The sequence below is a fragment of the Pantherophis guttatus genome, chromosome 16, assembly GCF_059756535.1.
Source record: "Pantherophis guttatus breed Tessera chromosome 16, ASM5975653v1, whole genome shotgun sequence".
In the NCBI taxonomy this organism is placed as follows: Eukaryota; Metazoa; Chordata; class Lepidosauria; order Squamata; family Colubridae; genus Pantherophis; species Pantherophis guttatus.
Window position 1 is genome coordinate 11948086 of NC_142078.1, and position 135292 is coordinate 12083377.

Here is a 135292-nt window from a genome sequence, read left to right on the forward strand (position 1 = left end):
TTACACCATAATAGAAAAATAATTACTAGTTTAATAATCACTGCCCACACCTAGTATTAAAAAGGGACAGAGACATTCTTCTTGGTTTTAAGAACCATTGCCGGGTCTAAAAGTAAGGAGGCAAGCAAACTATGGAATCTTATAAATGTCATAGAACACACAGATTTAAAAAGGGTAATTGACATTTTCTTTCTGCTTCTAAAAACCACTGCAATGGGTAAAACTACGCCAGAGAATAAAACTAGAAATTCTATTATCTATCAACAGCCACAGATAGCATTAAAATGTTATGATATTAAATATTACAATCTCCATAATGTCTGGTATGATGTGTTAATGAAAGTGACATACAGTTTCAGAAATTTTTCAACAATTCACTCTTGATTTACTTGAAGTATTATTGGCCGTGCAAAACATTAAAAAGGGCCATTGAGGTTTTCTTTCTGGTTCTAAGAACCACTGCCAGGGCTAAAATTATGCCAGGCAAGAAAGCTATGAAATCTATTATCAATCACAGGCCATACCTAGCATTAAAAATGGCCATTAAGTTTTCCTTTCTGGTTCTAAGAACCAGTGCCAGGGCTAAAATTATGCCAGGCATAAAATATATAAAATATATTATAGATCACCAGCCACATCTAGCATTAAAAATGGCAGTTGAGGTTTTTTTGGGTTCTAAGAACCATCGCCATGGCTAAAATTACGCCAGGCAAGAACACTCTCAAGTCCATTATTTTTCATTGGCCATACCAAACATTAAAAATGGCCATTGAGATTTTCTGGTTCTAAGAACCATTGCCTTAGCTAACGTAATGCCAGGCAGAAAAGTATAAACTCTATAATGGATCAACAGCCACACCTAGCATTAAACAGGCCGTTGAGGTTTTCATTCAGGTTCAAAGAACCGTCACCCTCCTGGCTAAAGTGATGCCAGGCAGAAATCTCTAAACTCTATAATTGATCAACAGCCAAGCCTAGCCTTTTAAGAGGCCACTGAAGTTTCATTTCTGGTTCTAAGAACCATCGCCATGCTAAAATTATGGCAGGCAAAAATCTGTAAAATCTATAATCCTTCAACAGCCACAACTGGCATTAAAAAGGGCCGTTGAAGTTTCTTTTCCGGTTCTAAGAATCATTCTGGCGGCTAAATTTACGCCAGGCCAGAAAGGTATAAAATCTAGTATCTACAGTTTTGATTTACTTGGTGAAGTCGTCTTTTTCATGAAGATCATGTTCATTCTTGATTTCCGTTCCTTCTTCTTCCATTTTCATCCTCAACACTGCAGGCTGACGAATGAATCTTCTGTCTTCTAAGATGCTGTAGTAGATGCTTTTGAGATAAAAACAACAACATTATTTCAACTGCCGTCCTAAGAATGCACAATGCACTATGATTACTATTACTATTACCTCAGAGGCAGGTGTTACCCTTACTGACCTAGCAAGAACTGAAAGGCCATCCACTTCCCTCCATTATCCCAAAACTTTGAAGAAGACAAGTCACAAAGGCTTACCTCACAGCGTATAAGGCCACATCACAGCCAAAGGCTAACAGAGCTGGAGCTTCAGACGTTTTCTTGAACTCTTCTTTCTTCCTTCTTTTTTCTTCTTTCGCTTTCCTTTCTTCCTGAGTCGTGCCCAGGAAGCGTTGTCTCTTTCGAGGAACATTTGGCAGCAAGAGTGCAATTGTTCCTCCCCTGAGTTTCTAAAGCTACAAAGCTATAAAATCTTTGGATCAATGGCCACATCTAGCATTAGAAAAGTGCCATTGAGGTTCCCTTTCCAGTTCTAAGAACCATCGCCATGGCTAAATTACGCCAGGCAAGAACACTCTCAAATCTATTAATCATTGGCCATGCAAAATATTAAAAGGGCCATTGAGGTTTTCTTTCTGGTTCTAAGAACCACTGCCAGGGCTAAAATTATGCCAGGCAAGAAAGCCATGAAATCTATTATCAATCACAGGCCATACCTAGCATTAAAAATGGCCATTAAGTTTTCCTTTCTGGTTCTAAGAACCAGTGCCAGGGCTAAAATTATGCCAGGCATAAAATATATAAAATATATTACAGATCACCAGCCACATCTAGCATTAAAAATGGCAGTTGAGGTTTTTTTGGGTTCTAAAAACCATCGCCATGGCTAAAATTACGCCAGGCAAGAACACTCTCAAGTCCATTATTTTTCATTGGCCCTACCAAACATTAAAAATGGCCATTGAGATTTTCTGGTTCTAAGAACCATTGCCTTAGCTAACGTAATGCCAGGCAGAAATCTATAAAGTCTATAATCGATCAACAGCCACACCTAGCATTAAACAGGCTGTTGAGGTTTTCATTCAGGTTCAAAGAACCATCACCCTGGCTAAAGTGATGCCAGGCAGAAATCTCTAAACTCTATAATTGATCAACAGCCAAGCCTAGCCTTTTAAGAGGCCACTGAAGTTTCATTTCTGGTTCTAAGAACCATCGCCATGCTAAAATTATGGCAGGCAAAAATCTGTAAAATCTATAATCGTTCAACAGCCACAACTGGCATTAAAAAGGGCCGTTGAAGTTTCTTTTCTGGTTCTAAGAATCATTCTGGCGGCTAAATTTACGCCAGGCCAGAAAGGTATAAAATCTAGTATCTACAGTTTTGATTTACTTGGTGAAGTCGTCTTTTTCATGAAGATCATGTTCATTCTTGATTTCTGTTCCTTATTCTTCCATTTTCACCCTCAACACTGCAGGCTGACGAATGAACCTTCTGTCTTCTAGGATGCTGTAGTAGATGCTCTTGAGATAAAAACAACAACATTATTTCAACTGCCGTCCTAAGAATGCACAATCCCCTATGATTACTATTACTATTACCTCAGAGGCAGGTGTTACCCTTACTGACGTAGCAAGAACGGACTGTCAAGAACTGAAAGGCCATCCACTTCCCTCCATTATCCCAAAACTTTGAAGAAGACAAGTCACAAAGGCTTACCTCACAGCGTATAAGGCCACATCACAGCCAAAGGCTAACAGAGCTGGAGCTTCAGACGTTTTCTTGAACTCTCCTTTCTTCCTTCTTTTTTCTTCTTTCGCTTTCCTTTCTTCCTGAGTCGTGCCCAGGAAGCGCTGTCTCTTTCGACGAACATTTGGCAGCAAGAGTGCAATTGTTCCTCCCCTGAGTTTCTAAAGCTACAAAGCTATAAAATCTTTTGTGGATCAATGGCCACATCTAGCATTAGAAAAGTGCCATTGAGGTTCCCTTTCCAGTTCTAAGAACCACTGCCAGGGCTAAAATTATGCCAGGCAAGAAAGCTATGAAATCTATTATCAATCACAGGCCACATCTAGCATTAAAAATGGCCATTGAGTTTTCCTTTCTGGTTCTAAGAACCCGTGCCAGGGCTAAAATTATGCCAGGCATAAAATATATAAAATATATTATAGATCACCAGCCACATCTAGCATTAAAAATGGCAGTTGAGGTTTTTTTGGGTTCTAAAAACCATCACCATGGCTAAAATTATGCCAGGCAAGAACACTCTCAAGTCCATTATTTTTCATTGGCCATACCAAACATTAAAAATAGCCATTGAGATTTTCTGGTTCTAAGAACCATTGCCTTAGCTAACGTAATGCCAGGCAGAAATCTATAAAGTCTATAATCGATCAACAGCCACACCTAGCATTAAACAGGCCGTTGAGGTTTTCATTCAGGTTCAAAGAACCGTCACCCTCCTGGCTAAAGTGATGCCAGGCAGAAATCTCTAAACTCTATAATTGATCAACAGCCAAGCCTAGCTTTTTAAGAGGCCACTGAAGTTTCATTTCTGGTTCTAAGAACCATCGCCATGCTAAAATTATGGCAGGCAAAAATCTGTAAAATCTATAATCGTTCAACAGCCACAACTGCCATTAAAAAGGGCCGTTGAAGTTTCTTTTCCGGTTCTAAGAATCATTCTGGTGGCTAAATTTACGCCAGGCCAGAAAGGTATAAAATCTAGTATCTACAGTTTTGATTTACTTGGTGAAGTCGTCTTTTTCATGAAGATCATGTTCATTCTTGATTTCCGTTCCTTATTCTTCCATTTTCACCCTCAACACTGCAGGCTGACGAATGAACCTTCTGTCTTCTAAGATGCTGTAGTAGATGCTCTTGAGATAAAAACAACAACATTATTTCAACTGCCGTCCTAAGAATGCACAATGCACTATGATTACTATTACTATTACCTCAGAGGCAGGTGTTACCCTTACTGACCTAGGAAGAACTGAAAGGCCATCCACTTCCCTCCATTATCCCAAAACTTTGAAGAAGACAAGTCACAAAGGCTTACCTCACAGCGCATAAGGCCACATCACAGCCAAAGGCTAACAGAGCTGGAGCTTCAGACGTTTCCTTGAACTCTTCTTTCTTCCTTCTTTTTTCTTCTTTCGCTTTCCTTTCTTCCTGAGTCGTGCCCAGGAAGCGTTGTCTCTTTCGAGGAACATTTGGCAGCAAGAGTGCAATTGTTCCTCCCCTGAGTTTCTAAAGCTACAAAGCTATAAAATCTTTTGTGGATCAATGGCCACATCTAGCATTAGAAAAGTGCCATTGAGGTTGCCTTTCCAGTTCTAAGAACCAGTGCCAGGGCTAAAATTATGCCAGGCAAGAAAGCTATGAAATCTATTAATCATTGGCCATGCAAAATATTAAAAGGGCCATTGAGGTTTCCTTTCTGGTTCTAAGAACCAGTGCCAGGGCTAAAATTATGCCAGGCAAGAAAGCTATGAAATCTATTATCAATCACAGGCCATATCTAGCATTAAAAAAGGCAATTGAGTTTTCCTTTCTGGTTCTAAGAACCAGTGCCAGGGCTAAAATTATGCCAGGCATAAAATATATAAAATATATTATAGATCACCAGCCACATCTAGCATTAAAAATGGCAGTTGAGGTTTTTTTGGGTTCTAAAAACCATCGCCATGGCTAAAATTACGCCAGGCAAGAACACTCTCAAGTCCATTATTTTTCATTGGCCATACCAAACATTAAAAATGGCCATTGAGATTTTCTGGTTCTAAGAACCATTGCCTTAGCTAACGTAATGCCAGGCAGAAAAGTATAAAGTCTATAATCGATCAACAGCCACACCTAGCATTAAACAGGCCGTTGAGGTTTTCATTCAGGTTCAAAGAACCGTCACCCTCCTGGCTAAAGTGATGCCAGGCAGAAATCTCTAAACTCTATAATTGATCAACAGCCAAGCCTAGCTTTTTAAGAGGCCACTGAAGTTTCATTTCTGGTTCTAAGAACCATCGCCATGCTAAAATTATGGCAGGCAAAAATCTGTAAAATCTATAATCGTTCAACAGCCACAACTGGCATTAAAAAGGGCCGTTGAAGTTTCTTTTCCGGTTCTAAAAATCATTCTGGCGGCTAAATTTACGCCAGGCCAGAAAGGTATAAAATCTAGTATCTACAGTTTTGATTTACTTGGTGAAGTCGTCTTTTTCATGAAGATCATGTTCATTCTTGATTTCCGTTCCTTATTCTTCCATTTTCATCCTCAACACTGCAGGCTGAGGAATGAATCTTCTGTCTTCTAAGATGCTGTAGTAGATGCTCTTGAGATAAAAACAACAACATTATTTCAACTGCCGTCCTAAGATTGCACAATCCACTATGATTACTATTACTATTACCTCAGAGGCAGGTGTTACCCTTACTGACCTAGCAAGAACTGAAAGGCCATCCACTTCCCTCCATTATCCCAAAACTTTGAAGAAGACAAGTCACAAAGGCTTACCTCACAGCGCATAAGGCTACATCACAGCCAAAGGCTAACAGAGCTGGAGCTTCAGACGTTTTCTTGAACTCTTCTTTCTTCCTTCTTTTTTCTTCTTTCGCTTTCCTTTCTTCCTGAGTCGTGCCCAGGAAGCGTTGTCTCTTTCGAGGAACATTTGGCAGCAAGAGTGCAATTGTTTCTCCCCTGAGTTTCTAAAGCTACAAAGCTATAAAATCTTTTGTGGATCAATGGCCACATCTAGCATTAGAAAAGTGCCATTGAGGTTGCCTTTCCAGTTCTAAGAACCAGTGCCAGGGCTAAATTACGCCAGGCAAGAAAGCTATGAAATCTATTATCAATCACAGGCCATACCTAGCATTAAAAATGGCCATTAAGTTTTCCTTTCTGGTTCTAAGAATCACTGCCAGGGCTAAATTTACGCCAGGCAAGAAATCTATGAAATCTATTATCAATCACAGGCCATATCTAGCATTAAAAATGGCCATTAAGTTTTCCTTTCTGGTTCTAAGAACCAGTGCCAGGGCTAAAATTATGCCAGGCATAAAATATATAAAATATATTACAGATCACCAGCCACATCTAGCATTAAAAATGGCAGTTGAGGTTTTTTTGGGTTCTAAAAACCATCGCCATGGCTAAAATTACGCCAGGCAAGAACACTCTCAAGTCCATTATTTTTCATTGGCCATACCAAACATTAAAAATGGCCATTGAGATTTTCTGGTTCTAAGAACCATTGCCTTAGCTAACGTAATGCCAGGCAGAAAAGTATAAAGTCTATAATCGATCAACAGCCACACCTAGCATTAAACAGGCCGTTGAGGTTTTCATTCAGGTTCAAAGAACCGTCACCCTCCTGGCTAAAGTGATGCCAGGCAGAAATCTCTAAACTCTATAATTGATCAACAGCCAAGCCTAGCCTTTTAAGAGGCCACTGAAGTTTCATTTCTGGTTCTAAGAACCATCGCCATGCTAAAATTATGGCAGGCAAAAATCTGTAAAATCTATAATCGTTCAACAGCCACAACTGGCATTAAAAAGGGCCGTTGAAGTTTCTTTTCCGGTTCTAAGAATCATTCTGGCGGCTAAATTTACGCCAGGCCAGAAAGGTATAAAATCTAGTATCTACAGTTTTGATTTACTTGGTGAAGTCGTCTTTTTCATGAAGATCATGTTCATTCTTGATTTCCGTTCCTTATTCTTCCATTTTCACCCTCAACACTGCAGGCTGACGAATGAACCTTCTGTCTTCTAAGATGCTGTAGTAGATGCTCTTGAGATAAAAACAACAACATTATTTCAACTGCCGTCCTAAGATTGCACAATCCACTATGATTACTATTACTATTACCTCAGAGGCAGGTGTTACCCTTACTGACCTAGGAAGAACTGAAAGGCCATCCACTTCCCTCCATTATCCCAAAACTTTGAAGAAGACAAGTCACAAACGCTTACCTCACAGCGCATAAGGCCACATCACAGCCAAAGGCTAACAGAGCTGGAGCTTCAGACATTTCCTTGAACTCTTCTTTCTTCCTTCTTTTTTCTTCTTTCGCTTTCCTTTCTTCCTGAGTCGTGCCCAGGAAGCGTTGTCTCTTTCGAGGAACATTTGGCAGCAAGAGTGCAATTGTTCCTCCCCTGAGTTTCAAAAGCTACAAAGCTATAAAATCTTTTGTGGATCAATGGCCACATCTAGCATTAGAAAAGTGCCATTGAGGTTGCCTTTCCAGTTCTAAGAACCAGTGCCAGGGCTAAAATTATGCCAGGCAAGAAAGCTATGAAATCTATTAATCATTGGCCATGCAAAATATTAAAAGGGCCATTGAGGTTTTCTTTCTGGTTCTAAGAACCACTGCCAGGGCTAAAATTATGCCAGGCAAGAAAGCTATGAAATCTATTATCAATCACAGGCCATACCTAGCATTAAAAATGGCCATTAAGTTTTCCTTTCTGGTTCTAAGAACCACTGCCAGGGCTAAAATTATGCCAGGCAAGAAAGCTATGAAATCTATTATCAATCACAGGCCATATCTAGCATTAAAAATGGCCATTAAGTTTTCCTTTCTGGTTCTAAGAACCAGTGCCAGGGCTAAATTACGCCAGGCAAGAAAGCTATGAAATCTATTATCAATCACAGGCCATACCTAGCATTAAAAATGGCCATTAAGTTTTCCTTTCTGGTTCTAAGAATCACTGCCAGGGCTAAATTTACGCCAGGCAAGAAATCTATGAAATCTATTATCAATCACAGGCCATATCTAGCATTAAAAATGGCCATTAAGTTTTCCTTTCTGGTTCTAAGAACCAGTGCCAGGGCTAAAATTATGCCAGGCATAAAATATATAAAATATATTACAGATCACCAGCCACATCTAGCATTAAAAATGGCAGTTGAGGTTTTTTTGGGTTCTAAAAACCATCGCCATGGCTAAAATTACGCCAGGCAAGAACACTCTCAAGTCCATTATTTTTCATTGGCCATACCAAACATTAAAAATGGCCATTGAGATTTTCTGGTTCTAAGAACCATTGCCTTAGCTAACGTAATGCCAGGCAGAAAAGTATAAAGTCTATAATCGATCAACAGCCACACCTAGCATTAAACAGGCCGTTGAGGTTTTCATTCAGGTTCAAAGAACCGTCACCCTCCTGGCTAAAGTGATGCCAGGCAGAAATCTCTAAACTCTATAATTGATCAACAGCCAAGCCTAGCCTTTTAAGAGGCCACTGAAGTTTCATTTCTGGTTCTAAGAACCATCGCCATGCTAAAATTATGGCAGGCAAAAATCTGTAAAATCTATAATCGTTCAACAGCCACAACTGGCATTAAAAAGGGCCGTTGAAGTTTCTTTTCCGGTTCTAAAAATCATTCTGGCGGCTAAATTTACGCCAGGCCAGAAAGGTATAAAATCTAGTATCTACAGTTTTGATTTACTTGGTGAAGTCGTCTTTTTCATGAAGATCATGTTCATTCTTGATTTCCGTTCCTTATTCTTCCATTTTCATCCTCAACACTGCAGGCTGAGGAATGAATCTTCTGTCTTCTAAGATGCTGTAGTAGATGCTCTTGAGATAAAAACAACAACATTATTTCAACTGCCGTCCTAAGATTGCACAATCCACTATGATTACTATTACTATTACCTCAGAGGCAGGTGTTACCCTTACTGACCTAGCAAGAACTGAAAGGCCATCCACTTCCCTCCATTATACCAAAACTTTGAAGAAGACAAGTCACAAAGGCTTACCTCACAGCGCATAAGGCTACATCACAGCCAAAGGCTAACAGAGCTGGAGCTTCAGACGTTTTCTTGAACTCTTCTTTCTTCCTTCTTTTTTCTTCTTTCGCTTTCCTTTCTTCCTGAGTCGTGCCCAGGAAGCGTTGTCTCTTTCGAGGAACATTTGGCAGCAAGAGTGCAATTGTTCCTCCCCTGAGTTTCTAAAGCTACAAAGCTATAAAATCTTTTGTGGATCAATGGCCACATCTAGCATTAGAAAAGTGCCATTGAGGTTGCCTTTCCAGTTCTAAGAACCAGTGCCAGGGCTAAATTACGCCAGGCAAGAAAGCTATGAAATCTATTATCAATCACAGGCCATACCTAGCATTAAAAATGGCCATTGAGTTTTCCTTTCTGGTTCTAAGAACCACTGCCAGGGCTAAAATTATGCCAGGCAAGAAAGCCATGAAATCTATTATCAATCACAGGCCATATCTAGCATTAAAAATGGCCATTACGTTTTCCTTTCTGGTTCTAAGAACCAGTGCCAGGGCTAAAATTATGCCAGGCATAAAATATATAAAATATATTACAGATCACCAGCCACATCTAGCATTAAAAATGGCAGTTGAGGTTTTTTTGGGTTCTAAAAACCATCGCCATGGCTAAAATTACGCCAGGCAAGAACACTCTCAAGTCCATTATTTTTCATTGGCCATACCAAACATTAAAAATGGCCATTGAGATTTTCTGGTTCTAAGAACCATTGCCTTAGCTAACGTAATGCCAGGCAGAAAAGTATAAAGTCTATAATCGATCAACAGCCACACCTAGCATTAAACAGGCCGTTGAGGTTTTCATTCAGGTTCAAAGAACCGTCACCCTCCTGGCTAAAGTGATGCCAGGCAGAAATCTCTAAACTCTATAATTGATCAACAGCCAAGCCTAGCCTTTTAAGAGGCCACTGAAGTTTCATTTCTGGTTCTAAGAACCATCGCCATGCTAAAATTATGGCAGGCAAAAATCTGTAAAATCTATAATCGTTCAACAGCCACAACTGGCATTAAAAAGGGCCGTTGAAGTTTCTTTTCCGGTTCTAAGAATCATTCTGGCGGCTAAATTTACGCCAGGCCAGAAAGGTATAAAATCTAGTATCTACAGTTTTGATTTACTTGGTAAAGTCGTCTTTTTCATGAAGATCATGTTCATTCTTGATTTCCGTTCCTTATTCTTCCATTTTCACCCTCAACACTGCAGGCTGACGAATGAACCTTCTGTCTTCTAAGATGCTGTAGTAGATGCTCTTGAGATAAAAACAACAACATTATTTCAACTGCCGTCCTAAGAATGCACAATCCACTATGATTACTATTACTATTACCTCAGAGGCAGGTGTTACCCTTACTGACCTAGGAAGAACTGAAAGGCCATCCACTTCCCTCCATTATCCCAAAACTTTGAAGAAGACAAGTCACAAACGCTTACCTCACAGCGCATAAGGCCACATCACAGCCAAAGGCTAACAGAGCTGGAGCTTCAGACGTTTCCTTGAACTCTTCTTTCTTCCTTCTTTTTTCTTCTTTCGCTTTCCTTTCTTCCTGAGTCGTGCCCAGGAAGCGTTGTCTCTTTCGAGGAACATTTGGCAGCAAGAGTGCAATTGTTCCTCCCCTGAGTTTCTAAAGCTACAAAGCTATAAAATCTTTTGTGGATCAATGGCCACATCTAGCATTAGAAAAGTGCCATTGAGGTTGCCTTTCCAGTTCTAAGAACCAGTGCCAGGGCTAAAATTATGCCAGGCAAGAAAGCTATGAAATCTATTAATCATTGGCCATGCAAAATATTAAAAGGGCCATTGAGGTTTTCTTTCTGGTTCTAAGAACCACTGCCAGGGCTAAAATTATGCCAGGCAAGAAAGCTATGAAATCTATTATCAATCACAGGCCATACCTAGCATTAAAAATGGCCATTAAGTTTTCCTTTCTGGTTCTAAGAACCACTGCCAGGGCTAAAATTATGCCAGGCAAGAAAGCTATGAAATCTATTATCAATCACAGGCCATATCTAGCATTAAAAATGGCCATTAAGTTTTCCTTTCTGGTTCTAAGAACCAGTGCCAGGGCTAAATTACGCCAGGCAAGAAAGCTATGAAATCTATTATCAATCACAGGCCATACCTAGCATTAAAAATGGCCATTAAGTTTTCCTTTCTGGTTCTAAGAATCACTGCCAGGGCTAAATTTACGCCAGGCAAGAAATCTATGAAATCTATTATCAATCACAGGCCATATCTAGCATTAAAAATGGCCATTAAGTTTTCCTTTCTGGTTCTAAGAACCAGTGCCAGGGCTAAAATTATGCCAGGCATAAAATATATAAAATATATTACAGATCACCAGCCACATCTAGCATTAAAAATGGCAGTTGAGGTTTTTTTGGGTTCTAAAAACCATCACCATGGCTAAAATTATGCCAGGCAAGAACACTCTCAAGTCCATTATTTTTCATTGGCCATACCAAACATTAAAAATGGCCATTGAGATTTTCTGGTTCTAAGAACCATTGCCTTAGCTAACGTAATGCCAGGCAGAAAAGTATAAAGTCTATAATCGATCAACAGCCACACCTAGCATTAAACAGGCCGTTGAGGTTTTCATTCAGGTTCAAAGAACCGTCACCCTCCTGGCTAAAGTGATGCCAGGCAGAAATCTCTAAACTCTATAATTGATCAACAGCCAAGCCTAGCCTTTTAAGAGGCCACTGAAGTTTCATTTCTGGTTCTAAGAACCATCGCCATGCTAAAATTATGGCAGGCAAAAATCTGTAAAATCTATAATCGTTCAACAGCCACAACTGGCATTAAAAAGGGCCGTTGAAGTTTCTTTTCCGGTTCTAAAAATCATTCTGGCGGCTAAATTTACGCCAGGCCAGAAAGGTATAAAATCTAGTATCTACAGTTTTGATTTACTTGGTGAAGTCGTCTTTTTCATGAAGATCATGTTCATTCTTGATTTCCGTTCCTTCTTCTTCCATTTTCATCCTCAACACTGCAGGCTGAGGAATGAATCTTCTGTCTTCTAAGATGCTGTAGTAGATGCTCTTGAGATAAAAACAACAACATTATTTCAACTGCCGTCCTAAGATTGCACAATCCACTATGATTACTATTACTATTACCTCAGAGGCAGGTGTTACCCTTACTGACCTAGCAAGAACTGAAAGGCCATCCACTTCCCTCCATTATCCCAAAACTTTGAAGAAGACAAGTCACAAAGGCTTACCTCACAGCGCATAAGGCTACATCACAGCCAAAGGCTAACAGAGCTGGAGCTTCAGACGTTTTCTTGAACTCTTCTTTCTTCCTTCTTTTTTCTTCTTTCGCTTTCCTTTCTTCCTGAGTCGTGCCCAGGAAGCGTTGTCTCTTTCGAGGAACATTTGGCAGCAAGAGTGCAATTGTTCCTCCCCTGAGTTTCTAAAGCTACAAAGCTATAAAATCTTTTGTGGATCAATGGCCACATCTAGCATTAGAAAAGTGCCATTGAGGTTGCCTTTCCAGTTCTAAGAACCAGTGCCAGGGCTAAATTACGCCAGGCAAGAAAGCTATGAAATCTATTATCAATCACAGGCCATACCTAGCATTAAAAATGGCCATTAAGTTTTCCTTTCTGGTTCTAAGAACCAGTGCCAGGGCTAAAATTATGCCAGGCAAGAAAGCTATGAAATCTATTATCAATCACAGGCCATACCTAGCATTAAAAATGGCCATTAAGTTTTCCTTTCTGGTTCTAAGAACCAGTGCCAGGGCTAAAATTATGCCAGGCATAAAATATATAAAATATATTATAGATCACCAGCCACATCTAGCATTAAAAATGGCAGTTGAGGTTTTTTTGGGTTCTAAAAACCATCGCCATGGCTAAAATTACGCCAGGCAAGAACACTCTCAAGTCCATTATTTTTCATTGGCCATACCAAACATTAAAAATGGCCATTGAGATTTTCTGGTTCTAAGAACCATTGCCTTAGCTAACGTAATGCCAGGCAGAAAAGTATAAAGTCTATAATCGATCAACAGCCACACCTAGCATTAAACAGGCTGTTGAGGTTTTCATTCAGGTTCAAAGAACCATCACCCTGGCTAAAGTGATGCCAGGCAGAAATCTCTAAACTCTATAATTGATCAACAGCCAAGCCTAGCCTTTTAAGAGGCCACTGAAGTTTCATTTCTGGTTCTAAGAACCATCGCCATGCTAAAATTATGGCAGGCAAAAATCTGTAAAATCTATAATCGTTCAACAGCCACAACCGGCATTAAAAAGGGCCGTTGAAGTTTCCTTTCCGGTTCTAAGAATCATTCTGGCGGCTAAATTTACGCCAGGCCAGAAAGGTATAAAATCTAGTATCTACAGTTTTGATTTACTTGGTAAAGTCGTCTTTTTCATGAAGATCATGTTCATTCTTGATTTCCGTTCCTTCTTCTTCCATTTTCATCCTCAACACTGCAGGCTGACGAATGAACCTTCTGTCTTCTAAGATGCTGTAGTAGATGCTTTTGAGATAAAAACAACAACATTATTTCAACTGCCGTCCTAAGAATGCACAATGCACTATGATTACTATTACTATTACCTCAGAGGCAGGTGTTACCCTTACTGACCTAGGAAGAACTGAAAGGCCATCCACTTCCCTCCATTATCCCAAAACTTTGAAGAAGACAAGTCACAAACGCTTACCTCACAGCGCATAAGGCCACATCACAGCCAAAGGCTAACAGAGCTGGAGCTTCAGACGTTTCCTTGAACTCTTCTTTCTTCCTTCTTTTTTCTTCTTTCGCTTTCCTTTCTTCCTGAGTCGTGCCCAGGAAGCGTTGTCTCTTTCGAGGAACATTTGGCAGCAAGAGTGCAATTGTTCCTCCCCTGAGTTTCTAAAGCTACAAAGCTATAAAATCTTTTGTGGATCAATGGCCACATCTAGCATTAGAAAAGTGCCATTGAGGTTGCCTTTCCAGTTCTAAGAACCATCGCCATGGCTAAATTACGCCAGGCAAGAAAGCTATGAAATCTATTAATCATTGGCCATGCAAAACATTAAAAAGGGCCATTGAGGTTTTCTTTCCGGTTCTAAGAACCAGTGCCAGGGCTAAATTTATGCCAGGCAAGAAAGCTATGAAATCTATTATCAATCACAGGCCATACCTAGCATTAAAAAAGGCCATTAAGCTTTCCTTTCTGGTTCTAAGAACCACTGCCAGGGCTAAAATTATGCCAGGCATAAAATATATAAAATATATTATAGATCACCAGCCGCATCTAGCATTAAAAATGGCAGTTGAGGTTTTTTTGGGTTCTAAGAACCATCGCCATGGCTAAAATTACGCCAGGCAAGAACACTCTCAAGTCCATTATTTTTCATTGGCCATACCAAACATTATAAATGGCCATTGAGATTTTCTGGTTCTAAGAACCATTGCCTTAGCTAACGTAATGCCAGGCAGAAAAGTATAAAGTCTATAATCGATCAACAGCCACACCTAGCATTAAACAGGCTGTTGAGGTTTTCATTCAGGTTCAAAGAACCATCACCCTGGCTAAAGTGATGCCAGGCAGAAATCTCTAAACTCTATAATTGATCAACAGCCAAGCCTAGCCTTTTAAGAGGCCACTGAAGTTTCATTTCTGGTTCTAAGAACCATCGCCATGCTAAAATTATGGCAGGCAAAAATCTGTAAAATCTATAATCGTTCAACAGCCACAACCGGCATTAAAAAGGGCCGTTGAAGTTTCCTTTCCGGTTCTAAGAATCATTCTGGCGGCTAAATTTACGCCAGGCCAGAAAGGTATAAAATCTAGTATCTACAGTTTTGATTTACTTGGTAAAGTCGTCTTTTTCATGAAGATCATGTTCATTCTTGATTTCCGTTCCTTCTTCTTCCATTTTCATCCTCAACACTGCAGGCTGACGAATGAACCTTCTGTCTTCTAAGATGCTGTAGTAGATGCTTTTGAGATAAAAACAACAACATTATTTCAACTGCTGTCCTAAGAATGCACAATCCCCTATGATTACTATTACTATTACCTCAGAGGCAGGTGTTACCCTTACTGACCTAGCAAGAACTGAAAGGCCATCCACTTCCCTCCATTATCCCAAAACTTTGAAGAAGACAAGTCACAAAGGCTTACCTCACAGCGCATAAGGCCACATCACAGCCAAAGGCTAACAGAGCTGGAGCTTCAGACGTTTCCTTGAACTCTTCTTTCTTCCTTCTTTTTTCTTCTTTCGCTTTCCTTTCTTCCTGAGTCGTGCCCAGGAAGCGCTGTCTCTTTCGAGGAACATTTGGCAGCAAGAGTGCAATTGTTCCTCCCCTGAGTTTCTAAAGCTACAAAGCTATAAAATCTTTTGTGGATCAATGGCCACATCTAGCATTAGAAAAGTGCCATTGAGGTTGCCTTTCCAGTTCTAAGAACCATCGCCATGGCTAAATTACGCCAGGCAAGAAAGCTATGAAATCTATTAATCATTGGCCATGCAAAACATTAAAAAGGGCCATTGAGGTTTTCTTTCCGGTTCTAAGAACCACTGCCAGGGCTAAAATTATGCCAGGCAAGAAAGCTATGAAATCTATTATCAATCACAGGCCATACCTAGCATTAAAAAAGGCCATTAAGCTTTCCTTTCTGGTTCTAAGAACCACTGCCAGGGCTAAAATTATGCCAGGCATAAAATATATAAAATATATTATAGATCACCAGCCGCATCTAGCATTAAAAATGGCAGTTGAGGTTTTTTTGGGTTCTAAGAACCATCGCCATGGCTAAAATTACGCCAGGCAAGAACACTCTCAATTCCATTATTTTTCATTGGCCATACCAAACATTAAAAATGGCCATTGAGATTTTCTGGTTCTAAGAACCATTGCCTTAGCTAACGTAATGCCAGGCAGAAATCTATAAAGTCTATAATCGATCAACAGCCACACCTAGCATTAAACAGGCTGTTGAGGTTTTCATTCAGGTTCAAAGAACCATCACCCTGGCTAAAGTGATGCCAGGCAGAAATCTCTAAACTCTATAATTGATCAACAGCCAAGCCTAGCCTTTTAAGAGGCCACTGAAGTTTCATTTCTGGTTCTAAGAACCATCGCCATGCTAAAATTATGGCAGGCAAAAATCTGTAAAATCTATAAAGGCTAACAGAGCTGGAGCTTCAGACGTTTTCTTGAACTCTTCTTTCTTCCTTCTTTTTTCTTCTTTCGCTTTCCTTTCTTCCTGAGTCATGCCCAGGAAGCGCTGTCTCTTTCGAGGAACATTTGGCAGCAAGAGTGCAATTGTTCCTCCCCTGAGTTTCTAAAACTACAAAGCTATAAAATCTTTTGTGGATCAATGGCCACATCTAGCATTAGAAAAGTGCCATTGAGGTTCCCTTTCCAGTTCTAAGAACCATCGCCATGGCTAAATTACGCCAGGCAAGAACACTCTCAAATCTATTAATCATTGGCCATGCAAAACATTAAAAGGGCCATTGAGGTTTTCTTTCTGGTTCTAAGAACCAGTGCCAGGGCTAAATTTATGCCAGGCAAAAAAGATAAATATATTACAGATCACCAGCCACATCTAGCATTAAAAATGGCAGTTGAGGTTTTTTTGGGTTCTAAAAACCATCGCCATGGCTAAAATTACGCCAGGCAAGAGCACTCTCAAATCTATTAATCATTGGCCATGCAAAACATTAAAAAGGGCCATTGAGGTTTTCTTTCTGGTTCTAAGAACCACTGCCAGGGCTAAATTTACGCCAGGCAAGAAAGCTATGAAATCTATTATCAATCACAGGCCATACCTAGCATTAAAAATGGCCATTAAGTTTTCCTTTCTGGTTTTAAGAACCAATGCCAGGGCTAAAATTATGCCAGGCAAAAAAGATATAAAATATATTACAGATCACCAGCTACATCTAGCATTAAAAATGGCAGTTGAGATTTTTTTGGGTTCTAAAAACCATCGCCATGGCTAAAATTACGCCAGGCAAGAGCACTCTCAAATCTATTAATCATTGGCCATGCAAAACATTAAAAAGGGCCATTGAGGTTTTCTTTCTGGTTGTAAGAACCACTGCCAGGGCTAAATTTACGCCAGGCAATAAAGCTATGAAATCTATTATCAATCACAGGCCATACCTAGCATTAAAAATGGCCATTAAGTTTTCCTTTCTGGTTCTAAGAACCAGTGCCAGGGCTAAAATTATGCCAGGCATAAAATATATAAAATATATTACAGATCACCAGCCGCATCTAGCATTAAAAATGGCAGTTGAGGTTTTTTTGGGTTCTAAAAACCAGCGCCATGGCTAAAATTACACCAGGCAAGAACACTCTCAAGTCCATTATTTTTCATTGGCCATACCAATGGCCATTAAAAATGGCCATTGAGATTTTCTGGTTCTAAGAACCATTGCCTTAGCTGACGTAATGCCAGGCAGAAAAGTATAAAGTCTATAATCAATCAACAGCCACACGTAGCATTAAAAAGGGCCATTGAGGTTTTCTTTCTGGTTCTAAGAACCACTGCCAGGGCTAAATTTATTCCAGGGAAGAAAGCTATGAAATCTATTATCAATCACAGGCCATACCTAGCATTAAAAATGGCCATTAAGTTTTCCTTTCTGGTTTTAAGAACCAGTGCCAGGGCTAAAATTATGCCAGGCAAAAAAGATATAAAATATATTACAGATCACCAGCCACATCTAGCATTAAAAATGGCCACTGAGGTTTTCTTTCTGGTTCTAAGAACCATCGTGCTGGCTAAAGTTATGCCAGGCATAATCTATCAACACCCCATTCCTAGCATTAAAAAGGGCTATTGAGGTTTTCTTTCTGGTTCTAAGAACTATCACCATGGCTAAATTTACACCAGGCAAGAAAGCTATGAAATCTATTATCAATCACTGGCCATACCTAGCATTAAAAATGGCCAATACGTATTTCTTTCTGGTTCTAATAGCCAGTTCCAGGGCTAGAATTATACCAAAAAGGTATAAAATATATTACCAATCACCAGCCATGGCTAACATTAAAAATGGCAGTTGAGGTTGTTTTGGGTTCTAAAAACCATCACGCTGGCTAAAATTACGCCAGGCAAGAACCCTCTCAAGTCCATTATTTTTCATTTGCCATACCAAACATTAAAAATGGCCATTGAGTTTTTCTGGTTCTAAGAACCATTGCCTTAGCTAAGGTGGCGCCAGGCAGAAAACTATAGCCTATAATCGATCAACAGTGACACCTAGCATTAAAAATGGCCATTGAGGTTTTCTTTCTGGTTCTAAGAACCATTACTGTGGCTAAATTTATGCTAGGCAAGAAAGGTATGAAATTATTATCTATCACTGGCCATATCTAGCATTAAAAATGGCCATTGAGGTTTTCTTTCTGGTTCTAAGAACCACTGCCAGGGCTAAAATTATGCCAGGCAAGAAAGGTATGAAATTTATTATCTATCACTGGCCACACCTAGCATTAAAAATGTCCGTTTAGGTTTCCTTTCTGGTTCTAAGAACCATCACTGTGGCTAAATTTATGCCAGGCAAGAAAGGTATGAAATTTATTATCTATCACTGGCCACACTAGCATTAAAAATGGCCATTGAGGTTTTCTTTCTGGTTCTAAGAACCATCACTGTGGCTAAATTTATGCCAGGCAAGGAAGGTATGAAATCTATTATCTATCACCGGCCATACCTAGCATTAAAAATGGCCATTGAGGTTTTCTTTCTGGTTCTAAGAACCATCACTGTGGCTAAATTTATGCCAGGCAAGAAAGGTATGAAATTTATTATCTATCACTGGCCACACTAGCATTAAAAATGGCCATTGAGGTTTTCTTTCTGGTTCTAAGAACCATCACTGTGGCTAAATTTATGCCAGGCAAGGAAGGTATGAAATCTATTATCTATCACTGGCCACACTAGCATTAAAAATGGCCATTGAGGTTTTCTTTCTGGTTCTAAGAACCATCACTGTGGCTACAATTATGCCAGATAAATCTATTATCATTGTTTTGCTTTCTGGTTCTAAGAAGCATCACCATGGCTAGTGATGCCAGGCAGAAATCTCTAAACTCTATAATTTTTTATTTATTTATTTTATTTTATTTCTATACCGCCCTACTCCCGAAGGACTCAGGGCGGTGCACAGCCAAACAATAAAATACATACATACAAAATTTAAAAGTGGAATTAAAATCAAATTAAATAGTTTTGGGTTATGGTTAGGGTTAGGGTTAGGGTTAATGATGATAGCTACACAAGATACACTGAAAGCGGCAAATGTTACAGGTTATACATTGTTTCACCCTGTGTCCTTGTACATGCTAGAAACACTGCTCAAACATGAGAATTGCTGATGTTTGCAATTTCGTGTAACTGCACTTCCAAAAACCATACAGGTGAGCATTGTAATAACCCTACAATGCCCTAATCAAGGAACTTCCAAAGAACCTAACAAGAAATAGTGCCACAAATAGTCTCCTTTAATGGTATACCTCGTATCAAATTGTATCACCAGGTTCATTTTCAGTTCTAAGAAGTCTGGCTGGCACTGGCATTATTTCTAAGGGTTTGAAGGTGGGAGGGAGGTGATCCCAAATGATTCCCTTGCAGTCTGAGTCTCACTGAGGGGGTCCTCACGCACTGGAGGAGGCTTCTAGCTGAGCGCTGTTGTCTCTTCCAATGTGATTCACCCTCACTGCTTGCTCAGGGACTGAAAGGGTCCCCCAGGGCAACCCCAGAGAGGACTTCCAGTGTGAGTCTCCCAGTTTCTGCTCACAGACTCAATGAGACAGGTAGCGCTCCCAGGCTCATTCAGTGTGAGCGTCAAGAGTGGAAGTTCAGGGACTGAAAGACCTCTATAAGTAGGGGCATAACCCCCATCTCCAGGCTGTGTTTATATGTGGAATGCTTGTGCGGGCCTCTCTGGTTCTAAGAATCAGAGCCAATATCCAATATTATGTTGCATCAGAAATGTTTTGATACTTATGTAGTTTGTTACATATGTTGTGATACTTTGTAATGTTTTTTTAAAATCTTTGCTAAAGCAAGCCTTAGAGTAAACTTTAGCAAGGCCCAAAGATTTCTGCAGTAATAAACATGTTGCAAACAGTACCTGCCAGGCTTCCTCACTTTCATTACTGGTATATATTGGAGAGTGAATGAAACCATCTGTCTTACTGTTGATGTCTTCTTCTTCGTCTAGTTTGGATTCATGCCTTTGAGATAAAAAAGATCAATGTCACGAAATGACCAACTAATGTTCAGAGACTAGAAAACCAATCAAGTAATTTTACAAAGGGGCTTTTATATGCTTTATCCTACAAGTGAAAGAAAGCATGATAGAATGAATTGGAACCTTGTGCCCTTGAGAATATCTCAGACCACAGGTTTTACTGTTCCTACTGTAAAGGCCTCTAATCCCAGCAGTTTCTCTTACTCTCGGGGAACAGGAAGCATCCCTAAAATTGCCTCATGTCTTGAGAGTTTACCTTCCTCCAAGAAAGTAAGGTTAGCTCCTGGACTTGAAGTAATTTTAATTAAGTTTAACTATTAGATACTTGAAGTAGCTAGTCCTGTTACAAGTTTTGCTTCTTTTAAGGACTTGAGCCTTGGTTAAAATTACCTCAGGCGCCAAGAATTCACTGTATTCATGAGACCATTGTCAGCTCCTGAGGCAATTTTACCTTTTAAAGCTAATGTTAACTCTTACTCACCTAGGGTAGTTTAGTCCCTTTAATATGGCTGAGATTACTCAGGTTCCACCAGTCTTTTACTCTTAAGAGTAAAAGCCTTGGCTAAAGAGTTTGAGCCTTGACTAAAATTACCTCAGTCCTGAAGAGCTCACTTTATTTCAAGAAAGTTAATTCATGGACCTGAAGCAATTTTAGTTAATTTTTTGCCTTTAGTTACTTGAAGTAACTAGTCCTATACATATTTGCTTCTTTTAAGGACTTGAGCCTTGACTAAAATTTCCTCAGATCCCATGAGTTGACTTTACTCAAGAAACCAAGGGCAACTCCAGGTACTGAAGCAATTTTGCCTTTAAGCTATGTAATTAAACTAATTAAGCTAATGCACCTTGCTAAAATTGCCTCAGCCTTATTCCTCAGAGTCAAATCAATGCCTAACTCCTGGGCCCTGAAGTAATTTTAATTAACTTTCCCCTGCATTTACTTACAGTACTCTTTAGTCTGCAAGGACATGGCTATTATTACCTCAGACTTTATTCCAAAGCTAATTTAACTCTTATTCACCTGTGGTGGTTCGGTCCTTTTAAAAGGACATGGCTGAAATTACCTCAGGTTCCATCAGTATTTTACTCTAAGAACTTGAGCCTCGGCTAAAATTACCTCAGGCCTCAAGAATTCACTTTATTCCTGAGAGCATTGTCAGTTCCTGAGGCAATTTTACCTTTTAAAGCTAATTTTAACTCGTATTCACCTGTGGTGGTTCAGTCCACCAGTCCTTTTAAAAGGATATAGCTGAGAGTACCTCAGGTTCCACCAGTCTTTTAGACCACTCTAAGAACTTGAGCCCTGGCTAAAATTTCCTCAAGAACTGACTTTATTTGAAGAAAGTGAGCTCAATTCCTGGACCTGAAGCAATTTTTGTTAATTTTTGCCTTTAGTTACTTGAAGTAACTAGTCCTGTACATCTTTTGCTACTTTTAAGAACTTGAGTCTTGATTAAAATTTCCTCAAGTCCCAAGAGTTGACTTTATTCAAGAAAGTAAGGGAACCTCCAGGTGCTGAAGCAATTTTGCCTTTAAGATAATTTTAATGCTTGTTCACCTGTGGTAGTCTAGCCCTTTTAACTGCACCTGGCTAAAATTGCCTCAGCCTTAATCCTCAGAGTCAAATCAGCTGCTGAAGTAATTTTAATTAACTTTCCCCTCCACTTACTTGCAGTGCTTTTTTTAAAAATCTGCAAGAATATGGCTATTATTACCTCAGACTTTACTCCAAAAAGCTCATTTTAACTCTTATTCACCTATGGTGGTTTGGTCCTTTTAAAAGGACATGGCTGAGATTACCTCAGGTTCCACCTGTCTTTTAAGAACTTGAGCCTTGGCTAAATTTACCTCAGTTTTCAAGAACTGACTTTATTTGAAGAAAGTAAGCTTAACTCCTGAACCTGAAGTAATTTTAGTTAATTTTTGTTTTTAGTTGACTTGAATTTTGCTTCTTTTTAAGGAGCCCTTGACTAAAATTACCTCAGGAGCAGAGTTTATTTGAAGAAAGTAAGGGCAACTCCTGGACCTGAAGCAATTTTAATTTTTTATCTTTAGTTACTTGAAGTAACTAAAGTCCTCCACACATTTGCTTCTTTTAAGGCACCTTGACTAAAATTTCCTCAGGTCCCAAGAGTCGACTTTATTCCTAAGCGAGGTCAGCTCCTGAGGTAATTTTACCTATAAAGCTCTTTTTAACTCTTATTCACCTGTGGCGGTTTGGTCCTTTTTTAACAGGACTTGGCTATTACCTCAGGTTCTACCAGTATTTTAAGAACTTGAGCCTTGACTAGAATCACTTCATTGGTTTGCGTTATTCCCTGAGGGAAACCGTATTGGTAAGACTGAAATAACTATCTACCGTCACCTGAGGGAGTCCTTTAAATAACACTACTGTTGAGATATTACCTCAAAAGCCGCCCCTAGCGTTTTTTTACTCCTAAGAACACACACCGTGGTTAAAATTACCACAGGAACTATCCTTTACTCCCCGAGAAACAATAAAGACTATTAATTATCTAAAGAACTCGCGCTCCCCTCAGTATCCTACAACGTATAAAAAGTCTCAGAAATTACCTCAAAAGCTCAAAAGGCCCTGCCCGGCCTCGAGCTCGAGGTCTTGGGCTGCGAGGCGCCGTTGAAATCTATCTATCTATCTATTTCTATTTCTATCTCTCTATTTTTTAGCCTCTACGGCGCCCCACAGCATCGTCCCTTTCAAGGAACGAGAGAGCGCTACCGCCTCGGCAGCGCAGCTTGCTAATTTTTAGACACAGCTGAGGAGCCCGCCGAGTTTTTAAATGCTCCCGCCCCGCCCCTCGGAGAGAGAGGGACTCTCGGCCAATCCGAGGGACGGGTTTTCAGAGCAGCCAATGGCGGGGCGAGGTGGGCGTGGGGAAAGATCCGCGAGGGCGGCGTCTCCCGAGGGCGCTTGGGCGGGAAAGCGCGCTCTCTCGAGCTCGAGCTCGAGCGCGAGCTCGTGCGCACGCGCACAGAGGGGAGTGAGCGAGCGCGCGCGGGCGGGTTGTTTCCTACCTCGCGTTAAGGGCCCAAAGGCGGCTGGCTCTCTCAGCGGTTGCCATGGAGACGGCGGGAAGCAACGCGCGCCGCGCGAGGCGGCTCGTCACGGCCAGGTGGGCCGCGGCCGCACAGGTGAGGCAGATTTTGGAGGCTGCGGCTCTGTATGTGAGTGTGTGTGTGTGTGTGTGAGTGCGTAATGCCTTCTCCTCAAGGTTTGGCCCCTCCACGTCCCCCCCGCCCCATCTGAGGACCCTTTCGCCCCGCCCTTTGGACTACAAATCCCATCCGTCAGGCAGCCATCCTCTTCTCCCCTTGTGTCCCATGAGAGGCCGGGAATATTGGAGGCCCGGTTTTTTTAAAAAATATCCCCGTTATTTATTTTTTTTTGCAGCGTGTTTTTTTAGGATTGAGAGGGTGAGTTGGGTTTATACTGTGTGTGTGATTTGGATTACAAGTCCCATCAGCCACCTCCGGGGTGGGGTGGGGGGGCTGATAGGGATCGTCCCTTCTTGCAAAGGAGAGCTTTTCTCCCTGCTTTAAAATGATCACTTGTTTTTTTTAAAAAAAACTGAAAATTTAATAAATACCAAAAAAAATAAAATAAATAGAATTATGGTTATATTGTAAGAGATGCTTTGGACTACAGTTTCCATAAACCAGGCTGTTGCAAGAGAGGCAGTCCCCATCAGTCTCCCCCAACCCCAAGGCTGGCTAATGGGAACTGTAGTCCAAAGCGTCTCCTATACTCTACACATAACTGTAATTTTTTTCTTAAAATTATTTTTTATATTTGTATTTTCTACTAATTTTTCAATTTTCTGCTTGGCGCGGGTCCTTCCCACCTAAAATTCGACCCCTTTTTTCTGTTGTTTTGTTTGCATCTTCTCCACTATGTTACAATCTTGCCAGGCAGCCTTTAGTTTTGTTATTTTATTGTGCAAATATTGAAATTGTTATTTTTTTCCCAGGTATTTTTTTTTAAAGAAAAAAAAATCCAGGACTGGTATGTTTTGCTTTGCTTTTTAGGGATTCTGTTTAAATTGTTACAATAAGAGTTTTTGATACATGGTATCTTGCCCCTTGAAAGAAATCCATCCAAATTTGAAACTCTTTCTTCCTTTTTCTATTATAGGAACTCTTCCCACCCCCAGTTCAATGTTTTCAAAAGAAGTGCTTGTTCGAAAGTGCAAAATAATAAATGTCTGTCTTGGTTGTATTTATTAATGGTTAAAATATGGCTTATGGAATTAACCAGATTTTCTGCCCTTGAGTGACACTGAAATATAAATTACTCAGAGCACCCTGAAGTGGATGACATATTAGAAGTGAGTGATTGATTCCTTGTATTGGGCAAACCCAGTTACAGGTAGTCTTCTACTTACAACAATTCATTTAGTGACTGTTCAAAGTTACAACAGCACTGAAAAAAGTGACTTATGACCATATTTCACACTTATGACCCTTGCAGCATCCCCACGGTCAGTGATCAAAATTCAGGTGCTTGGCAAGATCACCTTTTGTGATCTTCTGACACACAAAGTCAGTGGGGAAGCCAGATTTGCTTAACAACCGTGTGACTAACAATTGCAGTGATATACTTAACAACTGTGGTAAGAAAAGTCATAAAATGAGGCAAAGCTCAACAAATGTCTCACTTAGCGACATAAATTCTGGGCTCAATTGTGGTCTGTAATTCAAGGACTACCTGTACATCAAGGCAAGAGAAACGAAAACAAAAGAGCGACTGATATGTTTTTCCTGATTTTAGTTTAAGCTACTTTCCAACAATGACTGGCTCTTTTGTATACCAGTAGAAACATGCCCAAAGGAAAGAACATAGAAACCATCAAAGGCACATTTAAAAAAAAATTAAATAACAAAATAAAATTGAGGCACTGCTTTCATAAGTGTCCATCTAAGTAGAGAACAGATTATGCAGAAATAGCTATACGCCTTCCAAACACAAGCTCAGATCTTACTTTCAAGGCAGCTGCTTCCCTCCTAAAGGTAAAACTGTGGTCTCTGGCTTTATCTTTAAAAAAAGTAGTTCTCATTTTGCCGATTCAGATGAGGGTGTCATCTTGATATCTGCAATCTAGGCTTGTAATCGGAGACTTCAAGGTAGGCAACACAAGCAAAATATCGGGGTAAGCACTGAAGGGATTTCTTGAACAGAAATCCCTTCAGTAAAGTAAAGTAAACAGAAATTTCTTTGGAACTGCAAAAGCTTTACAGTTTTTTAACTGTAACATCTGCTAAAGTCTTTATGCGCTGAAGGGGAACCACAACTTCCGGAAAAAAGGCATGCAGTGAGTAAGCAAAGATGGAGCTGTAAAACTAGACCGCCTTGGGGAACATGTCTTCTAGTTGATTTCCCTTATTATGAAAAGTTTGTGCAGGGCAGGTTAATACTTTGGAGGGGAGCCGGTTTAAAAGTTGCTGACTTCTCTCATTTTACGGTGAAGCAGCTGCTAAATTGGTTATGCCGCTTGGAAAGCACAGATCTCTTTCCTTTCAGCTTTTTGCCGTATGACATGCAGAGGTCTATGCGATGAGGAGAGGCCAGCCACAGAAAACATCCCTGGGGAAGCCACAGATGTCTCCGTCCCGCTCTCGGAGTCCAAAGTCTCCTGCAATCATCCGTAGCAGGTCATCGTCTCCACTGGACACAGAAGGAATTCCGTCGACCCATCAGCCAACGGGTCAAAGATATCAAGGAGAGGTAGATCGAGAAAGCGATACAGGTATTGTAATAATCAGTGATGGATTATATAAAACGTTGCAGCTTTCCTGCAGGGACTTTGCTTAAGAGATCTAAACAATGGCTCTTTTATATATTTTTTTAGAAAAATACACTACAGATAGTCGTCGACTTACAACCGTTCATTTAGTGACAGTTCAAAGTTGCAACTGCACTGAAAAAAGTGACTTATGACCGTTTTTCTACGACCTTTGCAGTATCCCCATGTTCACATGATCAAAATTAAGACCTTTAGCAACTGACTCTTAGTTATGATGGTTGCAGTGTCCTGAGGTCATGTGATTCCCTTTTATGACTTTCGGATAAGCAAAGTCAATGGATTCACTTAACAACTTTGTTAACTAAGAAATGCAGAGGTTCACTTTACAACGGTGGCGAGAACGGTCGTAAAATGGGGCCAAATTCACTTAACAGCTGTCTTGCTTAACAGAAATTTCAGCTGTGGTTGTAAATCAAGAACTATCTGTACTTCACAATTCTCTTTTGGCTTATCAGTTCATCCGATATGAATATGATTTCTATCCCCAGCATAAGGATTTCAGGCCAGTTCACCCATTTGAAGTGGGTGGAGAGGAAGTGTGGTGCTTTTCTCCTGCTATTGTGCATTAAATGTTTGATTTTAAAGTTTTTATATTGTGTGGCACCAAGAATGTTAACGGAGTTAACAGAGGCCGCTTATATGTTTAGTACAGTGTTTGTCAACCTCAGCCATTTTAAGATGTGTGGACTTCAGCTCCCAGAATTCACCTCTATGGCTTTGATAATGCTTAGATTGTTCCTTGTTCAGTTTCTATGTCACTTACTACCTCAAACACCTTGCTATTGATTTCAGATGGCAGTCCAGGTATCCGATACATAACAGAACCTCTTCTTAAAAAGCTCGCCAAGCAAGAGAATCTGGCACGCATAACCGCTCTGAATCTTTCTCTTGGTAAAGATGGAGGGAAGAAATTTAAGGTTTGTGTCTGGTGCTTTGTACTTTAACAACCATCAACCACAGGGAAATAAGAGACTATGGGAATTCTGCAAATAAACCTGATCTAAAGAAACACTTTCTAATGCTTTATAGTGTGATTGCAGAGCTGAATAGATGAATCCATATTTTTATTCCTTTCAGTACATAGAAAATCTGGAGAAATGTAATAAACTGGAAGTCCTAAATCTCAGTCATAATCTGATCGAAAAGATTGAAAAATTGGATAAACTTCTGAAGTTATTGGATCTCAACCTCTCTTTCAATAAAATAAGGTGAGCAAGAAAAAAGAGTGAATAATTACAAAACAGATTACGCTTTTCTTGAGGTTTTTTTAAAAACCAGATAAGGCTATTCCCATTTTTTAAACTTGCATCAGCCAAAGACTAACGTGTCGCAAAATGAGAAGGATAAACTTTCACATTCTTTATAAACAAACTCCCGATAGTTTCTCTCTCAGTTTCAGTTTTCAGTATCTTAGCACTTTTGTGGTAAAGGGATTCAAGTACACGGAGGTAGTCTAAGAAGTACATGGAAAAATAATATGTAACAACAAACCAATGTATGTCAGCAAACTTCCTGTAAGTTTAGATGCCCTTGTATTCTTGTAACTTCGTAGCTTTTTATTTAAGCTGGGCTGTTGTTCAGTTCTTCTAATCGTAGCCTGCAGAGTGGGGAAATGTTATCACAGCTCTTCCTTTGTATAAAAACTATAATTGATGTTAAAATCCGAACCTGTTCCTCACCTTAATATGCCGGATTGTCAACCCATCTCTTTTTTTTGTCCAGTAAAATAGAAGGGATTGAACATTTACACAGTCTGCAGAAGCTGAACCTGGCTGGGAATGAGATTGAACACCTCCCTGTGTGGCTGGGGAAAAAACTCCGGTCCCTTCGCATCCTGAATTTAAGAAAAAATAAAATCTCATCAGTAAGTGATTTTCCACCCTACAACAATGTATATTAATAGAGGATTGGGTACCATTGTAGTTATTGTGATTGTTTAAATCCTTCCCACCATCTGACAATATAGCCACCTCTGAAAACAGTTCTGCTTGGAATACTAGCGATACCTTTACTGACTGTTAATAAAGAGCCCTGGTGGCTCAGTGGTTAGAATGCAGTATTGCAGACTAACTCTGCCCATAGCCACGAGTTTGATCCTGACCAGCTCAAGGTTGACTCAGCCTTCCATCCTTTCAAAGTTGTTAAAATGAGGACCTAGATTGTTGGGGGCAATGGGTTGACTCTATAAAATGCTTAGAGCTGTAAAGCACTGTGAAGTGTTATATAAATTATCCTATTCCTATTCTATTCTATTCCCTATTCCCTATTCTATCGTATTTCATATTTCTATTCTATTCTGTTCTGTTTATTCTTATTCTACTCTGCCATGCTGGCACAGTGGTTAGAATGCAGTATTGCAGGCTAACTCTGCCCACAACCTGGAGTTCAGTCCTGACCGGCTCAAGATTGTCTCAGCTTTCCATCCTTCCGAAGTCGGTAAAATGAGGACCCAGATTGTTGGGGGCAATATGCTGACTCTGTAAACCGCTTAGAGTGGGCTGTAAAGCACTGTGACGTGGTATATAAGTCTAAGTGCTATTGCTATTGCCAGAAGAACCAGCTTCCAAAGTCATGGGATAACCAGTTGCAGAATCCTGCAGAAACTCACTATAAATATATCTTTGCTTTCTGCTGGAAAACAAGGACGGGGTCACATAATTTGGGGTAAACATTCCCTAAAGCTAAAAAAAAGAAAAAGAAAATGTACTCTCCTGCACAAAGAAGCATTTTGTGCGTCCTTAAAATGCTCTTCGTTGGCTTCTATTTTTGGTTCTCTTGCTGTGTATTTGCAAAGCTCTATGAAAGTACTATATTAGAAAAAGCGGGTATTCTTTTTTGAAGATTTCCCTACTTTAGAATTCAGCTCAGTTTGTCTTTGTGTAGCATTCACACAGACTTCTTTTCAGTTGTATCTAGCCAATAGATTTTTTTTAACTCCAGAAATTGAGTTATAACATGAAGCGCCATGCTTGATAGAACATCTTAACTGGTTACATCAATTTCTATTCAGTTTTAGCATAAAAGAACCATTTAGCTTATCATTTCATGGTCTGTTGCATTACTTATCTATAGTAGAAAACTTAACCCTAACTTATGCCTCAACATCTAATACTTGTGCCTCTTTATTATTTATTCCATTTATCTATCTATCTATCTATCTATCTATCTATCTATTAAATTATTAATTGTGTATTATTTCCTTTCAGCTCCACGAAGTAGCCAAACTGAAGCCTCTTAAAGATTTGACTTCTCTGTTCCTGGCAGACAACCCGGTGGTAAATCTCCCTCACTACCGTCTCTATACCATCTTCCATCTGAGGTCATTGGAGGATCTTGAGGGCCAGCCGGTGACGAATTGTGACAGGGAGGAAGCCCTTGAAAGATTTAATTTAGGTAAGTAAGTGCCAGTTCGAACTATCATTATGCATTCAGATAGCTTCTTCTAAAAATATATATTATATTGCATTAATATTAATGAACGTATCTTTTTTTGTATGTACGCTGAGAACGTATGCACCAAGGCAAATTCCTTGTGTGTCCAATCACACTTGGCCAATAAAAAATTCTATTCTATTCTATTCTATTCTATTCTATTCTATTCTATTCTATTCGGTGGAACCCCCTTATGTAGAAACATTTAGGATTGTAACAAAATGAACTGTTCCAATTTTTTTTTAGGCTGTAGTCATGCTTTTATACAGAAAAGGGTTGTTTCTGGCAGTTGGATGGTAACCCACATTATATGTAATTTATGGCAGGGTGGATTGTGATTTAAATCACAATTTAAATCACTAGTAAAAAGGATTTAAATTATCTCGATTTAAATCATAATTTTTAAAGAGCAATTGTAATTTCTGTCCCGCAGCAGCTCCTCCTCTGACCCACTACTCACTGACAGTCCCAATATTGCAGACTCACTGACAGTAGCCTCACTCTACATAACTAAGATCCATTTCATACTGAATAAACTAAATTATTAATGTATCTTAAATTGAAAACTATCTTTAGATAGATTTTTTACTCCAAAAGCATTTTATTAAAATAAATTTGATAAAAATAAAAAAAAAATCCGATTTAAATAAAAAAAATTGATTTAAATTTCTAAAAATCCTATATTTATTTATTTATTAATTAATTAATTAAAAATCATCGATTTTTATCCACCCTGCAATATGGTCTATCTGAGATACAAGAACTTGTCAGTAAATAGCCTCACACTGTGTAACAGGCTTCCCTCAGCCTTGTCTTTGGCACCAGCCCTTCCTACCTGTTTCTCTCTCTCAGTTATAAACGAACATTCGGTTTGGTCTGCCAATCCAATTTGCATTATTTATTTGCTTTCCTGCCAAGAAGAAGCTGAACGTGATTTTGTTTGTTTTTCTGGCTTGCTTGCCTTTTGCAGAAGAGATAGAACACCTGGAACATGACCTGGAACAGATGACCAAGGAGATAGAATGCTTGCAGAACAAACAGTCTGGTTTGCTAGAGCAAGTCCAGCAACAAGAGGAGCAGAACAAATCCTTAAAACAGAAGCAAGAGCAGCAGAAACAGAGCCATAAAGACCTGGAGACCGAACTGGAAACCAAAAATGAGTTGGTAAAGCAATGTAAATGGGTGTTAGTCAACCATAGATCCTATTCTAAGGTTATGGATTGCTTGCAGACTTGATATGAAGTTAAATTCTTTATGTGATCCACTGTCCAATATTTAACTGTGTTTTTATTAACTATGGTTAATAAAAACCATAGCCTTACACGATGCGTAAACTAGTTTGGCCTGTAATCCAGTCTCACTATTATGCTGTGACCTTAAGTTACTGCTTGTATGTATCCACATCTTCCTGAAACTGACGTTGCTTTACCACCACAACCCCCTCCATTTTCCATTAGCTGAAGCAGAAAACCGTGGAACTGACTCGAGCTTGTCAGAAGCAGTATGAGCTGGAACAAGAATTGGCTTTCTATAAAATCGACGCCAAATTCGAGCCGTTGGGCTATTATCCAGTGGAGGTAATTCTTGGAAAGGGGGTGTTCTGATTTTCGGCAGTCTAAAATTTTGTCTAACTTAGGAGCCCTATTTCTGGTAGCCCCGTTCTTAGTGGAATGACCAGAGAAGAAGGGCTTAAACACATTAAGTATGTGCCGAGATGATTGGATTATTTCTTCCTCTGTTAATGATGGCACTGATGATGTTACCTAGTTGGGTAATGAAACGTCTGCAAGAAAAAACAACAAACTCAAAGAGCACCAAGAACTCTATACTTTTTCCTCTGGTTCACTGCAGACTTATGGAAGAAGTAATAAAAAGAGTCATTTTTGGAAATGGACCACATTTTCATGGTCTATGAAACTGCAGCCCCAATACATGGCAGGGTATCTTTTCATCCTGGGAGAGAGTGAGAGGGTAATACTTATTTGTGAGGCTCAGCGTAGTTGAAGCCTCTAATATAGACTTCCTTGACCCTGGTTACCTTCTGAAGTGCATGTCTCAAAGCCCCACGTGTTAAGAATGGGCCAAGTCAGGAGGTAAAACATGGAAGTATCAAAGCTGGGGAACACCTTTTGAGTGCTTTCTTCACTCTGTCTTATATTTTTCTGAACCCTAAAATAAGCGCTTGGCCTTCTTGCCATGCACTCAAAAGCCCGATTGGGCTTATTATCAGGGGATGTCTTATTTTGGGGGGAACAGAGTATTATATGAGAATTCCCAATTGGCTGGCTGAAGAAGATAGAACAGAACAGAAAGAATGGAATGGAATGGAATGGAATGGAATGGAATGGAATGGAATGGAATGGAATCGAATCGAATCGAATCGAATCGAATCGAATAGAATAGAATAGAATAGAATAGAATAGAATAGAATAGAATAGAATAGAATTCTTTATCAGCCAAGTGTGATTGGGCAAGGAATTTGTCTTAGGTGTACATAAGGAGGGTAAAATACATTCATCAAGAATAAAAGGATACAACATTTAGTGATAGTCAAGGTAACTAATAAGCTATCAAATCGTACTAGGAAACAAGTAAAAACAATATAATTGAAAGATACAGGCAACAAGGTTATAGTCATAAGTAGGAAGAGATAGATACCAGTAAGAATGAGAAGAATAATAGTAATACAGTCTTAGTAAATGATTTGACAGTGTTGTGGGAATTAGTTGTTAAGCAGAATGATGGCATTCAGGAAAAAAAAATCCACAAAAGTGTAAGGGGACTTGTCCAAAGTTTTCTCGTTATTTGTTTAATTGAATAAGAATTAATAGCAAGATCCATTGGTTAAATCAAAAGTAAAATAACCTATCCAAAATGTCTCATGGTTCAGATTGCTGGATTTACAGATGATCTTCTAACATCCCTGGTGTCTCCTGCATTATTTCTCCTGTTTTAGGATGTTGAATTTGACAACGTACCAGGTGAAAGTCCTTACATCGGCAAGGCCAGGTACAAAAGGAACATGTTTGCTATGGAGGGTTACATCCCCAGAAAGGCTCAGCAGATGCAGATGGGAAATCTAGAGAAGGAGGAGCATCAAGAAGCCCAGCATCTTAAACAGAATCTTCTCCAGTCGCTCGATGAACAGCTTGAAGAGAAAGAGAGGAAGATTAAAGAAGGTATCAACAGCTTTCCTTTTCCTACCTCGAAATCATGAGCAGTGAGCTTAGGCCTCTGTACGTTTGGGTGACCTAGAATAGAATAACAGAGTTGGAAGGGACCTTGGCAGTCTTCTAGTCCAGCCCCCTGCTTAGGCAGAAACCCTACACCACTTCAGACAAATGGTTATCTAATCTCTTCTTAAAAACTTCCACTGTTGGAGCATTCACAACTTCTGGAGGCAAGTTGTCCCACTGATCAATTGTCCTGACTGTCAGGAAATTTCTCCTTAGTTCTAAGTTGCTTCTCTCCTTGATTAGTTTGTACCCGTTGCTTCTTTTGTCCTGCCCTCAGGTGCTTTGGAGAATAGCTTGACTGCCTCTTCTTTGGGGCAGCCCCTGAGATATTGGAAGACTGCTATCATGTCTCCCCTAGTCCTTCTTTTCATTAAACTAGACATACCCAATTCCTGCAACCGTTTTTCAAGTTTTAGCCTCCAGCCCTCTAATCATCTTTGTTGCTCTTTTCTGCACTCTTTCTAGAGTCTCCACATCTTTTTTACATCGTGGTGACCTTTAGGAACATTTGATTGATGTTGATCTATCAATAAATGAATCAGATCCCTTGTGATCACAGAGATGACCTGAAATAGACAGCTCTTCATCTCACAGGTTTAGCCAGCATGGTAGATTCCAGTAAGACGCACTGAAATAGCTTGAGAGGGTATTCAGATTTAAAGTCAAATTACATGGCTCTTTGGTCTTTCTTTTTAAACCCTTCTCTGATCCTTAGCAGCCTCTCAAATCCTGTGCCTTTTAAAGCCTTTTAAAGCTTTGGCAGCAATTATTATCTAAACATTAAAAATGGTTTGCTTTTCTAACAGGAGAGAAATGCCTTTCACATCACCGGCATCTAATCCGTTTCAACTGAATCTTAATTTTTCATGTTTTTTTCCAGCCCAGGAAAAATTGGCCACACTGCACAATGAAGTCGCCCAGGCAGAGCAACAGGTCTTAAAAGTCACTGAGGAGCTTAAACAAGTCCAGGATGCGGTCGCCCAGAAAAAGGTATGAACAAATGGGGAGCATGATGACCAAATCTAGCTATGCTTACCCAACGTGCTAAACCATGTTTTCGCTTTGCCATTCATGTATTGCGTTGAACCCAATACACCAAAGATAAAAAAAATGGTTTCATGCGAGACATAACCTTAGTCTTTTTGTGCCTAAAGGATAAATTTCAAAATTCCAGTTTACGGCTCTTAAACTGGGGAAGTGAGAACATGATGCTTTTCAGAGCCAAACATTAAAACCATCCTTCATCTGGAATGACAATAGCAACACATTTAGCATTTTATCTTCCAGTTTCGTCATTTATGGCAATGTTGCTGCGTATAAAAACACAAGACTGACCCAGAAACCAACAAAAGCCACAGTCCTGTGCACTTATATTTGGAATTAATTTCCATTAACGTTGACGTCTAAGCAGGAATGGGAACCCCAATTTCTGAATGGCAAGAGATTCCAAGTTTTTATACCTAAGCTTCTAGCTTGAGAATCTCTTGCGTGCTCATTCTTCCCCAGGTTTCTTTGGTTATATTCTCTGCATTTTCAACTCCAGGTATCTGAAGCAGAAAAGGATTGTTTTCGGCAGCAGCTGAGCAACAAGATACGTCTTGTTCATCGGCTGCAAGAGGAGGCTCTGGAACTAGAGGGACAGATGCAGAAACAACGACAAGAAATGGCGGAAAAGGAAAAGGAGCTAGAAGGCTTGCAAAGTTTCCTAGATTCTCTGGATCCTAAAGACCCAAGACATGTAAGTGTGTACATCTTCCTGTTTTAAAATGGGTTGCTTTCTTTTTAACTTGGGATCTGTTCTGTCGAAGAAACTCAAATCAGCTTTTGAGTTTTTGCCAATTACGTCAGTCAGATGCCTCTGTTTATTGTCAGATTGCTGGATGTCCAATGGGTTTGCAGGAAGTTTAGATGCGGTCCGATCTACCCAGAGTTCCTTTAGCAAAAGCCAACTTTCATTAAGCCAAATTTTTTAAAATTTTATTTTGGCAATTGCGGAATGTCGCAAATTACTTTAGCGTTGATCGTTTGCAAACCAGCCCATCTAGCTTTTCGATCCCGTGAGGGTGAATACTTGTTGTCCCAAACTAATTTTTTGTGCGCCAGGCCACAAAGCTCCCGACAGAAAACCTTGCCAAGATTGCAGCCTTCCCAAACTGACATCCCTCCCACCCCCCATGCTTTCGAAACAAAAGGAAGCTGTTTCCTCCAGTGGCCGGCCTCTCTCTCGGAGAGCAGAAGTGCCTGCTGCCACTCCTATAGCTGATTGGCTGCCGACAGGCAGTTTCCTGTGTTGTGATTTAAAGCAAACAGGGCAGAGCCCAATTAACCGAGACAAGCAGGGATTGGCACGCACGTTCCCGCTGGGCAAGCGTCATAAAGAATCTCACACGGTCTCTGGAGCTGGTTTCTTTCAAAACCACTTCCTCGCCCCAAGTTGCAACTGTCAAACAGCGGATGATGCGCCAGACGAGAAAAGAGATTAGGGGAACTGTGTCCCAGTTAAGCAACTCCTTCCGTTGCTGCATTTTTCTCCCCACAATGAATTTCACATGCTGAGCGGGGAGGGGAAAAGGAGACGAGACAAAGAAAGCAGTGTAAGTTTTCTCCTCCTCCTCCCCCCCCCCCATCAAAAGACTCTGGAGGCAGCTCAGCAGCTGCAGGGACTTTGAAGGGGAGTTGACAGCATTCAGCGGTAGATAGACTGTAGAAAAAGGAAGACGGATCTAGCGTGATTGTGGGTGTGTCAACAATGGCCGAGAAGCTTGGTGAGTGTGCGATCGTGCTCAAGTGAAACGTGCTTCGATCTTTTTTTGCATTGCTTCAGGGAATCTGGAAGAGTGTATCTTGAAATCATTGCATTCTTGGAATCAGTGTCATTACGGTTTTGCATTTTTAAAATCATTGCTGGATGCTACAGTTATGTAAAGGGACCGTTTGACTAAGTATTGAGATTCCTCGTTGTTGTTTTTTAACCATTGCTTTTATTTTGGAAGTTGACAGTCCAAACAATCATTTTTTTTTTTTCTTTTTGCTATTGATATAGAAATAGCCAGGGACGTGGTGGCTCAGTAGCTAAGACGTTGAGCTTGTCGATCGAAAGGTCGGCAGTTCAGTGGTTCGAATCCCTAGAGCTGCGTAACGGGGTGAGCTTCCATTGCTTGTCCCAGCTTCTGCCAACCTAGTAGTTCGAAAGCAGGTAAAAAATGCAAGTAGAAAAATAGGGACCACCTTTGGTGGGAAGGGAACAGCGTTCCGTGCACCTTTGGCGTTTAGTCATGCCGGCCACATGACCACGGAGACATCTTTGGACAGCGCTGGCCTTTGAAACGGAGATGAGGACTGCCCCCTAGAGTCGGGAATGACTAGCACATGTGCGAGGGGAACCTTTACCTTTATTAGAAATAGCCAAATACAGGACAGCGATAGAAATTGGTAGTCTGGAACCCCAGTTTGTGAGGGAATCAAGTATGCAGAATCTACCTACAAACTATTTTCTAAGTCAGTGCAAATGGAGCACTGTAATAAAACCTGCTATCCGGACAGTTTAGGTGGGCTGTTAGCTGTCAGGAGATGTTGTTAGAATGGGTTTTGTGGTCTTTAAAAAAAAAAACACCAGTTACTGCATATAATACTTTTGTTAGCTGTTGAGGGTGTTTGGTTTTCATTTTCTTGCATTGCTTTGAGCTGTCATAGAACATAGAATAATAGAGTTGGAAGCAACCTCAGAGATCTTCTAGTCCAACCTCTGCTCAAATATACGTCATTTCAGACAAATAGCTGTCCAGTCTCTTCTTGAAAGCCTCCAGTGATGGAGCATCCACAACCTCTGAAGGCAAGCCGTTCCACTGATTAATTGTCCTCACTGTCAGAACATTTCTCCTTTGTCCTAGGTTGCTACTTTCCTTGATGAGTTTCCATCCATTGCTTCTTGTCCTGCCCTCAGGTGCTTTGGAGAATAGATTGATCCCCTTTTCTCTGTGGCAGCCCCTCAAATATGGAACACTGCTATCGTGTCACGCCTAGTCCTTCTTTTCATTAAACTAGACATACTCAATTCCTGCAACCGTTCTTCATATGTTTTAGCCTCCAAAAGATCTTTGTTGCTCAACGTCTGCCCATTCTGTCCCTAGGCTCATATGAAGGCTCAGAAAGCAAGCAAAGAGCAGCAACTCGACATGATGAGGAGGCATTATAAGCAACTGGAAAGCCGCCTGGATAACGTGCTGTCCAGGATCGCCAATGAAACGGAAGAAATCCGGGATTTGGAGCAACAGCTTACAGATGGTAACCTTCTCCTTTGCAATCCTCTCTTCCGTCCAAAACCTTTATGGCAAACTGGCCATGTGTGCCTCAGATGTTACGGGGTGCGGGTGTTTATTAAGCATCAATAAAGGTTTTGTTGCAAGAAGCATCTGGGGTAGCTTGGGAATTGTTATTAATATCTGTTCGCAGGTCAAATTGCAGCCAACGAAGCCCTGAAGAAAGACTTGGAAGAAGTCATCCTAGGATTACAGGAATACCTCGAGAACATTAAGAGTCAGACGAAGCAAGCGACCGATGAGTGCAAAGACCTGCGGAAAGAGAAGGAGGCTTTGCTGAAAAGACTGGAAGAGGTAGAGGAAGAGAGGAACCAGCTGGAAATAGTTGCCATCGATGCCGAAAACCTCAGAAAAGTGAGTTATGAAGACAACTGTCTTTATAGCCTTGCCATTCAAGGTTATAATTACCCTTACCAGCTTCGGCAATGTGTTTTGATCAGATCCCTTTCTTTCTCTTTTTTTGACTGAAAATCGCACCAAGTAAAGGATAATATTTGTAGCTCAGGGTTGAAATGAGGGCTTCTTGGTGCTCTCCAGCCTAGCACCGATGATGTTACCTAGTTTGGGTAACGAAATGTGTGCAAGAAATCAAGCAAGCTCAGAGAGCACCAAGGAAACTGTGCCTGTCAGATCTAGAATAAAATAGAATAGAATAACAAGAGTTGGAAGGTGCTTTGGAGAATAGCTTGACTCCCTCTTCTTTGTGGCAGCTCTTGAGATATTGGAACACTGCTACCATGTCTCCCCTAGTCCTTCTCTTCACTAGACTAGCCGTGCCCAGTTCCGGCAACCATTCTTTGTATGTTTTAGCCTCCAGTCCCCTAATCATCCTGGTTGCTCTTCTCTGCACTCTTTCTAGAGTCTCAATATCCTTTACAGATTAACAGAGTTGGAAGGGACCTTGGAGGTCTTCTAGTCCAACCCCCTGCTTAGGCAGGAAACCCTACACCACTTCAGACAAATGGCCATCCAGGCTCTTCTTAAAAATTTCCAGTGTTGGAGCATCCATAACTTCTGGAGGCAAGTTGTTCCACTGATTAATTGTCCTCACTGTCAGGAAATTCCTCCTTAGTTCTAGGTTGCTTCTCTTCTTGATTAGTTTCCACAATCTACATTGTGCAATAGTGTGGACAGGTTGATAGGAAGAATCCAAACGTACCTTTGATTTCAGGAAACTGCGAACCTGGAACGGGCTCTCCAACAGCAACGTGAACTAAACGAGGCTTTGCAGGAAGCCCAAGGAGAGATCAGCGCTTATGAGGCTGAGCTGGAAGCCGAGCTGAAGACTCGAGACACTGAAGCCAGCCAGCAGAAGGAAGAGCTGGAGAATTTAAAGCAGATTATTCAGGTAGGCAAACATATATAGAAATAAAGGCCCCCGTCATCTTGTTGTCTGAAATCAAAGTTAGTAGCTCTCCAGCTTTAGAATTGTTAGTGGGACCTTCCCGAGAAGTGATGTTTTAAGGCAGGGGTCCTCAAACTTTTTAAACGGGGTCAATTCATGATCCCTCAGAATTTGGGGGGGGGGGGTGGACCGGTGTCATGTGACTGGATGGGGGTGGCCAATTGAGCAATCTGGTAAATGATACACATAAATTAAACTTTAATTTGTTTTGCTCCTAGGGGTGGAAAGCAGGTTAGTGAAGGGATTTGGCTGCCTTGGGGGGGGGGGGGTGAGGGACTTCTGTTTCTCTCTCCCTCTCCCTCCCTCCCCCTCCCTCTCTCCCCCCTCTCTCTTCTTCCTTTCCTCCCTCCCTCCCTCTCTCTGCCGCTCTGCCTCTATATCTTTGTCTCTCTCTCTCTCTCTCTCTCTCTCTCTCTCTCTCTCTCTCTCTCTCTCTCTCTCTCTCTCTCCTTCCCTCCCTCCCTTTCTCTCTCTCTCTCTCTCTCTCTGTAGGCCAGGGAGGCGAAAAATGGGCCCACATGTCCCATTTTTGGTCTCCTCAGCCTCCAGAAGGCAGATGGGGATAGGTGGGGCGATGTGGGTGGGGCAGCCTCATGGTCCCGCGCAGGCCAGATTAATGGCTTCCGCAGACCGTATCCGGCCCATGGGCCTTAGTTTGAGGACCACTGTTTTAAGGTGTCAAAGATATTCTGGACAGATTTATTTCAACAAAGGCATTCTCAAATTCCATTCCGATGGAGGTTGAGAAATGGGAACTTCATCTTCAGGGCCTTTAGATACAAAAGGTAAATCAATATTCAGTAGCTCAATTTTGGGGGGACAGGTTGCTTCAGTTTCCTTTGAAAGATTTGCTTTCTACCTCATTTTTTTTTTTCTTTTCTGATTGGGGGTTACAGGTGGAACAGTCTCAGCTTGTCAAGGAGAGGCAGGCCTTGGAGAATGCTTTGGCCAAAGCACAATTGTGCGAAGAGAGGGAACAGGAGAATAACCAGCTGCTTTCCCAACTCAAACTGCTGCAGGTAGAATATTTTTTCCCCAATTGCCTTCGTAGCTCTTTTCCTTCGAAGAATTAATATTAGCCTGATGAATGTTCAGTGAAAATCAGTTGTGTACCTGTCTTTTCTGGTTATTCAGGTCTGTTAAAAATTAACAAAACCTTTATATTAGAGAAATTATTATTTGTTGTAATAACAACAAAGCAGTTGAATGACAAAAAAATAAATAAATCTTGTTTGCAAATGTGCGGCACTGTTAATGTTCTGATGAGATGTCTGTAGGTTTTATTCTGCGACCGAAATGAAAATAAATAAATTTCATCTTTGTAATGGTGCATTGTGATCTTTCAAACCTCTCTCTCTCTCTCTCCCTCCCTCCCCCCGTCTCTCTCTCTCTATCTATCTATCTATCTATCAGAAAGACAACCATCTCTTGAGGCAGCAACTGAAAGACACACAGGAGCAACTGAATCACACAGCCGATAGCTTAATTCATCCCGAGGAAGTCTCAGCTCGTGTGAACGAACTCAAACAAAAGTTGCGGACTGGGACAGAAATCAGGTGCGATAAAATCAGAAGAATCCTAAATCCATGGGTGTCAGATCTGCCCCAGTCTGATCCCTTAGGGAAGGAAAACCCTCGACTCCCATTTGGTTGAAGTGAAAGGTACTTTTACTAAGAGATGCCTGTTGCAGTAAAGTCAGGCGGAATCCTTCAGTCCTGTCCCTTCCCCCATGACAGATCGAAATCCAGCCAATGTGATGATGTCGTCGGGGTGTTTTGGGAACACTGAGGTATTTGGGCTGGTAATTTTCCATGCTCAGGGCAAACGGCCTTGAAGATGCCTTGAACTGTGGTTCCACGTTGATCTGCTTTTCTTCAGCTGTCATCCCCTTTTACAAATTCCCACACAATAGTGCATAGAGTTTTACTGCCCATTTGTCATCGTCCCCAACCCTCCCCCCTAGTCCTTTGATGGCAGGACGTCAGTGCGGCGCCAAGCCGAAGGTGGACCTGACAATGGGAATGGAAGATACATCTGGAAAGACTTGGGTAATTCTAGTCCAAGGCAGCCCAATGAAGCTTCTAGGTGTGTTTACACATGAGGAGAGGCATTTATTTTCCTTTTGAAACTTTAGGGTGTTTACTTTTTAAAATCCATTAAGGGTTTTTCCTGGGGAATCACGTCTCCGCCAAACTTTAGAAATGTGGCGGATTTCCCCTTTTTGCCTTCCACTTCTTCTTTATCCTCATTTTCCCCGATAGGACGTTCTTTATTTATTTTAGTTTATTGTTTAAATCTCCCATAACGTTTCATTTTTTTTAAATTTTGCTTTTCTACAACAGGTGCCATAACTCGAAGGACGTATTAGGGAAGAGCCTAGCGGAGCTGCAGAAACAGTTCGCCGAGATCTTAGCTCGTTCCCAGCAAGAAAATGAATCGGCCCAGGCCAGGGAGAGAGAGCTCCAGAAAGAGATGGCTACTCAACGGGCTGAGCTGGAAGAAGCCCAAGAAAAGTATAAACTGGCCTGCAACAGAGCTGCGGAAGCCAAAGTAAGAAAAATGAATGAATGAATGAATGAATGAATGAATGAATGAATGAATGAATGGCAAATTATAACCAGTGGGAGGAAAGGTCACTCAGCATTTTGGCAGAAATCTTTTATATAAATAATACGTTATTTTTATGGGACACTTTTTCCTCAATTCTGCAACTAATATTCTGCAGAAAATCTTTGGCTTGATCCTTAATCCTTTGTTGTTGTTGTTAGTTGCGAAGTCATGTCCGACCCATCGCAACTCCTTGGACAACGTTCCTCCAGGCCTTCCTGTCCTCTACCATCCTCTGGAGTCCATTGAAGCTCATGCCGACTGCTTCAGGGACTCCATCCAGCCACCTCGTTCTCTGTCATCCCCTTTTTCTTTTGCCCTCAATCTTTCCCAGCATTAGGCTCTTCTCCAGGGAGTCCTTCCTTCTCATTAGGTGGCCAAAGGATTTGAGTTTCATCTTCAGGATCTGGCCTTCTAAAGAGCAGTCAGGGTTGATCTCCTCTCGGACTGACCGTTTGATCGCCTTGCAGTCCAAGAGACTCGCAGGAGTCTTCTCCAGCACCAGAGTTCAAAGGCCTCCATTCTTTGGCCTTCTCAGCCTTCCTTATGGTCCAAATTTCACAACCATACATTGCAACTGAGCCTTAATCCTTAACGGCATCTAATTATACAAAACTCTGTCTGTCTCATTATTATTTGGCTGCTTTCCTATTTCCTTGCTCTTTAACTATGATTTTGAAGACTTTAAGGCAGGGGTCCCCAACCCCCGGTCGTGAGACCCTAAGAGTATAGCTGAAGATCAGAGCTTCTCTATAAAAACAGCGGTTGACTTATAATTTAAAAAATGACAACTATTACAATTATTAATACAGCAGGAAAAATTGTGAGTGGGAAGGAACATGCTGATACATTTCATTTGATGTTTGTTTTAGTAAAATAAGATTTTTAGCCTGTTCCTTCCCACTTCTTCTCATTCTCACCTTTTAAACTAAAAAAAATCCAAACTTTTTTTTATTTTTGCATCAGTGGGAATGCTCGATATTGACAAGATACCTTGTTAATATCATTCACTGACTTTCCTTTGTTACTTGTATTTATCTAGATCCAATCCTTAGTATCATTCGCCCTTTTGTTTCTTGCATTTATCTAGATTAAATCCGAGAGGAGGCAGAACGAGGCTCGTGTCCAGCAGCTAGAGGGTGAAATCCAGCATCTCGTCGAAAAGCTGAAGAGCATGGAGGAAATTCAGGGCCTCACCGATCAGCAGCTTCAAGAAGCTGATGAGGAGAAAGAACAAATCCTTGCTGAGCTGGAAGACTTGGAGAATAAGGTGGGTTTCTCCTCTTGAAGGTCCTGGTTCAAGGTCCAAGTGAATCCTGGTTATTTTATTGTAGCTTTCAGCACTTTGTTTTGCTTTGCTCAAATCTGTTGAATGCACTTTTGTTGGTCTTTCCAGAAAAAGGCGGAAGACGCGAGGGCACAGCTGCAGTTCCACAGCCTCAGCAAAGAGCTGAAGGCGTTAAAAGAAGCCATTTCCGCTTCCGATAAACAGGCCACAGCCCAACTCTGCGCAGCCAAAGACCAGCTCCAGTCGCTTCATGGAACTGTGTTCAAAATCAATCGGGAACGTTCCGAGGTACGGTGCTGCAGAAACTCCCCACTCAGAATGGTGTCAACCAAATCCTCATTGCTTACGGAAAGGAAACCTGTGTTCGAGACCTGTAGCTAAGCAAACTTTATCATTATATTTTATCATTTATCATTATAAAAAAGGTAAAGGTTCCCCTTGCACATATGTGCTACTGTTCCTAGGGGGAACTCTAGGGGGCAGTGCTCATCTCCGTTTCAAAGCCGAAGAGCCAGCGCTGTCCGAAGACGTCTCTGTGGTCATGTGGCTGGCATGACTAAACGCCAAAGGCACACGGAACACTGTTTCCTTCCCACCAAAGGTGGTCCCTATTTTTCTACTTGCATTTTTTACCTGCTTTCGAACTGCTAGGTTGGCAGAAGCTGGGACAAGCTAGGGATTCGAACTGCTGAATGCCAACCTTTTGATTGACAAGCTCGGTGTCTTAGCCACTGAGCCACTGTGTCGCTTTTATCATTATATATAAACTTTATTTATATTAATGCTGGTGAATCCAGCAAGTCGTAGAGAGAGATTCCAAAGAATGGTGGCATTGAACACTGAGAGAGCATTGAAAGTCTCTGCAGCTGCTCTTTTGTAAATTAATTAAATGCACAATACCATTTTTAACTGTTTTTAAATGTTTTAAACGTTTTTAATTGGTAAATGAGTTTTTAATTGGGCCAAATTTATATATCTTTTAATTGTTTTTAATATTTGTTCTGCATGTTTTTTTAATCTGGCTGTACACCGCCCTGAGTCCTCAGGGAGAAGGGCGGTATAGAAATCCAATATAAAATAAAAAATAAAAAAAATCTGTAAAATGCTACTCCAAACTGATTTGGCCTTTCATCCCCCTTTCCATTTTCCTCCCAACTGAAGGAGCTTCAGGAGGCAGAAAAGTTCTGCATGCAGGCCACTCAAGCAGCTAAGGATCTGGCCAGAGCAGAGACAGAAATAGGACTTTTGCAGAAGCTTCTCAGAGAAAAAGAGGCGCAGGTATGTTATGTTTACATGTTCCTTTTCATAGTGGAGTCCTGGTGGCTAAGAAGCAGTATTACAGGCAAACTCTGCCCACCATCTGGAATTCGATCCTGACGGAGATCAAAATTGACTCAGCCTTCCATCCTTCCGAGATTGGTAAAATGAGGACCCAGATTGTTGGGGTCAATAGGCTGACCTGTAAATCGCTTAGAGAGCACTGTGATGCACTATGGAATGGTATACAGGTAGTCCTTAAATTACGACCACAATTGAGCCCAAAATTTCTATTGCTAACCGAGACATTTGTTGACTGAGTTTTGCCCTATTTCACGACCTTTCTTGCCACAGTTGTTAAGTGAATCACTCTAGCGGTTAAGTTAGTCACACAGTTGTTAAAGCAGATCTGTTAAACACCCATTGAGTTGGCTTGTCAGAAGGTCACAAAAGGTGATAAAATGAGCCCAGGACACTGCAAACGGTCATAAATATGAATCATTTGCCAAGCTTCTGAATTTTGACCACGGGGCTGCTGTAACGGTCATGTGAAAAACGATCCTAAATCACTTTTTTTCAGTCCCATTATAACTTCAAACAGTCACTAAACGAACTGCTGTAAATCGAAGACTACCCATATAAGTAAGTGCTATTACTATTGACCTAAAAACTGGAGTGAAAGATGCCTGAGGTGGAGGATGTAAGATGTTAGAATTTGGTGCCTCCCAAAGTCCTTTAAAATTGAAAAATCAATGACAAACTTCATGAGAAATATCTGTGGAAGATTTAGAAAGATCCCACGCTATCATTTGGCTGGATCCATCATGTCTCCTCTGCCCAGGGAGAGGATTCAAGATACTGTCTTTGACCCTGTGATCCTTCTTGGTTTTACATGGGCTCAGGGTGGATTTCATTTAAATCGACTTGATTTAAGTCACTAGTAAAAAGGCTTGATTTAAATCAGTTCGATTTAAATCATAATTTTTTTTTTTATTGCAAAAGTTTTACAATTACATTTTCACCCCTTTTTTTTTCACCCCCCCACCTCCCTCCCCAAACTTCCCGTCCTCCCTAACCCTCCCTAACCCTCCCCCCCCCAGACTTCCCTATTATGTACTCATAACTAATAACACTGATATACTGATATATATACCTGAACCCATCCCTCCCCCTACATAATTTTCCCTCTTTGTCTCTTTATATTAAAATATTTCTAATACATTGTTTTCAAATAAAAGCTATTTGATACTTTCTAATTTGGTATTTGTTCTGAACATATTCTATCCACCTTTTCCATTCCCATTCATAAGACTCTTGTGAACAATCTTTTAAATATGCTGAAATCTTCGCCATCTCTGCAAAACTAGCCATCTTCGAAGTCCATTCCTCGATAGTAGGCAAAGCTTCATTCTTCCAATATTTACCTATCAACAATCTTGCTGCTGTTATCATATACAATATTAATTTTGTTTCATCCCGTGTAAAACCCTTAACTATGCCCAATAAAAACAATTGTGGAGAAAATTGAATTTTTTTCTTCAAAACATTCTGCATGACCCACCATATTTTTATCCAAAAAGCCTTAACTTTCCTACAGGTCCACCAAACATGATAATACGTAGCATCCAAACATTCACATCTCCAACATTTTGGCTGAACATTAGGGTACATACATGACAGCTTTTTAGGATCTAGATGCCATCTATAAAACATTTTATAAAAATTTTCCCTCAAATTCTGCGACTGTGTAAATTTAACATTCTGAACCCAAATTTTTTCCCATGTTTCCAACATCACTGGTTCTTCAAAATTTTGTGCCCACTTAATCATACAATCTTTAACTAATTCCGTTTCTGAATCCCTTTCTAGCAAAACATTGTAAAGCCTTTTAATATGCATTGGACCTTTCTCTCTTATATGTCTAACCAATTCTAACCAACCGATTTAAATCATAATTTTTAAAGAGCAACTGTCATTTCTGTCCCGCATCAGCTCCTCCTCTGACCTGCTGTTGACTCACCGACAGTCCCAATATTGCAGAATATACAGTCTCATGCTACATAACTAAGCTCCATTTCATGCTGAATAAACTAAATCGTTAATATATCTTAAATAGAAAACCGTGTTTAGATAGATTTTTACTCCAAAAGCATTCTATTAAAATAAATTCGATAAAAATCAAAAAAATCTGATTTAAATTTTAAAAAAATTGTATTTAAATAAAACAAACCCCACTTTTTTGATTTTTTTTTTTTAAAAAATCATCGATTTTTATCCACCCTGCATGGGATTCAAATCCATCCACCAGTTTTTGACAGCATGTCAAAATCGGTCATGAAGGACTTGGTATGGGACACCCTCAAAAGCAAACATTTTCCACCCAAAATAAAATGCTTTTCAACCTTGCAGTTGGAATTGGAAAAGAACGATGCCGAGATGGCGGCTTCGCATTTTCAAAAGGAAGAGTGGGACAAGTTGAATGGGCTTCTGAAGTGGCAGAAAGCAGAAACGGACCGACTCCGCCGAGCCTTAGATCAGGCTAAAAACGGTTTGTTACTTTTCTCTTTGCTTTTCGGCAAACGTGGATGAATTTGCACTCTTCCACGAAAGAGTGCCCACAGAATAACTAACACGCTTAAAACAATAAGACAACCGACTTGCTTAAAACACACTGAATTTTTAAATTCCCTTGTAGGCAACAGGGCTGAAATTGAAAGCGTACTGGGGGAAATCGAAGGACTCCGACGTACGATCTCTCAGCAGAACGATACCATCGCTAGCTTCGTGGCTCCACTCCAGCAGAGTCAACATCTCTTTTTTGTGCCGTCATCATCCCAAGTATGAAAAACCATCACACCGTTTGCCTTGAAAGAGACTTTCAATCAAATCAAGCAGAGTTGTTTACAGGGGTGCCCCTTGTTTTCATAAAAAAAACATGGAGTTAGGAAGCATCATTTTATTTATTTGAGAGCTGAGATGATGGCGCAGTGGTTAGAATGCGGTACTGCAGGCTACTTCTGCTGACTGCCGGCTGCTTGCAATTTGGCAGCTCGAATCTCACCAGGCTCAAGGTTGACTCAGCCTTCCCTCCTTCCGAGGTGGGTAAAATGAGGACCCAGTTTGTTGAGGGTAAGAGGCTGACTCTGTAAACAGCTTAAGAGAGGGCTGTAAAAGCACTGTAAAGCAGTATATAAGTCTAAGTGCTATTGCTATTATTTCTCTTCATCCCGCCTACAGCCGGCTACTTCTCTCCACCTTGCTAAGCCGAAGTTAGATAAATATTTTGAGTTTTCCTGAGTGGAAGCCCGAACTAGGCCCAGCCAGTTTCTGTCATCCACAATTTCTTTTCAACAGAGCCCACTTTCCTTACAGATTTTTTTCTCTGCAGCCTGGTTATGTCTGTATGGAGAAGAGACCCATTCTCCAAAGAGAAGGAAAACTACAGCATCTATAGCCAGCTTTGTGAATTGACATAACTTGGAGGATTTCCATAACAAAATGATTCTAGCCCTTTTTTCCCTTTCTTTACCCCTTGTACATACAGATGTTTGCATATTTATAGTGCATAAGTCAGCTTCTGTAGCATAGTATGTTGCCATATTTTGGTAGAAGGATTCATAGTTATACAATGGGTGTTTTTTCTGCCTAATTGCAAGCCATTGGGGCCCTTCCCTCTAGGGAATATTTGTCTCAACTCAAGTTGGTTATTTGTTGTTGTTTATCTTCCTTTTCCAAGGCGTCTACTCCTGCGTCTCAGAGCACCAAAGATTCAGGCATTATCTTACAGTGTCCCGTGTCGACTCCCATCGTCAAACAGGACAGGAAGCTGACCGAAAGCAAGAAAGCACATTACCCTGCTGGCTTGCAGGAACCCTCCTCTAGCAGTAAGTCAGTTCAGCTAACTACCGTACTTTTCGACGCAAAAGTGGGTGAAAATTTAGGTGCGTCTTATAGACTGAATATGGGTGTTTTTAGGCTCCCAAGCCTTCCGCGTGTCGCGTTTTCACCCTCCCCGGCCCCCAGAAGCACTGCAGGCCAAAAACAGGCCCGTTTTTGGCAAAAATGTGCCGTACGGAGCATTGCCGAGTGCTTCTGGGGGCCCGAGCGGGCGAAAATCCGACACGCAGAGGCCAAAAACTATTTTTTTTCTTGTTTTCCTCCTGTAAATTTAGCTGTGTCTTATAGTCCGGTGCGTTTTATAGTCCGAAAAATACGATATCTTGCAAGTTACTTTCTAGAGAGAGCTGGCAGATTATTTGCCCAGGCGTAGCTGTTTGCTCCTAGGAGGGAGATGGGTGCTTTTAAAAATGGATAAATAAATAAAGGATCGTAATTTTTTCTTGCTATGTGCAGTATGTTACTGGGAACCAGTGAAAGGCAAAGACTGGGAATGCCTCAGCATGCTTCTTGACTTACAACAGTTTGTTTAGTGCCCGTTCAAAGTTACAGTGGCACTGAAAAATGTGACTTACGTCTTGTTTTTCACACTTACGAACTTTGCGGCATGCCCATGATCAAAATTCAAACGCTTGGCACTGGTTCATATTTATGACCGTTGCTGTGTCTTGGGGGGGCGGGTGTGTGTCACGTGATCCCCTTTTGCGACCTTCTGACAAGCAAAGTCAACGGGGGAGCCAGATTCACTTAACGTCCGGGTTACTAACTTATCCACTACAGTGATTCGTTTAACCACCGTGGAAAGAAAGGTCGTAAAATGGGGGCAAAACTCACTTAACAAATGTCTCCCTTAACAACAGAAATGTTGGGCTCAGTTGTGTCATAAGTCGAGGACTACCTGGATAAACCAGAGGTCAAAACCCAATACCATGTTTCCCCGAAAATAAGACCCTGCCTTATATTTTTTTGAACCCCGAAATAAGCGATTGGTCTTATTTTCGGGGAGGTCTTATTATTTTGGGGCACATGGAGCAAGACGGGGCTCCTCTTGCCGTCTTACCTGATTTACAGCTTTGTCTCCCTAACCCTAACCAGGGGAAATGGCGGGGACTGGCTGCGCATGCACTTAAATATTTTCAGGGAGGGCTTATTTTCAGGGAGGGGCTTATTTTGGGGGAGGGCTTATTTTAGCACATGTGCTCAAAAGCCCGATTGGGCTTATTATTTGGGGAGGTCTAATTTTCAGGGAAACAGGGTAACAATTCTTCTGTACCCATCAGCTCCGAAGTAATGTTCCACACGCTGTTCCTTTTTCTGAGAGCGCACCTCTTCGCTGTTTGTGTCTTTGTGTTCCACAAAAAATTCCTTATCCATGCCCTCCAGTGTTTAACTGGCATTCTTTCCACTGTGTCTCATCCTGAAGGGCACCAAGGTGATGGTGAAACCCTCCCCAGCGCTGCTCCTTGCGTCCTGCCTCCTGGATCCATCATTTATACCCTGCTGCCAGATGGCAACCCAGTGCCCCAGGGGACAGTGCTGTATGGCCTACAGCCTCCCTCAGCGCAAGTCAGCGGAGGCCCAGTTGCTCCCACATCCGTGGTCTACGGCTCACCTCCCACCGGAGTCCAGCTGCATTATGGTCTTCTTCCTGCTAACTATTCAGTGCCATTGGTTCCCCTGGGAATCCTTCATTGCAACATCCCCGACCACCGTAACTTGGTAAGAGGCTACATAATCGGGTTTTGAAACAAAATTCATTATCTTTGGATTTTATGTTGCAGCTGAGAGATGGGAGCCATCAACGTAGCCTAACCCCTTTCGTCCATTCTATCCATCAGTAATCTGGAAATGATTCATAGTCGGCTACCACATGACTGCCCAATAAGGATAGTGACAAATGTGTTGAGCCTTTTTGCTCTAGAACATAGAATAATAGTTGGAAGGGAGCTTGGAGGTTTTCTAGTCCAACCCCCTGCTCAAACAGGACACCCCAAAACAGAGTGGGAGAGTGGGCGGGTGGTGGATGGATGGATGATAGGATAGAAGGAAGGGAGAGAGTGTGTGTGAGAGAGAGAGATGGTTCTCCATTCTGTTTTTGAAAGCCTCCAGTGACTGAGCACCCACAATTTCTGAAAGTAAATTTCTTAATTCCAGGTTGCTTCCCTCCTTCGTTAGCTTCCATCCATTGTTTCTTGCCTTGCCTTTTGATGCTTTGGAAAATAATTTGACTACTTGTTTGGCGGCCCCTCAAATATTGAATCCTCTGATTGGATCGGGAGATAGAGAGACTCTAATGATGTACTTGGTCTCCATCGTTTGCAGGAAAATGATATCTTGCGGCTAGAAGACAGCATAGAGGCCTTGAGGTCTCAGCGGCACAAAGATGGGTCCTCCAGAACTTCTCGTGAACCTAATAAAGAGATGGAAGAACTGAACCAGGGCATACAGGACTTGTTGAAGGAGAAAGAAGAGCTGGAATACCAAGTCGCAGAGCTGCAGCGGGTAGCCCAGAAGAGAAGTAAACGCATGTGAGCAAGCTCTCTAGCAAAACACAATAAAGTCTATGCTGAGATGTTCCTCTGGGTGGAATCTCGTGGCCCTTTTTTAGCCCATTCAGCAAGAAACAGCTAAGAGACACAGTTTAGCAAGTTTTTCCTGTGAAGCACCTGTGATGTAGGGAGCAAGCTATTTTTTTTTTTTTGGTCTGGATGACTTTATCAATCTCATACTATTATTTATTCAATGAATAACTTTCCTTTCCTTTCAGAACTCTTGTTTACCTTAAAACTGATGTTTAAGGGATGGGATCAATTTAGAGCTAAGGACGACAGCAGAAAATCAGTGGTATTTTTTGGTACCTGTCTCCAATCCTTCCTTTCTTCCTCTCTGCTTTAGAGACTTGATCGAAGGGCGTGGGGACGCCCTCACTGCAGAGCTGGAATTGGAGAATTCGATCCAGTGCCATGAAAGTATCATGGATGAAATTGAATGCGTGGAAAAGACACTCCTGAAGCGACGGGCAGAACTCAGAGAGGCTGACTGTCTTCTGGCTGAAGCTGAAACCGAGCTCGAAAATACTCGAGGAAAGGTAATTTGAATATATTGATTTAAAATACCTGCTAGTGGCGTCCCACGGTTGTTTGTCCTATATTTTCTTAGCCCTTCCAAGGGCTGAATAATAGAATTATTATTCTTTGAGTAGTCATAAAAGAATTTAATTATAGAATAGAATAGAATAGAATTTTTTATTGGCCAAGTATGATTGGACAGACAAGGAATTTGTCTTGGCGCATACACTCTCAGTGTACATAAAAGAAAAGATAATGTTCATCAAGAATCATAAGGTACAAAACTTAATGATAGTCATAGGGAACAAATAAGCAATCAGGAAACAATATCAATATAAATCGTAAGGATCCAAGCAACAAAATTACAGTCATACAGTCATAAGTGGGAGGAGATGGGTGGTGGGAACGACGAGAAGATTAATAGTAGTGCAGGCTTAGTGAATAGTTTGACAGCGTTGAGGGAATTATTTGTTTAGCAGAGTGATGGCATTATTCTTCTTTGACTAGTCATAGTGCTTTTGATTTCCCCTTCTAGACCAAAGAGACTATTCAGAAATACAACACCGCTAAGCAACACTTGTCTCACACCGAGAAAGAAGCTGAGGAACTTGAACGACGGACTCGGGAGATGGCTTTAAGGCTTGTGAAAGCAGATCAGGAGCTCAGGTGAACCTAAGTGACTTTTAAGAGGACACTCTTCACCTCAACATAACAGGGCCAGATGGTGGCTCAGGAGATTGCGAACACACAGTCATAAAGAGTTCTTGCTTCTGATTTAACTAACAGCCTTGTTTACTTTTAAGGGCATGTAACAGTTGCTCTGGGAGCAGAATTGGTGTGGCAGGCAGCCTGTATATATATGCACACCCAGCTTTCTTAACCTGCAATCAGTTTAATGGCTTTGATCATCGGCTGCCCTTCTCCATATTTACTCAGCTTTCATTATTATTTAACTATGGTGTTGACCTCAGCGCACATTTAGCCGTTTTATTATAAACCTCTCCGTGAGCTTGTCGGAATCAGCAGAACAGCATCCCTTAAATCAAACCACAAATTCAGTTTCCAAACACAGATCCCCTAAAATCCAAAACAAGATTGCCCATGCCCTCAAGGAGAATGTGAAATCCCCTGGGTTACCAATGGTTTCTTTGCAGAAGTGCAAAGAAAGATTAAAATATGGAAAGGAGAATAAAAAGATATGATCAAACCCACTTCCTAAGGTCCACTTGGGAAACGAAAGAGATAAAAGCTCAAAAATTATTTGGTTGTGTGTGTTTCATGGTTCGTAGCATTTGCCTATTGGACGTTTTAAGTTTAGCTCGTGATTTAAAAAAATAAAAATAACCCCACCCTCCTCAAAAGAATCGATTTTCAGAGGTGACCAATCAAGAGATTTTTGATGACTGTCTTTCAGGTTCCTTCAAGCAAACGCCCAGGATTTGGAACAGCACAAGATGGAACAAGAAGGAATTCTGAAAGAAATCAACCAAATCGTATCGGCAAAAGATTCTGAATTTCAAGTCTTGAGCCAGAAGATAGAAATATTGACCGAAAGGTATTTTTTTAGACTGGCGCCTCCTGGGTAGATGGTGTTCGTCCTCTATATTTTTTTTTCCTTCTCTCCATAATCTCCAACGTGCTTTTCTCTGAAAATTTCCTTTAAGACATCACGGGCACCTATAATACTGTGCCTTTTGGGAGAGGGTAGACCGCCAACTTGAGCTAAGTCAGTTTTGGCAAATATGCTGGCTTGTTTAACCGTTTCACCGAAGGGCCGCTGGGCCACCCTGTGTTTAAATCTTTCTTCCTCCTCTTCCTCCAAAATAAATACATCCCAATTTCATTCTTTTCCAGCCTTCAGAAGCTGCAAACAGACATCCAAGTGGCAGAAGGCAATGAGGATCACCACCTACAGATCCTCAAAGAAGCAGAGAACATCCTTCTGAGCAAAAAGCACGATCTAGAGAGATTAAAAGATCAGGTGGGTGGAATCCTTCCCAATCCACATTTTCCAGAGATAGGAATGTTCTGAGCTAACTCAGCGTTCCAAGCGACACCCCCAACGAAAGAAAACTCAAAGTTTCCTCAAAGTTACATTTTATTAGAGGTGTCATATTGGCACATCTGGGGAAATCCGAATCTGAAAGCTTCCAGGTTTTCCCCACTCAAAAGAAGTCCCTGCCCAGCATCCATATGTCCATCACATGGTCCAATTGAAACACCATGCCAACTGGAGATGCCTCCCAGTTTCAACCATCCAATCTGTCCACTGTCCTTGACTCTCTGAGAAAGGAATGTTATTATGACTATATATATCACCCTTGCTCCATACAATCCCCCCTCCCAGTTTCCCACTGCACTAAATGTGGCAGGCCTGAAGGCCCAATGCAGAAGATGGCTTCCATGCCTGACACTAGTCCTTGGATGCCGCCATATAGAAAACGGTGTTGAGATTGGAAAAGACTGGCTTAATGACCAGAGGAGTTTATTATCCACAAATACCAGTAATATTAGTGCAACTATTGGTAGTATTTAAATTTACAAAGAGCCACGCTGACCTTGTCGCTATCTGACCAGCAGCTCAGCCAATGAGCTGGTTAAGTTTTGGAAAGTCATGAATTAACAAGGGTGCTCCTGTGCACTCACTGAAAGCATTTAACCATCTTGCTACCCAGGGCAGGTTAAAAAAAAAAATTAAGGACAGACCTTGGACTGCCCTGAAGTCTGATAAATAAAAGACTTGACTTGTTTCTACAACTGAACTGAATTTCTTGTTTCGGCAGACCTCCGTTCAGCAGCAAGAGTTACACCTGGTGGACAGATTGCTCGATCAAAAAAGGAACGAGCTACGGCTCCTCCAAGACAGCATTGCTGAGAAAAATGCCATCTTTGCAGAAGCTCTCGGGAATGGAGAGGCAGAGATAACTGAAAAACGGCATCTAATGAAGGTCTTTTTCCAGTCGCATTACAGTTTTTTTTAGAGGCTTGCTTTTTCAATTGCTCAAAAGTTTTCTCCAGAAAGTCTCTGTCAGGTTTTGTCATTGGAACAATTCTGTTGTTTTAATTTGCTCCCGTTTTGAGAATTATTTTAATTCAGCGTTCCTCATTCAGAAAGTAAAAGTACTATCAGATGTGCTTGTTGCCCTGGAGCAAGAACTAAATCTGAATGGAGCTGCTTCTCTGTGGAGATTCTCAGTCATCCAGCCATGTTGTTGTTAGTTGCAAAGTCATGTCCGACCCCATGGACAATGTTCCTCCAAGCCTTCTGGTCCTCTACCATCCTCTGGAGTCCATTTAAGCTCATGCCAACTGCTTCAGTGACTCCATCCAGCCACCTCGTTCTCTGCTGTCCCCTTCTTCTTTTGCCCTCAATCGTTCCGAGCATTAGGCTCTTCTCCAGGGAGTCCTTCCTTCTCATTAGGTGGCCCAAGTATTTGAGTTTCCTCTTCAGGATCTGGCCTTCTAAAGAGCAGTCAGGGTTGATCTCCTCTACGACTGACCGGTTGGATCGCCTTGCAGTCCAAGGAACTCGCAGGAGTCTTCTCCAGCACCATCGTTCAAAGGCCTCCATCCTTTGACACTCAGCCTTCCTTATGGTCCAACTTTCACAGCCATCCATTGCAACTGGGAACACCATAGCTTTTGACTATATGCACTTTTGTTGGCAGGGTGATGTCTCTGCTTTTTAGTACGATGTCTAGATTTGCCATAGCTTTCCTCCTCAGGAGCAAGCGTATTTTAAATTTCTTGGCTGCAGTCCCCATCTGTGGTGATCTTGGAGCCCAGGGAAACAAAATCTGTCACTACCTCCATTTCTTCCCCATCTATTTGCCAGAAATTGAGAGGGCCGGATGCCATGATCTTAGTTTTCTTAATGTGTTAAAGTTTTCTTTCATCCAGCCGTAGTTGTCTTTAAAGAAAAAATAGGTTTAGTGTTTTTGAAGGAGAAGGAAGAAGAAGATGTTTTGCTTCTCATCCAAGAATCTTTATCAGTTGTCACAAGTGATGAAGCTTCTTGGATGAGAAGTGAAACTTCTTCTTCCTCAAAAAACAGTTCAGTTGCTTTTTTTTTTTTTTAAAGCACTTTGGAGATAATGGAGCTGCTTGTTTGCACATTTTGCAACAAGCCCTTCAATTCTTTCTTCATCCTTTTCCTAGGAAATGAAGGCTTTTCTAGAAGACCTGAGTGTTCAGAAGGGAGAACTCAATGCCCAGCTAAGCGAGAAAAGGTCCCAGCTATCTCTCGTCATGCAGAATATCCGAAAAGAAGAAACAAAGCTACAGGATATCTTGGGGCTGATAAAGAAGCATAAGACAGGTTTGGCTCCCCCCCCCCCAAAAAAAAAACCCTGTAGCCACATCTGTAGCTTTCTATATACCTACCAATATTTACATGAATGCCCTTTTCTGCCATTCATTAGAACTGAAGCACATGCTGGAAACAGCACATCTGGGAAAAGAGGAGGTCGAAACCCTGAAATTTCAGCATAACCAAAAGGCGAACGAGTTGGAAAAAATCGAAAGGTTGCTTCTAGAGGTGAAAAAAAAACACGTTTTGTAATTATGGTTCGGTTTAGGAATCCCTGCCTTGAGCTTCTTGCAGATAACATTGGTTAATCTCACTTTTCTAAACAAGGAGAAAGCCGCACCTCCACTAATACAGGAGGGCAAGCTACTGTATATAAACAGGGAATCAATCCTCCACACTCGCTGTAGCACTGATGGTGTTACCTTGTTGGATAATGAAACATCTGCAAGTGAACGGCCAAGCTAAGAGCACCAACGCATGACTTTATGTTTCCCAGTTTATAATGTTTGTTTATGTTTGGGTGATGCGTTTATTATCTTACGATTTTGATTTTTAATTACTCAGAATCTTGGGAATAGGCAACCATACAGATAATGATGATGATGATGATTGATACCTAGGACGCTGGCAGCAACCCGTATCAACCATTAGCACTAGTCAATGGTATTTGTGATGCATTTTTGAATGTTCAGTTGACTGAGTTTCATATTTAATGAATAAAAGAGAAAGAGTGATCATCATCATCATCTCCTTTCATCCCCATAATCCCTTGAAGGGTGGAGTTTGGGGTAACTGAACGGAGCTATCAGAGTGTTTACTGGCCGGATGCCCTTCCTGTCACCAATACGGAATTTTGTTCAGCAGATATATTCTCATTGTTCCCAGAGAGAGAAATACCTGCCTCTACCCAGGATCGAACTCACAGCCTCCTGATTGTGTGAGGCGAGAGCTCCCCCTCTAGGCACACCGCACCACTCTAATGAGGGTGCAGTGATGGGGGGAGTTAAATTTTGGGGCAGCTGTCTTTATGCAGACATTTTTATTGGTAAACCCCAGGAGAAGCTGGAACTGGAGAATCTCCAGCAAGCATCCCAATGCCAACGAGGGGAGGTCGAGCACCAGAGGCAGCTTCTCCAGGAGGCTCAGCAGGAAGCCGAGCGGCTGACTTCTCAGCTCCACCTTCTGCAAAACCGCGTCAAGGCTCTGAACAATGAGAAGCGACAGCTGGAAGCCAGCTGCGAAAGCCTAGAGGAGAAATTCTCCCAAAGCAAAAGGTGACAATGGCGATTGGGAAAGGGGCGTTTTCTTAAATGGCTGACCTTAGCCAATACAAAATCCCAAAAGAGGTCATTTTATAGGAATGGACTTATGCAGGTAGTCCTCGAACTTACAGCAGTTTGTTTAGTAACCGTTCGAAGTTACAACGGCACTGAAAAAAATGTGATTTACGACCGTTTTTCACACTTATGACCATTGCAGCATGCTAAAATCTCAGCTGCCTGGCAACTGACCCGTATTTATGAAGGTTGCAGTGTCCCAAGGTTACGTGATCCCCTTTTCTGGCCAGCAAAATCTAGGAAGCCAGATTCATTTAACAACCGTGTGACTAATTTAGCAGTGATTCACTTAACCGTGGCAAGAAAGGTTGTAAAACAGGACAAAACTCACTTAACTGTCTCACTTTAGCAACAGAAATTTTGGGCTCAGTTGTGGTCGATTCTTCTTTGAATATTTTAACAGATTAACAGAGTTGGAAGGAAACCTTGTAGGTCATCTAGTCCAACCCCGCGGCCCAAGCAGGAGATTTCTGCTTTTGAAAAGTTCTACTTTCTCCATGGCATTAGAGAAACTACGTACACTGGTTTTCCTTTCATATGAAATAGACAATGACTAGATTGTACTGTTTTATCCCAGAGAATATCCCAGACCTGCTGATACGTTAATTTCAGCCAAGGTCTGTGAGACGAAACAGACTGATTTTGTATTCAGTTCTTAGCAATCCACCAAGTTGCACCTGCCTCTCTGCTTTAATTTTGCAAAGTGAACCCCAAAGGTGCTTTTTCAAACGGCAACTGGACTTCATTTTTCCTTGAAGACGTTTCACTTCTCATCCAAGAAGCTTCTTCAGTTCTTCTTCTTCAGAGCTGAAGAAGCTCTTTGGACGAGAAGCGAAACGTACTCAAAGAAAAAACAAAGTCCAATTGCCTTTTGAAAAAGCACCTTTGGGACAAGCATGGATGTTGAGAGTCTCCATAGACATTTGTGAAGTAAACACGTGGCTTTTTCTTTTGGCAGAACCTTAGCCTCTACGGAAGATAATAATAAAACTATTCTCGCCAGCAAAGAAAAATCCATTTTGGATTTCCAAAAGCTGCAGCTTGATATCGATCAGCTTCACAACCAGAAAATAGTTCTGAACAAGGATGTCGCTGAGCTACAGAAGCAGTTGCATGGTACGGGGAAACTTTTTTTTTCAAATCTCTTTTTATCCCAGTCCTTTTCCATATGTGTCTTGTGCAGGATAAAACACCATCAAGATTACGATCTTTTTAATCAAATCGTCTCCTGTGCCTTTCTGTTTTTCTTGGCGATTGACCTCTTCCTCAAAATATTGCAATTATTTTCCCCTTTAGGAAAAAAGGAGGAATTGGAGGTTTTGAAGATGGAACTGAACAATTCCAGGCATTACCTTCAGCTGTTGGAGCAGGTGAGTTTCGTTTAGATTTACTGTTCCGTGTTAAGGATGGGGAAACGTACTGCAGCCAGGAGACACATTTTTTCCCCCAAGGATGCAAAGTCAGGGCAATAATATAATATCTCAGCCAAAATCAGACTGCAAACTGCTACAATAAGGCATGATTTTCTACAGGAAATTAAAAAGGGCAAAAAGAAAGTCTGTTTGCAATTGTTCTCCTGCGAGCTGCATCCAGATTTATCTGTAGCAGCGGCCTACTTAGTAGGTTCCTGAGATACCCCATCAAAGAGGTTGATCTGCAGCAATTAACAAGCATCTTAAATCTTTCGCTTGCAACTATTCTTATATTATTGAGTTTGTCATCTGCATATCATATAACTGTCTGGTTTGGCTCTGCAACCCAACAAGACAGACAGAGACTTCAGAGGATAATTAGAACTGCAGAAAAAATAATTGCTACCCACCTGCCTTCCATGGAGAACCTGTATACTGCATGAGTCAAAAAGAGGGCTGGGAAAATATTTACAGACCCCTCGCATCCTGGACATAAACTGCTTCAACTTCTACCCTCAAAATGATGCTATAGAGCACTGCACAACAGAACAACTAGACACAAGGATAGGTTTTTCCCGAATGCCATCACTCTGCTAAACAAATAATTCCCTCAACACTGTCAAACTATTCACTAAGTCTGCATTACTATTAATCTTCTCATCGTTCCTATCACCCATCTCCTCCCACTTATGACTGCATGACTGTAACTTTGTTGCTGGTATCCTTATGATTTATATTGATATTGTTTCCTAGTATGATTTGATAGCTTATTTGTACCCTATGACTATCATTAAGTGTTGTACCTTATGATTCTTGACGAACGTATCTTGTCTTTTTATGTACACTGAGAGCATAGGCACCAAAGACAAATTCCTTGTGTGTGTCCAATCACACTTGGCCAATAACGAATTCTATTCTATTCTATTCACTCTGGAACTGCAGGACGTGAAAGAGGCCGCAAAGGCAAAGGAGGATCTGCTCCAAGAACAGAAGGTCCTCAAAGACGCCCTCCACGAATCTTCCAGGAAGTGCAAAGAGGCCCAAGAAGCCCGAAGGGAAAAGGAAAACCGGCTACACCAACTCCACAAGGAGCTTGAGGAACAGGAGGTGAAACAGGCCAAACAAGAGACGGTACATTCATCTTTTTTTTACATTTTGTGTTTGACTGATCTGCTGGCTGAATTCTTCCTTTTTAAAAAATGAACAAGTTGGTGGGGGGAATGGAAAGGTTGATTCAGGAGGTGAAAGAAGCCATAATGGATCTCGGATCAGTGATTCAGTAGCCTCTCCGTACAACGGCCACTCTCTGAGCCCAGTTGTTTAGTATTTACAGGAGTTCGTTTATTATTTATTTAATCCGTGCCCCACCTTTATTATTTTACAAATAACTCGAGGCAGAAAACATATTCCACGCACCTTCCTCCCCCTATTTTCCCCACAACAACCCTGTGAGGTGGGTTGGGCTGAGAGAGAGAGAGGGACTGCTCCAAAGTCACTCAGCTGGCATTCATGATTATTAAATCAAGACTTGAACTCAGGGTTTCCTGTTTTCTAGCTTGGTGCCTTCACCATTAGACCAAACAGACCTAAAGAGTTAAAAGAGAAACCCTTAAAAAGAAAATAGGTAAAAAATAGGATTCTTATTATGCAAAATACCTTTAAGCAGGGGGAGATCTCAGATCACTAAAGAAACCAGACCACCCACCCATCCCAGTAGCCTCTTACCGCAAGCCACCTTAACTCTTGCTTGGTTGCTTTCATCTAGGTCCTTCAACAGCTCAGAGAAGATGTCCAGCACGAAGAAAAAAAGTTGACAGAGTACACAGACATACTGAAGCATCAGAAGAAGCAGCTAGAGCAAGAACTGGAAGAGCAGCAGGGTCAGCTGACACAAGCTGTAGCCAAGGTCCAAGAGATGGAAGAACGGATCCGGAAGCTCCAGAAGGGGGAATCTCACATTTCAGCTCTTGAAGGAAAACTCCGCAAAGCCTGTGAGTTGTATTTGAGACCGGGAACGTGGATGTATTTTCATGAGAAATGCGTCTCCATTGAGTAAGAAAGTCAGCGTGGTATTTGCAGCTAAGGATGAGGGAGAGAGCAAGATTCACACCCCAAACTCACTGGGCAACTAGTTGTATACAGCTCATTTGGGAGTTTTATCTACTAAAAAGCATTCCCTTTCAAATATTTTGAGCTGTCTACAGAGACTAGCATTTAGATATCACGAATTCCGCAGGATCCAATCTGAATAGGTCACTGGGACCCAAAGGTTTATTCTTCCAAGCTTTTGGGCTCGTGCTGGAACTTCTCTCTCCCAGAATATGTGCATTGGGCTCTTCTACACATTGTATTTTTATGGTTGCTGGTTGTGTGTAGCTTTTATTCGTTTAATTAGGATGCAGATGATTGGCTATTACCATATTTTTCGGAGTATAAGACGCACCAGAGTATAAGACGCAGCTTAGTTTTGGGGGAGGAAAATAGGGGGGGAAAAATCTGCCTACCAGGAATTCATCTGGCTAGCGTCCTTAATCTGGTCAGCTTCAGCACATTAGTTCACTGGTTTTGAGTGTGCGCATGCGCTTTTTATCCCCTTCTTGGGGATAAAAAAACAGCTTCTAAAGCACAGCTGATCTTTGGAGAGAGAAGCAATGAGAAAAGCAGGCGAAGTGTGGAAGATCGCTTCACTCACTAGTGTCTCATTAGGGCTGACAAAAAGCTTCAAAAAAGACCCAAATTTTCAGCCTCTTTTTTTGGGGGGGGAGTGTGTCTTATACGGTAAGTTGTTAATTGTTGTTTCCTTGTGACACCATGCCCTCGGCTCTTAAGTACCTGATAGGCTGGTGGTAAATCAGCACTCCTGTTGACTGACCAGGGGTACCGTTTCCCAGGCTTCAATCCTTTCTCTGGCTGTTTTTGTCCCTGCTCAGCCAACAATCATCATATATTCTCTTAGGGATGTCCTTCAGCAGATGGAAAAACACACACATCCGAGGCTCTTGGTGTTGTGGCCCCGCCCTCTGAGCCTGTCCCATCGGAGGAAGAAAGCTCCGAGCATGAGGAAGAGGAGTCAGCCAGGCCTCCCTCTCCAGGCCCCTCCCCTCTGGCATTGTCTCAAGTGCCGGTCGAGGGAGAGGAGACAGCTGATTCCAGTCAAAGTGATAATGAGACATCATTCCTGGACGCACGCCTCCGAAGGCGTGATAAACGTTTGCAGCAGTTTAGGAGGCGTGCTAGGGATTAGCACTGAGTCACTGGACCACACCCCAGAGACCACACCCCAGAGACTATATAATAGAGAGTGGTGGTCAAGGAGCTTTTGTGACGAACAAAGCAAAACCTTGGAGTCACTAAAGCCTCGTCCGGAACTGCTGGGAGGAATATTATTTCTGTTTGGACTTTCTTGAACGTTCGTATTTTATCTGTCTGTTTGTGCAAATAAAGACCCTTGGCAGACGGTGTGTCTATCGCTGCCAAGTCGGAGATAAGAACTGGGTGCGTTCCAAAGTGTTTCCTTAACCCTCGGCTGGCTGTGTGTGTGTGTGTGGGGACGGGGACAGATCACTTGGTAAGGTTGGTTGGGTAACCAAGACCGACTCCTCTGATTCCAGGGCATCAGCTCTCTGAAAAAGAACAGAAGCTTCAAGAAAAGGTGGGCGAGGTTTCATCCCTGCAAAGAGAACTCGGCCTCTCCAGAGCCGAGGAGAGGCTGCTCCAGGACCGACTGCAAGCAGACCACATAAGAGCAGAGAAGCAAATGGCAACCTTGAAGGAAACCATCAAGGTTCAAAGGGACCAGCTTGAAAGGGCCCTTCAGGTACGTAACAGTCTTCACCAACCTCCATTGGCTTCTTTTCCATTTTTGGGGGGTTGTGGAAGATAAATGAGAGGGTTTCTTGAAGACCAGGAGCAGCTGGCTTGGCCCCCAGTTCTACCAAACTCTCTGAACACTTGGAAGTGATTTCTTTTATCCAAATAAGAGATTAAATTTAATTTAATTTTGTCTCTAGTTCGAAATTGCTTCTGGAATTTGTGTTTGCAAGGGGGGGCGGGAAATGAAACTTTGATTCTGTTTTTGTAAAGTAGACAGGCTTATTGTTATAGAAAAGGGACGCGATGGCTCAGTGGCTAAGACACTGAGCTTGTCGATTGAAAGGTCGGCAGTTCAGCGGTTCGAATCCCTTGTGCCACATAAACGAGGTGAGCTCCCGTGACTTGTCCCAGCTTCTGCCAACCTAGCAGTTCGAAAGCACGTAAAAAATGCCAGTAGAAAAAATAGGGACCACCTTTGGTGGGAAGGTAAGAGCGTTCCGTGCACCTTTGGCGTTGAGTCATGCCGGCCACATGACCACAGAGACATCTTTGGACAGCGCTGGCTCTTCGGCTTTGAAACGGAGATGAGCACCACCCTCTAGAGTCAGGAATGACTAGCACATATGTGCGAGGGGAACCTTTACCTTTTATTGTTATAAAAACGGCTTTTACATATTGCTGGATAAAAACATAAAGTTGTAGTTGTAATGCTGTTACCTTTGACTATGCCGAAGAGAGTCGGAAGTTGGTGCCTTTTTCCTTTTTTTCTCCCGTTACACTATGCCCCCGCTTTTTCCCCTTCCTCTCTTCTTACTTTTCCATGCTTTTTTTCCTTTGTATTTTATACTTCGATAAACTAATAAAAAAAGTTTTAATTGGAAGTGATTGCAGAATACAACTTCAGCTAGTCTCATTCCAACTCCGTGAGGTTCTGTTGTGGGGGGGGGAAGGCACGAGTGAAAGGTGGGTTCATTCAAGACCACCAAAGGAATCCATGGCAGTAGTAGGACTTCAGTAGGTCACTTCTGGATTTGCAATCCAGTTTTCTCTCGTAACTCACAACATGGAGTTCTTGGATCCAATCCACGTTGGAAAATCTGAAGCGGGGCCAGACACTAGTATCCTCCAGATGTTTTGTATCAGGCCAGGTCTGCCCCATCTAGCATGGACATCTGGGGCCAATGTGCGTGTGCGTAGCTTTAAATCATGAAGGATCACAATGGAGCATTCACCCCACCCCACCCCACCCCACCCCTCCATGGAATGTGTTTGTTAATTCCAAGGCAGATGGGGGAAAGAAAAATACTCTTCTCCAACCTGCTGTTGTAATTTTAGGAACAGAAGCAAGAAAACTACAGCTTGCAACGAGAAATAACCTCGTTGGAACAAGTGGCCCGAGAGAATCACGAGCGAGCCAAGCGGCTGATGAGGGACCTTGGACGGATCCAAGAAGAGTACGCACAACTCAAATCACAGGTAACACTCTGGAGCCTCCGAACAGCCTCCTCGTTTCCCAGAAAAGCCCCCTCTTTGCCTGCTGGCCAGGAGAATGAACTTCTCCCCACAATCTAGAATTAATGTACAAAGTTGACTTCTCCCAGGTATAATATACACAAGCTCTGAGATTTTTGAATAAAGCAGAGGAAAGGGCTATCAGGGCTCTGGGGATTCTCCTGCCAGTGTATAAATTAATACAGGTAGACCTCAGCTTACAACAGTTCATTTAGTGACCGTTCGAAGTTAAAACGGCACTGAAAAAAAGTGACTTAGGACTGTTTTTCACACTTACGACCGTCGCAGCATCCCCAGGGTCACGCAATCAAAATTCAGATACTTGGCAACCGATTCCTATTTATGACGTTCCCGGGATTAAAGTTATCCCTTTTTGCGACCTTCTAACAGGCAAAATCAATGGGGAAGACCGATTCACTCAACAGCCGTGCGACTAATTTAACAACGGCAGTGATTCGCTTAACAACAGTTGGCCAGAAAGGTCGTAAAAGGGGGCAAAGCTCACTTAACCATAGTCTCACTATTAGCAACAGACGTCTAAGGCTCAGTTGTGGCCTTAGGTAAATCGAGGATTACCTGTAATGTAAAAGGAATATAAATTGTAAAATGCGAAAGGAAGCATCATTAGACATAAATCACTTCAGATGTTCACGTTTAATTAGTTGCATTGAATAGATAAACTCATCCACGGGGCTTTCTGGCACTTCCCCCCAGAATCATAGAGATGCAAAACCATTTGGTGTGGAATGACTGTTGTTGCTTCTTGTGTCTTAGGTGAAGAACCAGGAGGACCTGGAGAAACAGCAAAAAGAGCTGAAGGGCACCGTTAAGCTGGTCAGGCTGGAAGTGAAGGACAAAATGAGGAACGGTTTGAAGGATCTGAGCCAATCTCCTCCAGAGTTATTGGAGGATAGAGAAGCTGAGCTGGAAAGGAAGGCAAGGCTTTGGAGCGATGTGGAAAGCCTGAAGGAGAACTACCCGTTCACTGAAAACAAGGCCAGGATGCTGTTTTGGGATGAAAAGCTGGACCTCTCCAAAGTTCACATCACGGTAAGTTGTGTTAAGAAGCAAAGTTGTACCAAGGATCAGAACAATGGGCCACACACACAATACTGTAGCTAGCATGAATGCCCCACTTGAAGAAGGAACTTCTGCATCTTCTGTGTGAGAAAGTCTAGGTTGTGCACCTATATTAGAAATCCATACATCCAAGCAGCTTGTTCCCACGTGCAGTTGGTCAACGATCCTTCCTTTCCACCCCTCCCCCATTTTTCAGTTTTGGTTACTAACCATCCAGGTTTATTTCTAATTTAAAAATATGAGATCCATAAGAGGCTGGAAACCATTTGTGGACTTTCTGCATGCTAAATATAATAACATGGTTAATAGAGGGATTTGAAGATTAGTGTAATGTTTAGCTCAACCTGTTGACTGCATTTTCTTTGAGAGATAGATAGAGAAATGATAGAGAAAGAAAGAAAAGGAAAGAAGGAAGGAAAGAAAGAAAAAGAGAAAGGAAAGAAGGAAGGAAGGAAGAAAGAAAAAGAAAGAAAGAAAGATAAGCAGTCAACAGGTTGAGCTAAACATTACATGAATACACAAATATATGTATTTGTAAAAGGGGAGAATTTATTGCTTTTTCTTTTTTTCAGCACCCAGCCAGGTTGGATCCTACATGTTCAATGTCAAATTTAATTAACCATTTTTCCCTCCTTTTTTGTACACGATTTTTTCCCCTTTTTTGTGGTTATTCGGTTTGAAGGTGTGTTTCTGTTTTGTTCCATTTTTGTTTGTTTTACTGTTTTGTATTTTATTTTGTATGATAAAACTAAGTTTTTTTAAAAATGAGATCTAGAAGCTTGGTTTTAAATCTCTGCTTCGGCTGGAGCTTGTAAGTAGGAGTCCGCATTTAAAATACCCGTGTGATAGCTATTGTCTGACAGTACACAATATCACTGCGTTTGCTAGATGTGTGATAGTTAACCACATTCCACCCTGAATGAGTGTGAAGGGATGTCAAGAGATATCTTCTTGTTTCCCTCAAGTTACTTGCCGATTAGTCTCTTCACCAATTCTTTCTTCTCTCAAGGATGAACAGTGGCGTGGAAAGGCACGCCGGGAACAACTGCAGCACCAGGAAGATCGTCTCAAGGTAGTGACGATTCAGATTTATTTGCTTGGGTGGGGAAGAAATGGTCCAATAGAGACAGTCCTTGACTTATGACAGTTCATTGAGTGACCATTAGATGTTACAACAATAGAAGGGACATCTTCCCAGCTGATGATTTCACTTCAACATTTTCCATCTAGGCTCAACTCCGGCAATGCATGTCAAAGCAGGTGGAGGCATTAATAAAAGGGAAACAGCAGACTGAGGGCACCCTCCACAGCCTGCGGAGACAAGTCGATGCCCTGGACGAGCTGGTTAGCAGCAGTTCTACAGATTCCTTGTTTCCATCGTTAAATTCCTCGGGATTCACAGATGCAAAGAACCAAGTATGTCGGTCCTGCCACGTGGTTTTCTTCGGTAGCATTTGTGTCGAATAATCTTTATGGTAGCGCACACCGCATGTTTATCCCATTCAGCCCGGATCCAAAGGGACCGTCCTTTCTCCGTGGCCTTTTTCTAAAATGTCCCTATTTTCCCCCCTCGAAAAATAGATTTAATACAGCAGTGTTAAAAACAACAACACTAATCCTTTTGAAAAGGTCCAAAGCCAGCGTTATTTTACGCACTGGATATTTGCAAGGTGTACCAACTTGGACTCAGTGGCTAAGACGCTGAGCTTGTCGATCGAAAGGTCGGCAGTTCAGCATTTCAAATCCCTAGTGCTGCGTAACGGGGTGAGCTCCCGTTCCTTGTCCCAGCTTCTGCCAACTTAGCAGTTCGAAAGCAGGTAAAAAATGCAAGTAGAAAAATAGGGACCACCTTTGGTGGGAAGGGAACAGCATTCTGTGCTCCTTTAGCGTTGAGTCATGCCAGCCACATGACCACGGAGATGTCTTCAGACAGAGCTGGCTCTTCGACTTTGAAACGGAGATGAGCACCGCCCCCTAGAGTTGGGAACAACTAGCACATATGTGCGAGGGGAACCTTTACCTTTACCTTACCAACTTGGGAAAGATTTAAACCCTTCTTTCTCGGAATGGATGGAGGGCGTTACACCAGTGGTCCCCAACTCCCGGTCCATGGACCAGTACAGGGCCGCGGCATGCCAGAAACAGGGACGCGCAAACAAGCGAAGCCCCATCTGTGGGATGCAGGCATCACGCAAAACCAGGTCCGTGGAAAAATCAGTCCCTGGTGCCCAAAAGGTTGGGGGGCGCTGGGTTAGGCTACGAACGGTAAATATATTCACTTTGGAAAAGTTAATGAACATCGCTTGAAGGAAAAAGGTGTACATGAAAGCATTCGAAATCCATTTAAAGCGTTTTCTACCTAAAGAGCACTTCTGCTTCAAAAAAATCGTACCTGTATGATTTTTAGTTTTTCATGTTGCGTTAAAGTTCTGGTTTGTTGTTTTTTTTCCCTAGTCCACCACAGCTCCTTCTCCCTGGACGACTGCAGACACTTCAGGCCAATCTCAAGTGACTTATCAGTTCAAGACATAGCTTCAACAAAGCAGGTGAGAGGTGCAAGACGCACCAAGCTGTGAATAGTGTCAAGTTTCCGAAAGATGCCCTAATTAATTCATGAGCCATGATCCAAACTTCAAAGGAAATACAGTCATTTATTAGGAACAACATTCCAGCAATACCTGGATGCAGTTAAGACTGATCACATGTAGATTTACGTTCCCCTATGACCCTGTCTCTCCCCTCCTCTCTGGCCATGTCATAAATCACATTCTCCAATTAACCACTTTGGCTGGCTGTGAAACCTAACACCCTCCTTCTGATTGCGGTCAGGAAGAATGTATGGAATTCACTTCAGTTCTCCCTCCCTCCTGCTCATGGCAACTTGAAAGCTTTGCAGGTTGACAAATAGTTTTAAACACGGGTTGACCTATTCGAAGGCTGAAGTCACCATTGACATATATATTCCTTCTTAGTAGCATGAGAAAGGTTTTCTACTCTGGTCTGGACAAGACCTTAAAAATCCATTGTGATGCTAGACAGTTGCGATAACCAAGGACAAAACTGCAGGTTACAGGTAGTCCTTGACATAACAACAGTTGGTTTAGTGGCTTCAGTTAACAACGGCATTGAAAAAAGTGGCTTATGACCGTTTTTCGCGCTTAATGACCTTTGCTTGGCAACTGACTCACATTTATGATGGTTGCAGTGTCCCGGGGTTCGCGTGATCCCCTTTTGCAAGCAAGGTTGTTAAAATGGGACAGAACTTCACTTAACAATTACCAATTGTTACCAATTACCTCCCACTTAGCAACAGAAAGTTTAGGCTAAATTGTGGTCGTGGAGTAATTATCTGTATTCAGAACCTGGTTGTCTGTTCCGAGCAAAACGCGGCTTCCTTAGAACAAATATTACACAAATAAAATGAAACAAGGAATTACATAGGAATTACATTTCCTGCCTCTGAAAGCCTCCGAAACAGCTTCAGAAAAAAAGCTTCTAAAGCTCTGTTTGGGGGCTTCTTTTCTGAAGTTTCGTTTCTGACGCTTTTTTCAGCCTCTGAAATCTCCGTTTGAGAAGCTGGGTGGGGCTACATTCGGCATATATATAACCCAGATTTTCACCCTCTCTTTTTGGGGAAAAAGGTGCGTCTTATACTCCAAAAAATACAGTACACCTTTCCCTAAAGGTTTCCACAATTTTGGCCACTACTGTATAACTTGCTGCTTGGTACTTAAATCGCTTTTTTCGTTATTGTTGTTCTAGAAAAATACTATGCACAAATGGGGTTGGTGAAACCCGGGCCAATCGGACGTGAAATTCATGAAGACTACCTCAATTTATTTACAAGTTAACGGTCTTCGAGCCACCTCAGGTTTTCCGCATCTCTTATAGCAGAATTCTGCCATGCTGAAAGCAACATCAGCGCTTTGTATTCCTTCGGCGTGGAGGGGAATCTAGGAAGAGGTGTGTGTGTCTCTTGCTCTTTTACGTTTCTTTTTAACCACCGTTTAAAAGCAAAAAATGGCTTTTTATGGGATAAAATATTTTGTGAATAAATTTTTTTTTGTACAAAAGGGTTCAACTTTTCGAGTGTCCATGCTCGATGGATTCCGTGATGAGGATTACACCGATATTTAATGTCTCAAAAATCTCTTCTCCCTCCTTTATTCAGACAGAAAAAAAAAAATTTAAAAAGTAGAATTATAGGGTTTATGATAGCCGTCTAAGGAGAACAAACAGTTGATACCGTCAACGTATCCATCATTTGCCTGTAGCGAGTTATTTGGGAAGTTTTTAAAAGGCCAGCAATAGCTCACATCATTTAATATTTAAGAAAGAAGTCACACTTTTATCCTCAACCGTATTGTCTTTCTTAAAAAATAAATCAACTAGCAAGGAAAATCGGAGCGAATTCTGAATGCAAGAAACACTCCCATAGATTTCCTTTGTCTTTATGACACCCCATAGAAGAATTCAAAAGTCTGTGGACATTCTCAGTCATCCAAGGCCATGGTTGTCCCAAAGATGTTTTTCCAAAAGGCAACTGGGCTTTGTTTTTTTCCTTGAAGACGTTTCCCTCCTCATCCAAGGAGCTTCTTCAGTTCTGAAGTTTCTGAAGAACTGAAGAAGCTTCTGTTGTGGTCCGCCAGCAGCCTATGGAGCTGGCAGCAGAGTCGGACAGTGAGGAGGCTGGAAAGGAACATGGGCCAGTCCTAGAGTCTGGGGAAGGCTTGCATCGAGGCAGAGAGGGGACCAGGGCCATCTGGGAGTGATGCACGGAGCCTCCAGAGCCAGACAGCAGAGAGGCAGAGGAACAGGAGGAGCCTGTTCCCAGTGCGCGCATGTGCAGAGCTGCCAGAAGGCACGAACAGTTAAAACAAAAGGGACGACCCGGGAGTAAGGCCTGGAGATGATTAGTCCCTCCCTCTTTGCAGGAAAGCAACGTTGTTAATTCTGTTCCCAGTCGACATCTCTGTTTGATTCTGGACTCCGTGTAGGTCCAGAATCAGTAGGTCTTTGGCAGAGTGTCGAGGGAGATAAAGATTGGTGATTATCCTGAAGGACTTCTTCCAAAGGACTTTTTGCAACTAATTGGGACTCAGTTGTGAATGAAAGTAATTCACAGCTGTTGCAATAAAACAGGTTTTTGGGATGACCCGTGTTTTAATGACTCAGGAAGCCTAGGTCACAACAGCTTCCTGGATGAAGAGCGAAACGTCTTCAAGGAAAAAAACAAAGGAAGTCCAGTTGCCTCTTGAAAAAGCACCTTTGGGACAATTCAACCCCAACCTTTAAAGGTTTTGAATGGTCCTCCCCCCCGCTTTTAAAAAAGGCATCCGTCTTCAGTCGTCCCACAATTAGCAACCCTTTTATTCCCCTTCCTCAAAGAACAACTAACTCATTTTTTTGTCTAGATACAGGTACTTTATTTACAAATATTTAGATAATAGCATTGTTACATTAAATGAGTATACAGCAGCCCAAATAAATCCTGTCACAGAAAATGAAGACCTACTGTAACTTGAATGGGGGTGGGTGGGGAGTAAGAAAAGGATATTGCACCGCTAACAAGCTGCAGGAAGCAAATTTTTGCTTTTGCCCAAATTGCCTTTGCCCAAAACTTTTTTAAGTTGTGTCAACAGGTCATGGTCCCTGGGCAACCCCTCGCCCCCACCCACCTACCCCTACCCCAACGGTGCAATTCAAAGAGCAGAATTCTGTAATACCCATCTACTTTTAAAGAATCTTTTGAGATTTCAGGGAGGGAAGGGGGGGGGAAACTAGAGCAAAACGAAAAGGGCACGTTGAAGCGAGGGACAGCGCACAAGCTACCCAAATGCGAATCGTTTGCACATCCCAGTTTTTTTTGGCGTTTTGAAGGTTCACACGTCGACTGTACATTATATGCTGGTTATCCCCTTTCGCTTTTGCACACTGGAACCGTGGCCTGGTTTTAGTGTCATCGAGGGTGGGGTGGGGTGGGGGTGTCTAGACGTGGTCGCTTGAGACACTGCGGGCAAAACAATCAAAGGTGCTCATTCTTTTCCCCCAGCCGGGCTTAGCCACGTGTTAAAACCAGATTGCCATTGAGAGAACAATTAAGGGTGGAGAGAGGTTTTGGGGGAGGGGGGGTGACTGCATTCTACGGGCCTACCCTTCTCAGTAAACCCTCTTTCAGGGATCATGGCAGAGAGGAGGTTGGGAAGAGTATCGGCAGCCAAGCCGGTGGAACTGTAGTGTCCAATGCCACAGCAGAGTCCTAACTCCCACAAGAGTAACACTAGCGACTGTCCAGTTTAGAACAGACCCTTCCCAGAAGCATACAGATGTGCGACACAGCCCCTGCCTTCTTGCACAACAAGGCGGGCAACGCAGCTGGAATAAATGCAGAGCTATTTTTTGTGGAGGGGGGGAGAGAGAGGGAAAGCGATTTAGCACATCCTCAAGTACACGAGACCCCCCCTGGAGTAACAACAACAACAAAAAGAGAGAGTAGTAGGTTGCTCAGAGGGCAGAGAGGTCCTACCCTGAGTTAGCAATACTCTTGGGCACCGCATTGATGCCAAACGTCATAAAGTTCAACCGGGGTGGACAAATGACCTGTGCTCACTAACCTGGCCGTCTTTCGTGGAGCTGTACAGATAATTTCACTTTTAAGTTTCTAATGCCAGTCATCGAGGACTCTCTCTCCCCTCCCCTCTTCATTAAAATCATATACACAGGATGTATTCGAGTGTCTAGCTTGGTTTGGTCAAAATTTATATATATTTACGCTTGGTTAATAATAAGGGCCCGTATGGGTAAAAAATAGGGAGGAGCGGCGGCGGCAGCCTCAAGACATGGGGTACGTGATAAAGCCGTACCACGTCCTAGACCGAGACAGAGGGGGCCCAGCAATAAGTGTCTTTGTCCCCCCCCCACCCAAAAAATCCCCAGCCACCACGTTTCCCAACGAAAGCAATCTACGCAGGATCCCGTTCTACCCTTGGAAATAGTTTCATAGCAAATCTTTTTTTTTCCTTTCTTTTCTTTTTTGTTTGTTACTAAAAAGGACAGACCAGTTACAGATTGGGAGAAAAAGCTGAAGCTAACAAAGTTAAACTTTACGAGAGACAAAGCTCTGCGGAGAGAGAGAGAGGGAGAGAGAGGGAGAGAGAGAGAAAGTCATGAGGTCCAGCATCAGAGCTCTTGTTTTGTAAATCATGAATCGGTGACATCTATTCACAAGGACGATTGATTATGGGGAGGGGGAGAGGAGGAGAGGAGGGGGGAATAAAGACGTCTAGATTTACCATGCAGGGGTGGGGGTATGACTCTACTTGCCTTTGATAACCTGATTACATCTAAGTTTTTTTCTCTTTATTTTATTCTTTAGCAGTTTAGTACTGTGTTAAACTCTTGCCTCGGGAGTTTTTAATTAAACCTGGTAAGATGTGCAGAGGAAAACGGAAGCAGCCCCCCCCCCAAAAAAGCACTGCTCTTGACAGAGGTGAAAGGTCACAAATAGAGCCAAGGAACCGAGGTCACTAGCAGCCGCAGCCTTCTCTTTGGGGCTGGGGTTCGCTGGTTAGCCGGCCGCCCTGTGGAGCTGAAGGCTTGTGCTGTACCCCTGACTCTGCCGCGTTCAGATCCAGGCTCCCGTCTTGGATATTCTGGTAGATTTTCTTGGCGGCTTCTAGGAACGCGTCTTCCACGTTCTCGCCTCTGGGGGGGGGGGGGAGGACAAGCCGAAGCAGCAGCATTAATTTGGGAGATTTATGACCGATGCATCTGTATTTATAGCTCGGGGTCGAACTGAGGGGTCCTTGGTGTTTCTCCGAGCTTGTTTCCTTCCTTCCTTGCAGATGTTTCGTTACCTAACTGGGCCACATTGGCCGTGCCGATGTGTACGATCAACACGGATGATGTTCCCTAGTTGGGTCATGACATCTGCAACAAAACAACGATGCTCAAAAAGCATCAAGGACCCCACCAAATACATCCCTCCCGTTTGAACACTGCACTTTCCATGTTTGGAAGCAGGCGAATAATAATTTTTGTATTACAGTCATAGACCAGAACAAATAAAAACACTCAATAAACACACAATTAAAAATTCTAGAATAAAATAATAAATAACAGATGAAATCTATGATGAAACCCAGTCTGTCAATTATACATGGTCGAACTATACTAAAATCACAATCCATAAACTCTGTGGCCCGTAGTCGGTTGCTTGTGTTTTGAAGCCGTTACTAGCATTATATCCGTGCAATTTTAACCACCGGCATTGGAATAAACCGAAATGATTCTTCTGCTGCCAGTAAGATGTTCTCACTCTTTTTTTTTTTTGTTTTGGCAGAGAAAAATTTTCATGGGGAAAGAATCTCAATTTCTAAAGCTCCTGTTTTCTTTCGAATTAAGAAAACCCCCCGGGTTTTTCCTTTTCCTGCTACAATTAAGAAATTACACTGACAAAAGGCACTTGCTTTGCCAGGCAAATGGTGAATTCATTATCTATGAAACAAATGTTTTTTTTTTTTAACGTACAGCTGCCTACTTACGTTTTTGCGCTCGCTTCAAGAAACAGCAAGCCTGTTGGGAGAACGAAGTGCAAGTTTAACTTGGGTTGGGAATCAAAATATACACCCCTCTTTCGGATCTCACCAACCAGCAAGCTGGTGTCTCCAAAGTTAACAAGGTCCTGGATACAATCCGAATAGCCGGGTCCATGCATACCACTTCACCACCCAGAGGGGACCTAAATTGGCATTGCTCTGCGCCGTCTTTCTGCCGAGCGCTACCCACCCTCTGTTCTCCTTAGGCTGAGCAGTGGTTAGAATGCAGCATTGAAGGCTAATTCTGCCCACTGCCAGGAGTTCGATCCTAACCGGCTCAAGGTTGACTCAGCCTTCCATCCTTCCAAGGTTGGTTAAACGAAAACCCAGATTGGTTTTTTTTTGTTTTTTTTTGGGGGGGGGGCGGCAAGAGGCCGACTCCGTAAACCACTCAGAGGGTTCCGTAAAGCACTATGGAGCGGTATATAAGTCTAAGCGCTACTGCTATTACTCTGGAGCAGCCGTACGTACCATTCTCTTCGGCAAATTGTTTGGCTTCCTCGTATGTCACGTCTCTCTGGGCTTCCAGATCTGCTTTGTTTCCTATAAGGATGATCACCTGCATCCAGAACGAGAGAAAAAAAACGGGACATTTAACAGAAATCTAGCAGTGGACAAAAAGAGCCAGTCACGGGTAACATCTTTTCCCCCCCAAAGGATCCTGTTGGATCCTTTTACAGAGCATGCCTCATCACAGCTAAGAAACACCATTCCTCTCTCCAAGAGACTAAACATTGGGGGGGGGGAACGGAGGGACAGGACACAACGACTGGAATCGGGCAACGCCAGAAATGCAAATGCTTTTAATTAACGGACAATCTGGTTTCCTCATTAGGCGAAGGAAGCCGTTTTAAGGAACTGCTCATTATGAAATTAACACAGACGTGCTAGAAGAGGAAGTAAGAAACCTAGCGAGCTAGAATGACTGATGTAGTTAACCACATTGTCAGGAGGAAAAGCTAACCAAGGCTGTGCAAAAGGGAAGGAATCCCCTTCCTTTGGAATACGAAGCTGAGAAAAAAAGTTCATTTTCAAAACTGTCTCCCTTAAGCAAATCGTAATGGACTCTGTACAGCTGTTCCACCACAAGACTTCTAGAGGCAGAAGGGAAGAGGTAAAGGCCCACTAGGAAAATAGAAGGTATATTTCTAGGCGTCTGGAGGCTAAAACATGAAGAACGGTTGCAGGAATTGGGTATGTCTAGTTTAATAGAAAGAAGGACAAGGGGAGACAGGATAGCAGTCTTCCAGTATTTGAGGGGCTGCCACAAAGAAGAGGGAGTCAAGCTATTCTCCAAAGCATCAGCAGGCAAAACAGGAAACGAATCAACCTAGAACTGAGGAGGAATTTCCTGACATCTCAACCTGGAGACAAGCAGACCCTAACCCAAAAGTTTCTTAAATTGTGACACTCACAGTATTTGGGTTAGTTAGATTCCTTGCGTCCGTCAGCCAGCTGCTTAAATGGTTATACGTACTTCTTCTGCGAGACAAAAAGGAAGCAAACATTTCATCACGTTTATAAAAACGCCCGCTCGGTTTTTCTTGTCTCTTTAAGACGATCACAGCGAGAGAGAAAGTCCAACTTCGTCCTATTTGGTCCGAGAAAGATTCAGTATTTGGGTTCTTCCCTCCCCACGCCTTTTTCTACCCTGTCTATCAAAACGAGGTGCCTGCCTGGAGGAGCTTTTTAAACATCGATTTGAGAACGTTGGAAAATGATCATCTGGCTAAAAGGAGCGGGTTGGTACAATAGGTCTGACTCCTGCTTTGTTCCAGAGCAGCGGTCACCAACTGGTGGTCCGAGAAAATTTTGGTGGTCTGCAGAAAAATTATTTGCATTTTTTATATTGCATTAAATCAGGGGTCCTCAAACTATGGCCGCTGGGTTGGATATGTGCAATGAACGTTTGTGTTGCTGCAGAGAATCTCCCCCTTCGGGGGTTTTTTGTGTGGGTCAGAGGGGGGCAGAAATTCCAACTCGGGATCTGCTTCAGCCTCCTGGTGTGGGGCTTTGGGCGAAGGCTGGTGGCGAAGAGCCGGAGGGCCTCGTTCCAGTGGGACTGCCTCATGGCCTGGAACTGGCTGACCATCTCAGCCTGCTGAGCCTCTAGGCGCCGGTACCTGGCCTTGCACTCCCGCAGGTCTTCCCTCTGCTTGGAAAGCCTATGCTCCTAGTCCTCAGTGAGGTGCTTCTGCTGAGTCTCCTTCTTGGTCAGATCCAATTTGAACTGAGCCAGCTGTTTTGCCAACTCTTTCTCATGGTAGCTGCTTAGCTCCAACAACTGCTTCCTGTTGAGGCCCTAAGGAGCCCGGGCGGGCAGGCAAGGAGTAACGAATACAGGCTGGCAAGGCGCCCCTCGACATGAGTGATGTCGTGTTGGCCACGCCCACCCAGTCACATGCCCACCTTACCATGCCCACCCAGCCAGTCATTAGGCAGATCATATTAGTGGTCTGCGGGATTTGAAATTATGAATTTACTGGTCCCTGAGTTCCGCAAAGGTTGGCGACCCCTGTTCCAGAGGGTAGTGTCAGCTAAAAGAGCACCAAGCTAAAACCACAGTGGGCTAAGAGATAGGCGACCCTGGGTTCAAACCACAGCAAAAGGGCATCTCTACCACCTTACCTAGTGATATCATAAACCATAAGAGCTCCCGCAGCTCCTCTGTAGTAGCTCCGTGTGACAGCTCTGAATCTCTCTTGTCCCGCCGTGTCCCAGATCTGCAGCTTAATTTTCTGGCCGCTAACTTCAATTATCCTGGTGCCGAACTCGACTCCAATTGTATGGGGACAATCTGCCATAACTGCGAGGCAAAACGAAACGACCAGAAAGTATTTACTACCTAAGGCAAGGCTTCTGTTCACAGGGATTCCCACAAAACGAGGAGTCGTATCTGAAGGCCTGCTTAACCCACCTTCTCAGCTAAAAGACAGCCCCAAAATCAACAGTTATGGTTTTTTTCCCCATTACAGTGAACAATTAATGTCCAACTTGTTCTACTGCATATTTTCATAGGTAAAGGTAAAAAGTTCCCCTTGCACATATGTGCTAGTCGTTCCCGACTCTAGGGGGCGGTGCTCATCTCCGTTTCAAAGCCGAAGAGCCAGCGCTGTCCGAAGACGTCTCCGTGGTCATGTGGCCGGCATGACTCAATGCCAAAGGCGCACGGAACGCTGTTACTTTCCCACCAAAGGTGGTCCCTATTTTTTTACATGCTTTCGAACTGCTAGGTTGGCAGAAGCTGGGACAAGTCACGGGAGCTCACCCTGTTACGAGGCGGCACTAGGGATTCGAACCGTTGAACTGCCGACCTTTCGATCGACAAGCTCAGCGTCTTAGCCACTGAGCCACCCCAGCTCTAGTCGTCAGCAAATGTATACATCTTTGGTTGTTAAAGCCTATCTCTGAACAAAAATTCACAACATTAAACCAATAGCGATCGCGTATTATGGTGAAATCCAGACCATTCCCATTCTGTGAGGCAGCTTTAATAACAGAAGCCTAAAATTAACACGTTGGGAAAGCGGAGAGATAAAGACACTCTTGTAGTTTACTACTTTCAATTAGAAAGAGATGTGAACACTTACACTTCTTTTCTGTAAACTGATGGAGCAAGCACGACTTTCCTACACCCATATCACCTTAAAATGGAAAAAAAAAAAAAGAGAGAGAGAAGAGAGAGGAATATTTAGAATTGAATTGCTGCCTCAACTTAGTATCTACTGCAGAAGTTATCTATGGAGCCATTTTTCTCCCACACAGACGGTGTTTACACCATCAGCATTCCTCCTTAATAAAAGTGCCAAGTAAGTTTTTTTTTAAGGGGGTGGAGGGAATGAAAAGAAAAGTAGCGCATAATGCTATTGAGAATTGCTCTGGAAATATTTTTTTTTCTTCTGGTATTGCTATTACAGAATTTGTAACTGGGAAGTAAGGAGAGAAAAGTTCCTACTTCTTAAATTTCTTCGAAAGAGCATGGATGAGTAACATGAATACTCTGTCTTCCCACTCAGGAACGTAACTTCATGTTTTATACAACTTGCTAGGCGTTAGACATGGTTTATAAACACACTAAAATCAAAGAAGCCACTCGGGCCTGATCTTATTGTGTGCGCACATGTCTCACAATTAGACTAAGAAAGATCTCAAATCACTATGAAATGTAATCCTGGACTTACAATTGGTTATTTGGGGCCAGAATTTCTGCTTGCTTGTTTGGAAGCAAGCTGGGAAGATCACAAATAGCAATCCAGGCCCCTGCAACCACTGTAAATCTATGCCAGTTGTCAAGTTCCCAAATTTTGATCCTGCGACGGTCGTATGTCCCTTTTTGTTCAGTGCTGGCGTAGTTTTTTAGTTTTTTTAATTTTATTTTTATATAAACAGCCCATTTTCCATTAACCAGTGTGTCGTATGGGGTACACATATTTTGTGCCAACATTAAAATATACAGTCTTATTCATTGTTTAATCTCATCTTGGCTTAATTTCCAATATCTGAAGTATCTAATATTATAACAATCCCACTGTGATTTATTTAACTCTTATTAATTATATGAACTATTAATACATTTTCTATACTTTAAATAACTTCTTTTACTATTAATTCTTATGTCTATTCCCCGACCACCGGTAAAAAGATTCCCAAATTGTATAATAATCAGTTTGTTCTTTCTCTTTGATAGCCAGTGTCAATCTGTTCCTTTCTGCACGTTCTAGTATTTTCCTAATCACATTCTCATCTGTAGGGATCTCTTCACTTTTCCAATTTTGTGCAAATACAATCCTAGCTGCTGTTATAACATGAATAATCAAATATACATTTTCTTTACTAGCGGTCGATAAATGAATGTTTGTGAGTTGAGGACTACCGTATTTTATGGAGTATAAGACACACCTCCCTTTTTTGGTGAGGAAGACAAGAAAAAGAACTCTGCCTCTGCCTCCCAGCAATTTTGCCTTGTTACAGCAAACAGCCTGCTTTACTTTCATTTTCGTTTTCAGCATAGCTTGATTAGCACAAGAAAAAAAAATCTGCTCCCAGCAAGCAGCAGAGGCCTGCGCAGCAATAGACAATGGCAATCCCTGCAGCCTGAAACAGCTGAGAGTTGGGAGGCCGATCCAAGAGACAATCAATTTGTGCTAATTAGGCTGTGCTGAAGCTGAAATGGGCTGTTTCTTCTTGCTGCTTGCTGCAAGGAGGTAAATTGCTGGGAAGCAGAGGCCAAAGGGTGGGGGACCAGTGGGTGGGCGGGGGTTACATTCGGTATATAAGACGCACCCAAATTTTCACCCCCTTTTGGGGGGGGGAAGGTGCGTCTTGTATTCCGAAAAATACAGTATTTCGAAGCTGGATAGCAACAGAGTCTAAAATCACATACAGGAACGAATGAAGTTTACCCCTAGGAGACTATTGCACCAGTTCTCCTATGTGTATATCATGTTACTATCTGGCGTAGTAGCCTTTGCCCAATACCAGACACAAAACAAGGATCAAATGTCAGCACCACAGCAATCACTGAAGGAAGTGTCTAAAAGGGTAAATCATTCTACCTCACTTCCTGGCTATGAAATCCAAAACTCAGCCAGACTGAAAACACTGAGAGATTTACTCGTGAAATAATGCAGCAGTCTAAGCATTAAAAATAAACCAACTCTTGCTTTTGGATGAATGGGGCCAAACCCTCAAGACCACTGAATTAAAAGTGCCACAATCAATGTGTCAGTGACTTGTGGCATTGTATGCCACCTTTCCACCGAGCCTTGCATGCCAGAGATGGTTCAACAGATCCCGAAAATAGATCGCTTTTTTTTTTTCATTTTACTTGTTGTTGGTAGGTTGGGCCCTGCCAGCATAAACGTCTTCCCACAACTTTTATTATCCCAAACCAGCTGCAGTCAAAAGCATCTGGAAGTGTGCTGTAGCAGAAATAATGAGGCATTTCCAAAGGAGGTTTAGACTTACCGATAATGATATATTTAAAGATGTAGGAATAGTTGTAAGGTGCAGTTGCCATTGTGGCACTAGAAAAGAAAAAAGAGAAACAGCTTAACATGATTATCCTTGGATCACACATTTCCTGTTTCATTTACAACTCATAGTTGGTCCTTAAGAGAAAAGAACCACAGAACCCCAAAACTCCAAAGTCAACAGACTCCTTAGACATTTACTGAGATAGCAATAGCAGTAGCACTTAGACTTATACACCACTTTACAGCCCTCTCTAAGCGGTTTACAGAGTCAGCCTCTCGCCCCCAACAATCTGGGTCCCCATTTTACCAACCTCGGAAAGATGGAAGGCTGAGTCAACCTTGAGCCAGTCAGCTGGCAGTCAGCAGAAGTAGCCTGCAGTACTGCACTTTAACCACTGCGCCACCATGGCTCATAGATATGTAGTCCTCGACTTACAACTGTCCATTTAATGACTGTTCAAAGTTACGATAACATTGGAAAAAGTGACTTATCACCGTTTTTCTCACTTACAACTGTTTGCAGCATTCCCAAGGTCATGTGATCAAAATTTGACCGCTTGCCGACGGACACATATTTATGACGGTTGCACTGTCCTGGGGTCACACGATCCCTTTTTGCGACCTTCTGACAAGCAAAGTCAATGGGGAAGAAGCCAGATTCACTTAACAAATGTGTTACTGATTTAAGAACTGCAGTGATTCACTTAACAGAAGCGGCGAGAAAGATCGTAAAATGGAGCAAAGCTCACTTAACGAATGTTTCACTTAACCACATAAATTTTGGGCTCAATTGTGGTCCTAACTCGAAGACTACCTGTATTTCAAAGAAGGAAATATTAAAATTGCAAACTTTTAAAACTATGCTGCAATGATTGTAAGTGTGAAAACGGGCGTAAGTCATTTTTTCCAGTGCCGTCGTAACTTTGAACGGTCACTAAACGAACTGTTGTAAGTCGAGGGCTACCTGTGTTGAAGTTCACATAATTTTCACGATTTGCCCTCCAATCCACAAACATCAGTAGCGTGTTCATTCCTTTTAAGAATCCTACTTTAGCGTCAGATCGCTGCTCCTTCAAAAAAATATCATGGAAGTTTTTTTTTCCCACAGTGGACACACCTAGATATTTCAGGAGATTCCATGCGCCCTTTCTCAATTTCCTGGCAGGATAGCGGAAGAATTTATTAAGCAATTAACCCAACACCATGCAATGCTAACGTTGCCCTACTCCCCATTATTTTAAGCCTCTTATCTCTTTTTCCTGCGAGACATTATCTAACTGCGCCTTTAATAAAAGAACATAGCGAAAAAGATTCTCAAGCATTCACCAGGCTATTTACCTATTTCTAAGTCTTGAATAAAGTTTGCACATACGTTTAGGGATGAAGGGACAAGCCCAGGGGTGAAATGCTTCCGGTTTGGGCTGGTTCGCCTCAACCGGTAGTAAAAATTGCTACTGGTTCACCGAACTGGTAGTAAAAAAAGTTTTTTAAAAAAAGTTCCGAAGATTAGCTGTGCGACGCGTGATCGTTGTAACTTTTAAAAAAAACTTTTTAAAGCATTTTATGTAAGTATTTACTTACTTACTTTTTAAAGCATTTTATTTATGTATTTACTTACATACTTATGTAAGTAAAAAAATGCTTAAAAAGTAAAAAAAAATGCTGATGATGGAGCGTCGCTCAGCTGATCTTCAGAACTTTTTTTTTTTTTTACTTTTTAAAGTATTTTTAACTACCAGTTCCGGAGAACCGGTAGTAAAAAAATGGTTTAAAAAAGTTTTTTAAAAGGTTCCCAAGCTCACGCGCCAAAGCTGATTGCCCTCATCTCACTGCTCTACTTACCTTCCCAAGCCTCCTTTTGGTGCGCACTGCGCAGCCAGCAAACCAATAGTAAACCAGTTCAGATTTCACCACTGGACAAGCCTCATATGTAAGCTATGTTAGCCAGTCTGTTTTTTTTTTAATTGAGCAAATTAAAATAATAGAAGCAGACCTACATTACAGAGATATCAAAGGAAAGCCTAACATATTAACAGAATATGACTAATAAAATAAATTCACTGAAAACAAGGAAGAGGAGACCGCAGTGAATGGAAATTCATTGGAAATGAATTTTATTTATTTCATTTCTACAGCCAATTCAAGCAGGCAAATGAAATGTTGCTTTGGGACAGGGCAGGCAGCAAAAAAACCCCGATAGTATTAGTAAAACTAATTAGTAAAAATTAGTAAAAGTGGCAAGTCAATTAATTTTAAAACGTGCATGGCTACTTTTATTTATTATCCAAAACAAAACAAAACAAAACAAAACAAAAAAGCTTAAATTGCTTAAGGAGATTGTGAAACCTATATACTCTTGTAGGTTTTGAAAGAAAAATATAAAGCTGGCATCCAGAAGGGCAATGAAGAGAAAATCTGTCTTGGAGGAGAAGCCAGAATGCATAACTGCTAGGTCCTTTCCCACTAGAAAATAAAATACAATAAAATAAAATCTGAGCTCAGCCTGATGGTTTAGGTCATTTCCCCTCCTCAGAAGATGTGATTTCCCAAGAGTAAGCGTCTTGTAGTAAGCACGTGATCGTCATCTGATTGGAATCCATCCGTTCTATACAGAAGGGCATGCACAGCGTGGTGTGGCACATGCAATATCCACCAGCGAGCCCGTCGTATGAATGAAACACACTATTTCAGGCCCTTAGCCATGCTGGCAAATATCTTAAGGCACCGCTTTGATAATTCTTTGCAAGAATGGCCTTCAAATGTGTGTCTTCTTGCACACATCCTGGTGCAGAGCCAAGATGCACGCTTGTTTACAATGGCAGGTTTGAGAATTCAAGAGGGGTGTATGCGTAAATCTCAAACAGCAAATCATGTCCTGGTATTCAGGTAGTCCTCGGCTTACGACCACAACTGAGCCCAACAATTTATGTTGCTGAGCGAAACACTGGTTCAGTGAGTTTTGCCCTGTTTTATGACCTTCCTGGCCGCAGTTGTTAAGTGAGCAACACGGTTAAGTGACCCTGGCTTTCCCCATTGGGCTTTGCTCATCCAGAAAGTCGCAAAAGGGGAATCACGTAACCCTGGGACACAGCAATTGTCATAAATACAAAATACAAACCGGTTGCCAAGCACCTAAAATTTTGATCACATGACCATGGGGGATGCCGCAACGGTCATAAGTGTGAAAAACGGGTCATAAGCCCCCCTTTTTTCCCCAGCCCCATTTGTAACTTCGAACTATTAAATGAACGGTTGTAAGTCGAGGACCACTTGTGCCTAACTCCTCTTTCAACAGCATGCGGCTCAAATCAGTGCATATTTACACAGACGTCTCAAGTCCGCAGCGCGCTTAAGGTAAACCCAAAGTGAACTTTTCTCTTCGTTAAAAGCTGGTAGGGTTGCACTGCTTTTATTTTTTTCCTTTATGGCGATTGTGCCACTGCCCTTTGGGAAAGCCTGCCCCGACAATACACAACCAGTAATGTGTGCAAAGTTCAGAGATTGCCATGGGAAACTGTAAAGGGCCTTAAATGTTCTTTATTTAGTGAAGGAAGAATTGTACCAAGCCACTCCCTTGTCTGGCAGTAGCCACTGAAAAGGCAGCACACATACCGGGAAAACGGACGAAGCTTCCTAAATATTTATTTATTGGTTTGATTTATATGCCGCCCTTCTCTGTACACTCAGGGAGGCTTACAATGCGTTAAGCAATAGCCTTCATACTTTTGTATATACCTGCTTACTAGGGCTTTTGGCCCCCCCAAGCGGTGTTCTTTTTTATACAAAGTCAGTTTATTGCCCCCACAATCTGGGTCCTCATTTTACCTACCTCGAAAGGATGGAAGGCTGAGTCAACCTTGAATATGACAAAACCATGGCAAATCTCCAAAGTGAGACCACTGACAACTGGAGGGAAATCCTCACACATTTACAACTTTAGAGGTTATTCTAGTAAATCCTTTCAGTGTCCAGGAATTGCAAATGCAATGCTAAGAATGCAAGATCTGGGGTCAACGTTTCCTATTTCGTGCCTTTTGGATGTTTTGAGAACATTAACTGCCCCTCAGCCCAGGTAAATATAGCCAAAATTGGGATGACGAGTTTGCAGGTCGCAAGGCTGGTGTTAAAGAAGGCAACTGTCCATATTTTACTGCACAATCCTTCCTTCGGGCAAAATCTGAATTTTAACAAGTTTCACACCTTCGCAGGTGTGAATCGCCCCCAAGCAAACCAAATGAACCAAACAGACCCAGCAACCAAAAGCTGAAATTTTAGCAAAGGGCACCACCCCTAAATATGAAAGATATGCCCGATAACCCCCCTTAACCTACGATATAGTAATTTGTCAGGAATCTTGCATAAAATATTCTTAGCCTGAGTAGAAAAATCTGCAAAACAAGTTTATCAGTTTACAGGATTCTTAACTGGTTTTTCCTTATTAGAAAGATACTTTTGTTAATTTGAAAAACAAACATGCAAAGTTAGTTTGTTGCATCCATACCACGTTGTTACAAGGAAGCGTAACTGTACAAGCAACACATATGCTGATTAAAGGATAAGAGGTGTGCACAGCTACATATTCATAGCCAAGTGCACAATATCTCACTGAAGATCTACTATGTGTAAAGCACTTAACACATTTTTTTTTAAAAGAAAGAAATCAGTGCAATAGATAGAGCAGCAATTCTTACCACTTTCAGTTCAGATTCCAGGCAATTTTTTTTTCCTGTTTCAAGCATTCCTACCCTTAGCCTACTTAAGAAGGACTTATCCAAAATCCTCAATCTCTTTTAAAGCGCCCATTGCCCCCCTTCCTCTGATGTAATATGTACGAGACAAGTGGCATTCACTGCACATCGTTGTATAGTTGTGTTGTAGGCTAGCTTACTAATAAAGGCAGCTTCACAGACACAGGTTTCTAACTTTCTCCAACAGAAAGAAGAAAGAGGCATCCTTGACACCATCAGGACTTGGGGCTCCAGGACAACCAAGGTAAAGAATTTAAACAAGGGTCAAAACATTGCTTAAACAAACTGCAGGCAAATAGGGACCACTCTCCAGAAGCAGCTGTAACGTACTTCAACCCTTAGAAGGCATCCACTCCAGGCATCCTGAGCATAAAATGCTGTTTGTTCATTTATTGGTTAGATTTTGATCCTAACTTTATCACTTTATAAGTGATCAACATGACGAACATACCTAATACCACTTCCCCCCTGCTATGCTTATTGTTTATTAAATTTATATGCCGCCCATCTCAACGGTAACAACTCTGTGAGGTGTGCTGGGCTGTTATATGTCGTCCATGTCAATCACATCAACCCTGTGAGGTGGGTTGGCTTGGGTGCCATCCAAATTTAATAAATAAGTTTAAAAAAAAAACCAATTAGTTCCAAGGAATATGGTCTAATGCACTTTCTAAAGTTTTTATATAGGGGTGCTGTCCAACTTTGGCAACTTTTTTTTAAAGATTTGTGGACTTCCAACTCCCAGAATTCCCCAGCCAGCACGGGAAGTGAACTCTGGGAGTTGAAGTCCACAAGTCTTTAAAAAGTTGCCAAGGTTGGACATTCCCTGTTTTTTAACCCATAGAGGTAGGTAGGTTCCTGCTGTAAAAAAGATTGGATTGGAGGGAGAATGGAAGAGAGAGAGAAAGAGAAGGGAAAGGAAGGAAGGAAGAAAAAGAAAGAGAAAGAAAAAAAGAAAGAAAAAAAGAAAGAAGGAGAGAGATATGGATGGATATGGAAGGAAGGAAAGATAGAGATGGATGGAAAAGGAAGGAAGAAAAAGAGAAAGAAAAAGAAAAAGAAAAAGAAGGAGAGATATGGAAGGAAGGAAAGAGATGGATGGAGAAGGAAGGAAGGAAGAGAAAGAAAGAAAGAAAAGAGAAAGAAAGAAAGGGAGAGATATGGATGGATATGGAAGGAAGGAAACAGACAGATGGATAGATATGGAAGGAAGGAAGGAATGAAGAGAAAGAGAAAGAAAAGGAAGAAAGAGAAAGAAAAAAAGGGAGAGATATGGATGGATATGGAAGGAAGGAAGGAAAGACAGATGGATGGAGAAGGAAGGAAGAGAAAGAGAAAGAAAGAAAAGAAAAAAGAAAGAAAAGAAAGGGAGAGATATGGATGGATATGGAAGGAAGCCCAGAAATGCTCCTCCAACACCCTTCATCTATGCCCAAAGATCGCAGCTCCTCTAGGCCTCCACCACCAGGATCCCCTCTCCCCCCACTATGGGTCTGTCTGGGGCAGAGAGGAAGGGCTGGGAACGATGGGATCGGGGAGGGCAGAGCAAGGAAGGGGCCTCCCAGAGCCATGGAGAATGGGCAGGAATGGGAAGCGTGTGTTTCTATTTGTGTTTTCCCTTAAACGGCTGGGGATGATGGGAGATGCGGAGGCCGCAGCTGCGCTGCCCTGGGGGCGGCGGGCTGGGAACGATGGGCGCGATAGTCACCATCCAGCCCCCCCCCCATTTCCTCCTCCTCCTCCTCTTCCGCCAGGCCTGGCGCCCGCGGGCGCACCTTTCCCCCCCCTCCCGCCGCCGAGACTCCGAGGGGGGAGGCGGTGTCCTCTCCCCGTTGCTAGGCAACCCCCGGGGGAGGCCTAGAGGGCCGGAAGGCCTGGGCTTTTCGGGCCGTCCGGATTTACCTGGGCTCGAGGGGCTGGTGACTGGGCAGCTTGGCTGGGGAGGCAGCGGAGGCCACAGCAGCGTTTCGTCCCGGGCGGGAGCCGCGGAAGGGCGCAAGAGGGGGCGACGGGCGGCGGCGGGGAGTCTCCTTCTTCTCCTCCTCCTCCTCCTTCTTCTTCTTCTTCCCTCTTTCGTCGCCGCCGCCCCTCCTCTTCCCTCACAGGCACCCGCGATCCAAGATGGCGGCGGGCCTTTCCGCTGGGTGGCCCCGCCCACTTCGCGCGGGGCGGGGCCCGGAGGCCGGCCGGCCCAAGTCTCTGTCTTCTCTTCTCTTCTCTCTCTCTTTGCCAAATGATTCCCTCCTCCCCGCAAAAGAAGGAGGAGGGCGGGCGACGAGAAACAAAAGTCAACGCAGGGAGGGCGGGATGCGGCAGTGGAATGGACCAATCGGAAGGGAGGAGGAGGAGGAGGAGGCGGGCGGGTTGGGGTTGGTCGGGGAAGTGGTTTCGCGGTTTGAGGAATTTTTTTTTAATTTTTTTTTTTTAAGGAAAGCGCGGAAGCCTCACAGCGCCTGCGTTAAGGCGGAAAAAAAAAAAGAAAAAAGAGCCGGTTCTTGTTTGGGGGCGGCTTAAAAAGAGGAGCGTGCGCAGACCGGAGAGAGGAGACGCATGCGTAGACTGGAGATGGGGGGGGAGACGCACACGCAAATTGAAAGGGGAGGAGCCAGCGGCCACAAATGGGCGGGGCATAATACAGGATGAAAGCCATGGAGTTTGGCCAATGAACTCCGTCCGCAGTCGTTCTGGCTCCGCCCACTCGCTTAGCCCCACCCCTCCCTTCGGCTTGTATTCAACAGGGAATTCTTCCCCTGCTTGACCAGTTGAATTTCTGCCTGCAATGCTGATTACTTCCTAGTCAAGATCTTTTTTGGGGGGTGTGTGTGGGGGAAGGGCTGTCCCAGGACATGCATTTAAAAAAAGTTTATTTTATTATTCCTAAAGTTAACGCATAAAAACATGTATTAACTGATCATTAATGAGCAGGATTCGAACTCAGAGCCGCATCAAGCAGGAGCCCTTGTGAGACTATCTAATAAAAACGACAACGCATTAAAAAGAATTCATTTGCTAGAGCCTAGCCTTCTGCATTGGGTTAAGTTAGCAGTAGCCAGTTTAATGCACCGTGCAAAACCCAAACACGTGTTTGGGCGAGGAGGCTCGTGTGAATCCGACTTCGCGGGGGGGGGAGGGGAGACTTTCTGGTTCATGAATAAACTTAAGAAAAAGAAACGGAAAAGAAATGCAGGGTGCACCACTTTTCCCTCGCCACGAGATGGCAGCATTGCTCCACGGTTGGGAAAGGGAGGCCTGCAAACCTGCGTTCCCCTTTAAAAGGAGAATTAAAAGAAAAGCTTAAACTGATTCAAAGAATGTTGCACACTTGTGCAAAATGAGCTTCTTCCCTTTGCAACCCGCAAGTGTCTGGAATTCAGGGGGAGATGCACTCCCATGAGAATCAAGCATGCGCAGATAGGGGGAAACTAAAAGGGAGGAGCCAGTTCCCCAAAATGGGCGGGTATAACACACAGAAAAAAAAAAAGAAAAAAAGATTTTTTAAAAAAGTCGAGGAAATGCATTCGCAGTGGTTCTGGCTCCGCCCACTCGCTTAGCCCCTCCCCTTCAGCATGCATTCAACAGGCAATTCCTTCACTAGTGGAATTTTTCCCTGCAAGTATACTAGGCTAGCCCACCCCTTAAATCAAGGTTTTTGGAGGGGAGGAGGTTCAGGGAGTACATTAAAAAAAATCATTTTATTATTCATAAGCTTAACACACAAAGCGTTTATTTATGCAACGATCCTGCCGAGGACATGAGCAGGATTCGAACTCAGAATCGCATCAAGCAGGAGCCCCTTGGGAGACGGTAGAATAAAATAGTCGATTAATTAATTCCTTTTCTGGAACCTAGCCGCCTTGCATTGGATAGTGGCAAGTTTAATGCACCGTGCAAAACCCAAACACGTGTGAATCACTCGCTAGGCGAGGAGACTCGTGAGAATCCGACCTCGGGGAGGCTTTCAAATTCATGAAATGCTTTGTAAATAAGTTTTTTTTAGAAACGGGGGGGAAAAAAGTGCAATGCACCACTTTTCCTTGGCCACGAGATGGCAGCATTGCTCCATGGTTGGGATGGGGGGGTGCCTTGAAACCTGCGTTCCCCTTTAGAAGGAGAATAAAATAAATAAAAAGTTTTAGCTGCTTAGGCATTTAAAAGATGATTGCACAGTTGTGCGAAATCATCTTCTAACTCGTTGCAACTTGCAAATGCAAATGCCTTAATGTGATTGAATTGAATTCAGGGGGAAGATGCACTCCATGGGAATCAAGCATGCGCAGGTAGGAGGAGCCAAAGGGGAGGAGCCAGCCCACACACACACACACACACACACACACACACACACACACACACACAAACAAAATGATTTTTTTAAAAAAAAAGTCGAGGAGCTCTGTCCGAAGTTCTGGCTCCGCCCACTCTCTTAGCCCCTCCCCTTCAGCTTGCATTCAACAGGGAATTCCTTCGCTAGTTGTTTCTGCCTGTAAGTTTTCTGGATAACTCAAAAGAAAAAGAAGAAAGTTCACTCCATAGGCAAGGTTTTTTTGGGGGGGCGGGGGTGTTTCGGGGGGGGGTGTACATAAAAAAAAATATTTTATTATTCATAAAATGTCCATTGATGCATTGATCCAGCCAAGGGCATGAGCAGGATTCGAACTCGGAGCCACGTAAAGCAGGCGTCCCTTGGGAGAAGAAATAATAAAATATCCATTCATAAAAGAATAATAAAATTCCTTTGCTGGAGCCTAGCCTTCCGCCTGGAATGGGAGCCAGTTTAATGCACTGTGCAAAATCCAAACACGTTTCCCATTGCTTAGCGCAGGGGTCAGCAACCTGCAGCTCTGGAGCCGCATGCGGCTCCTTGGACCCTCTGCTGTGGCTCCCTGTCAGCTGATCCCACCACTGGCTGGCCCTCCCCTTCCAGTCGCTCCTCGCCTGGCCTGAGAAGGTAAGGGCGACGGCAGAGGATGGAGAAGCGGCCAGGGCAGAGACAGAGAGATACAGAGAGAGGGGGAGAGAGAGAGAGACATAGAGAGATACAGAGAGAGAGGGAGGAAGGGGAGAGAGAGAAATGTCAAGGATTTTGTGGTTCCCGGTGTTTTTTAACAACTGGTTCTCTGCCCTAATGACCGGCTGGGTAGGCGTGACTAGGGGGGGTCATGTGACTGGTGGAAGTGAGTGACACCGGGTTGGCCACGCCCACTCAGGTTTCGTGGCTCCCGGTGTTTTCTTTTCTGTGGGAAACGGGTCCAAATGGCTCTTTTGAGTATTTAAGGTTGCAGACCCCTGGCTTAGCAAGACAGGGGTTAAGTGAGCCTGGCCCCGTTTTATGACCATTCTTTCCCCTGTCGTTAAGCGAATGGCCACTGCTGTTGAGTTACTAACACGGTTGTTATGCGACTCTGACATCCCCCTTGACTTTGCTTGTCAGAAGGTTGCAAAAGGGAATCATGTGACACACACACACACACAGAGAGAGAGACACACCCTGGACTCGGCAACCGTCATAAATATGAATCAGTTGCCAAGCGTTTGAATTTTGATCACGTGATCGCGGGAATGCTGCACTGGTTACAAGAGTGCAAAATAGTCAAAAATCCCTTTTAAGTGAAATTACCTATAACGACAAAGACATTCCGAGTTGATCTGAGAACCTGATTTCTCAAAACAATCCCAAAATGTGTATTTTTCGGGCCAATATAACCGTCCTGGGCGGTTTCTATTGCTCTTTGGAGCCCGCGGAGTCAAAACTCGTGCAATTTAATTTTCCATAGTCGGACAAAGACTGGTTGTTGCCTCAGAAATGGGTCGACAAATAAAGCTATTGTTGTTCCCCAAAGATTCTTCCTCTTTTGTGGAGCCGTACGCACACAAAGACTTTTCAGAGAAGGAACAATGCTGTATTGAGTCCTCTGCACATTTGCCTATGGCTGGTGTACAAATTGGATGGGTGTTTCACCTATCGAATGAAACCAACAGGACAAGATTACCCGGCATTTAGTGAAACGAAGAACGGTTGCAGGAATTGGGTATGTCTACGTTTAGAATAGGATAGGATAGGATAGGATAGGATAGGATAGAATAGAATAGAATAGAATAGAATAGAATAGAATAGAATAGAATAGAATAGAATAAGAATGAATGGAATGGAATGGAATGGAATGGAATGGAATGGAATGGAATAGAATAGAATAATTAGAATAGAATAGAATAGAATAGAATAGAATAGAATAGAATAGAATAGAATAAAAAGGAATAGAATAGAGTAAGAATGAATGGAATGGAATGGAATGGAATGGAATGGAATGGAATGGAATAGAATAGAATAGAATAGAATAGAATAGAATAGAATAGAATAGAATAGAATAGAATAGAATAAGAGAAGGAATGGAATGGAATGGAATGGAATGTAATAGAATAGAATAGAATAGAATAGAATAGAATAGAATAGAATAGAATAGAATAGAATAGAATAGAATAGAATAAGAGAAGGAATGGAATGGAATGGAATGGAATGGAATAGAATAGAATAGAATAGAATAGAATAGAATAGAATAGAATAGAATAGAATAGAATAGAATAGAATAGGAGAAGGAATGGAATGGAATAGAACTCCACTAAGCATTTAGAATAGACTAGAAATCGAATAACAGAGTTGGAAGGGACCTTGGAGGTCTTCTAGTCCAGCCCCCTGCCTAGGCAGGAAAGCCTACACCACTTCAGCCTTGGTGGTACAGTGGTTTAATGCACCCTGTTATTAACACAGCTGCCTGCAATTTCTGCAGGTTCGAATCTCACCAGGCTCAAGGTTGACTCAGCCTTCCATCCTTTCTAAGGTAGGTTAAATGAGGACCCAGTTTGTGGGGGCAATAAGCTGACTTTGTATAAATATACAAAAGTATGAAGGCTATTGCTTAACGCATTGTAAGCCGCCCTGAGTCTCCGGAGAAGGGCGGCATATAAATCAAATATAAATCGAATTACAATTTCCAGCCACTGCAGCCAGAAATGGCCATATATTAAAAATGTCGGGTGGGGTAGATCTAATGAAGGGAGTCATGAAGAGTGATCCGCTTTGGAGAAGCCCTTTAGCCTGGCACAAAATGTTCTTCCTTATGTGAGAACATCTGTCTGCTTTTCCCACCATTCTTAGGCTTGCAATGCGGTTCCTCCAGAAAAGTTCCTTTTGAAGTTGGATCCTCTTTCTTTCTTTCTTTCCTTCCTCTTTGGAGAAGTGACTCACTCTTTCCAACTCTCTCCAGTTCTTCCTCCGATATTCTGAAGCTAACCATAAAAAGGGAAGCTTTTTTTAAAATAAATAAATAAATAAATAAAAACGAGACGTATTACAGCGTTCCATCTGCCACCAATAAACACTGGAACACAGTGCACGGCGAAAGGCCGAACAAAAACCAATTTTTGGGGATACACGGGCCAGATGAATATGTAACAGTAACAGAGTTGGAAGGGGCCTTGGAGGTCATTTAGTCCAACCCCCTGCTCACACACTAGGGATTCGAACCGCCGAACTGCCGACTTTTCTGATCGAAGAGCTTAGCCACGAGTGTCTTAGCCACTGCGCCACCTAGTCAGGCTAGTTAAATAAATAAATAAATAAATAAATAAATAAATAAATAAATAAATAAATAAATAAATAAATAAATTTCTATACCGCCCTTCTCCCAAAGGACTCAGGGCGGTGTACAGCCTATTAAAAACACCAAGACAAACATCAGTTAAAAATAATTAAAATTATTACATAATTTCGGCTCAGATTTAAAACCCCGAGAATTTAAAACACCCAATTTAAAAATTAGTTAAAAGCAGAATTTTAATGTTCCGCTCTAGGGTATCCTCAGGTTATCTATGATGTTCTAATCTAGCGGAAGATGGACGGACAGATGTTTCAGTTAGGATTCTTGCCCGGAACGTGGTCTCCAGCCATCTCGGCAAGCTGTGAATCGATCACCTGTCAAAGCACGGTGACTGAGGATGATGGGAACTGTAGTTCGAGGGCAGAAGGCTGTAGAAAAAAAGCAATCATCTGGCCAGGAACAACCTGTGAACAAGTCCACCGCTAAAGAAGGGTACTTCAATTTGGCATCGTGTTAATAAACACACGGATACTTACTTACTTACTTACTTACTTACTTACTTACTTACTTACATACATACATACATACATACATACATACATACATATATATATATATATATATATATATATATATATATATATATATGCCGCCCTTCTCCGGAGACTCAGGGCGGCTTACAATGCATTAAGCAACAGCCTTCATCCTTTTGTATATTTTTATACAAAGTCAGCTTATTGCCCCCACAAACCGGGTCCTCATTTTACCCACCTTAGAAAGGATGGAAGGCTGAGTCGACCTTGACTTTTGTGCTCATGTGTAAAAACACATCAGCCTGGGGTAGGACTGCCTTCCTTGAGGCTCGTTTTCAGAAAGGGGTGGGGCGGGTGAAAGAAATCTCCACCTGCAAGGGGCAGTCTACCCCAGTATCCAAGGAAGGAGCCAATTTGGAGAGAGGGGGTGGGGGTGGGCAAGCTGGCTTCACTAGAAAAGTTGCATGCAACTCAGGCACCAACTGTGGGGTTCTTGATGTGCGTAGGATAACGTCCATAATTAAAGAATAACAGAGTTGGAAGAAGGGACCTTGTAGGTCATCTAGTTTAACCCCCTGCTCTAGCAGGAAATGCTATACCATCTCAGATAAATGGTTGTCCAATCTCTTCTTGAAAAGCCTCCAGTGATGGAGCATCCACAACTTCTGGAGGGAAGCCGTTCCATTGATTAATTGTCCTCCCTGTCTGGAAGTTTCTCCTTAGTTCTAGGCTGATTCTCTCCTTGGTTACTTTCCATCCATTGCTTCTTTGTCCTGCCTTCTGGCGCTTTGGAGCACACCAATTAATCAAACTAGAGCTGGAAGGGATCTTGGAGGTCATCTACTCCAACCCCCTGCCCAAGCAGAAGACCCCGTACCATTTCAGACCTGTGGTTGTCGTGTCTCTTCTTGAAAACCTCCAGTGATGGAGCACCCACAATTTCTGAAGCCAAGCCGTTCCATGGGTTAATTGATTATTAATTGATAATTGGTTATAGGATAATAACAGAATCAACTCATAATCCAGATTACAACTGTGGCTACATTAGCTTTTGCAAAATACTGGAAAAATAAATCCATACCCTCAGAAGAAATACTAATAAACAAAATCCTAGAGTGTGCAGAAATGGCAAAATTGACGAGTGAGATAAATAATGAGGAGAAATCTAAATATTATGAAATATGGGGAAATTGGTACAATTGGTTGAAGAATAAGACAAAAACATGATTTCAGGTTATGACTTGTTACGCATTCGAAATACGAGTTATATTGTATAGAATATTGAATAGATAAAGATGTAGTTTATTTAACGTATGATTCCGTAAATTGTATAAACACTGTACCTCTGAAGGACATAGAGATTGTATATTTTCTTTTATAATGACAAAATTTAATAAAGTATATTTTAAAAAAAAAAATAACAGAATTGGAAGGGACCTCGGAGGTCCTCTAGTCCAAGGGCTCTGCAACTTTAAACACTCAAAAGAGCCATTTGGACCCGGAAAAGAAAACACCGGGAGCCACAAAACCCTTCCCGATCCTGACTATTTCTCGAGCGGCCACAAAACTAGCATATGTAGTTGAATTAAACATTCTGTTTTCTTCTGAAACTTTTCTTTTCTTGGGTTTATCCACTGTTGGTCTACTGGGGGTTGAAAAGCTCAATAAATTACAAGTGGATGGGTGTCACACATTGGTGGTTGTGCGGAGTATGGAGCCGCAGCAGAGGAGTGAAAGAGCCACATGCGGCTCCAGAGCCCCAGGTTGCCGACTCCCCATCCTAGTCTAACAGGGAAGCCTATTTTCAGACAAAGGGCTGTGCAATGTCTTCCCAGTGATGGAGCACCCACAACTTCTGAAGCCAAGTGATGAATTGCTCCTTGGTTCCAAGGGTAGCTCGTTCCCCATCCCAGCTAAACCAGCTTTACGCGCGGGCCAACCCGCTTTGCAAACGGAGCGGGCGGAGTCGAAGCATCGCCGGTATCCGGCCAGCCAGTCCTGCAGCCTCTGGAAGCGCAGGGCGGAGCGCAGGGCGGGGGAAGAGAAGAGGGAGGGTGGGGGGGGGGGGCTCGGCCCGACCCCTCCCAGTCCAGCCCATCCCATCCCAGTTCAACCCCAGCCGGATCTTTCTCCCTTTCTCTGCCGTCTCCACCGCCTGGGATTCTCGCAGAGCAGCTCTTTGATTCATCCACTGCCCAGCTAGGTAGGATCCCAGGACAAAAAAACAAAAAAAAAACTGGGGAGACCCAGTGGGGAAGTTGGGGGGGAGAGGCGCCCCCCCTTTCCGATGGGGCGCTGCGCTTTGGCTGCGGCTGGGCTCCTTCTCCGAGCCCGCAAAGCTTGGGAGCCGCGGCTGTAGCCCCACCAAGGAGGAGAGGAAGCGGGGGCGGGGTGGGGTGGAGGAGGGGAGCGAGATGGAGAGATTTTGGGGAGGGGGGGTTGGGGAGAGGCCGAAGAGGTGTGGCATTGTGGGGGGGGGCGCGCGAGGAGGGGGAGATCCGGGAGGCGCCGGGTAGCCTGGAAAAAGAAAGAAAGAAAGAAAGAAAGAAAGAAAGAAAGAAAGAAAGAAAGAAAGAAAGAAAGAAAGAAAGAAAGAAAGAAAGAAAGGCCGGCGTGCAGGTGGGATCCTTTGCTAAAGGAGCGCTCCAGTGCCTGTCCGGTTTTGAGAGCCCAATCCGGTATTGGAGGCTGGAAAGTTGGGGGGTGTCGGTGGAACTCAGCGCTAGTTTGAATGAGGAGGAGGGGAATTCCTTGTTTCCCTCTTTCTTTCCTTCCTTTCTTCTCTCTTCTCCTTCCTTCTTTCCTCCTTCCCTCCCTCCTCCTTGTCCTCATTTCTCCCTCCCTCTCTTTCCTTCTTTCCTTTCCTCCTTCTCCTCCTTCTTTCCTCCTTCCCTCCTCCCTGTCCTCCCTCCCTCTCTTTCCTCCTTCTCCTCCTTCTTTCCTCCTTCCCTCCCTTTCCTTTCCCTTCCTTCCTTCCTTCCCTCCCTCCCTCCCTCCCATGGCATTTTCCCCAAAGTTTGGGATTTTAAAAAAGGGGAAGGGACGAATACAGACTCTAAATAAACCACAAGGGTTCCCACCCCCAAGCCGAAAAGTCAGAGATGCCCACCTTCCAATTCAGGACAATTTCACCAACTAGGCTAGGACCAGTAGCCCAGGTTAGATTATTATTATTTTTTAATTCTTCCAAAAGGCCAGGGCTTTGGAAAAATGTAAGTGACCTCAAAAGTTTCCAGCTTCAAGAGAGAGAGAATTTAAAAAAAAAAAAAAAAAAAACCTTTGTCTTTAATTTAAATAATAATAATAATAAGACTCATCCAATCCTGAATTTGGATGGTAGAATTGCAACACCTAAGGAACACCTGAATGTTTCAAAGAAGGGTGTTTGTTTGTTTTTAAATAGTAGTCAAAACCTGTTGTGAAAACTTTGCACAAGTTTTCCTTAAGCCCTTTGCGCGGTTTCACTGCCTGGAGTGAAATTTTGTCAATCCAGGGGAGAAAAAAAACCTTAGTTTTTTTATAACAGCCAGAGGGGATTTATTGGTGTGTGACTGAATGACAAATTGCATCTGGATGCTGGATCAGGTTGCCACCTTTCCTCTTAAGTCCTGCTCCTGTGCTTTCTGCACCAACACTACGCAAATGATGTCACGTTGCAAATATTCAGCGGAAGGGGCTTCGGTAGAATTAACTGGATTCTGAAGGATACAAAGGTTATATTGGGGACTTGCGATGATAGGGCTGAATTTAGTTCTCTTATCTCTCTTATCACAGCGTATACAACACATGGTAGCTACTATGTTGCTTGCCAAAAAAAGAAAAGTAAATCTATGTGCATTTTGCAACTGACGAACAAGTAGTTATTCTGCACAGTAAACCTAACTTTTATATCCTGCTCCCGCCCACTTAATTATTTTTATTAATAACTCAGGGCCGCGCGCATACCTAGTATTTTCAAGGAAGTGAACATAGCTAATATTCCTTCCTCCTATTTTCTCCCACAACAAGCAACATTGTGAGGAAGGTTGGGCTGAGAGAGAGATGGACTGGGTCAAAGTCACCCAGCTGGCTTTCGTGCCTAAGGTGGGACTAGAACTCACCGTCTCTTGGTGATTGGCCTAAAGTCATCTAGATGGCTTTCGTGCCTAAGGTGGGACTAGAACTCACCGTCTCTTGGTGATTGGCCTAAAGTCATCTAGAAGGCTTTCGTGCCTAAGGCGGGACTAGAACTCACCGTCTCCTGGTGATTGGCCTAAAGTCATCTAGATGGCTTTCGTGCCTAAGGCGGGACTAGAACTCACGTCTCCTGGTAATTGGGCTAAAGTCATCTAGATGGCTTTCGTGCCTAAGAGGGGACTAGAACTCACCGTCTCCTGGTAATTGCCCTAAAGTCATCTAGATGGCTTTCCTGCCTAAGGCGGGACTAGAACTCACCGTCTCCTGGTGATTGGCCTAAAGTCATCTAGATGGCTTTCGTGCCTAAGGTGGGACTAGAACTCACCGTCTCCTGGTGATTGGTCTAAAGTCATCTAGATGGCTTTCGTGCCTAAGGTGGGACTAGAACTCACCGTCTCCTGGTAATTGGGCTAAAGTCATCTAGATGGCTTTCGTGCCTAAGAGGGGACTAGAACTCACCGTCTCTTGGTGATTGGCCTAAAGTCATCTAGAAGGCTTTCGTGCCTAAGGTGGGACTAGAACTCACCGTCTCCTGGTGATTGGCCTAAAGTCATCTAGATGGCTTTCGTGCCTAAGAGGGGACTAGAACTCACCGTCTCCTGGTGATTGGCCTAAAGTCATCTAGATGGCTTTCGTGCCTAAGGTGGGACTAGAACTCACCGTCTCCTGGTGATTGGCCTAAAGTCATCTAGATGGCTTTCGTGCCTAAGGCGGGACTAGAACTCACCGTCTCCTGGTGATTGGCCTAAAGTCATCTAGATGTCTTTCGTGCCTAAGGCGGGACTAGAACTCACCGTCTCCTGGTGATTGGCCTTAAATCACCCAGCTGGCTTTCGTGCCTAAGGTGGGACTAGAACTCACCGTCTCCTGGTGATTGGCCTTAAGTCATCTAGATGGCTTTCGTGCCTAAGAGGGGACTAGAACTCACCGTCTCCTGGTAATTGCCCTAAAGTCATCTAGATGGCTTTCCTGCCTAAGGCGGGACTAGAACTCACCGTCTCCTGGTGATTGGCCTAAAGTCATCTAGATGGCTTTCCTGCCTAAGGTGGGACTAGAACTCACCGTCTCCTGGTGATTGGCCTAAAGTCATCTAGATGGCTTTCGTGCCTAAGGTGGGACTAGAACTCACCGTCTCCTGGTGATTGGCCCAAAATCATCTAGCTGGCATTCATGCCTAAAGTGGGACTAGAACTCACCGTCTCCTGGTAATTGGCCTAAAGTCATCTAGATGACTTTCGTGCCTAAGGCGGGACTAGAACTCACTGTCTCCTGGTGATTGGCCTAAAGTCATCTAGATGTCTTTCGTGCCTAAGGCGGGACTAGAACTCACCGTCTCCTGGTGATTGGCCTTAAATCACCCAGCTGGCTTTCGTGCCTAAGGTGGGACTAGAACTCACCGTCTCCTGGTGATTGGCCTTAAGTCATCTAGATGGCTTTCGTGCCTAAGGTGGGACTAGAACTCACCGTCTCCTGGTGATTGGCCTAAAGTCATCTAGATGGCTTTCGTGCCTAAGGCGGGACTAGAACTCACCGTCTCCTGGTGATTGGCCTAAAGTCATCTAGATGTCTTTCGTGCCTAAGGCGGGACTAGAACTCACCGTCTCCTGGTGATTGGCCTTAAATCACCCAGCTGGCTTTCGTGCCTAAGGTGGGACTAGAACTCACCGTCTCCTGGTGATTGGCCTTAAGTCATCTAGATGGCTTTCGTGCCTAAGGTGGGATTAGAACTCACCGTCTCCTGGTGATTGGCCTAAAGTCATCTAGATGGCTTTCGTGCCTAAGGTGGGACTAGAACTCACCGTCTCCTGGTGATTGGCCTTAAGTCATCTAGATGGCTTTCGTGCCTAAGGCGGGACTAGAACTCACCGTCTCCTGGTGATTGGCCCAAAGTCACCCAGCTGGCATTCATGCCTAAGGTGGGACTAGAACTCACCGTCTCCTGGTGATTGGCCTAAAGTCATCTAGATGGCTTTCGTGCCTAAAGCGGGACTAGAACTCACCGTCTCCTGGTGATTGGCCTAAAGTCATCTAGATGGCTTTCGTGCCTAAGGCGGGACTAGAACTCACCGTCTCCTGGTGATTGGCCTAAAGTCATCTAGATGGCTTTCGTGCCTAAGGCGGGACTAGAACTCACCGTCTCCTGGTGATTGGCCTAAAGTCATCTAGATGGCTTTCGTGCCTAAGGCGGGACTAGAACTCACCGTCTCCTGGTGATTGGCCTAAAGTCATCTAGATGGCTTTCGTGCCTAAGGCGGGACTAGAACTCACCGTCTCCTGGTGATTGGCCTAAAGTCATCTAGATGGCTTTCGTGCCTAAGGTGGGACTAGAACTCACCGTCTCCTGGTGATTGGCCTAAAGTCATCTAGATGGCTTTCGTGCCTAAGGTGGGACTAGAACTCACCGTCTCCTGGTGATTGGCCCAAAATCATCTAGCTGGCATTCATGTCTAAGGTGGGACTAGAACTCACCGTCTCCTGGTGATTGGCCTAAAGTCATCTAGATGGCTTTCATGCTTAATAGGGAAGTAGAACTCCCAGTCTCCTGGTAATTGGCCCAAAATCATCTAGCTGGCATTCATGCCTAAAGTGGGACTAGAACTCACCGTCTCCTGGTAATTGGTGCAAAATCACCCATCTGGCATTCATGCCTAAGGTGGGACTAGAACTCACGTCTCCTGGTAATTGGCCTAAAGTCATCTAGATGGCTTTTGTGCCTAAGGTGGGACTAGAACTCACTGTCTCCTGGTGATTGGCCTAAAGTCATCTAGATGGCTTTCGTGCCAAAGGTGGGACTAGAACTCTCCCTCTCCTGGTGATTGGCCTAAAGTCATCTAGATGGCTTTCATGCCTAATAGGGGGACTAGAACTCCCAGTCTCCTGGTAATTGGCCCAAAGTCACCCAGCTGGCATTCATGCCTAAGGCGGGACTAGAACTCACCATCTCCTGGTAATTGGTGCAAAATCACCCAGTTGGCATTCATGCCTAAGGCGGGACTAGAACTCCCAGTTTCCTGGTGATTGGCCCAAAGTCACCTAGCTGGCATCGATGCCTACGTCTGCGCTAGAACTCACAGCTACCTAGTTTCTAGCCCAGTGCCTTCAACTACCAGACCCATCTGCCTCTTTTTTGGTCTTTTGAATTATTTTACAAAGATTCGGACATGAGAATATTTTGGAAAAGCCCATTGCCTTTAAAAAAAAAAAAACTGAATATTTTCCTTCGGGTGGTTCTGAATGAATGACTGAATGTTTTAGGAACATCGTCATGACACCACGTCAGCCCAGGAGCTGATATCGTTCGGGGCTTTTCTGTATATTAATCCGTCGCATTCCCCGGGCTCTAGACGAGATTCTTTTTATAGCATGATTTGATGATTGGGTTTCTGGCAAGACAAATAAGAGTTAGAGTTGCAGCCCTGAGTCTTGCTCTGGATTGGCTAAAACGGGCCCAGAGCGAACCAGGGAGCTGTCGTTGCTCATTGCGTCAACTTTTTTTTTTTTTTTTAAACAATTGCAGATTGGCTTACTGAATTAACCCCATTCCCCGAGTTAGCCCAACACATCGGAGCACCTTAAACAAAAAAAAAAACGTCAAATCGGTCTTAGCAGGCAACTAAAATCAGGGTCTTGTGAAAAGCCTTTTGGGTATTGTGCTAGCTTTGGGTCCAGGGGTGAAATCCAAAATTTTTTCCCTACCGGTTCTGTGGGCGTGGCTTGGTGGGCGTGGCAGGGGAAGGATATTGCAAAATCTTCATCCCCACCCCACTCCAGGGGAAGGATACTGCAAAATCCCCATTCCCACCCCACTCCAGGGGAAGAATACTGCAAAATCCCCATTCCCACCCCACTCCAGGGGAAGAATACTGCAAAATCTCCATTCCCTCCCCTCCTGGGAGAAGGATACTGCAAAATCTCCATTCCCATGCCACTCCAGGGGGAAGGTTACTGCAAAATCTCCATTCCCTCCCCTCCTGGGAGAAGGATATTGCAAAATCTCCATTCCCACCCCACTCCAGGGGAAGGATACTGCAAAATCTCCATCCCCACCCCACTCCAGGGGAAGGATACTACAAAATCCCCATTCCCACCCCACTCCAGGGGAAGGATACTGCAAAATCTCCATTCCCACCCCACTCCAGGGGAAGGTTACTGCAAAATCTCCATCCCCACCCCACTCCAGGGGAAGGATACTGCAAAATCCCCATTCCCACCCCACTCCAGGGGAAGGATACTGCAAAATCTCCATCCCCACCCCACTCCAGGGGAAGGATACTGCAAAATCTCCATTCCCTCCCCACTCTGGGGCCAGCCAGAGGTGGTATTTGCCGGTTCTCTGAACTACTCAAAATTTCCGCTACCAGTTCTCCAGAACCTGTCAGAACCTGCTGGATTTCACCCCTGTTTGGGTCTAATGCGCACAAGTGTCTTGTGTGAACATAGCTTTGGGAACTGAAGTGAGTTGAACTAGCCGTAACAGACCAGAGAGAGAAAGAGGAAAGGGAGGATCGCTCCGGGATGAGTCATGCAGCTGTTTGGGCAGAACAGATGCATAACCATGTCGATAGTCAATAATCCCCCATCTCGGATCGACAGATTCACACGCCCAGCCCTGCCTCTTCTTTGTGTACCAGGAAAACATGACTATATGTTTTGAAACAGAAATCCCAATTACCCGAGAAGGCACGTTAGAAAGTTAATATATGAATGAATATGCAAGATACAAGAGAAGAGAATGTTTGTAGCTCAGGGTTGAATTGTGGAGTCCTTGATGACTCTCTGAGCTGGTTGGTTTCCTTGCAGATGTTTCGTGACCCAACTAGGTAGCATCATCAGTGCTAGAAGGGAGTGGGGTTTGTAGAGAGGAGGAGGAGGGCGAGGGGGAGGAGGAAGTGGGGGAGGAGGAAGGGGAGGAGGAGGAAGAGAATGATGGGATCCTTGATGCTTTCAAGCTTGGTGGCTTTCTTGCAGACGTTTCATGACCCAACTAGATAACATTATCAGTGCTAGAAGGGAGTGGGGTTTGTGGAGTGGGGGAGGAAGAGGAAGGAGGAAAAGGATGGTGGGTCCTTGGTGCTCTCCAAGCTTAGCGGTTTTCTTGCAGATGTTTAATGACCCAACTAGGTAGCATCATCAGTGCTAGAAGGGTATGATTTGTAGAGAGGAGGGGGAGGGGGAGGAGGGAGAGGAGGAGGAGGAGGAGGAGCCTGGATAGCTCAGCAGACTAATGCATTGTAATTTAACTCCAGCTGTCTGCAATTAGTAAGTTCGAATCTCGCCAGGCTCAAGGTCGACTCAGCCTTCCATCCTTTCTAAGGTAGGTGAAATGAGGACCCAGTTTGTGGGGGCAATAAGCTGACTTTGTATAAATATACAAAAGGATGAAGGCTATTGCTTAACGCATTGTAAGCCGCCCTGAGTCTCCGGAGAAGGGCGGCATATAAATCAAATTTAAAAAAAAGAAAAGAATGGTGAGATCCTTGATGCTCTCAAGCTTGGTGGTTTTCTTGCAGACATTTCATTACCAAACTATCTATCTGTCTGTCTATCTATCTATCTATCTATCTATCTATCTATCTATCTATCTATTTATTTATTTATTTTGTCCCATTTCTATCCCGCCCAACTCCCAAGGGACTCTAGATAACATCATCAGTGCTCATTTAGATTGTCCGCCTGCGATGAAGACACAAGCAGACAATTTAAAGAAAGGGGAAATCAATGCTTTTCAAAAAGCAGAACGAGAATTCTCTTTAAACCCCCCCCCCCGGTGGTTTTCCACACAAAAAGGAAGCGGAATTCATAGAATCCTATTAGAACTCCAAATTTACCGAGGGCAAACTGGTTTCAATTGGAAAAAACTGGAAACGAGTCTAAATCCGAGCCCTCCTTCCCTGCCCGTGGGCCCATTCGTTCCTGGCTGCTCTCCAAAGAAGCAGCTGTGAATTTCCTTCGGTTTAAATCCCAAGAGGAAGGAAAAAGGCAGCGTGAATCATAGTGTGCTTGGCAGCACACGCCCATCGAATGGCTTGTGATTTTTCAATATTTGCTCTATTAAGCGGAGAAATCAGATGGCACAAGTCCAATAATCAACCAAGTCCTCTCTGGAATTCGTTAGACAATTTGGACCTCTTCACTTTTCCCAAATTGAGTTTTCCACTTGCATCCAAACCTGAGAGCATGGGGAAAAAAAAACCTATCCCATTGGAGTATATCAGAATAACAGAGTTGGAAGGGACCTTGGAGGTCTTCTAGTCCAACCCCCTGCTTAGGCAGGAAACCCTACACCACTTCAGACAAATGGTTATCCAACCTCATCTTAAAAACTTCCAGTGTTGCAGCATTTACAACTTCTGGAGGCCAGTTGTTCCACTGGTTAATTGTTCTAACTGTCAGGAAATTTCACCTTAGTTCTAAATTTTTTTTATTTATTTTTTTTAATTTGATTTATATGCCGCCCTTCTCCAGAGACTCAGGCAACTTACAATGCGTTAAGCAATAGCCTTCATACTTTTGTATATTTATACAAAGTCAGCTTATTGCCCCCACAAACTGGGTCCTCATTTCACCTACCTTAGAAAGGATGGAAGGCTGAGTCAACCTTGAGCCTTGGAGAGATTCGAACCAGCAGTAAATTGCAGGCAGCTGTGTTAATAAGTGTTAATAAGTTAAATTGCTTCTCTCCTTGATGAGTTTCCACCCATTGCTTCTTGTCCTACCTTCAGGTGCTTTGGAGAATAGCTTGACTCCCTCTTCTTTGTGGCAACCCCTAAGATATTGGAAGATGCTATTATGTCACCTCCTAGTCCTTCTCTTTTTTTAGAGCTAGACATACCCAGTTCTTCTTTTGTTTTAGCCTCCAGTTCCTTAATCATCTTAGTTGCTCTTCCCTGCACTTTTTCTAGAGTCTCAACATCTTTTTTTTTTTTTTATTTGATTGATATGCCGCCCTTCTCCGGAGACTCAGGGCGGCTTACAATGCGTTAAGCCATAGCCTTCATCCTTTTGTATATTTTATACAAAGTCAGCTTATTGCCCCCACAAACTGGGTCCTCATTTCACCTACCTTAGAAAGGATGGAAGGCTGAGTCAACCTTGAGCCTTGGCGAGATTCGAACCAGCAGAAATTGCAGGCAGCTGTGTTAATGACAGGGTGCACTAAACCACTGTACTATCAAGGCTCTTTCACACATCTTTGTATGTGTGATACAAATTTTGTATCTGTAAATAGTCCAAAATCCTGGCAGCTTCCATCTACACAGCACTCTTGACAAAGGTGCTGAGAATTGAGGGTATAAACTTTGGTGAGAAGTTTGGGCTCAATTGTGGTCATAAATCGAGGACTGCCTGTATGTAGGGATGGTGAATTGCTTTGGATGCGCTTGGCAGATCTGGTTTGTCTCATAGAGACTTTTTTTTTCACTCCAGGATCAAGAAATGGCTTCTGGAATGTGGATTTTAGCTGAGAAGCTGCATTCTCCCAGTCCGGGGCTTAATTCCTGGCTGACGTTTGTTCAGAGCAGGCCGCTGAACTTTCACAGCAGCAGTGTCTGCCCCACGTGGCAAGCTGTGGCTCGAATAGACAGCTGGCTTTGCTTCCCTGGAAAAGCCGAATGGTGAAGCAGGGAAGGGGGGGGGGAGGTGGCTGCGGCTGTAAATTCCAGGGGAGGAAAAGCAGGAGAACACAGAAAGGGAAGGATGAATGCCTCCGTAGGGGTGGGAGGAAGGAGGTTCTGTGAGCCCAAGGGTAACGGCTAAAGGAGAATATTTGCAGCTCAGGGTTGAAACGAGGGATCCTTGGTGCTCTCTGAGCTTGGTGTTTTTTTTTTGCAGATGTTTCATGACCCTAATTAGGTAATATCATCAGTGCTAGAAGGGGGTGGGGTTCACAGGGAGGAGGAGGAGGAGGAGGAGGAAGACTGTATGGTCCTTGGTGCTCTCTGAGCTTGGTTGTTTTTTTGCAAGTGTTTTATTACCTAAACCAGAAAGAGATAGATAGATAGATAGATAGATAGATAGATAGATAGATAGATAGATAGATAGGAAGGAAGGAAGGAAGGAAGGAAGGAGAGAGAGAGAGAGAGAAAGAAAGAAAGAAAGAAAGAAAGAAAGAAAGAAAGAAAGAAAGAAAGAAGATTGAGAGATGAGTGAGAGAGAGAGAGGGAAAGGGAAGGAGAAAGGTATAGAAATAGAAAGATAGAAAGATGGATAATAGAGATGAAAGAGAGAAAGAGAGAGAGATTGAGAGATGAGTGAAAGACAGAGAAAGAGGATTAGAAATAGAAAGATAATAGAGATGAAAGAGAGAAAGAGAGAGATTGAGAGATGGGGAGAGAAAGACAGAAAGAAAGGGAAAGAGAATGATGGATGGATGATGGATGGATGCATAGATAGAAAGACAGACAGATAGACAGATAGATAGATAGAGGCAGAGATGAAAAATAGAGAGAGATTGAGAGACGGGCAGAAAAAGAGACAGAGAAAAAAAGCATTTTGTGGAAAGAGAAAGCTGCAATAACCTCACAGAAAAATTGCAGTATTTTTTTAGGCTTTTTTTCTTTCTGGCCCAGCCGAAGCAGCTGACAGGGTGAAACTGCTGATGGGGAGTTTGACTGGCAAACTTTTTTTTTCTTCCCTTCTGCCAGTATGACCGACACGGGAATTTTGCCCAAAGCTGGTAAAAATAGCTCCAGACTTCATTAGTACCAGCAACGTGAATGGGCTTTTTGATTTAAAGCTGTGTTTACTGTCAATTTTATTCCCTCCCCCTGCCAGATGTTATGGAAAGCGAGTTTTTTTCCTCTTTTTTTGTTTTCACCGCCTCTTCTTTCCAGATCATGTGTTCCAAAGTGGGGGAGGGAGAGAAAAATCTCTCTCTCTCTCTCTCTCTCTCTCTCTCTTATTTTTTTTTTGTTTTTAAATGAAGACAACTGCAAAGTTTTGTGTTATTGTTGTTTTTGTGCCTTGAAATGCAGCCATTCTAAACCCTATTTAAAATGTTTCCTAGGGAGAGAGTGTTTATAAAAAAAAATATACTTATGGGGATGACATGTGTGAAAGACGCCAAGGTAGGAAGTCAAGATCTGATTTTTTCAATCAATTGCTTGGAATGTTTAACCTGCCTTTTTCTCTCTCTGGATGCCATGAACCGATCCAACTTTGCTAACCATGGATATCTTCTTCCCACCTTCTCTTCCCTGCGTCCTTTGCCCCCCCCTCTCCTCTCTTATATATTTCTCCTCCGGGGATCTTCTAAGTCCCAGTTTCTTTTTCCACAACCTGCCTCCTTTGCATGAATTGAGGGACCTTCCTTGGGAAGAGGGTGGGAAATTTTTAGGGGGGAAAAAACCCCCCAAAGAGGATGGATGTCAGAGAACAGGACCCCTTCTCCTCTCTTTTTCTCAATTGATGTTGACATGTCTTCAGATCTCAATGTATTGATTGATTCCTCTGCCTGCCAGCAGCTCTTTGTGGTCATATGGGATGGTGAGATCCAGAAATTCTACCCTGCCTAAAGAAAACGCAACTGTGAAGTGGTCTTATTGGTCAAATATACTTACTGGTACAGTATAGGTGGTACCTTGCTCAATAGTAGTAACTGTGAGAGGGATCTTGGAGTCCTAGTGGACAACCATTTAGATATGAGCCAGCCGTGTGCAGCAGCTGCCAAAAAAGCCAAGACAGTTCTAGGCCGTGGAGCTGAGGTGGCGCAGTGGTTAGGGCGCAGTACTGCAGCTACTTCAGCTGACTGCTAGTTCAGCAGATCAGCCGATCAAATCTCACAGGCTGAAGGTTGACTCAGCCTTCCATCCTTCCGAGGTGGGTAAAATGAGGACCCAGATTGTTAGGGGGCAGTTATGCTATTTAGTATACTGTCTTTGGTGTAAGCCGCCCAGAGTCCTCGGAGAGTGGGTGGCATAGAAATATGAATAATAATATAAATAAATAAATAAATAGGCAAGATCACGTGAAGTGTTAATACCGCTTTATAAGGCCTTGGTAAGGCCACACTTGGAATCCTGCATCCAGTTTTGGTCGCCACGATGTAAAAAGGATGTGGAGACTCTAGAAACAGTGCAGAGAAGAGCAACCAAGATGATTAGGGGACTGGAGGCTAAAACATATGCAGAACGGTTGCAGGAACTGGGTACGTCTAGTTTAATGAAAAGAAGGACTAGGGGAGACATGATAGCAGTCTTCCAATATCTCAGGGGCTGCCACAAAGAAGAGAGAGTCAAACTATTCTCCAAAGCACCTGAAGGCAGGACAAGAAGCAATGGGTGGAAACTAAGCAAGGAGAGAAGCAACTTAGAACTAAGGAGTAATTTCCTGACGGTTAGAACAATTAACCAGTGGAACAACTTGCCACCAGAAGTTGTGGATGCTCCAACACTGGAAGTTTTTAAGAAGATGTTGGATAACCATTTGTCTGAAGTGGTGTAGGGTTTCCTGGGGGAAAGCGGGGTTGGACTAGAAGACCTCCAAGGTCCCTTCCAACTCTGTTATTTTATTTCTAGTCTATTCTAAATGCTTAGTGGAGCTCATCCAGTGGATCCATGGCTCCTGGAGAACCTGGAACCCAATCTTGGTCTCCTCTCTCCTGTTCTTCCCCCCTAAGACAAGCAGAGGTTGGACACAACGAATGGATACCCTGACTCTAGTTTTATCGTAGGGCCACACCTGGAATACAGCATCCAGTTTTGGTCACCACAACAACTGTTGACTTCTTGGTGGACTATCTCTTCCTGTTGGATCTGACAGCCTCAGAAACTGAGAGCTTCACACACCAAGAAGGGTAATGATGTATGAGTTGCCTTGAAGGGCAGCAAACAAATCTAATAATTAAATAAATTCCTAAATCAAGTGGACCAGGGATCCCCACTGGATCTCCAAATTGAACCAAATGCGGTGTAGATGTTCTCTAGATGTTCCTTCAAACTAAGCTGAGGATGAGTCGTGGACAATTTTGAAGTGGAAATGACCCGTCTCTTCTGAAAAATAGGAGATAAGGCTGGATGGAAAAATCTGAAGGTAAGAATGGCCTTTTCTTGCCCCGTTTCTCAAAGTGGACAACCAAGAAAGAGAAGATCTAGGCGACGGTGTCTATGGAGATTCTCAGTCATCCAGGTCATGGTTGTCCCAAAGGTGCTTTTTCAAAAGGCAGGTGGACTTCGTTTTTGCTTGAAGACATTTCGCATCTCATTCAAGAAGTTTCTGATAGAATTGAAGAAGTTTCTGTTCTGACGTAGGCTTCCCAAGAGCATAAAAACAGACTCCTTGTCCTGATAAAACCCCCTTTTTATTAAGTGACTGTGAATTCCTCTCATTCAAAGCCAGCAAAGTCCTTCAAGGGAGAATTTACAGTCACAGACCTTATCTGGCTTGGAGAGCTGCCAGGCCGATATCTTCAAAACTTGGCAAGGAGTCTTGGAGAGTCACGAGCCAATTAAGTGAACTAATTGTCTCCTGCAAACTCCCCTCCCCTTTCGCTCCTCTTTTATTCCCTATAAGAGGGGTCATTCACCGTCCACCTGTGGCTTTACTCCTGAGTCGACCCTTGTTCTTTAGCTGTTCCCTTCTCCTGCCAGCTCTGTGTATGTGCACACTGGGAACAGGATCCAGCTGTCCTTCTGCCCCATTGATGTCCAACTCCGAAGGCAGCTGACAACTGTCAGACGGCCCTGACCCCCTCTCAGCCTCCGACGCAGAGCCCTCATCAGAGCCTTCCCCGGACTCCAGGACTGGTCCATGTTCCTCCCCAACCTCCTCACTGTCTGAATCTGCCACTGGCTCCACTGGCCGCTGGTGGGCCACGACAGTTTCAGGATATCCAGGTGATGGTCAACTCTGGTCACAGTGCCTGCTCTTTCCAATATTTCCGCCTCTTTCTGTGGAAGTTCGAACCTTCTCGTGACGAGGGTCTCTCATTCTTGATAGTTTCAAAACCAGCCATGTGGTTCTCACCACATCCTCTGGCAGATAACTCCGGCACTGTACGAGGTCGAAACTCTACACTTCCTGATCTATTTTATTTCTCTGTTTTTTCAAAACGCTTCCCTTTGCCGTCCGATCTTTCCACCGACAGAAAAAAACCATTTTAAACTCGGGAGTGGCTGATGGATCTCTGGCTTCCTCCACACGGCGCAGGAGGTTGGGAAGCTTCAGCTCCGAGTCTCCGTAGCTCTCTTCCATCCCATCCTTTGAAGGAGATCCTGCTGGGGTCCCTTCACCATCAGCGTTATAGGCTTCTTCTGCAGCTCTTGGGTGAGGCTTCTCACAGCTGATTTCGCAACATCCAAGCTATTAAAAGCAATGGGGAAGACCCAGAAGCGTTCCTTGTTATCTGTTCGCAACAGCCTTTATAGCAAGACCTGCCAGTCCTCAACGTACATTTAGTGACGGTTCAAAGTTACAATGGCACTGGGGAGGAAGGGGAACTTAGGGCCGTTTTTCACACTTAACAACCGTAGCGTCCTTGCGGTCAGACAAGCAAAATTCAGACGCTTGGCAACTTTCTCATCTTTACGACAGCCGCAGTGTCCCGCGATCCCCTTTTTTGTGACTTTCTGACCAGCAAATTCAACGGGGGAAGCCAGATTCGCTTAACAACCGTGTCACTGACTTACTGCCGCCGGCAATTCGCTTAACGACGGTGGCAAGAAAGGTTGTAAAATGGGCACAACTCGCTTAGTTGATGTCTCAGGAACAGAAATTTGGGGGCTCAATGGTGGCCTTAAGTTGAGGACTACCTATATTGGATCCTAACATCCCTACATTCTGTGGCCTCTTGAGGGTTGCAAGCTAGCCTCTGGAGACCAACGTTTTACCTAGCCCAGATTAAAATAATGCATGAGTACCAAAACAATAAATAAATACATGATTAAATATAATTATATCCAAAGATAATCAACTTCAAATTAATTGGTCTAGTCACTCGTTTTGCAAATGCACCCACAAGTTACTAGTCCACAGTGTTTCTTCTATCCTGCTTGGTCAAACACACATGGTACCTTAGCAATTTATACCGGCTTTTTAGCGGTAGCATCAAAAGACATTTATTTGCCATTCATGAACCATGCAAGCTTAGATTTCGCCATTTCCTGACTGGAAAAGTCTTATTCAACCAAGTTCAGAGAGCATCAAGGACTCCTTGATGGTGGTGTAGGGTTTCCTGCCTAAGCAGGGGGTTGGACTAGAAGACCTCCAAGGACCCTTCCAACTCTGCTATTCTATTCTATAATCTATTCGATTCAATTCTACTCTACTCTACTCTACTCTACTCTACTCTACTCTACACTACACTACACTCTACTCTACTCTACTCTACTCTACTCTACTCTATTCCTCAGGTCATGTCCACACAGACACAGAGTCATAGAGGTTGGGTTCAAGCAGGATAGCAGAAAGCAGGATTCCGTCCCACAAGCAGGATAGAAGAAGCACTGTGGACTAGTAACTTGTGAGTGTGACTGCAAAACCGATCAGCTGAATGAAAGGTATCTAGCAGATGCATTGACACGGCATGCTAGATTTAGTTAGCGTGGGGCCTGATGTGTGAATTTTGTGTGAATTTACACCCACTGGAGTAGTTTATAATCCGAGGGCGTTGTACAAATCCAGAAAAAAATCAACCGATTAATCCCATAATCTAGTTAGGCAAACCCTCACCAAACAGGAAAAATTAGATTTAAAAAAATGCGATTCCTTCAGTTGTGTCCTTCCATCGTTGCCCTCCCCAATGAAAACAGTGACAATAATGAAGAGCAAACTTTTGTCTACATCAAATATTTACTCCTTTCCAATTGTGCCCACTAAATCTTGAGGACTGGTAGTTTTCTCCTGTGTTGGCCGGATGCAGAGTTAAGATTGGCCTTCTAACTTGCACAAGGTCAGGCTGCCAAAGCCTTCGTGGGGGAAAGAACTATTTCAAAGCCATTAAGAGATCCAAGGCTGGCAACTATTTAAAGTTACAGACAAAGCCAAAGTGATTTGGGGAGGGACAGGCTGGCTCTTAACGCCCAAGAATTACACTGTGAGAAGGAAGGTATGGCATAGAAGGAGGCAGAGAGAAAAGAAAATTATATATAGAGAAAAGTCTTCTGAGACTTAGAAGAATAGAATAGTTTATTTGGCCAACTGCGTACTTACACGCACAAGGAGTTTGTCTCCGGGACAGAAGCATTCTGTGTACTTGCAAAACAACGTAGAAAATAAAAACAGCTATTATGAACTAGGGGGTATCGGGGATTATACACAGGCAGCTGGACAAGTCTTCGTGCTAAAATTAGTAATTGTATAGGAGAGTTTCTTGATAGCTAAGAGATAGGAGGAGGTGGCGGAGGAGAAATATGGGAGGAGGAGGAGAACAAGGAGAAGAGGAGGAGGAAGGAAGAAGAAGGAAGAAGAAGGAAGAAGAAGAAGAAGAAGAGGAAGAAGAGGAAGAAGAAGAAGAAGAAACAACTACTTACAGAGTTGGAGTGGGATTTTTTTTTTTTAATTTGATATATATGCCGCCCTTCTCCGGAGACTCAGGGCGGCTTACAATGCGTTAAGCAATAGCCTTCATACTTTTGTATATTTATACAAAGCCAGCTTATTGCCCCCACAATCTGGGTCCTCATTTTACCTACCTTAGAAAGGATGGAAGGCTGAGTCAACCTTGAGCCTGGTGAGATTTGAACTTGCAGTAATTGCAAGCAGCAGATGTTAATAACAGTGCTTTAGTCCACTGTACTACAGGCTCTTATACAGGGTTTGCATGGAGGAGGAAGAGGAGGCGAGGAAGAGGAATGAAGGAGGAGGAGGAGGAGGAGCTTCCTCTTGATCTGGAAGTCTGGAAGGAGACACCCATCTATCTACGTAGCTTTTTCCATTCACTTTTCCATTTTATCTTTATGACCTGAACTTAACCACAATGTCAGGTGGTTAAGAAAAGGAAGAGGATGAAGGACAAGGAGAAGGAGATAATTCTCTTCCGGCCCTTCCTATTTTGCAAGGATGAGCTTGCAATACTTTTTGGATGAGATGCCCTCTTTAATGGATTGTTTGATCCATCAAAGATCCGCAAGGGGTTGATAGGAAGACAATCCCCGCTCTTATGGGAAGGGAGAACCTAAGTGGACACCCAAACACAGTTCAACTCCTACAAGAGGTTGAAGTCAACGAGATACGGAAGTTATTCCCCACCCCACCGGAATCTGATCGAAAGGAAGGAAACTAGCAATCCCTGAAGACTACTACGGCCAACCTCTTGGTGATTCAATGGGCTGTTTCCTCGCAGCCCTTCCGCAGTTTGTCTATCACGGCAACGAAAGGGTCCTTTTCTGCCCCCCAACAAACTTCCTCGTTGCTAAAAAAATCACTTCTCAAACTTCTTCACGAAAAGCCAAGCCAATTCTTGGGCTCTAACCGCAACAGCATCAGCATCTCCAGCCTTTCGGACAGAGGAGCAGAGAAGGCCGTCTCTTGCCCATATTAGGAGTTTGTCAGCAAGCCCTAGAGACGCATCGTTTCAACAAACTACTTTTGTGGATTTTTTTTTTCCACCCGACCGAGAGAAGGGGGAAAGGAAAACCCAACAAGAGAAGGAAAAATCTATTCCAGCTGTAATTCCAGCTCCGAAGGCTGCGGGGGAACGGGCTCCCGATATTCCCCGTTAAAAAGGCTGCCCTTCTCCTGTTTCAAACTACAGTAGTTCTCAATTTACGGCCACAATTGAGCCCCGAATTTTTGTTGCTAAGAGAGACACGGGTGGCTGAGTGAGATATTTGTTCATTTTGCTCCCTTTTACGACCTTTCTTGCCACCGTTGTTAAGTGAATGACTGCCGTTCAGCGGTGGGTTTCAGATTACCGTGTTTTCCCAAAAATAGGACCAGGTCTTATATTAATTGTTGCTCCAAAAGACTCATTAGGGCTTATTTTCTGGGTAGATTTTATTTGGGGGGGAAATACGGTACTAAATGCATCCATCTAGTTGACAATCTTAACTGGGGCTTATTTTGGGGGGTAGGGCTTATATTAGGAGCATCCTGAAAAATCATGCTAGGACTTATTTTTCGGTTGAGTCTTATTTTGGGAGAAATACGGTACTAAATGCATCCATCTAGCTGACAATCTTAACTGGGGCTTATTTTGGGGGGTAGGGCTTATATTAGGAGCATCCTGAAAAATCATGCTAGGACTTATTTTCCGGTTGGGTCTTATTTTGGGGGAAATACGGTACTAAATGCATCCATCTGGCAGACAATCTTAACTGGGGCTTATTTTGGGGGGTAGGGCTTATATTACGAGCATCCTGAAAAATCATGCTAGGGCTTATTTTCCAGTTGGGTCTTATTTTCAGAGAAACAGGATATGTTACCACCGGTTTGCCACGTGCAGCGCCTGGTTCACACACGTGCCTGCCTTCTGCACATGTGCTTTGCTTGTGTGCGTGCCTTCCGCGCATGCACCCAGCCTCAAAAACGTGCCTAAATAGGATGGCATAGAGCTGGGGCGGGGGCGGGGCATTCGTGAGTTCCCCTACCGGTTTGGATGAACCGGTCCAAACTGGCTGAATACCACCTCTGCTGCCGTTGTTAAATTTGTAACACGGTTATTACGTGATTCTAGGATAACAGAATAACAGTGCTGGAAGGAACCTTGGAGGTCTTCTAGTCCAACCTTCTGCCCAAGTAGTCCCAAAAACTTCTTTTATTGCAACAGCTGTGAATTACATTCATTCACAGCTGAGTCCCAATTAGTTACAAAAAGTCCTTCGGGATAATCACCAACCTTTATCTCCCTTGACACACTGCCAAAGACCTATTTGGCAAAGCCACACAGAGTCCAGAATCAAACAGAGATGCCGACTGGGAACAGAATTAACAACGTTGCTTTCCTGCAAAGGCCCCATGTGCCTTTGCTCCTCTTTTAAGCCTTATGGGAGGGGCCAATCATCTCCAGGCCTTACTCCTGAGTCGTCCCTTTTGTTTTAACTGTTCTTGCCTTCTGGCAGCTCTGCACATGCGTGTACTAGGAACAGGTTCCTCTTGCTCCTCTGCCTCTCTGCTGTCCAACTCTGGGGGCTCCGAGTCCATGCATCACTCCCAGATGGCCCTGGTCCCCTCTCTGCCTCCGACACAGAGCCCTCGTCCGAGCCTTCCCCAGACTCCAGGACTGGCCCATGTTCCTCCCCAGCCTCCTCACTGTCCGACTCCGCTGCCAGCTCCGCAGACTGCTAGCGGACCACAACAGGTTTAGGGTCTCCTGCTTGAGCTGCGGGGGGGTTGGACTAGAAGACCTCCAAGGTCCCTTCCAACTCTGTTATCCTCGCCTCTTGGGCGTATTTATTTTTCCTCCGCTGCGAAAGTGCTGCTGAATTTGATCCCCCCCCAAACCTCATTGGAATTTCCCCCAGATGGTTTTTGAGGTGGTGGTGCGGGGGGGAATCATATGGAGGGAAAGAAATGCAATCCATATCTCTGCAGTCGGTTGTGAGCGTTGTGTTTAATTGAAGAGGGCGATGGTTTATTTAGAGGGTGGGCTTAGTTCCGAGGCCGGCTGAGTCAGCAGACTGGGATTGTGTGAGAGGGTGCGCCTAGAGAAATCACTCTTTTTGCGGTTGGGTAGAATATTTGTTTAGGCTGTGAGCCGTATACAGATCAAACCACATCGGGAGGCCCACAATTTACAGTCATGCCCAAAATTGTGGAAACCTTTTGGGAAAAGTGTATTTTCTAAAACGAGCTAATAACACCACTTTTTTTCTGGAGTAGTACCATAAAATTATATATCAATGGAAAGACAATTTAATCAAGAATGTAATGCAATAAATTTTAGGAAGGATTTGCTATTAGAATAGCAGTTACAGTATAAAGAAGAAAAGTGAAGCACGTAGAAAAAACAAGATTATACAAAAATGATCCCCATAGAAAAACCGAGATCTACAAAAACGATCCCCATGTCAGTGAATCCTTCGTTGGGTAACCTTTAGCATGAATGACGGCCTTACAACGTCTTCCCATGGAGTGAACCAAGTCTTTGAGTTCTGCAGCTGTTATCATGTGAAACCAAGATTGAAGGATGGCTTCTTATTAACTGGGTTTTATTGCTGAGTCGCTTCTGACTAACCAAGTTTCTTTAGTCGGCTCCATTGATTTTCAATCGGGTGGAGATCTGGGCTATTCCCAGGCCATTCCAGCAGTGGAATAGGATTATCTTGAAACTCCAAAAAAAAAAAAAAAGTGGTGTTATTAGCCATCAAACCTCAAAAATACATTTTTTCCAAACGGTTTCCACAATTTTGGCCACTGCTGTAGCTAATTTAACCACATTCCTGGGCACTTCTAGCAGGGGGAAAAGAGAAGATTTGATCTAGAACAGTGGGTCTCAACCTTCCTAATGCCGCGACCCTTTAATACAGTTCCTCATGTTGTGGTGACCCCCAACCATAAAATTATTCCTAAAACCATTGAAAATATGTGTTTTCGGATGGTCTTAGGCGACCCCTGTGAAAGGGTCGTTCGACCCCCAAAGAGGTCCCGACCCACAGGTTGAGAACCACTGATCTAGAACAAAACCAGGGAAGGTGCTGCATTGAATGTAGAACGTAAAGCGTAGAAGAATGCTTTGGAAGTCAACAGTGGAACAACTGGCCTCCAGAAGTTGTAAATGCTCCAACATTGGAAGTTTTTAAGAAGAGATTGGACAACCATTTGTCTGAAGTGGTGTAGGGTTACCTGCCTAAGCAGGGGGTTGGACTAGAAGACCTCCAAGGTCCCTTCCAACTCTGTTATTCTATTCTATTCTATTCTATTCTATTCTATTCTATTCTATTCTATTCTATTCTATTCTATTCTACTCTACTCTACTCTACTCTACTCTACTCTACTCTACTCTACTCTGTATTCCTATTCTATTCTATTCTATTCTATTCTATTCTATTCTATTCTCAATTCTCTATTATATTATACTCTCTGTTCTGCTGTATTCTATCTATTCTACTATATTATCTATTCTACTCTACTCTACTCTACTCTACTCTGTATTCTATTCTATTCTATTCTATTCTACTCCATTCTCTACTCAATTCTCAATTCTCTATTATATTCTACTCTCTATTCTACTGTATTCTATCTATTCTACTATATTCTCTATTCTATTCTATTCTACTCTACTTTATTCTACTCTGCTTTATTCTATTCTATTGTTATTAGAGAATGCAAGAAACAAAATATATTATATTTTTTGTTAGGGTAAAGCATTGCCTTCCTACAAACTTTGGGTTTTATTTCCTGGTCTCTATCAAGACTGCTTTTGTTGCGTGTGTGCGCACGCGTGGAGGTTTTTTCTTTCTTTTTTTAAAAAATGATGTTTGTGTGCCCCCTGCTGATTCAACACCAAATTGAAGCACTGGCTCCAGTAACTAAGTTTTAACCATTCCAGACAATGTGAGGTTTTCCACTTTTGGCTGTCGGCATCAGAAAATTTGAGAAGAGGTGGCATGCTTGGAGCTAAATTGCTGGAATTTAGTCCTCTGTTTTGGACATTTCCGTGACTTTGTGCCTGCAGCTTTTATTTGCTTGCTTCTTTTGAAGTCATGGATAGATCCCCTTATTAATTTTCATGTTTGTTTTTTTTAAAAAGTTCCCGTACAGTTCAAACATCTCCTAGAACTTAGCAGGACGTCTGATTGTAACAGCCCTGCTGCAATGGTTATTCTAGGTAGCAATTTTGGTCTCTGGAAGCCTTTAAACTTGTTTCAAACATCTTTGAGCGTTGGAATTGCAATATATATATATATATCTTTTTTTAGTATTGGAATAGCAGTTTTTCCCCTCAGCCAGATGGGTTGGGATGCAATTTTCTGAATTCTCCAGCCAGCGTGGTCAAGAATTCAGTCCCAAACCGTCAAGAAGACACAAAGTTTTTCCAAAGTGTTGGTCTCTTTATGTTAAAAGTCAAGTAAAGATCAACATTCCGTGCCTATTTTTGACAGAATAACGGAATGAATAAAAACTTTTTTTTATAATATACTTTATTAAATTTTTTCATTATAAAAGAAAATGTACAATCTCTACCTCCTTCAGAGGCACAGTGTTTATACATATTAAGAAATCATACATCAAATACACTTCATCCTTAGCTATTCAATATTATATTCAGTATAACTCATCTTTCAAATGCATAAGCTAGTCATATCCTAAGATCATGTTTTTGTCTTGTTCTTTAACCAATTATACCAATTTCCCCATACTTCGTAATATTTAGATTTCTCCTCATTATTTATCTCACTCGTCAATTTTGCCATTTCTGCGCACTCTAAATACAAACTTTATTACGGTCATCGACCAGCAATAGACATACAATAAATTAAAAATAATACTGACATTAATCGTGAATAAAATACATGATCTCAAACCGTTAGGATCACTCCCTAATTTACATGAGCGGAGAGCCAATACGTATGTGAGTAAATGTATTTTTCCAATAATGGTTATAGATATCTCCAAAAAATTGGCACCAGTTGACATCTATAATTCTCTAACCAGTTTTTTTCTTGTGGACATTGCAGTGACACAGAATTTTGCCACTGCATGTTGTGGTAGCTGGGTTTGAGTCTTGGAGCCTACATAAAAGTCGTCTGTCCTCCCTGGCCACCTCTCTAGTAAGGGGAGTAACCCTCTAGTAACCCGTCATATGTTTTAGCCCATGTTTGGAAAGAGTTGATTATGCTGTGCATTGTGGCTAAGCTTTGGGGCGGTAGGATCATGTAGCTACAGTGCCTTGCTTGATCCTGTTACCAGTCAAGAGTAGAGCTACCTGGAAAGGATCCAACACGTTAGATCACAACAGCATTGGGTAGAAATGTTCTCCTCGAGATCCGTGCTTCCCAGACTGGCTCTCTTCTTCTAACTTGACCTATTGGAATATTTGAAAACATTCCACAGCACTTAACCAAACCATGGAACAAGTAACTAATGAGTTAGTGCCGCAGGCATGAGTCAGCTTTTAAAAATAAATATTTTATTTGTGAGGAAAGCCAATTCGGTGTAGTGGTTAAGGCATCCAGATAGAAACCAGGAGACTGGGAATTCTAGTCCTGCCTTAGGCATGAAAGCCGGCTGGGCGACTTGGGCCAGGTGACAGTGAGTTCTAGTTCCACTGTAGGCATGAAAGCCTTCTGGGTGACTTGGGTCAGTGACCAGGAGACAGTGAGTTCTAGTTCTGCCTTAGACATGAACGCTTTTTGGGTGACTTGGGCCATTCACCAGGAGACAGTGAGTTCTAGTTTCGCCTTAGACATGAAAGCCTCCTGGGCGGCTTGGGCCAGTGACCAGGAGACGGTGAGTTCTAGTTCTGCCTTAGGCCTGAAAGCCTTCTGGATGACTTGAGCTAATGACCAGTGAGTTCCAGTTCCGCTTTAGACATGACAGCCTCCTGGGTGACTTGGGTCATTCACCAGGAGACGGTGAGTTCTAGTTCCGCCGTAGGCATGAAAGCCTTCTGGATGACTTGAGCTAATGACCAGTGAGTTCTAGTTCCGCCGTAGACATGAAAGCCTCCTGGGTGGCTTGGGCCAATGACCAGGATACAGTGAGTTCTAGTTCACAAGCATAAAAGCCTTCTGGTTGACTTTGGGACAAATCACCAAAAGACCATGAATTCTAGTCCTACCTTAGGCACAAAGCAAGCTGCGTGATCTTGGGCCGGTCAATTTCTCTCAGTCCCAGGAAAGAGACAATATCCAAGCACTCCTGAAAAAGCACACAAGGATTGTCCAGGCAGTCTCTGAGATCCAGACACCATCGAGTGGAAGAACAACAAAAGCTTCCCAAACTTGATGGATAGATAGGACATTTAGGGTTGGGGGTTAACTTCCCACTGAGCATGAGGGGGATTTTTGGTTTCTCTGTCATTACAGCTGCTAGTAACTAATACCATGTTTCCCCGAAAATAAGACCCTGTCTTATATTTTTTTGGAACCCTGAAATAAGCGCTTGGCCTTATTTTTGGGGAGGCCTTATTATTTTGGGGCTCATGGAGCAAGATAGGGCGCCTCTTACCTGATTTCCAACTCACTCTCCCCTAACCCTAACCAGATCAGCTGCGCATGCGTTTAAATATTTTCGGGGAGAGCTTATTTTCGGGAAAAAACATGGTACTATATTCTCCCATGGATAATAGCCCTCCTGGTACCATCCCTGGCCCTTAATGTGGGAAAGGACTGGAGAGAGAGCTGAACCAGATCGGGGCACGACCCGAAAACATAAGTTCTGAGGACATTCAAGCAAAATTGTTTTGGGAAGAGAGTCCCGAGAGAACCGACAGAGTAGCTTCTTTCTGCAAAAAAACATGTAGTACTTTCCTTCATTTGGAGGAAAGCGATGGAGCAAAATAGACACAGTGTGCTACTCATAACCCCAAGAGGAGGGGAAGAAGGGAGGAGGTACACATTTGAGATTCTGGGTCTGATCCAAGGGAGACAAATTATTTGTGTTGCCTAAACCCAACATCTAACCTTTTGCCGTGTTCAGATGTCCCAATTTTTATTAATTTTATTGATATCCTGCTTTTCTTATTTATTTATATCTTATTTATAACTCAAGGGGGCGAATGCAGTGGTGGGATTCAGCCAGTTCGCACCTATTCGGTAGAACCGGTTGTAAACTTTCTAAGCAGTTCAGAGAACCAGTTGTTGGAAGAAATCTTATTTTGTTTTTTTCCACTTTACAGAGCTAATCCTGTAAGGAAGGCAGGAAGAAAACATTCTGGTGGTGTTTCTAGCCTAATCTTTATTGCCCTGCTTACAGAAACTGCCTCTCCGGTTAACCCTTATTACATTGTAACAGTAAGGTGAAGATCCATCGACGTGAGTGACATTGAGTTGGTCACACCCACAGGGTCACATGACCACTGAGCCACGCCTACCCAGCTGGTTATTAGAGCAGAGAACTGGTTGTTAAATTATTTGAATCCCACCACTGGATGAATGTATCCAACACGCCTTCCTCCTTCTACAGCTACTCCTCAACTTACCACCCAAAATTTCTGTGCCAAGTGAGGCAGTCGTTAAACTGAGTTTTGCCCCGTTTTACGACCTTCCTTGCCACAACGGTTAAGGGAATGACTACGGTTGTTATGTTGGTAACACGGTTGTTAAAGTGAATCCGGTTTCCCCATTGACTTCGCTGGTCAGAAGGTCGCCAAAGGGGATTGCGTGACACCGGGATGCTGCGATTGTCATAAATACGAGACAGTTGCCAAGCCCCTCTGAATCTTGATCCCGTGACCCCCTGGTGAATGCTGCAATGGTCATAAGTGTGGAAAATGGTCATAAGTCACTTTTTCAGTACCATTGTAGGAGCCGTGGTGGTACAGTGGTTAGAATACGGTATTGTAAGCTAACTCTGCCAATTGCCAGGAGTTTGATCCTGACTGGCTCAAGGTTGACTCAGCCTTCCATCCTTCCGAGGTCGGTAAAACGAGGACGCAGATTGTTGGTAGCAATAGGTTGACTCTGTAAACTGCTTAGAGAGGGCTGTAAAGCACTGTGAAACAATGTATAAGTCTAAGCGCTATTGCTGTCAATCTAAGTCTCTATCTATCTATCTATCTATCTATCTATCTATCTATCTATCTGAGCTGTGGTGATGCAGTGGTTAGAATGCAATATTGCAGGCTGACTCTGCCCATAGCCAGGAATTCGATCCTGACTGGCTCAAGGTTCCCTCCCTCCCTTCTTTCTTTCCTTCCTTTGTCTCTTCCTTCCTTTCCTTCTGTGGTGGCGCAGTGGTTAGAATGCAGTACTGCAGGCTGACTCTACCCATTGCCAGGAATTCGATCCTGACTGGCTCAAGGTTCCCTCCCTCCCTCCCTTCCTCCCTCCCTCCCTTCCTTCCTTCCATGGTGGCATAGTGGTTAGAATGCAGTACGGCAGGCTGACTCTGCCCACAGCCAGGAGTTCGATCCTGACTGGCTCAAGGTTCCCTCCCTCCCTCCCTTCCTCCCTCCCTCCCTTCCTTCCTCCCTCCCTTCCTTCCTTCCATGGTGGCATAGTGGTTAGAATGCAGTACGGCAGGCTGACTCTGCCCACAGCCAGGAGTTCGATCCTGACTGGCTCAAGGTTCCCTCTCTCTCTCCTTCCCTCCCTCCCTCCCTCCCTTCCTTCTGTGGTGGCACAGTGGTTAGAATGCAGTACTGCAGGCTGACCCTGCCCACTGCCAGGAGTTCGATCTTGACCGGCTTTAAGGTTAATTCAGCCTTCTGTCCTTCCGAGGTCGGTAAAATAAGGACCCAGATTGTTGGGGGCAATATGCTGACTCTGTAAACCGCTTAGAGAGGGCTGTAAAGCAATATGAAGCGGCATATAAAGTCTTAAGTGCTATGGCTATTGTAACTCCGAACGGTCGACTTAGAACAGTCGAGGAATTCCTGCCCCACAATAACAACCAATCGAGAAACAAAGGCTGCCTCCTGGCCTTACATAACCTGTTGGCAATTCCCATCTCTTCTCAGGGATTTCAGCCTGGGAGTATTAAGTACCGGTTGGCTTTCTGCCTGGATAGCCTGCAGGGAGTTGGCCTTTACTGCACCTTGATTCTTTGTCCAGCACATCAGAGGCGGGTCCAGCTGTGTGTGTTTCAGCTGGAGTTGGGCGTTCCCCGGGGTGGAATCCCAGCCAAGAATTGCACACCGATAGGAGATAAAAAGCCAAGTCCTGGATTCCCTCCGTCTCTCGGTTCTAAGGCAGACTCGAGAAGAAGACCGGGCTCGTTCCAGGCTTCAGTTGCAGGGAGGTGGGTTGGGAAAGTTTAATTCAGCCCGAAACCTACGAGAGAGTAAAACATGATGCCTTTGGGAAGTGCCTCTCCTCTTGTCTCGCTGATGGTCGTGCTCTTGGCTGGGGTGAGTGACAAGGACTTTCAGTGCTCAAGTGCTCTGGACCAGCTCATTAGCTTGCAATAAAAGCAGCAGCAGAATTTTTGGGATTAGCAGAAGGAGGGCAGGGGAGCTCTGCGTTTTAATGCTTACGTTGGCCAAGGTTTTGCCAAGTCAGTTGGTGAACCAGTAATATGCTATGACTTTTACAGGTAGGTAGATAGGTAGACAGACAGACAGACATAGATGATAGATAGTTAACAGATAGATGGATAGATAGGTAAGAGAGGAGCGGGGGAAGAGAGAGAGATGCCCAGAGTCATTTGATAGTGAGATGGGTGGCATATAAATTTAATAAATGAATTAGAGAGTGTTAGGGTGGATTTGATTTAAATCGAGTTGATTTAAATCACAATTTAAATCATGATTTAAATCACTAGTAAAAAGGCTTGATTCAAATCAACTCGATTTAAATCATAATTTTTAAAGAGCAACTGTCATCTCTGCTACTCCTTTGACCCACTGTTGACTCACCGATAGTCCCAGTGTTGCAGAATATACAGCCTCGTGCTACATAACTAAGCTCCATTTCATGCTGAATAAACTAAATTATTTATGTATCTTAAATAGAAAACTATCTTACGATAGATTTTTACCCCAAAAGTTTTTTATTAAAATAAATTTGATAAAAATCAAAAAAATCCGATTTAAATCAAAAAATCTTTTTTTTTAATTTTTTTTAAAAAAATCATTAGTTTTTATCCACGCTGGAGAGTGTGTGTGTGTGTGTGTGTGGGAGAGAGAGAGAGAGAGAGAGAGAGAGAGAGAGAGAGAGATGCCCAAAGTTACTTGATAGTGAGATGGGTGGCACATAAATTTCATAAATGAATAAGTGTGTGTGAAAGAGAGAGAAAAGAAAGAAAGAAAGAAAGAAAGAAGGAAGGAAGGAAGGAAGGAAGGAAGGAAGGAAGGAAAGGAAAGAAAGGAAAAGAAAAGAAGAAAAGAAAAGAAGAAAAGAAAAGAAAAGAAAGAAGAGAAGAGAAGAGAAGAGAAGAGAGAAGAGAAGAGAAGAGAAGAGAAGAGAAGAGAAGAAAAAAAGAAAAGAAAAGAAAAGAAAAGAAAAGAAAAGAAGAAAAGAAAAAAGAAAAGAAAAGAAAAAAAGAAAAGAAAAGAAAAGAAAAGAAAAGAAAAGAAAATATGAGACTGACAGAGTGAATTTCTTTCTTTGTTTTTGGACATCTGATCTAATGCATTGCAACATGTCTGACTGGTTCAGCACCCCCGGAGTTCAAATTTCACTCCGGCCATAAGTTTACTCGGGTAATTATTTCCTCATAACCTCAGGCACTCTAAATTGGGTTATTTTTTTTTTAAAAAAAGGGGGGAAGCACCCTAAGAAAACTGATTTGCATCTAAGGATATCTATCTATGCAACATGTCGGTAGTAGTAGCATTGGCCAGGCCTGATCAGATGGCTTAACAACATGACCGGGTTAATATTCACGATGTGCTTTGCGTACTTAAAAAGATTTGAGTACCACCTGCTGTTCCGTCTTTGCAATTAGATTGTAGAATTAACCATGGGGAGAATTACGATCCTTGAGTCCAATCCTCTAACAAGGAATGCAACTTTAAGCATCCTGGACAGATTCCATGTTTAGTCTCTGCTTGCATATGCGTTGGTCAGTTGCCTACTGTCAAAGTGCTCTTACGATGGTGATATTTTTCTCAACCTTCACCCCGAACCTGCTTCCTACTTTCAATCAGCTGGAAGGGACCGCAGATCTTCTAGTCGAACCCCCTGCTCAAGCAGCGGAGACCTTACACCCAATGGTGGGATTCAAATAATTTAACAACCGTTTCTCTCCCCTAATGACCCGCTGGGTAGGTGTGGCTTGGTAGTCATGTGACCGTGTGGGCGTGGCCAACTCAACGTCACTCAGGTCGATGGGGCGCTTCGTCTTAGCTGTTACAATGTAGTAAGGGTTAACCGGAGAGGCAGTTTCTGTAAGCAGGGCAATATAGATTAGGCTAGAAACACCGCCAGAATGTTTGCTTCCTGCCTACCTTACAGGATTAGCCTTGTAAAGTGGAAAAACAAAACAAAATAAGATTTCTTCCAATAACCGATTCTCCCGAATAGGTGCGAACTGGCTGAATCCCACCACTGCTTATACCATTTCAGACAAATGGCTGTCCAGTCTCTTCTTAAAAACTTAAGCACCCACAACTTCTGAAGACAAAGCCCATCCCGCTGATTAAATGTTCTAACTGTCAGGAAATTTCTCCTTATTTCTAGGTTGCTTCTCTCCTTGATTAGTTTCCATCCATTGTGTCTTGTCCTGTCTCCAGGTGCATTGGAGAATAGTTTGACCCCCCTCTTCTCTGTGACAGCCCCTCAAATACTGGAATATCGCTGTCATGTCTCCCCTGGTCCTTCTTTTCTCTAGACTGGGCGTACCCAATTCCTTAAAACTTAAAATTCCTTCACTTTAAACCCTCCCTTGTCTCCATGGCCTCTTTCGTGTGATACCCTCATATCTCCCTTCAGCTGTCTTTTTAAAAAAAGACAGATTCCTTGCATTCTTTCGATCACCTCTCCTAAAACGGAGCTTTCAATCCAAGCAGGGTGGAACAGTCCTTCTCCCCCTTTATTATTTATTTATAAAAACTTATTTTTTTCAGTTAGCCGGTCTGTCCTGATTTTAGGGTTAGTTTTAAATTTTTAATATTGATTTTAATTGATAAGTTTTAAATTATGGGCCAAATTTATAAATTATTTTAACTTTATTTTAACTGTGATGTTATGTATAGATGTTTTTATCTTGGCTGTTCACCGCTCTGAGTCCGAAAGGAGAAGGGCGGTATAGAAATTTGAATAATAATAAATAAATAAATAAATAAATTTATTTATTGGTTCGATTTATATGCTGCCCTTCTCCGGAGATTCAGGGCGGCTTACAATGCGTTAAGCAATAGCCTTCATACTTTTGTATACATCTGCTTAGTAGGACTTTCGGGGGGCCCCCATGTGGTGTTCTTTTTTTATACAAAGTCAGTTTATTGCCCCCACAATCCTGGTCCTCATTTTACCTGCCTCGGAAGGACGGAAGGCTGAGTCAACCTTGAGCCTGGTGAGATTCGAATTTGCAGTAATTGCGGGCAGCTGGTGCTACTTTAACAGCACTTTAGTCTGCTGCGCCACCAAGGCTCTTTAGAAACTTCTGGAGATCTCAAACCTGCAAGGTTGCGTGTGCCGATCCACACACGCAACGTGCACATTTTCCCTGGGATACCACAAAGCGACATCTGTCCAAACGACGGAGAATTTACAAACAGTGAAGACAGAGGTTGAATAACAGAGCATTGGCACAGCATGGGAACAATTTCAAGTTTGGAAGCCAGACATTTTTTTTTTTTTTTGCAACGATGTTCCATATCCTAGGACAGGGATGGCGAAGCTTTTAGGCACAGAGTGACCAAACCGGAACACGCGTGCGTGCGCATGCCAGAGTGCCAGAAACCCGACGACCAGCTGGCTGAGCTGGGGTGACAGCGCACGTGCCCACGGAGAGGGCTGTGCGTGTCACCTCTGGCACGCGTGCCATTGGTTCGCCATCACAGTCCTAGGAGCACATGCTACCCGCAGGAGCAAAATCTGACTTTCTTGCCAGTGGTGTCTGCAAGCGGCTTCCTCGTTTTCATTATCCGTTCTGTTTTTAATTTGAGGCACCAATTTCCAGAGATAATTGGCGCTTCTTTCCTTGCCCTCCGGTTAAGTCCCGGTGCTGCGTTCCAAAATGCCAATTAGAAGCAGCCAGAAGAATATGATTGATTTTTTTTTTTTTTTTAATAAAGCCACACATTCAGAAACTTCGGTGAAACCCTTCACAGAATCTGATACCTACTTAGGTGATTTTTTTTTAAAATTTGATTTATATGCCGCCCTTCTCCGGAGACTCAGGGCGGCTTACAATGCGTTAAGCAATAGCCTTCATACTTTTGTATATTTTATACAAAGTCAGCTTATTGCCCCCACAAACTGGGTCCTCAATTTACCTACCTTAGAAAGGATGGAAGGCTGAGTCAACCTTGAGCCTGGCAAGATTCGAACTTACTTTAATTGCAGACAGCTGGTGTTAAATTACAGTGCTTCTGTCTGCAGAGCTATCCAGGCTCTGTCATTTTAACTCCATTTAATCTGGTGGCATAATTGATAGGAATTTAGGTATGTTGTTATAGGATTATAGGATCGGGTGACTTACAAGCATTCGTTTATTGACCATTGGAAGTTACAACAGCACTGGAAAAAGTGACTTATCACTGTTACAGCATCCCCTAGAGTTACGTGATCAAAATTCGGACACTTGGCACCTGATTCATATTTATGACGGTCGCAGTGTGATTCCCTTTTGCGACCTTCTGACAAGCAAAGTCAACGGGGAAGCCAGATTCACTGAACAAACGTATTACTAATTTAACAACTGCAGTGATTCGCTTAGCAACTGTCGCAAGAAAGGTCGTAAGACGGGGCTTAACAACCGTCTTGCTTAGCAATGGAAATTTGAGGCTCAATTGTGGTCATAAGTCAAGGACTACCTGTATTCCCCAGCTATCTAAGTCTTTTAATGAGCCCATAATATCCTTGCGGGGTGGAGTCTGGGCGACTGAATGCAGCTGAGTGTTTACTGACCGAATGCCCTTCCGGTCGCTAATGCGGAGTTTTGTTCAGCAGATATATTCTCATGGTGCCCAGAGAGAGAAATATCTGCCTCTACCTAGGATCAAACTCACAATCTCCTGATGGAGAGGTGAGAGCTCCACAGCTATCTAAATGCTATAGACCAATGCATCTGCAAAGCCACTAGAACTTCCAACAATGGTTGGAAACTAATCAAAGAGAGAAGCAACCTGGAATTAAGGAGAAACTTCCTAACAGTAAGGACAATTAACCAGTGGAACAGCTCGCCACCAGAAGTTGCGGGATCTTCATCACTGGAAGTTTTTAAGAAGAGTCTAGACATTCTCTTATTTAAAATAGTATAGGTTCTCCTCCTTGAGCAGGGGGCTGGACTAGAAGACCTCCAAGGTCCCTTCCAGCTCATTCATTCTAATTCTAGGCGAGAAATTTACCTGTCATTTTCCACACCTTTGGTTGATGCAAAACAAACTCTCGAAGAACGAGACTGGAAGGAATGTCTACATTGAAACCAACTCGTTCTTTTCTTTTTTTAAAAAAAAAGTGTTTATTATTCATATCGCAACCGAACTGGTTTGGTTAGTCGGCTGCCTCCCTGCCAGACAAAGAAAGTTACTGAAGTCCTGAGAACCATTGTGAGCAGAAACCTGTCAATTCGTTCTAGGATAGTGAGTGACAGAATTGCACCGAGGCCTCGTTTTTCTTGCGCATTTCTTCGAGTCACCAAAGCAACACCAGGAAAACAAGACTCTTGAGTCACGTGCGTTCAGTGAAGTCGGTTTCGGTCATGGGGAATTGAGTTTTGGCAGGAAGTGGCTGCTCCGTTCTAGGTTTCCTGCACCAAGAACCAGCTTGTGTCTTAATTTTAGCAGGGCAGAGGCTAAAAGTGAGGGAGGGCTGGGCTTCGGGGCTTATCTCTAGCTTGCACAAAGTCCTGTCTTCCCAATGGCTGGAATCTCGAGGCAGGGCTGGCCAAAAGCCAGCCTGAAGTCTTGGAAAGCTGATTCTGTCAACGGATCAGGAAAAAAGAGGCCACTTGGCGATTTGGGATGGAAGCACTGACCCTGTTCTGTCCCCAATCACATGCACACACACCAACAGACGTTCAAGAGTTAAAGACCAAACCAGCCGGCAAAATCCTTTTCCTTATGATAACAGAACTAGTGGCTGCCTGCCAAGAGTTTATTATTTACGAAGAGGAGAGATAACTTCTCCCCACTTCTGATACATCAAAAGGAACAGCTCAATAATTACAATCAAGTCCAGAGATAATCCAGCCAAGTCTTATAGCAAAAGTCCGGCAATGCAGAATGGTGTGGAAGCTTTCAGCTTTGTTCGTCACAAGGTTTGACTGGCCACCACACTCCCTTTTATATCCTGTGGGGTGTGGTCCAGTGACTCAGCCTAATCTCGGGCACGTCCTTTCTTCTGTTGCACGCGCTTATCTCTGCGACGCTGGCGTGGGTCCAGCCAAGACTCATTACCCTCATTACTGTCCATCTGTGGCTGCATGGACGTGCTTGGCCCCGGCCCTATCTCTTGCCCTTCGGCGGACACCAAAGCCATTGCCAGAGAGGAGGGTCCTGGAGAGGGAGGCCTTGCCAACTCCTCCCCTTCACTCTTGGAGTCCTCTCCTGCCGATGACACAGGCTCTGGTAACGGAGCCACAACAGAACCGGATGGCGCTCTCTCCTTACTCACGGTCACTCATGCCCTCATCACTTCCCGCCTGGACTATTGCAACGCTCTCTACATGGGGCTCCCCTTGAGGAGCACCCGGAGGCTCCAACTGGCGCAGAGTGCGGCCGCGCGGGTGGTGATGGGAGCGACATGGCGTTCCCATGTAACACCTCTCCTGCGCGAGCTGCACTGGCTCCCGGTGGTCTTCCGGGTGCGCTTCAAGGTTTTGGTTACCACCTTTAGAGCGCTCCATGGCTTAGGACCTGGTTACCTACGGGACCGCCTGCTGCCACCAATAGTGTCCCATCGGCCGGTACGCTCCCATAGAGAGGGGCTCCTCTGGGTGCCGTCGGCCAAACAATGTCAACTGGCGGCCCCCACGGGGAGAGCCTTCTCTGTGGGGGCACCTACTATCTGGAATGAGCTTCCCACGGAGATACGGAGGATCCCGGATCTGCGCACCTTCCGCCACGCTCTTAAGACCTTTTTATTCCATCAGGCTGGCCTGGCCTAATCTTTTCCCTTTTTCCCTTTTTTAAAATGTAAATTTTAATCTGTTTTAAATTATTGGGGTGTTTTAAATCTGTCTTGGGCCAAAATTGTTTAATTCAGTTTTACTTTGCTTTTAAATTTGTATTTATGTGTTTTATCTGTGGCTGTTCACCGCTCTGAGTCCTTTGGGAGTAGGGTGGTATATAAATCAAATAAAATCTAAATCTAAATCACTGAGTTGATTTTGGATGGTAGGTAGGTAGGTAGATAGGTAGGTAGGCAGATAGATCGATCAATAGGTAGGTAGGTAGGTAGGTAGGTAGATGATAGATGGGTAGGTAGATAGGTAGATAGATGATAGATAGATGATCGAACTGTAGATGGATGGATGGATGGATGATAGGTAGATAGATAGATAGATAGATAGATAGATAGATAGATAGATAGATAGATAGATAGAATTGTAGATGTATGTATGTATGTATGTATGTATGTATGTATGTATGTATGGATGGATGGATGGATGGATGGATGGATGATAGGTAGGTAGGTAAATAGATAGACAATCTTAGTTAGCTGCAAACATGAATGCATTTTGGAGATTGGGAAGTTCCCTGAGGATTGACTCCAGCAGAATCTGAAAGCTTGGAAGAACAAACTTCCAGTACCGGTGATTGATTCAGATTGCATCCTGTAATATTATCCTGGGATATGTATATTTTGCCTTAGGAGTGGTGCGGTGGCCTAGAGGTGGAGCTCTCGCCTCACCATCAGGAGATTGTGAGTTTGATCCTAGGTAGAGGCACATATTTGTCTCTCTGGGCACAATGAGAATATATCTGCTGAACAAACCTCCGCATTGGCGACGGGAAGGGCATCCGGCCAGTAAACACTTTGCTAGCTCCACTCAGTTGCCCAGAGTTATGAGGTTGTTAAACGAAGATGATATGTATATTTTGCCTTCATTCCGAGGTCAAATTCATTGCCTTTTGTATTTTAAGGACAGGGCCTCTGAAAATAAGATGGTGCCGTTTGCTTTGGAAGCAGCAGAAGAAAGTGAGCAAGTCAACTATGCCAATTATATATTTTTTTAAAATCTTGTCTTTTCTCTCAGCCGGTCAGCATGGTGGAACACGCCGAGTTCCTGAATGCTGGCAAGCAACCGGGCCTTCAGATCTGGAGGATTGAGAAATTCGACTTGGTCCCGGTGCCGAGGAATCTCTATGGCGATTTTTTCATGGGCGATGCTTATGTGATCCTCAACACAATCCGGCAACGCAACGGGAATCTGCAGTACGACCTTCACTTTTGGCTAGGTAAGGAGAGCTCTGTGGGACTCCACTCTCTGAGGATTGGGGCGATCCTAAATTGGCTGTTTTATGTATTTGGTGGTTTTTTTATTTTTGTTTTTCTGTTGTATTTTCTTTTCTTTTCTTTTTTTTTGCTCTATTTACATTTGCTTTGATTGTTTGTAAGCCCTCCAGTGGCAGTCAGTGAGTCAAACACACACTGTGTGTGTGAGAGAGAGAGGGGGGGAGGGGTAAGCTATATCTATTTCAATAAGTAAATAAATAAATGTATTGGAGACAGCGGTGGGATTCAGCCGGTTCGGGAAAACCGGTAGTTAAATTACTGGCTGGCTCCACCGCTTCCCACCCGCCCCTTCCGGGAGTCCCCACGCACCCCATTTTCACTCCCAGGAGGCTGCAGGATGGCCTACTAGGCCCAAAATGGGGTGTGGGCCTGTCACACTCCCCTGGCCACGCCCACCATGGCCACGCCCACCCAGCCGATCATTAGGGCAGAGAACCGGTTGTTAAATTATTTGAATCCCACCACTGATCGGAGATCATTCTCTGCGTCAAGAGTTTTAAGATTCAGTCTATCATTTTAATTTTGTAAAGTTTCCAGTCCTGGTGGAGGGAGCCTGTGCATTGGCTTGCATATATGTGTATATTTCTATGGGTATGAAACGATAAAGAACTCGGCTTGGAAGAATCACCATGTGTCATTCATGGTTTGGGACCTGACACATGACCGAGGCATTCTAGGAGTTGAAGTCACACGAGAGGTGATAGAACATAGTGAGGAGGTTTGTCTCCGTGAGGGAGGGAGGGACTGTATCCCAGAGGAGTTAAGAGGCAACTTAGCCAGGATATCACGTGTGAGAAACAGAGGGTGAAGACAGGCCCTCCCTAATAGTTCTCAGAACATATTATAGATGCGGATAGTGGAGTCTTCAATCTGGCAAGATTCTGTCTAAAGGTGTGAAACAACAGAGAACTCAGCCTGAAAAATCATCACATGTCATTCTTGGTTTGGGGCCCGACACAATACATGCTGACTGAGGAATTCTGGGAATTGAAGACCGCACACAGTGGCTGATGAATGCTGTGAGTTTGTCCATACATGATGGCTGAAGGATTCTGTCCACACACGATGTGATGGAATCTCCAAGAGGGAGAGAGTGCATAAGAGGCACCTCAGCTCAGATATGTGTGTGTGAGAGAGAGAGTGAAGACCTCCCCTTCCTAATAGTTCCCAGAGTATATTATAGGTGCAGATAGTTGAGTCTTCAGCCTGGCAAGATTCTGTCTGTAGGTATGAAACAATAAATAACTCAGCTTGGAAGAATCATCACCTATTTTTCTTGGTTTGGGGCCAACTAGCTGAGCCCTCCTACAGGTTTCCAACTCTTTGACTTCTTTCCTTCTCCGTTTCTCAGGGAACGAGTGCAGCCAAGATGAAAGCGGATCCGCCGCCATTTTCACAGTACAACTGGATGACTACCTTGGGGGAAGAGCGATCCAACACCGGGAAGTGCAAGGACACGAGTCGTCCACTTTCCTAGGATACTTCAAATCGGGACTGAAGTACAAAGTAGGTGCCTGCTGGAGATCTTGTTTGATGGTGCTCAGAACCCTGTTGTCAATGCGCAAAGCATCCCTGGCCTGCTCTCGAGTTGCCATAGGCAAGGGGGAGGGGAAAATGGCGAAGCAGCACAGCAGCCAAAAACAAAAGCACATTCCAGACATATCTCTCTCAAGGCTGTCTCCCAGGGTTACCCACAGCGGCTGGGAGGGGAATGATCTCTACAACCCGCGAAACTGCTCCGTTGGCGAATGTGACTGATGACACACCCTGGGGGGAGGGGGGGAAACAGGGTCATGCCTGGACCGTAAATTACATGGGGTCAGAGTTGGCTTCATTTGGGAACGTGCTGACATGAAGCTCCTAATAAATAACTGGATTTCTTTTGAAGCTTGGCTCGAGGTTCATGATTTAATTGGGGCATCCATCGGAACCCTGACACTTGTTAGCAAAGAGCCCTGATCCAAGGGGAACCAATAACGCAGTTCTCTTTGGTCTTAGATGGAAATATCAACTCATCCAGACGTTTCTGATAAGCCAAATCCTTCCTGTAGATCTGATTTAAGATGCGTAGATGGTCATCTTTGGCGGAGGGTCCATTTGTTTCTCTTCTGTTCTAGGCTGGTGGTGTGGCCTCGGGCTTCCGACATGTGGTACCCAATGAAGTCACAGTCCAGAGACTCTTACAAGTCAAAGGCAGGAGAACCGCGCGGGCGACGGAGGTGCCCGTCACCTGGGACAGCTTCAACAGGGGTGACTGCTTTATCCTGGATCTGGGCAGTGTAAGTGCTCCATAAAGTCATTCGCAAGAGGATTTGGGCATCGGGGGCAAAAATTACATGACATTGTTTTGAAGATGTAGCCTTTCACCGGCTGTGGAAGCCATAAAATGTCTTTTGGGGAGGTCACAGAAAGATAAACTCACAATCTGATGAAAAGAAGAACTAGGGAGACATGATAGCAGTGTTCCAATATCTCAGGGGCAGCCACAAAGAAGAGGGAGTCAAGCTATTATCCAAAGCACCTGAGGGCAGGACAAGAAGCAATGGGTGGAAACTCATCAAGGAGAGAAGCAACTTAGAACTCAGGAGAAATTTCCTGACTCTGAGAACAATTAATCAGTGGAACAACTTGCCTCCAGAAGCTGTGAATGCTCCAACACTGGAAGTTCTTAAGAAGAGGTTGGATAACCATTTGTCTGAAGTGGTGTAGGGTTTCCTGTCTAAGCAGGGGGTTGGATTAGAAGACCTCCAAGGTCCCTTCCAACTCTTTTATCCTACCCTACCCTACCCTACCCTACCCTACCCTACCCTCTCCTCTCCTCTCCTCTCCACTCCACTCCACTCCACCCTACCCTACCCTACCCTACCCTACCCTACTCTACCCTACCCTACCCTACCCTACTCTCTACTCTCTACACTATTCTACTCTACTCTACTCTACTCTACTCTACTCTACTCTACTCTATCTTTTATTAGGAGCATGGTGAATATACAACACTTTCATTAAGAAAGGGGAAAAAATTCCCATCTGGCTTTTCAAAATGAGTTTGAAATATTACCCCATCAAGTAGCACGTGATATCTTGGTAGGTAAACCATTATTCTGGTCTTTGACCTACAGGTGAATGGACATCTAACTCAAAAACTCTGAGCTGGCTTGTTTTTCATGAGAAATCCAATTTGCAATGCTTGTGTGTGTACACACACACACACAAATACTTTTAGCACTGGCCTTGTATTTTCCCCTATTGATCCCCTTGTTTGCTTCATCTCCTGTAGAACATTCACCAGTGGTGCGGCTCTGACGCCAACCGGTTTGAAAGACTGAAAGCCACCCAAGTCGCCAAGGGCATCCGGGACAACGAGAGAAGCGGACGGGCCAGAGTCTACGTTGAGGATGATGGGGCTGAACGCGACGAGATGATCCAGGTCTTCATTTATCGTAGACATGAACCCCTTCTGAACCTTTCTCCAGAACTTGCTCTTTATCATCTTGAGTGGACAGAGATGTCTCTCATGGCTTTTTCCCCCCTCCCTTTTTAGAAACAAAAACTTAGTAGTTTTTGTTTCAACCATGGATGATTTAATCTCCTCTCCAGAGCTCAATGGCTAAGACGCTAAGCTTGTCGATCGAAAGGTCGGCAGTTCAGCGGTTCGAATCCCTAGTGCCGCGTAACGGGGTGAGCTCCCGTGACTTGTCCCAGCTTCTGCCAACCTAGCAGTTCAAAAGCACATTAAAAAAATGCAAGCAGAAAAATAGGGACCACCTTTGGTGGGAAGGTAACAGCGTTCTGTGCACCTTTGGCATTGAGTCATGCTGGCCACATGACCACGGAGATGTCTTCGGACAGCGCTGGCTCTTCGGCTTTGAAAAGCAGATGAGCACCGCCCCCTAGAGTCGGGAACGACTAGCACATATGTGCAAAGGGAACCTTTACCTTTACCAGAGATTTTGTTTGAGCCCTCTTTCCTTTCTTTTCTTTTCCTCTATAACTGCCATCAATCTGGTCACCAAGTTGATGGAGAGATCCCCAAAACAACCGTAATCTATCGTTGTTTTTCCACGCCAAACTTGCTTCCTCTCTGGGAAACATTTGGGGAACAAAGGTATGGAGACCACGAACAACAATAACTTGGAAGGGCTGACATACCTGTGTTTTTCAGGTGTTGGGACCCAAACCTACTCTGCCAGCAGGTACCGCCGATGACACCCAAGCTGACGCGACCAACAGAAGGCTGGCTAAACTCTACAAGGTATAACCAAAAGTTGGTGAACTATGGTGAACTATGACACGGGGGCTTCAGGAGATGGGCTGTGAGACCCGGTGGCCTAGAGATGGAGCTCTTGCCTCACAATCAGGAGGTTGTGAGTTTGATCCTAGGTAGAGGCAGATGTAGGGTCTCCCGGTTGGACTCAATGATCTGCAAGGTCCCTTCCAACTCCGTTAATCTGTTAAATCTGTGAAAGTCTACAAACATGGTTCTCGAGTAGAATGCCGAGGGCTGCCGACCAAAAATTGAATTGCACCAAAGCAAATACAACGTTTACCTTTGGGCCACTAAATTAAACACTATTTAAATACAGATGATGAAACTTCTCCCTACGGATTGTACTTTCTGTTGTGGGTAACGTTGCAATCACTGCAGGGAGATATATTCAGGAACATGCCTGGCATTTAAGTAGTGCAAATTTTACACGCCCAGATTCAGAATGCAAAGTCCTTAACCGATTGTTCCTTTAGAACCGTGATGGCGAACCTATGGCACACGTGCCACAGGTGGCACACAGAGCCATATCTGTAGGCACATGAGCGTTGCCCAAGCACAGCTCCAGCGCACATGCGTGTGCCAGCCAGCTGATTTTCGGGCCTTCTGGGCCCACTGGAAGTCAGGAAACAGGCTGTTTCCGGCCTCTGGAGGGTTAGGAATATGGAATATGGAGAACGATAGAATAGAATATGGAATAGGAATGGGAATGGGAATAGGAATGGAATGGAATGGAATGGAATGGAATGGAATGGAATAGAATAGAATAGAATAGAATAGAATAGAATAGAATAGAATAGAATAGAATAGAATAGAATAGAGATTGGAATAAATAGAGAATGGAATAGGAATATGGAATAGAATAGAATAGAATAGAATAGAATAGAATAGAATAGAATAGAATAGAATAGAATAGAGGAGAGGAGAGGAGAGGAGAGGAGAGGAGAGGAGAGGAGAGAAGAGAAGAGAAGAGAAGAGAAGAGAAGAGAAGAGAAGAGAAGAATAGAATTTTTTATTGGCCAAGAGTGATTGGACACAAAAGGAATTTGTCTTTGGTGCATAAGCTCTCAGTGTACATAAAAAAAAAATACATTAATCAAGAATCATAAGATACAACACTTAGGATATTTCCTACCCATTCAATGCATGAAGTCCAACACAGAGGAGATTCCAGGGTCATCATCATATGCGCCTACTCCAAAGTAAACCTCATTCAGAGGTTAGAGTTAGCTGCAGAGTTAGCTTCATTTCTGGACAAGGGACGACACGATTTAGGGACTCCAGATCAGGGAGGTGTTAACTTTTGGTTTCCAAATGGGTAAAAAAAAACAACATCTGGGCTTGTGTTTTTGCTACAGGTCTCCAACGGTGCAGGCAACATGGCTGTTTCCTTGGTGGCCGACGAGAACCCCTTCTCCCAAGCAGCCCTGATTTCCGACGATTGCTTCATTCTGGACCACGGCACTGACGGCAAAATTTTTGTCTGGAAAGGTAACAAACAAAAGCCAAACACGTGCTTGACTTAGAAGCTCAGCATCTTAGCCACTGAGCCACCGCGTCCCTATATAAGCGTAATACACCTGGATAAATAATACCTATCTCTGTTTCCTCCCGTGTTAATAACAGGGAGAAATGCCAATTCTGAAGAAAGGAAAGCCGCTCTTAAAACTGCTTCTGAGTTCATCAGCAAGATGACTTATCCAAGACATACCCAGGTAAGCGATGGAAGGAAACGTATCTCTAGCTCACCTGCCATTAGAAAGTGAACTTTAGGATCTATGGGAAAATAGATCCTCCTCAACCATGGATGCTCCCTGGGAGACTTTGGCCAGGTGTTGCCCCCCCCCCAACAATCTGGGTCTTCATTTTACCGATCTCGGAAGGATGGATAGCTGAATCAATCTTAAACTGGTCAGGATCGAACTGCTGGCAGTGGGCAGAGTTAGCCTGCAATACTGCATTCTAACCACTGCACCACCAAAGAAGAAAGACCAGTAACTTCACATCCTTGATTTCCATCCGTTCCACTTTTATGCCCCAGTCGTCCGTGGCATCGTCCAAAGTGGCCTGTTGAGAAGGAAGGGAGGGAGGGGAGGAGGGAGGAAGGAAGGAAGGAAGGAAGAAGAAAAGGGAGGGAGAGAAAGAAGGGAAGGAAGGAAGGAAGCAATAGCCATAGCACTTAGACTTATATACCGCTTCACAGTGCTTCACAGCCCTCTCTAAGCGGTTTACAGAGTCAGCATCTTTCCCCCAACA

General features: G+C 43.2%; 3 protein-coding genes and 3 long non-coding RNA genes across 11 annotated transcripts in view; 2 read left to right on the forward strand and 4 right to left on the reverse strand.

The window, feature by feature from the left end:
- Positions 1 to 3078: 3078 nt before the first annotated feature.
- LOC148111801 (uncharacterized) lies at positions 3079 to 7911 on the reverse strand. Of its 2 annotated transcripts, none has more exons than XR_015730238.1 (4): positions 7223 to 7911; positions 5768 to 7026; positions 4316 to 5585; positions 3079 to 4133 (listed from the first exon to the last, which is right to left on the reverse strand). It is a non-coding gene; the product is annotated as an uncharacterized LOC148111801 (long non-coding RNA). The 2 variants fall into 2 exon arrangements; XR_015730237.1 differs by having other exon boundaries at positions 5768 to 7038; positions 7223 to 7856.
- Positions 7912 to 10555: 2644 nt separating this feature from the next.
- Positions 10556 to 15561, reverse strand: LOC132711902 (uncharacterized). The gene is made up of 4 exons (XR_015730236.1): positions 15165 to 15561; positions 13716 to 14980; positions 12264 to 13531; positions 10556 to 12081 (listed from the first exon to the last, which is right to left on the reverse strand). It is a non-coding gene; the product is annotated as an uncharacterized LOC132711902 (long non-coding RNA).
- Positions 15562 to 16501: 940 nt separating this feature from the next.
- LOC148111802 (uncharacterized) lies at positions 16502 to 23297 on the reverse strand. The gene is made up of 2 exons (XR_015730239.1): positions 22831 to 23297; positions 16502 to 20239 (listed from the first exon to the last, which is right to left on the reverse strand). It is a non-coding gene; the product is annotated as an uncharacterized LOC148111802 (long non-coding RNA).
- Positions 23155 to 68120, forward strand: CNTRL (centriolin). The gene is made up of 44 exons (XM_034416631.3): positions 23155 to 23406; positions 25793 to 26018; positions 26868 to 26992; positions 27153 to 27283; positions 27798 to 27939; positions 29282 to 29468; positions 30478 to 30671; positions 30965 to 31084; positions 32464 to 32686; positions 33624 to 33733; positions 34287 to 34481; positions 36874 to 37027; positions 37196 to 37416; positions 38234 to 38410; positions 39364 to 39486; positions 39881 to 40023; positions 40810 to 41017; positions 42165 to 42344; positions 42471 to 42650; positions 43524 to 43640; positions 46029 to 46167; positions 46315 to 46457; positions 47356 to 47503; positions 48940 to 49235; positions 49839 to 50044; positions 50412 to 50604; positions 51120 to 51250; positions 51999 to 52139; positions 52439 to 52565; positions 53368 to 53532; positions 54743 to 54902; positions 55006 to 55121; positions 55950 to 56167; positions 57189 to 57346; positions 57527 to 57600; positions 58585 to 58773; positions 59408 to 59633; positions 61254 to 61459; positions 62791 to 62931; positions 63742 to 64017; positions 65057 to 65119; positions 65278 to 65463; positions 66502 to 66593; positions 67810 to 68120. The coding sequence occupies exons 2-43, from the start codon at positions 25826 to 25828 to the stop codon at positions 66577 to 66579; spliced, it is 6903 nt and encodes a 2300-aa protein (XP_034272522.2). The 5' UTR covers positions 23155 to 23406; positions 25793 to 25825; the 3' UTR covers positions 66580 to 66593; positions 67810 to 68120.
- A 1328-nt stretch (positions 68121 to 69448) lies between these two features.
- RAB14 (RAB14, member RAS oncogene family) lies at positions 69449 to 85684 on the reverse strand. Its single transcript, XM_034416629.3, has 8 exons — positions 85270 to 85684; positions 78612 to 78670; positions 76235 to 76288; positions 75273 to 75450; positions 74060 to 74126; positions 73116 to 73203; positions 72591 to 72621; positions 69449 to 71751 (listed from the first exon to the last, which is right to left on the reverse strand). The coding sequence occupies exons 2-8, from the start codon at positions 78661 to 78663 to the stop codon at positions 71574 to 71576; spliced, it is 648 nt and encodes a 215-aa protein (XP_034272520.1). The 5' UTR covers positions 78664 to 78670; positions 85270 to 85684; the 3' UTR covers positions 69449 to 71573.
- Positions 85685 to 93457: 7773 nt separating this feature from the next.
- GSN (gelsolin) overlaps positions 93458 to 135292 on the forward strand; it is a 53161-nt gene continuing 11326 nt past the window's right edge. Inside the window, exons 1-9 of one of the 5 annotated variants that reach the window (XM_034416626.3) lie at positions 93522 to 93695; positions 104673 to 104733; positions 128513 to 128714; positions 130124 to 130278; positions 130890 to 131051; positions 132050 to 132199; positions 132935 to 133024; positions 134395 to 134527; positions 134663 to 134751. In XM_034416626.3, the coding sequence (XP_034272517.2) occupies positions 104704 to 104733; positions 128513 to 128714; positions 130124 to 130278; positions 130890 to 131051; positions 132050 to 132199; positions 132935 to 133024; positions 134395 to 134527; positions 134663 to 134751 (1011 nt within the window). In that variant the 5' untranslated portion in view covers positions 93522 to 93695; positions 104673 to 104703. Of the gene's footprint in view, positions 93696 to 103312; positions 103520 to 104672; positions 104734 to 120160; positions 120555 to 128512; positions 128715 to 130123; positions 130279 to 130889; positions 131052 to 132049; positions 132200 to 132934; positions 133025 to 134394; positions 134528 to 134662; positions 134752 to 135292 lie in introns of those variants that run through there. The other 4 variants (XM_087880022.1, XM_087880023.1, XM_034416627.3 and 1 more) reach the window with 4 other exon arrangements.

Coding starts and splice junctions, on each gene's coding strand:
- CNTRL (XM_034416631.3), top strand. CDS start 25,826: ATGAGGAGAGGCCAGCCACAGAAAACATCCCTGGGGAAGCCACAGATG. Junction 27,284..27,797: donor CTCTCTTTCAATAAAATAAG/GTGAGCAAGAAA, acceptor TTTTTTGTCCAG/TAAAATAGAAGGGATTGAAC. Junction 57,347..57,526: donor GCTACAGAAGCAGTTGCATG/GTACGGGGAAAC, acceptor TTTCCCCTTTAG/GAAAAAAGGAGGAATTGGAG.
- RAB14 (XM_034416629.3), bottom strand. CDS start 78,663: ATGGCAACTGCACCTTACAACTATTCCTACATCTTTAAATATATCATT. Junction 73,204..74,059: donor ATCTAACTAACCCAAATACT/GTGAGTGTCACA, acceptor TTCTGGATGCAG/GTGATCATCCTTATAGGAAA. Junction 71,752..72,590: donor CTTGAAGCGAGCGCAAAAAC/GTAAGTAGGCAG, acceptor CCCCCCCCCCAG/AGGCGAGAACGTGGAAGACG.